The sequence below is a fragment of the Copadichromis virginalis genome, linkage group LG3, assembly GCF_057382275.1.
Source record: "Copadichromis virginalis isolate Kocher_CV1m ecotype Utaka linkage group LG3, C_Virginalis_male_GT1.1, whole genome shotgun sequence".
Classification (NCBI taxonomy): Eukaryota; Metazoa; Chordata; class Actinopteri; order Cichliformes; family Cichlidae; genus Copadichromis; species Copadichromis virginalis.
In genome coordinates, this window is record NC_140620.1 from 43,971,940 (window position 1) to 44,093,835 (window position 121,896).

Below are 121,896 nucleotides of genomic sequence, written 5' to 3' on the forward strand. Positions count from 1 at the left end.
CCTGGTGAGCTACATTACCTGATGGCGCTTCTATGTCAGGCAGTTATCAGTAAGAGTAGGCCAGGATGTCCTTGAGACAACAGTAGGAGGGTAACATAATCTAGGTTAACCAATAGGGCATAGGACATTGTCTAAACTTGACTTTTGGCACACATAGCACGCAGGGACCTATCCCAGCTACCACAGGGCAAGAGGCAGGCTACATAGAGACAGACATATTGTTTTATTTTCTGTCTTATCTTGTGCAACTATTTTTGAAAGGTATTGCATAAATGAAGCTTATTATTATCATTAATTTGGCACGTGCCTTTTTTTTGCCAATCCAGATATATAGGTTAGGGGTAAAAATGCCCCATGTAATTATTTCACCAGACAGATTTTTTTCTAACTAATGATCCTACCATTTCCTTTATTTTAAAACCCCATGTCAAGTTGAATTTTACTTTTTTCTGTGTTCATCAGTTGGACTCTAAAACTCTGAATAAGCGATGGAAAAAACAGACCCTACAGCTGGGCCAGGTGGAGCTCACCCTCTCTCTCAAGTACTGTCCCCACCCACTGGGACCACCCAGCTCCACAGTTCAACAGCCGCCAATCTTTGGCGTCCCCATTGAAACCGTGGCAAAGTAAGTTCCTGCCTATCATGTCAGTGTGTCAGCTGGCTCCCTCTTGGCCTACCCGAACAGTCTAGACACCTTGAAACTGAAAGCTGTAGCTTGGTTCAGAGTTTTATTTCCCCTGTGTGCCCTTTCGTGGAGCTAGTTTTCAGTTTAATTTGTGGGAAAGTAGATTAAAGGGAAGCAGAAGTGTGGCGGGAGTGGAGATTGAAATGAAATGAAACAGCCTATCAATCAAATGCAACATAACTTACACAATGCTTAAAGTCTCAATCCTCTGTCAGACAGGAGGGAGTGCTGGTTCCTCATGTGGTGCGATGCTGCGTGGAGGAAGTGGAGAGGAGAGGCATGGACGAGGTGGGAATCTACAGGATTTCAGGAACAACCAGTGAAATCAGCACCCTCAAGGCTGCGTTCAACAACAGTAAGAAAAACATAACACAGAAAAATGATCTTTTTGTTGGAAAGTGCAGTGATAAAGAATTGTTGCAATGCAAGGAGCAGATTGGAGTGAGCTGCAGTCATCAGGCTCTTCACTCAGGTCTTCTTTAACATGACCAGAGATGGGCAGTAATGTGTTACTTGTAACGCATTACTATAATCTGATTACTTTTTTCAAGTAACGAGTAAAGTAAGGGATTACTATTGCAAAAACGGTAATTAGATTACCGTTACTTTCCCGTAGGAACGCTGCGTTACTGCGTTACTAAAACTGTGATTTTTTTGCGAGAATGTCTCATGACAGTGACGTAAGCGAGTGCGACGTTCGTGACAACAGCTGTGTGCAGATCAACAATGGATCACATATCGATTGTGGGAGAGAGTATGAGCGTGCAGCGTTTAAAGCGTGGAAGCACTGACCTTACTTTGAGTTTGATTCCATAAAAAGTGACAAAAACATTAGCGTCCATCGTGCGTGGGAAGAAAACTTCTTTTACACCGAACCCCCCCCCCCCCCCCCAAACAAGCTCCGAGTGCGCAACGACGTAATGGGAAATTCACAGAGAAACTCGCGGATTTTTCAACTGACCGCTGCACACCTGCACCAGAGCACACCTCCGCCTGCCCCACTCCTGCTTTACAGGTGAAAATAGAGCAACAGGACCGCTGAGTCTTTGACTTTATTTATTTTCTGCTGTGTTTTACTGGCATCTATTTGAAAGACTGAGTGTAAACAAAAAAAATATTTTATTTCATGTGCTGGAATGTGCAGAAAATAGGTTTAAATGTTAAACTAATTTCTTTAAGTCAGAGAATGTTGCATATAATTAAATTTTTGCTTGATGCATAAAGTTAAAAGCTTAAAACTAATAAAACAAGTTAAAAAAAAGAGACTTTTCCATTTGATTACATTTTGTATGATGGATTATGCAGAAAAAGTAGAATTGGGCTGAAAGATCTATCGCTTTATCACCTATTCAGGTTGTAAATCATGTTTTTAAAAAGTAACTAAGTAACTAAGTAACTAAATAATTAATTACTTTTGAAAATAAGTAATCAGTAAAGTAACGGGATTACTTTTTTGGGGAAGTAATCAGTAAGTAGTTACTGATTACTTTTTTCAAGTAACTTGACCAACACTGAACATGACCCAGACATTTTCAGCTTCCTCATCCTCTTTCCTAAACATTATTCAGGACAGTCCTTTTGTTAATAGCAAAAGTCAGTGAGAATCAGGAACTGCAGTCAAGGGAAATAACATGCATGTTTGTCTTTGAACTTCCTTGATCCTGGGTTTTATCTTCCCGCCAAATAGTGCCTCATATCAGCATGGTAACAAGTTTTTACAAGTTTTGTTAGGAAAACTGCAGCACGTTATTGAAACATGTGTAAACATACATGGGAGTACAGTATATAAGGGAAAAACAGCATTTATGCAGTTCTAATAAGGTTAAGTCAAAATTTCAACTTTATACTTCAACACAGTCTGAGCTCTCTTGGGCAGTTTGCTTGTCATTTCTGTAAGAAGTCTTCAGGAAAAGTTCTCCAGGTTTCTTTAAGGACATTCAAAGCTCTTCCATGAATGTTGGCTGGATTTAGATGATACTTCAATATTGAGGTCTGGGCTCTGGGGAGGCCAGACCATGACTGATGGTGTTTCATTGTGTGTTTCTATCCAGGAACACTTTAACTGAACTATATTTGGGATGCTTAAAAATGAAATTGAAATACCTCATTCTTTTCTCCTTATTTCTCTTCCTTAAGAATTCCCTTCCTTTTTTAAAGCCACACTGTTCGGATGAGGTTTCAGTGAACAGCAGATTGATAAACTTAAGGGTTCTCAGGTCCTGGGTCTTAGATACACCTTTTTCCTATTTATTAAGGACAGTTGTTGTTGTTGCTGTGAATAGTTTTTTAGGCCTACTTAACAAAATGAAAAGTGATTCCAGACTTTTGCACAGTGCTGTATGTTTGTATTTAGCAATAATGTTTGAGCACTAAACATGCAGTATAACTTAAAAAGATATAATTAAAATGCTAAACTGAAGGCTCAAAGAGGCATCAGTTCATTGGTTGCAGACCAAGAATTTTTAAAAACTCAACTATCACCAAAATAATTCAAATTAATTTCCTTGAAATCGTAACTTTCTTCCAAGAGAAACACTAGTGGTGACATTTGACCTTGACTCTTGAGTTTAGGTGCAACATCTCAGAAACATTTATCTCTTGCTAGTGCTGCACTGTGCCAAAGATAGCTGACTTTAAACCCACATGTTTCTTTTGTCTAGGAAAGAACTGACTGAAAAGTGAACACTGTCATTGTTGCTAGCGACTAAAATGTCTGTTTAGCTAAAAACACCTGATTGCTTTAAAAACGTATGCACACATTCAATATCAGACAGATTAATCAATGAACGGCAGTCTTGGAGGATGAACACTTAATATGCAGGCAAACGTATATTATGGTCTGTTTGTCTTGTTTATCGTAAGAAAAACAAAAACTGACTCAAAATCTTTTACCTGATGATCTACATCTGCAATGCAGCGCATACCCATACATGTTCTTGTGCCTGTGAGGAAGGAAGTGAAGGTTAAAAGAAGATACCTGTAATAAAGATAATTATCATTATCTGTCCCTTTTCTGATCAGATCTCCGTGAAGCGGTGACGAAGCTGAGAAGCGCAGAAGTGAACGCTGTGTCTGGTGTTCTCAAACTTTACTTCAGAGAGCTGCCTGAACCCCTGATACCCACTGAGCTTTTTCAGAGTCTGACAAGAAGTCTAGGTAAGACAACACATCCCCAGTACAGTGGGGCAAAAAAGTATTTAGTCAGCCACCGATTGTCATCATTTTAGGTGGGGGAACTTGCACAGAGGTCAGTAATTTGCACCAGAGGTACACTTCAACTGTGAGAGACAGAATGTGAAAAAAAAAAATCCATGAATCCACATGGTAGGATTTGTAAAGAATTTATTCGTAAATCAGGGTGGAAAATAAGTATTTGGTCAATAACAAAAATACAACTCAATACTTTGTAACATAACCTTTGTTGGCAATAACAGAGGTCAAACGTTTACTATAGGTCTTTACCAGGTTTGCACACACAGTAGCTGGTATTTTGGCCCATTCCTCCATGCAGATCTTCTCGAGAGCAGTGATGTGTTGGGGCTGTCGCCGAGCAACACGGACTTTCAACTCCCGCCACAGATTTTCTATGGGGTTGAGGTCTGGAGACTGGCTAGGCCACTCCGGGACTTTCAAATGCTTCTTACGGAGCCACTCCTTTGTTGCCCGGGCGGTGTGTTTTGGATCATTGTCATGTTGGAAGACCCAGCCTCGTTTCATCTTCAAAGTTCTCACTGATGGAAGGAGGTTTTGGCTCAAAATCTCACGATACATGGCCCCATTCATTCTGTCCTTAACACGGATCAGTCGTCCTGTCCCCTTGGCAGAAAAACACCCCCATGCTTCACAGTAGGTATGGTGTTCTTGGGATGCAACTCAGTATTCTTCGTCCTCCAAACACGACGAGTTGAGTTTATATCAAAAAGTTCTACTTTGGTTTCATCTGACCACATGACATTCTCCCAATCCTCTGCTGTATCATCCATGTGCTCTCCGGCAAACTTCAGACGGGCCTGGACATGCACTGGCTTCAGCAGCGGAACACGTCTGGCACTGTGGGATTTGATTCCCTGCCGTTGTAGTGTGTTACTGATGGTGACCTTTGTTACTTTGGTCCCAGCTCTCTGCAGGTCATTCACCAGGTCCCCCCGTGTGGTTCTGGGATCTTTGCTCACCGTTCTCATGATCATTTTGACCCCACGGGATGAGATCTTGCGTGGAGCCCCAGATCGAGGGAGATTATCAGTGGTCTTGTATGTCTTCCATTTTCTGATGATTGCTCCCACAGTTGATTTTTTCACACCAAGCTGCTTGCCTATTGTAGATTCACTCTTCCCAGTCTGGTGCAGGTCTACAATACTTTTCCTGGTGTCCTTCGAAAGCTCTTTGGTCTTGGCCATGGCGGAGTTTGGAGTCTGACTGTTTGAGGCTGTGGACAGGTGTCTTTTATACAGATGATGAGTTCAAACAGGTGCCATTCATACAGGTAACGAGTGGGGGACAGAAAAGCTTCTTACAGAAGACGTTACAGGTCTGTGAGAGCCAGAGATTTTCCATGTTTGAGGTGACCAAATACTTATTTTCCACCCTGATTTACGAATAAATTCTTTACAAATCCTACCATGTGGATTCATGGATTTCTTTTTCACATTCTGTCTCTCACAGTTGAAGTGTACCTCTGGTGCAAATTACTGACCTCTGTCATCATTTTAAGTGGGGGAACTTGCACAATCGGTGGCTGACTAAATACTTTTTTGCCCCACTGTACATGACAAAGCACATGCATACTGTATGCATACTTCACTCTAAACCTTTAAACTACTTGCATAGTTTGTTGTTAGAACTGGTATCTCTTCAGTGCAAATTCATCATCTAGAAGCTTTTTACTGCTTGTAAAGGAATGAAAAAAAGAGGCTAAAACAATTATAGATGAATCATCTATCAAAATAGATATTCTGCTTCCTGTGAGTTTTCACAGCCTGAAAACTGAAGCCAGTTCAGAAATACCTTAGATGTGCTTTCTTTTTAATGACAAGCAAGAGAGATCGGGCTGCATAAAGGCCGATGGCAAAACAACTGTTGATCTATGACCACAGTGAACTGATATGTTTTTCAGCACTAGTTTCAAGTGTTACTGAATGATGCACATTTGCATGTGATGGTTGTCAATAGAGCGAGAAAAGAGGAGAAAGCAGGGTACACTTCAGGGTGGGCCTGTTTTACATTGTGGTTGTGGTTGATTACTCATTTGAGAGGGTTCCTGTGTGAACACAGAGGAAAGGTGCTTCAGTGCGTCCTTATTACCCACCATAAGTGTCTTTTGACCTATCTCTCTCCCCTCACCCCCCAACTGGTCACAGTAGATGGCTACCCCACCCTGAGCCTGGCACTGCTACATGTTTCTTCCTGTTAAAAGGGAGTTTTCCCTTCCCACTGTTCAAGTGCTTGCTCATAGTGTTGTCTGACTGTTGGGGTTTTTTGTCTATTATTTCAGAGTCTTTACCTTACAATATAAAGTGCTACCTTGAGCTTGTTTTGATTTAATGGTAAATATATAAAATGTAATTGAATTTGAGTAAAACAAGAGGATAACACACAAGGTGAAGTATCTATGGTGTGCATTTTGGTGCATCTTCAAGACATTGTTAAGGTAAAGAAAAGAGCATTGAGATCAGTAGCTTCTGCTGCCACATTATTTAGCATTGTTATTAATATTTCACATTATTCTTTTGTCTTCTGCATGTTTTAAATTGAAATCAGAAAAAAATGATTAGGAAATGACATCTGCGGTGAATTTTTTCGCAAGCTTTGCTTGTGCTGTGTAACGTGCTTTAATTGTCAGAACCACCCCTCGCTCACCACATCTGCTTTCAAAGCACAATATGGCAACAGTCAAAATGCTTTGGAGATTTCACTGTGGCACCATACAAACTAATGGGGAGCGTCCATCTTTTATATAAACTCTATTTTACATACAGGGGAAAAGGGGTTTGTATATAAACCCTGAAATTCCTTCTGCAGAAGTGAACAATAACCCTATTTCCCTAAGCTTTATTGACATGAACAGCACCTTTAAATGATGCCCTGTGAGTCTCACAGACACTACTCAGTTAACTGCATCCTGGCTGATTTTCATGTAGACATCCAAGAACAAAACCCACGGCTGGTCTCCATGTTGTCCCTGCTGCAGTCTTGTCCTGATGCCAACCGCCACACCTTCCTCTACCTGCTGTATCACCTCCAACGGTATGAATCCACAGCTTCACCCATGACATGGTTATATTGGTTTAACCTTCAGGATAATTATTTGAGTGAATTTTGCTCTCTCTGCTAGTTAAAACTGAAAAATGCTTACTTTTAAAAATATGTAGGAATATGAAAAAAAATACACTTAGCTCATTAAACAAACTGCACAAAATGCCGTAATGGTCAGTTAACTAGAACACCTTACACCGGGAAGTAAGAAATATAAACTTTATTTTTTATCTTTACAAATCAGCTGATATTTTCAGTCTGTGCCTAAAACTTTTTTAATGTTTTCAATCTTTTTTTTTTCCTTCCAGAATCTCAGAGAGGCAACACATTAACAAGATGTCTCTACTAAACCTTGCCACTGTGTTTGGGCCGAGTCTCCTACGCCCCCCAGTGGCTGGGCAGGGACACCATGGGCCCACTGTGGATATCTCTCAGGAGGTGGTGGTACAGGTGAGTGGATACCTGAGAAAAAGACTGATGTCTGGAATTAGCCGTGTTTAACACAATGTCTGCAAATTTGCTGTATTTATTTATTTTATTTTTTCTAATGATTAATTAATGCCAAAGTGAAATAATTAGTAAAAACAAATGAAAGGTGAAAGTAAATGTCAGAGTAAAGAGCGAGCATTACTTACCAAAAAGGCATGGTTTGAAAAGAAATCAGGAAATCACAACTGTGAGCTGGGAGTGTATAAACTACAGGTCAGCTGAGTGGGAAACTTGATAAGAGAAAATGTAATGACAAGTTGAGATTTGCATGAAAACAGGCATAAGATCATATCGTCCAAACTCGACTCCCTACCTCCTTTTCCTTGGTGTCAATGGAAAAAGTTGTTAGGTCAATGAAATGTGTGATGAAGAACAGTATGATGCCAGCTGTTTTACCGTGTTGAAACTACAATGTCCAGAAAGCAGTCTGCAAAATTTCCCCCTTACTTCAACCAAACTTGTTGGCACGCTGATCTCATAGGAAGAAGATCCTAGGTTTGAATCCACCAACCAGCTGGGGTCCTTCTGTGTGGAGTGTGTATGTTGGCCCTCTATGGGTACTCCGACGTCCTCCCACACACCAAACACATGCATGTTGGGTTACCCAATGATCTGAAACTAGACATAGATGAGAAAGATTGTCTGTCTCTATTTGTCTGTTTCAGAGACAGAGGTTGGGGGCTCAAGCCTACACCAGCTAACCTGATGTAAAAATGAATTAACAAATATTCTTAATGCTGGCAATAGAGCAGTAGACTTAATTAATACAAATTCAATTACAGCAAACCTTAAAGAAATTTTGATATAAGCTAGAACAGGGGTAGGCAACTCCAGGCCTCGAGGGCCGGTGTCCTGCAGGCTTTAGAGCTCACCGTGGGTCAACACACCTGAATCAAATGATTAGTTCATTACCAGGCCTCTGGAGAACTTCAAGAAATGCTGAGGAGGTCATTTAGCCATTTAAATCAGCTGTGATGGATCAAGGACAGATCTAAAACCTGCAGGACACCGCCACTCGAGGCCTGGAGTTGCCTGCCCATGAGCTAGAAGCTTGATCTGAAGAGGCAGCATCTTCATTATTGTTCATATTTCACCTCTGGGTTTAAAAAACTGTTGTTAAAAAATAAAAACATACTAAAAAGCTATAGTGTGAACATGGAAACATACTTCTGTTTAACATTTATAAGATCTGACCCACTTCGTTAATTTTTCTGATAATTTTTGGGACATTTTGGGTTTTTTGACTGATTTGCTATGAAGGCTGGCTGGACCATACTTTATGGTCCAGCCAATGCATCCTGTGCTAAAGGAGGTAGTAAAGGAAACTTTACCTTTCCTTGGTATGTAGGGAATTCAAGCAGCTCTTTTTTTATGGCTGCTCAGACTATTCAGTTACACCTCGTGACTCGATCAATGACTGAAACTCCAAAAAAGTATGACATAATGACATCATCAGTTTTCAGTTTCCAGAAATTGTGCAAAATTTTGAACTGAAATACATTTCAAAGCTCTGAGGTGTGTGATAACTTAGAAACGTGTGTTTCTTTCACCATGGACCTGATGTGTGTGTGTGTGCATGTGTGTGTGTGTGTGTTCAGGTCCAAGTCGTTTTCAGCTACCTGCAGTGCAACAACCTCCCTGAAGCCCAGCTCTCTCTGCCACATGACTCAGACACTGAGGATGAGGCCACCCACATATGAGACCACCAGCTGTGTCATGGCCAGCAAGACATATAAATGGTTAGAAACCACACTGTGAGAGACTGCTGTAAGATTACCAATAAGAATAAACCTATTTATTGAATTTTAAAAAATGAACTCTTGTGTGTTTTTTGCTACATTTAAAATTTGCAAAATTTGTTGTTAGATATGTCCCGAACAGCAGGTCGTAAAAGACACGTCAAGCATTTAACTGGCCAAAGCTAAAATAGTTCTATACCTACATCACACATTATATTAAACTTACATAATATAAAGTAGGAAGCAAAGCAAACCAGTACTTTCAACAGTAGATTCAGATAATGATGACTTTTCGTGTCAGTTCAGTACATTCATGACCTGTTAGGTATACAGCATACCAACAAAGTCTATTTAGTTTTCAGTAAAAAGTCATCTTAAGGAATCAAAACTGAAATCTATTCAATGTTATTTAATTCCCTTATTTTTTTAATTCTAAGGATGACTGCCCAGGCAAAATTAAAACCCAATTTTTAAATTTCTGTCTTTTTCCTCATTTTTACTCAAAGCTGCTCACAGGAACTTTAGCAAAAAGGGTGATTTTAAGTAGGTTTTTTCAGAGTAAGTGAAGTAGATTGCAGTGGCACACCAAGTGCTGTGAAGGTGAGATGTGGCTGCGGAAAAATCAACCACATTTCATTTGTAAGAAGGTCAGCGGTCACCACTCTGAGCCTGAAATCTAATCAGTTATGGTTCAGATCCAACTAGACGGAGTTCAGTATGCTCCATAAAAGTCATGCACACACAGGCTCCACATACAGCATGCTGGAAGCCTCCACCCACACACACAGCCCACGTTTGACCCATCTACACCACATATGGGAGTCTCTTTCCAGCCACGCCACCTGGGCAGGCCGGGCTAATGTTACCTCCAACCTTTTACCCCAGTGCCCCCGCCATCAGTCTTTTGATCGCTAATCCTGGACTCCGAGTCCTGCGCACAGGGTACTAATAGACTGTAGAGTGTGTTTAGACGCCATAAAAACATCCAGAATGAGCCCCCATCCCTCCCAAAAAAGAAACGAATGGCAGGGATCACCCTGTTGCTCCCTCCGCTATAAATCACCTGTCCCCTCTAACACGGTGGCTGCCAAAACAAGGTTCTGCTTAATGACTACAAAGACAAAACGAGCCTCCCATTGCAGACTACAAAGGGAGCAGAGCTGAGGACGGCCTGACACATCCCAGACATTTGTGGCCAAACAGGGACCAGACGACCGGTCCACACCTGCGACTGGTGGGAAAACTTTAATGGGAAAAGTCAAGCTGTAGCCACGTGACGGCAGGTCCTCACGGTCTCATGCAAAAACATTATACAGACGAGCATGTATGCTCTGCATATTAAACCTATGAGTTCACTTCTCTTAAATACATTTAAAGGTTTAAAATGTCATTTTGGGATCTACCAGAATAGCTTTATGCGCTTTAATAGTGCAAGAAATACATAATTTTTTTTACACTATAAGTTGTTGCAGCACTCGAAAATCTTCTGGTTTGCTTTAATGCAGCCATTCTCCAAAGACCAGCCTGCTCTGATTGATGAGGCATTAATTAAGTACCTGACCTGTAAGAGCACAGTCAAGGCTGTTTAAGACATAAAGGATAACAACCTCAGAGTTCAGCTGGATAGAGTTAAAGCAGGATCTAACCCAGAGCAGGAACAAAGAGAAAATCCTGCAGAAGTTACTATGTAACACAACGCTTGTTGGAAAACCAATCTGAATTTCATTAAAATAAGTGGAGACGTGGTTGACAGGCAAAAGAAGAACCTGTAAAATCTTGGTGTACATCCAGGTTGCTTTAAATAGACTATTAGTCTTGTAAGCCCCTCTCCTTTAGAGAGAAAATCCTTTCAAAAATGCCAGTTGCAAAAAAGAAAAAAAAAGAAAAACACAACATGAAGACAGTCATATTTTTTTTTTATTTGGTTTCAAACTCGTATCAAAGACTCTGATTGTGCACACTACAGTTTACACAAATATTGTGTGGAAAAAAAGTGCACATTACACCAACAGGACCTGCTCAGCCATGGAAACCATGACTCCCGGTGCACACTTTTTGTGCTGATGTTAAGGACAGATGAGGTTTGGAGCTCCAGCCACCCAGTCACCCGGTGACCCTGCTCTACAACTTCATGGTTGAGTTGCTGTGGTTCCTAAACACTTTCACTTTGCAATCAAACCACTCATGGCTGATCATGAAATGTGTACTAAGGAAGAATTTCACAAACTGACTTGTTGCTCATATTCAAATGGCTCATTCTTTCTCGAATGTTTGTAAAGGCAGACAGCATAGATAGGTGCTTGACTGTTGCAATGGGACTCGATTTTCGAGACTTTTCTCCATGCAGTGTTGCTCCGGCCTGCTACTGGTAGCATCAGCTGCCCGTCATGCAATCACTAAGAATTTTCTGCTGTTGTTAGGATGTCAAAAATAAAAGTAATCCACTGGATCTTCAGTTCCTCAGATGTCAGAAATGAACAAGAGTCATATCAACAACAACTTGTTGAGTTACAGAAGTGAATCTGGAGAGTATATAAAAGCGTCAGAGTACGAAGCAGCTGCTCATTCTTTGTTTGCGGGTGTTTCCTATTCACTTCTGGAAGAGTGTCATGCACATTTGTTACATGGTGCCAAAAATAAGTGAAGGAAGACAAACCTGGACATTAAATTAGACCTTTCAATTCAGCAGCCGCGTTTTCTGAGGGATAGACTCTCACTGGTGTGGAATTTGTGTATTTTCAGACATTTTATGTTCTGTAGGAAAGCATTAACCCTATAAAACCTGAACTATCAAAAACTGCCAGGAAATTTAACAGACTGAAACCGAAACAAGGAGCAAAATCCACATTATAAAATGTTGCATGCACTGTTAATAATGATACTTGATGCAAGAAATAATTTTTCTCTCTGTGGTCATATTTTTGGCAAATACTTGATCAGAAATTTTAAAGAGGAAGGGTTGGCACATGTTTGTAGTACAGTATATCCATGTGTTTGTCTACATGTGTGTGTCATGCCGTTGCTGCCCTGAGCTGTGCCATGCTTGATTAGTCCTAATCTGGCCGGGAGTCGGGTTGCGGTGTCGGCGGCATGTCTGTATGGAAGGCATGTAGGCTGCAGGATCACAGGGATTGACCCTCTGCCTCTCAGGTTAACAGAAGCCTCCGTGTCTTTGTGTGTGTGCATCCTGAAAACAGTGTGACTTTCTGAACTTGGACTTAAGCTCTTGGGTGCGAGGCAACAATTTGGAGTGTGTGTGTAGACGGGATGAGAATAGTGTTAAATGTGTGTGTATGTGTTTGAGGACAAAGCAAATTGGTGTGTTTGCAAGAAGTCTAGTTGAACTTTGGCTCTGGCTGCAACACAGGAGGAATCACCTCTCGTAAAACGTGCCCTCGGCAGGCTGTAAACATAATACCACACGCTCACAAACACACACACTGCTGCTTCCCGTTCTGCAGAAGAAGAATCTGATCTCCTTTTTTCCCACATGCCACCAAAACAGGGAGCCTACCCCCATCCACAGCGCTTCAGAAAAGAACATGTTGTCAGTTTAACTGGAGCAAAGCCGCAGACTATGCGAAGCCCCTGCTGCAGAGCGAGCCACTGGCTTAAGTTGTCTGTTAGTGTCGGTGTAAGTGTGTGTGTTTGGGGAGTTTTGGGATCAAACCCTCATGTCGACAGGGGCTGCACCGCGGAGACGACTGCTGACAGGTGCTTCCTGCAGCAACGCAGCAGGTGCTTCACACACACACGCACACACACCGAGACATGATTGTGCATGTGTTGACTTGCACTTTTTTCCTCTGACACACACACATAATTTGTGTGTTACGCACTGTTAACTTTTACAGCCATGCCCTTCTCGTTTTGGGTTGTTTGGTGTTTCAGGGTGCAGAAACTCCTTTTCTTGTTTTTAGCTGCCAAAATGAAAACGTGACATTGGATGGTTTTTGCTACAATTTGTTGTTGTTTGCAAGCTGGAAACACAAACCTGACATGAGTTATTTATCACTTTCACTGGATTTTGAAAAACACAGAATACCAAGAAATTACTTGCAGTATGTTTGCATCCACCTGATAATCACTCTACTTGTAGCTATATTTTGGTCTCCACCAACTCCTGAGGACAATATCTGTTTTTAGCTACTAAATGATCCACTGTGTTTGCCAGTTAATTGCCAAAGTTTTTCTGTCTGCTGTTTTCCTGGTAGTGTACAGCTGTGTTTTGAATTTTTTTAAACTGAAAACAGCTGCCTGCTGTTGAAAGCGTGCTAATTAGAGCAGTGAAAGTGAACCAAAACAGTATATTGAACGCCTTAAAAACAAAACAGTGAGCTGAAAGATGCTAAAAAGATGGTCCATACATTACATCTCTTTACGGTTTATATCTGAAACACTTTACATAGTACACACAGTACACATATCCACACATATTGTGTAATTAACATTTATATGTATTGTTTGAGAGCTTTTTTATCACCAGCTAGCATCAAAGTATTAGTCAAAGACACTTAGATGAATGGTCTGAATCAACACACATTATGAAATGACTACAGTTGTTTTTTTGAAAAAACTATAGGCCAGTAAAAATGCCAAAGATGATTACATTAAACTTTATTAAAATTTTCTCTTTTTGTATTTCTGACATTTTTGGCTGTTTTCATGTAATATTTATAGTATTGTTGTCATTCCATTTACTGAGTTTAAGGTGTTGAAGAATATGTGTGATGAATATAGATCCGTCAAAATGAGATATTTAAGGTCTTCACAAGTACAGAATTGTGAATGTGCACTTAAATCTGACTGATTTCTTACAAAGGTCACCCTAAGTGGTTAAAAAAGAGTTTGTATTTGAATAAGTATAAAACTAAGTCTATGTTTTTTTCTGGTAAATGATTAAAGACAGTGTACAGAAAACATGCTGCATGTTGGGTTACTGTATAAAGACATCTGAGCAGCTTGTTTGGAAGCATAATTAGCATGGTAAGCTGCCAGCTGGTTGCACGGATGTTTGGACCTCATAAGAAAAGGAAAAGAGGCCCCAAAACAGTCTCACACACTCTTCGGTGTACTGTATGTTCAGTCCCGCTGCGAGGTCATCAGTCAGCGAGTCTATTTTTCTCTCTTTATTTTCAATCATAGCCTTCACCACAGCTGCACAGCCAATCGCTGACACAGGTCCCACCAAAACAAGGTGGCTGCTCAACAAATAGGAACTCTTCCATCTGTCTTCATAACCTCCAACCACCCCCCATTTCCCCTGGGCTATGACGCGATATCTCCCAAATGGAAACAGAAGTCATGACGACAGGTTGGACCGATGTTTTTTAGATCCGTATCTGGGCTCCTTATGGTGTATCTGAGGATTCCTAGAAAATGAGGTTAAGTTAGTTTGGTCTTTGTGTCAGCTGTCCAGTGAGGGAACAGATTGTAGATAAAGTCTCTTTTCATCAAACATTGTACAGTTTGAATTAAAGGTGTGAGTGCAGTGAGGTTTTTCGTCTCCCACTACTGAAATGCATGCGAAAAGAAAGAAAGAAACTCAAAAAGAAAATTAAAGCAATTTTTTTTTTACATTTTTAGAATTGAAATGTACTATATGTACATACATAATAAAGTGTTCTTATTTAAATGTTTTAATTTAAAAATCAATGAGTTTTCTTTGTCTAAATTGAATTAGCCTAAATGAAAAATTTCAGTTTTCAGTTTTTTAATTTCATTATTTTAGACAAGCAAGAGTAAAGATATTTGTCAAATTTAAAAATGGAATTTAATAATATAATAATATCTTGTCTGTGCTAACCCGGCTGCCCAATGCACTCGTGGTGTCACAGCTTTGTTTTTCTTACATGAAGGTAAAAAAAAACACAATCTGAGCAACACGTTATGAAGGCTATTTTAACTGATGTCCATATCAGACAGAAATAACAAAAATAAATACACTGAAATTATACTTTTACGTGGGATATACATATTCTGCAAATATTTCAAGTTGATTAAAGGGGAACAAATGTAAGTAGTTCAGCAAAATAAATAAATAATGTATTAATTAATCTGTTTAGTTTTGAAAGTTTTGGATTTAAACTGTAAAACTACAGCATCGATGTAATAGTAAATATTAGTTATTTATAATAAATGCAAATTTGCAGTCTCCAGCATGGTTTTACATAACAGACACATTCTGTTGTAATTATCCATGTGAGCTACATGACTTTCAACTTTGTTCGGTTATTTTAATTTAGTGAAATTGCTTCAGAGATTACTTTTCAGTATTTGCTTTTCCCAAATTTACATGTGAATTAAAAATAAAGTCTAAAATGGTATAATGGGCAATTTACAATAAAATATTTACTAGTAAAAAAAAAAAAATCAATCACATTTTTGCACATTAACTAAACCATTTGTCATTATGTTAATTACTATTGTAAATACTTTTATGATGTCATTTATTGTAATATTTTCACTTTAGCTAAACAATTCAATAAATAAATATGATCTAAATATAGATTTTCAAGACAAAATGCTAATTGACATTTTTCAAAGTTCAGTCAGACTTTAATTTTCAGAATTTTCCTTAGTAGAAATATTAAAATAATGATACTTTCATTTTACATTTCACCATTTTAGTCTCACAGATTCATCATCACTGAGTGATACCACTTTATGTTGCTGCAAAACTCATTATGCAATAATTAACCTCTTAAGAATGTACATAAACCTAAAGGTGGGTATGTGTTTCGGTGTTGAAGGGTTTCTTTGAGCTTTCTTCTCACCTGATTGTCAAGTCCACTGACAAAAAAATGGAATAATGTACATTTTACTCCTTGTAGTTCTTCTGTTTTTTGAGAATTTCAATATAATAGAATTTGAGTCTTTAAATCTTCTCACTGTTAAAGTTTTCATGAAGGGTTTTGAGTAGAACACACTGGATTGGGTGAAGAAGAAGAGGGTAGTGTCGCCTCAGTGGATTTAACTTTGAACATGTGCGGCACTTCTGTGCTTTCAGTCTTGTGTGTGTTTGCAGCGTGAGGCTCGACATCTTTCTCAGTCAGCAAGTGAGGGGGGACATAACCAGACTGAGGTTTTGGGTTTTCCCTGTAGCGCTGGTGGTTGTTTGCCTGTTTTGGTGGACAGCGGCCCCTCTTGTCCTGCCCCCGGAAAGCCCTGAGTTTGGGGCTCCAGTGTTCCTGCCACTGGAGGGCTAGAGTAGAGCGATCTGCCACCAGGCGCTTCTCCTCTGGCACCCAGGGCTGCTCTCCTTCATCTGCTCCGATCAGGAGGACTGTCCGACCCACCTGGAGGGCGGGGCAGCCGCAGCCAAGGTCGCGGTCAGGGACCCAAAGGGACTGAGAGCCCCTGCGAATGCGGGCGTGGGACCCAGTGCGGAAGACGACTTGCACCAAGATGGAAAACTGCCACCAGGGACCTGAGCGCTCCATACCTTTCACCTGCACCTTCAGCACTAACAAACACAGGCACAACATAGTAAAAAAAAAAAATAGTATTTTTGATAGATTCTTTTGGTCCACAATTTAAATATTTGTTACAATTTAGATTTGATTCATTTGAATAAATAATTTAAAGACTGGTTATACTTTTCTATTTTCTGTCATACATACACTGTGGATGCTCATATCAAATATGGATAGCAGGAAACACTATAATTGTTAAATTATATTTAATAATATAATAAAAATATATAGTGGTTAAAACAGAAAAATGGCCACTAACCATAGTTCTTTCGACAATAGGTCTCCAAGTTCATCTTGACTTTAACCTGAGAAGGCTGGCAGTATGAAACGCACTCCTCCGCTACATGAGAGACAAGCAGAGGGGGGAGAGGGAGAGAGAATCGTCAAATGAGGGTGGATATCATTTCATAGCAAGCATATCAGCACATGTCTTTTCCCCTAATTACAATATGGCTGCTTCTATTTGTCATCACAGTATCCTTTGACTAACAGATGATCCCAACTGCAGCAGGTGGGACATTCTTCGAGCCGCCGCTAGGAGGGAGTGGTTAGCCACTCCGTGGAGAGAGTGAGCAGCAGCTCCCAGAGCAGTTTCAATTCAAGGACTGATCTGTTAAAAAATATGTGGCACGCCTTCAGAGGAGATCTGATATATGATCGCACAAAAAAGCCATAAATCTAAATGCTGCGGTGACATCAGCGGGGGAGAGGATAGAAAAGGGAAAAACTTTATTGTTATTACTCAATCAAATCTTGTTGTCAGTTACACAATTTCCTGCATGAGGCATTCGGATATCATAAGTTATTATGGCAGGTTACAGCAGGCAGAAAATTTTACAGTAGAAAAATTAGATATTGGTTTAATATATTTAAGTACCAGAAGTTTAGTTAATAGATTAGTTTAAAGGTTTAAAGTTATAAAAAGTTATAAAGTTACTTTCTGTATAAAACTGTCTTTCAGGATACAATTTTCCAGACTTGCCTTCTTCTCCATTTTTGTCTATGAATGATTGTCTGCTTAAAAAAATAATTCAAGGAGCTTCATCACATTGATGCAAAGCATTTCTCCAGGACTGCCATACATCAGACCTACCTATGCTGTACTGAGGTTGGTACACTGGAGTTGGAGCAACTTCTGGAATTCCTGCAAGCATAAACACAGTTTCAGACAAAACAGACACACAAAGAGAAACTTCAGGACACTTTCCAGAGCTGTCAGTCTGTTTCACTTCTGTGCATTATATGTGTGCGTTGTGTTTGAATGACCCTCGCTGCGTGAGGCATGCCCATGCAGAAGATAAGCAAATGTCAAAATGAACGTGTGTGTGGTCCTTTTATGGTCCACAAACCCATCCTGTGGTGCTCTCTCTAACACACAGACAGATGCAAACTTTACTTTTTGGAATTTAATAGGGTCAGACCTTCACTTCTTGTATGGTTTTGTCTCAAACATTAAACAGAGTAGTGCGTGTCGGTGGTGTGGATTAACATCCTGGTTGGTGACGCGTGCATAACCCAGGCTCTTGTAAAAGTTTGTGTGTGACAGTGCCGCCATATAAGCTCACGCATCGTCCTCTGTCCAGGTCTGGTCTTCTATGACACAACTGGGCCACTGACACCCAACACCCCCTTCCAGCTGACGGTCCCTCGTGTTTAAAAGTCAAGAAGGTGCTGTGGGTTTCTGTAAGTGTACTTATAGTACATGTCAAGGGTTCCAATGAGGCAAATGGGGCTACCTGCATGAGCAGGGCTAGTGACAATATGATATCCATATATGCGACTGACAGACAGGGATATCTTTTGTATGTAAAAACTAGAGATGGCACGATACCACTTTTTTATGTCCGATACCGATACCGATATCATAAATTTGGATATCTGCCGATACCGATATGAATCCGATATAGTGTTTTTTAATCAACAAAACTGTTTTTTAAATATCTTGCTGCATTTTGTATAAGTTCATACTCAAGTTTAAAACAACAACTACACTAAAGCTATTCTGTTATACCTGTATGCAAAAAAAAATATTTCATAGTTCAGCAATACTGATCAATCTAATAAACTTAAACCTACACCATCCTCCCTATTCTGGTATTTTAAAGAGTACTTAGCGTAAATATTAAGCAACCTAACTAATAGGGTTCCAACTCCCAGCAACAACAAAAATAAATAAATAAAAAATAGGGAACCACCCCTCACGCTCCACCTCATGATGCTTAATCGACGTAATCAACCTTAATTTGATGCAGTGTGAAAAAAAATGCACAGAAATCAATTATTTTTCAAGAAATATTAAGTAGATTCAACATCTTTCTTCAACAAAATTGCAGACTGCACAGATGGTACCTTCCCAAAGGAAAATGTACTATAGCTTACTAGGGTATATATATTAGACTTAATAGTTACTATATACAGTAATGGACTTCTATTCATTTTACATCAAATTAAAACTTTGGGTGTCAGATAATTATTTATTAAAAGGTAGACATTTTAAATGAGAATAAGAAAGAAAAGTATGTCTTTGTGCCCCCTTTTCCCTGTTAATGCCCTATCAGCCCCCCTGGCTAAACTTTGCTAGATCCGCCCCAGCACAGTTACCAGCGTCAGCTACGTAGAAAAAAGATCCTGGAGTAGAAATTAATATTAAATACATTCTAACAACAGCTGATCAAGCTTAAACGTGCTGCTGCTGTTCAGCCGCTGGTTTCCTCTTTCTGGTGCAAAGTGGGCCAAAAACAAAGAAGAGACACGGACTCACGACGATCTCGCACACAAGAATTTCACTCGCATGTGCTGTGCCAGGGTGCCTGCACATGTGATGTGACAATAAAAGTGATTTGATTTGATTTTGATTTGAAAAGCCGATCAGCTGATCGTTAAGCAGTTTCATGATTGAAGTAGCAGCAAGAGGAGGAAGTCGCTCCATATATCGTTTGTTAAGCTTAACGCAGGAATGCTTTACAAACATTCAGAGATGGACTTACACACTTGCTTTACTTCTCTCGGGATAACTTTGTCGGAGATGAAATGCCGGGTTGCTAGCGAAGCTCCACATGCTATCCAGACCACCGACAGGTCCCGCATGCCACAGCCGCTCTATCACGTGATGAATACTGCTCCGACGTGCTAACGTTCTGAGGCGAGTTACGGCGTGTTGCAAGTTTTGTGAGGTGCTTTCGTGATATTTAATGGATCGGATTACATTTTTTATTTTTCTCCGATATCCGATCCAGTAATTTAGGTCAGTATCGGACCGATACCGATACGTAATATCGGATCGGTCCATCTCTAGTAAAAACTACCAAGCCTGATCTCCTAAAATTTCATGAAAATTTCAGAAAATTTTCTGAACTGAGCAATTTCTGTCATGTCAGGCCTGCTTCCAGAACAAAATGACTGGGTCTCTATCAGAATTTAGTGACTAGCTGACTAGTGACATGCTATTCTATGTACACTACCAGTTAAAAGGTTAGACACGCCTTTTTATTTAATGTTTTTTCTTTATTTTCATGACTATTTACGGTGTAGATGCTCACTCCCGGCATCAAAACTATGAATGAACACATATGGATTTATTACAAAACAAAAAAAAGTGTGAAGTAACTCAAAGCATCTTTTATATTTTTGATTCTTCAAAATAGCCACCCTTTGCTTTGATTGCTGCTTTGTACGCTCTTGGCATTCTTTTAATGAGCTTCATGAGGTAGTCGCCTGAAATGGTTTTCCAACAGTCTTTAAGGAGTCCCCAACACTTGTTGGCCCTTTTGCCTTCACTCTGAGGTCCATCTCATCCCAAACCATCTCGACTGGGTTTAGGTCAGATGACTGTGGAGGCCAGGCCATCTGTTGCAGCACTCCATCACTCTCCTTTTTGGTCAAATAGCCCTTGGGGTCGTGGTCCTGTTGAAAAATAAGTGGTGGTCCAACTAAACGTAAACCGGATAGGATGGCATGTCACTGCAGGATGCTATGGTAGACATGTCAAATTCAATTTTGAATAAATCCCCAATAGTGTCACCAGCAAAGCACCCCCAAACCATCATACCTGCTCCTTCAAGCTTCAGGGTGGGAACCATGCATGTAGAGACCATCCGTTCACCTTTTCTGCATCACACAAAGACAAGGCACGTGGAACCATAGATCTCAAATTTGGACTCATCGGACCAAAGCACAGATTTCCATTTGTCTAATGTCCATTCCTTGAGTTTCTTGTCCCAAACAAATCTTTACTACTTCTTGCTTTTCCTTAGTGGTTTCTTAGCAGCTGTTTGACCATAAGGGCTTGATTCGCGCCGTCTCCTCTGAACAGTTGATGTAGAGATTGTGTCTCCTACTGGAACTGGTCCTCTTTTCCTGGGGCAGTCCTCATGTGAGCCAGTTTCATCGTAGCACTTGATGATTTTGGTGACTGCACATTTAAAGTTTTAGCAATTTTCCAGACTGACTGACCTTCAGTTCTTTACTTAGTTGATTGGTTCTTGCCATAATATTGCTATAATCTGACGGTTGTCAAATAAGGCTGTAAACTGTGTAATAAGGCAAGATATTCCACCAGTGAACCCTGACAAGGCACACCTGTGAAGTGAAAACCATTTCAGGTGACTACATCATGAAGCTCATTTAGAGAAGGGTTTGCAGCGCTGTCAACAAAGCAAAGGGTGGCAACTCTGGCAGATCTAAAATATAAAACATATTTGCAGTTATTTACTTTTCTTTGCTACATAATCCCATATATCTTGATCTATATATTTGATGTCTTCAGTATGTATCTACAATGCAGAAAGTAGTAAAAATAAAGAAAAACAATTAAATGAGAAGGTGACCCATATACATACATACATACATAAATATATATATATATATATATTATTCTAATCATCATCAAAATCACATCTTTATTGATTAACACCGAGTCATTAAGGGTACAGGGATTTCCAAGATTCAAGATCTTCAAGATTTCTTTTAATTCTAAATAATAAAAAAAAACATAAAACAATTCTTAATGCTAATCGTTCTCTTGCTAAAAAGTCTAGCACAATTGTCTAGGCGACATTCAAGAAGTACCTCAAACCAGCAGTTAGGCAACATCTGTGATTGATTAAAACTGAAATGCAAGGTTATTGGTCTCGGTGGAGAATGTGTCGCTGAGTGGGCTTCTAGTTTTTAATATGTTTCTAAATTTACAAGGCAAGTCAAATGTCTGAATCGTCACATATCGCAAAATTCCAAATAGTGCAGAAACAAAAGATGCTGTTCATGCATTCCTAAATCAATATAGGAACTATACAGAATAAAATTAGCAATAAATTAATTAATAAAAATATGATCTAACCCAAGAAATATCAGGTCAAAGTAAAAACACAACAAAACATGACACTAGGAGAAAAGTCAGCACTAACTAACTAAATCAGATAACTCATCTTAGTGTGAGAAGACTTTTCATTGACCAATATTTCATGTTAATGGGATTTCAACTATTTTCTTTTCTTTGGCATTCATCGAAACTCTATTAACAAAAACAGAAGCCACCATCAGAGCGACATGCTGCTAAGAGGATTCTGAAGTGAAATCAGCAAAGATGTTGGTAGAAATATAACTTTCAGAGGAAAAAAGTTCAGTTATTTTAGATAATGCTTCAAAATAACAGTTCCAGTAATCGTTCACGATGGCCCTCGCAGGATTAAACCCGAGGTCATAGATGACTTTGGCTGAGGTGACAGCACATCAACTTGCTTTAAATATGTGAAATAACTGTTTTCTATTTTGTAACAAATCATAAAACTTGATCATTTTTCATTTCATAAATTTGCAGTTAAAGCTTTAGCAAAGGTTAGCTGGGGCTATCTCATCAGCTAGCTTGGATTCCGTTTTGCTTTAGCTTTAGTTTGACCAAAATATGCAGCCCTGTCAGACAATTCTGCTGACATCCTGGTCTATTCAGAGCATAGATAAAATGGTTTAAAGGTAGCTAACATTGAATTTAGCCTGACTGCTGCACACATTTAGGGCTGTCTGATGAGGTGTAGGCGAGATGTACGAGGTGGTGGGAGCAGAGAGGTGCTATACATAGACTGAGATGGTCTGGGAGTAAAAACAAACAAGGTTCTCTTTCACTCACTCCTTTCACTAGGAGAGTTATGAGTCTGGGCCCTTCGATGGGGGCAGTTTGAGGCGTGCAACAGGTGCGAAGCTCCCTGCTGCTGGCTCCCTATGTCACCTGATTGGGACTAACACAGCGTCAGAGCCTGTGTAGTTGTCGGCACTCGTGCGATTAGCCCGGGATGTGCGCGTGGATTAGCGCTCATGGCTGATGTTTGTTGCTGGCCAGGCGCAGAGATGTGAGTGGCAACAATCCTCTTGATCTGACGCTGATACCAGATCAGCGGGAGATGAGGTTTCCCTGTAGCGCTCAGCTCATGTTATCGCTGCTGTGGAAACCATCCAGGGATGATGAAAAGGAGACACGCCGAGGAGATCGGGCCAAATTAAACTGAAGCGCAGCGGCCCTATTTATACTGAGCTACAATTTGATAAAGGCTTACACAGCTTGATAGAGTCGCTTAATCCATTTAGGCCACGAACAAATGAGGCTGAAGGAGAAATTAAAGAAGTCACTTTGTCATGACTGACAACAAACTATTAAAAGCCAAAGGGTGTCGAGTGCAGAGAGAACATTTTTAATTACGGTAAGACTAAGTGCTGTTATGAAATCAATCCTTATAAAAACAAACAAAAGAGGTTGTCATAACTTTCAGATTTGAGGCCTCTATTCATAGTTTTCATAGAGTCCTGGAAGGCTCCCACATGTGTGCAAAACTCAATAGGCAAAATAAGTGCAGTATTGAACCATTTGACCAGGTTCAATAAATGTAAAATTTTACATTCTACTTATGTAACAAAATTACATGGGAACTTGGACTTGACTTGGACACATGCAGGCTGAAATGAGACACTGCAAAATGTGATCTGTGTCTGATGGGTGTTATGGCAGTTGCACCAATTTCCACAAACACACGAAAATCCTTGAAACAGAGCGAGGAGGAGAGAAATCCCTCAGACAGACCCAGAACCCCTGGGACAAAAGACAGAGCCCACTGGCAGAGTCCTCCCAGAGAGGAAAAGAATATCCAGACGTGATGGAAGCGATGTTTCAGTCATTAGTTAATGGTAAAAGTGTTATTGGTCATCACAGTTGTGTCTTTAACAGGCTGATTACCTATTGACTACATTCAGACATTCAAATAAATGTTTGCTTTATTAAATCTGTGTCCTTCAAGTATGAACTATGAAAACGTCTAATTATAATAATCCTTTTGTGTAAACTCTCAAGTCCAGATGAGAACAATCAATAACTATTTAAGAGGAATTAGTAAACTAAGTCACCAAAACAAAACAAAAACAGAAAAACATTGTTGCTGTACAAACACATTTAAAGGTTTTGGCATATGCAGTGCTATATTGGATAAATATCAAATTTTGCATACAACCACACTGAGCTACTGGCTAACATCAACTTAACTTAATATCAATCTACATGTTGCTAGTTTTAAGGGAGAGCTATTCTGGTTAGGTTAGCATAAATCCATGCCAAAAACCCATTTCCAATTTCATTTTTAATATTGCAATATTAACAATCTGAGTTGCTGTAGATGAGGACAAACTGGTGTGATCTGCACTTGTGTTAGCATTTCCTTGGGTGAGGAAAATGTTAGCATGCACTGACAGCCTTTATGCTTTGCTAGCAGTTGTAAACACACTGTGTGGCTCATTTGTGCACTCTTTAGTAGCACTAAACCTTGTGGAATCAATAACTGACAGAAAGAGGAAGAAGTTCTTGTTTTGCCTTCAAAGTGAAAACTCTTTCTGACAACACTGCTAAAGTTAGCAGGTTTAAAATGGACATCTGCGTGGCCGGTAAACTTACGTATGCAGGGCTGTAAAGGAGACTTCCCCTGTTCATATCCTGGGGCACAGCGGTTACACCTGAGGCCGGTCACACCTCGTCGACACAGGCACTGACCAGACGTCTGGTTACACCAGCCACCCACTGCCCCCACAGGATGGCACTGACACGCTGGGAAAGAAATGAACAGATTAGAAGCTGAATAAGCACGTTTTTTGGTAGGTACTCACATGAGCTTTAAATCCAACACTGACATATTCTCACCTTACAGTACAGGCTTATTAGCCTGTATTTTAAATCTCTGTACTGTTTTTGCCTCAGTTTTCTTGTCCACCAACAAGCAGGTTGTAAACCAAAATAACAAGCTAAAAGATGCTAAAATGGTGAGCAGAGCCAGTTGAAATAATCTATATTCTGGATAGGTTTAAGATATGTTAAAAATAACATAACAAAGGAAAGACATGACAACAGGACTTATAAATGCATCCATCAGTGACAGGACCTGGTTTAATCCTGAATGACAAGCATGTGTCCTCAAGCGTGTCACTGAGCATTACAGAAGGCCTATACTAACGCCAGGTGGGCGTCTGTTTCCTGATGGGTAAACAAAGACAAATTCCTCAGTGGAGATATTAACAAAATTGCACACCATTGCAGGGAATCATTATCACTCTGGTGTTTCTTTTAGGTAAGTTTTTTTAGTGAAGATGAACCTTCTTAAGTAGATATTAGCAGTGTTGCCTGTTACACGGTATAATGATTACTGCCTGGATTTGCCATAGTTTACATTGCAAAGCTTTTTATTTACCAGTGCTTTCAAAGGATAAGGGCCAATGAGAGAAGACAGATGGGGAGAGGAAGCCTCTCCTCAGCAGCTCTGTTCACACTCGAACAATGTTTATACAAATCCTTACAATAAGTCCAAACAACCTGCCTGGAGAAAATGAGTAATTGTCTCACCGCTGGCCTCTGAATGGTTACTAAGTGAAATGTAGCAGCAATAAATCAGGACTAAAAGCGTATAAATTTGCAGGATACTCTTGTTTCATGCCTTAAAAGTGATAAAATATTGAGCGTGTTTAATATTTTTTATTATCCCTGAATGTGTGTGAAACTCACAAGGCCTGTTAATTCTGGATATACAGCAAAGTATTAGAGCAGAGGACAAGCTTGCACACAGCTAAGCTAGGGTGTCACAGTCACTTAGGACATGACACCGGTCAAAGGTCACCGGGGGTCATTGCAGATGCCATAGGTGGTAATAATGTGGATGCATGAGGCAGCTCGGTGTGGTTTGTGTGTGCTTTTGTATATTGCTAACAGGAATAGCTGTCCTCTGTCACAATGTAACCACCCCATTAACACTTTTGTACACTTGTACAGAGGCAGAGCGGACCACGTAAGCTCAAATAGCAACACACATTCTGACAGTCGGGCATAAACACGATCACACTCTGATTTACTTTTCATCTTTCAGCGAATGTACAGTCAATCAAAGGTATGGGTCACGCACTCGCTCTACCCTCCATCTTGTGTCCCCCACCACATATACACTAAACACACACACATCCAGTCACTGACGTTGGCAGGCTTTGCGGTGGCTGAGCGGCTTTTTGTGGTTGCGGGTGTATCCATTCTGGCAGTACTGGCAGTGGCGTCCGGCCGTGTGGTGGCGACACTTCTGACACACGCCTCCACTGCGCCGGCCCGACTGCTGAAACACCTCCATGCTGAAGCGGCATTTGTTGGAGTGGCCGTTACACTCACAGGCTGGACATAGGCAAAGCAAAATAAATACTGGTGAACACCAACGAAGAAAAGAGTTTCAGGGCTGGAGAAAGTATTAACAATGGGTTATTCAAATCCAGCAGTTTGGCTTTAATATGGTATCCAGAAAGTACCAAATAAGGGAAATTTTGGCTTAAGCCAGATTTATGACTTTCAGTTTGATTGCAAATATGTTGACACAAAGCCCTCTTACACTTAGCTCTCTTCCAGAGTGCGTCTTTTGTTCTTTTTTTATAGCGAGAATAACTTTCACATCAACTGTATGGGGGGGATCTTTTAAAGCGCCCTCATTTATATTGTATTAATGTTTGAAGTCATGTATAATTAATGGTGTGTTGCCTTGAGTAACAGTCACTGAACTGGACCTCTGCAACATGTTTGTAGGCTGCTGAGTATCGGTCAGGATCTGATGTGCAAAGGTTTTTATGTTAATGCTGAAAACAGATGTCTGGCTTGTGCTGTTTGAGCGACATTAAGTTGCTGGATGAGTTATAGCCTCTATAAACCCGTACTTGAAATTGAGATTCAATCATGCTGTCTTTACTATATGCACAGTTTTTGACAGTTGCAATATGTTTTCTAGTGATTTCATTGATTTCTTTCATAAGACCAAAGGTGTGCTTATGTTAGCATTTTCAAAGGCAGTGTGATGCAGGACTCACCAACACAGGGGTTTGGGTTAGTGGGCGTAGCTCGATGCCATGGTCTGTCAAAGTAGAAGTCCTCACACACATCACAGTCTGGCCCCGCTGTGTGATGCTTGCATACACACACTGCACGACCCGTGTCGTCGCGGCGACACCTGGAAGCGTGTCCGTTACATTTACACCTGCCCCCGACCTGCAGGTCCGAGAGGGCAAAAGGAGCTCGGCCGGGCGGCTTAAAAGCAGAAGGTTGGGCCGCCTGCAGATTCCTCGGCCTTGTATTGTGATTGTTGTTCCTCCGTTTCCTCAGCTCCTGCCCTTTGTTGTTTCTGCTCCGCCCCTCAACTGTCCAATTGCAATCTCCATTGGGGCAAGGCAGCCAATGATTGTTTTCCTTCTTGCGGCCACGCCCTCTGCCTTTCCCGCCCTTTTTAGGAGAAGTGAGAGTGTCCATGCTGAAACTGTCCCCCCCTTCCTTGCTGGTGACGTTGTGCCCGTCTTCATCTTGACCTGAGCTTTTATAATGGCCCTTCCTGACTTGCTTATCTATTCTAACCCCTTTGTTCCTCACCCTTGTCTCTGAGTTTTTTGTCTCCCTGTCAAAAAATGCCAGTGTATTTTCTGTGTTTAACTTGTCCACCTGATCTCCAGTCTGATCCTTGAAGTCCGTTCTCCATCTCACAACACCAGCCTCTCTGATGTCGTGTCCACGGTCAAGCCATCTTTCTTCTTCCGTCTTATCCATGTGGCCTATCTTCACCTCACTGGACACCTTATGGAAGACCACGCGAATGTCGGTGGCTGTCACCCAGTCCTGGAGAGTGGGGCTATAGTCAAAATCAGGAGAGGATGGCCGTCCATCCAGAGTGGAGAAGGCCAACACCATGCCTCCTCGCTGCTTCTGTAGAGGGCGTGGGTCTGAGCAGAGGGGCTCTGTTTCTTGATGTCTCGTTTGGGCCACTGTTTGTGAAGGTAGCTTGAAGTTCCTGAGGCAGTCGCTGGAGTAGTGCTGCATTGGCCTCCAGGTGCGCCCAAAGTCCATCGACTTGAGGATGGAAATGGAGATGGGGTCCAATGGCTCCCTTTGGTGACAGAACTGAAAACTTATGTATGTGATCTCAAAGCGGCGGCCCAGCGGTAGGGTAAGGACCCAGTCTCCTGTGTCAGTACCTGCATCGGCCATCCAACATGTGAGGTTGTGGGGATTGTTGAGGTCGGTTAAGGTGGTGATGTGGCTGTCATAGTCATTTCCTTGTAGCGAGTGGTTCACGTTGACTGGAACCCCGTAGGCAGCATTGATAAACTCTGACAGGCAGTGTCGCGGACGGCCAACTGTGTGGTAGCAGGGGTCATTAGGTGAATTCCAGCTCAACGGCGGTTGGGGAAGGGAAGAGGAAATGAGGGAAAGACAGAGGAAGAGGAGTAGAAGGAAAACAGGACAAAAAGAGGTGGAGGGAGGAGGGGAAAAGGGTTGGAACATCATGTCATCCAGCCTGTGAGAGGAAAAAATCATTTTTTAAAGAGGAAAACCACAGGGGCGTGATCAGAAAAGAACAAAAGACTAACTGATTGATTTATATGATACGCATTTGAAGCCGAAGAAGGAAATCTAAGAAGGACCACCTGTCCCCTTATTGAAAACACACCATACCAACTGATTGCATCACTGCAAGTTCACCTTATTGGCTTTCAGTAGTTGCCAGTAAAGACTTCATCCTGTAAAAATGTAATCTCCCATCTTCCCAGTAGTGTCAGCCACCGGTTTGAACCCTTGAACTTGAGAACTTATAAGAACTTATCCATCTTAAAACGCTCCTTAACCCCAAAACGAGTGGATGAATGCGGGTGAAGAAGGGCGCGCACCCAGCAGGTCTGTCTGAAATAACAAAAAACATGCCCGACAGCTGGGGCTAAAACCTGAGCTGGACCACATCCATCATATTTATTGCTCCCTTTCCAAATATCTTTACCGTTGGTCATTGCTGCAGCCACCGCAGCGAGGGCCCCGACCATGAGCAGTGTAGTAGTGTCGTGGTGTAGGAAAGAGGGCACGGAGAAACAGAGAGGGAGGAAGAGGACTTGGAGATTAGCATTTGGGATGGTAGAAATGATTTATGGAATGAAATGTGTGTTCGACTTGAGCCCCTACTCGGATACTTCCGTTGAAGAGACAAACCCTGACTTGTGTAGGTCTGCAGTGCAAACAAATCCGCTTCCCGTTTCGTGTAATTGGTGATGAGTGTAATTTATTTTTCTGTCATGATTTGATACTAGAATTCGTCCGCTTTGGCATCCGGACAAAATGGACAATGCACCTACTTTCTCTGGGCCCAGTGATTTATCGTTTTTTCGCTGCTCACACAAAGCCCAGAAGCACATTTCCCAATGAGCACTACGTAAGTTTCTCCATTGCAGGGTGAGTTCAGCACCTTTCTCCTTTCGCTTTTGGGAAATGATTTCTTTTCTTCATTAAATGGGCTGTCATCTTCTCATTTATATCCGCCATCCTTCGGCGGTTTCAAACAACTTTTCCTCCACTCTCCCGTCTCCCTGCCCATCTATCACCTGCCCCTTTCATTCTGTTCTGGGAATATTCTTAACTGCTGTGAGATTGATGATGCCCTAACAAGCGTTTGACACTGACAGCAAAGTCAGCAGGGCTGCATAAACCAAACCCGTAGGAGAGGAACGGGGCTGAGAGCCTCTCCGGCCTCGTCATGCCGCTCAATTAGCCAACGACCGAAATATGAGGCCTCCCTTTTGGGACCACACAACTCTGAGGGGTCCTGTGTGCAGGTCACGGCGGTCTCTCGGCTGCCTGGGGACAAACTGCAAATGTCCAAAAGCAACCAAATGCTAGAAAATAAATCAGCTAAACTTGATTGAGCACAAAAGGGGAATAACAGGCTCAGCAGGCGCCTGTGTTTTGTGGCGTTGCTAAAGGAAACAAGTAACAAGTGCAGTGATTAGTGGTCTGATTGTGACCCTGGTCCCAGAGAGCCACATTCCTGTGATCCAGAATGCCTCGGCTAGCCATTCCTGACGTGTCGAGACATGCCCCACGGGAACCTGAACACACTGATAAAAAGCAAGACGTATAAGTTGATCGGCTGATTAATTGGCTCTCTGGTTTCATGTGGTATCGATATACCGGTTGTATAAGAAGGGGAGACAAGTCAAAGGGATGATGAGCAGGATAAAAAGCTACCAGAGGATTCAGGGAAGTAGTGGTGAGATTTCAGTCAGGAATTCAGCGAATGGGCAGTTATAAGCGTGTAGGCGGGTGGTGGGGGTGAAGCGTACACATGGCTAAAAGAGAAAGGGGTAGGTTGTTTAACATTCCCGTGACATGCACTTGCTCTTGTCTTTGTCACATTACATGACTAATTAAACATTTGCCCATTACACCCACTCTGATAAATGGATGCTCATCTAAGTGAGGCCCTTGAGGTTTTTAATGCGCCCCTCTAGGCCAAATGCAGAGACTAGATCAACTGTCTCGTATGGCCAATGCAACCCAGCAGATATGGTTTCAACTACGGTTTTTCTCTACCGCTTTCAATAAATTCACACAGCCAGCATGCCAGGGGCGGAAATGCTGAAGACGAGCGGGATTTCCTCTGAATGAATTTCCCGTTAACTCCAAGAAGAGGCCTCGATCTCCGTTTCAGTTTTGTCTACTTTTTCTTAGTTGCAAACTTAATGCACACAATAGCTGTTGATATAACAACTATGCATTCAGTTTGAGGACCCTGTGAGCAGAAGTTTTGAAATAACTTGGCAGCAATCTGCCTCTCAAAAAGCTTATACAGCCAAATAGTGGTATGATGAGATCAACAACATCTCCGGCGGGTGATCTTTAGAAGCAGCTATGCTTGGCTGGCAAGGGGCTGGAAAAATACTTGCTGACAACCTGGGGGCATGTTTACAGCATAGTCGAACAGGAGAGAGCAAGGAGAGCGGCGCTGGTGTTCGTGCTCTGCAGTCCTCGTTTATTTCCCGATGTAAATCTCCCGTTCTTCATAACGCTGAAATGTGTCTGAACTTGAAAGCAGCAGAGATGTCGGGAGCAGAAACAAAAAAGTGGTTTAATGATTTGGTAGAGGCTGAAGCTGCAGGAGTTCATGCACATGCATATAAGTTTTTCACATCTGAATAAATGGATAGGAATATGTAAGTGAATAGGAAACTCAATAAGGTGTTTCGGTGCAGCTGAAAATGCTGTTTGCAAAAGCATTTGCTTGCTAGACAGTTTTGCACTGAGTCTTTCTGTAGATTTAGGAGTCTGGTGGAGCTTTCAGAGAGAGAGAGATGTGATCTTATGGGGTAATAACAGCAATACATCCATAGTTTTCCATATCCATGCATGTTCATTTTTCATGCTTGGCCTGTCTCTGTAAGTAATATACCATGCCTTTTGCTGTATTATGATTCTAACTGAAGAACGAAGATCATATCCTTCTGAAAACTTATCACTCATAAATTAACTTTTTTTTTTTTTCTTGTTTAATTGTTCCGCAGCAAACGTGTCTTTTTTGTGTTCCTGTCTCTTGCTGTGGTTCCTCTCTCTTGCTACCTGCTAACTCGCTTTGTCCCTTGCAGAGCTTTGGGCCTGTCTGTGTCTGGAGCTATTCTGCTGAGCAGATGAGCTGGATTTGGCCTGTCTCGCACATTTTAACATTCCTCGTCATGCGCAGCAGTCCCGGTCAACCGCAGCGAGGGAAAATATGCTAAATTCAAATAGTTCTGCAACCTCTGTAAGGGGTTTCAATAGATTAAAATGAGGATTGCGCAAATAAACACACGGCTGTGTTGTTTAATAAGGTGGATTTGTATCGAGCTGATAGCATCTGGGAAGATTTCCCAGGGTTTTACGTTGCAGCTCTGCTCCAAGACACGGAGCCTTTAAATAAATATGATCAATTATATAAGCTCTGTCTTATAGCCAGCGCGTTTGAAGCTGAACCAAGCGGGCACCTGTTGGCGCATGTTACCAAACTGACACCTTTGTTAATTTGCAATTGTCCTCAGCCGTCAGAAATACAACCCTGGGCTCTGGGTGAGAAGAGAAAGGCTATGCATGCGCTCTGTATTCCCATACTGCATTCCTGCCCGCACAGTTGAAGCCCATGTGTGTGTTATTCCACGCGGAGCGGATTCCAGGAGTTCTGTTTTAGGTGTAATAATCTAATTTTAGTGGGGTGGCCAGGGAGGTGGAAGCAACAGACAGCGCAAAATGGATTATCGCTGCTCGTATCTTTAGCTAGAGGCCTCTGTCCTTCATGTTTGCACCTCCAACAAACAGCCAGTCCGGTGCACGTGTGCCGCATCCTCCTGGGCCATCTGTGCCCCCTCAGATCTGAAAGGTGTCTCTGCACCGACCTGCAAGATTTACTTGCTTCACTTTTGAATAAAAAAAACACATGTTGCCCGCTTGATAATACAAGGGGAATTTCCTGTCAATTTCCCTTTTACTGCCTCATACAAGTTGGCAAGAAGCTTTCAGCGCAGCTCCAACTTCACATGATCTTATTGAAAACCAGATGGAAATTAAATCACTGGGAATCCACGCTGCAGTCAGGCCAAAGACAACTTCGGGCATTGTGGGGGGAAAAAAATTCCTGTGCGTAATTGTGTGCAAATTAAATCCGCATAGTGTCATACAGCAAGTTAATAATGAGAAGCAGGCGCAAAATGAATCAAAAAACACCGCCAGGTTTGCGCCTTTTATGAGCACTGGACAAGATTAAAAAATATATGTTTTTAAAAAGAAAGAAAAAAGAAGAAAAGAAAAACAGCCAATTAATCATTAGTGTTACAGTTTCATAAAAAACAAACAAACAACTTTTTGTTTACTAAACTTTAGCTTGTTTTAATTAACACTTCACAGCAATCCAGTAAACCCCAGTCCCCAAATTCCTTAAGAAAGGAAAGACAGAAAAAAGCAGGCTGTCTTTATTAAGACAAATGCGGTGATATTTTTATTAAACTGGACTTTTAGGGAAACCAACAAACTGTAAACGGACCTTAAAAGGCAAACAGCCCGCAGATACACGCTGGATGCCGGAGTTGACTTTAACCTGAGTCCTTAGACTTTAATGATCCCTTTGCCACGGTTCATGAAACGTAAATGTTTATCATATTTAGTCTGATTGCTTTGGCCAGAGCTGAGAGCGAAGCCCGGAGACTAATTGGCTCAATTCAGCAGAGCTAATTGCGCCTTTGTTGAGCGCAAATTAGCTGCAGCCAATTATGAGCTTTATTTACACAGCGAGGCTATCGCAACGTGATCAGAAAACTTTCACTCTGATGTTTAATGTTGATCATTATTCTCGCTTGTGTTTAACGTTTGGGATAAATAACAGCGCCGAATTCCCGGCCTGCTAATTGGAAATCGTGTTATGAGCGTATATTGTGTTTTGATTTATTTATTAAATTTTTCTTTTACCTCAACATAATGGGACATAGTGGCAAAACCACGTGCGTACGATTACATTCAAAAGAAATATACAAATGAAAATATGTTTTTTAAAATTGTAGTTCTGTGCAATGTTGCAGTAAAAAACAAACAAAAAATAAATACAGATTGTTTTTTAGAATGTTTTCTTATTTAAAAATAAAATAAAATAAAAATAAACACAATAAGCAATTTACATTTCAGTAACACTCGAGGTAAAACAATTTATACTACATGAGGTCATTTTATAGGATTAAACGTATTTTTTTCTAGTTCAGTCCTACAGCTTATTTGTCAGCGCGTAAAACAATCAGTAATCACATTTAAAAGAATGAATTTTTAATGAGATTTATTCTCAACTATGAAAATATAAGTGCGTAAACGATAACTGAAAAGAGAAACGTAGCTATAACTCTACCCCTAATGTAATTTATACGAGTTTTTATTCCCCACAAATGCGTTTCTGCCTTTATTTAACCCTCTTTTAGCCCTCAGTTCCACCGACAGAAAATACAGTCTGCACTTGAAGTTCCGTCGCTGCTTCTCTCCAGCGCCACAAAAGCGCAGATAAAACTTCACACCCCTTCAGCTACCGCAGACCTCGAGCCGATAAACGATCAAAAATCAGTCACAGGAGCTCACCATGTGCGTCGTCGCTGTGCTTCTCCTTCCTGCTCCCGCGGTGCCTCCTGATCATTAAGAGCAGCGCAGCAAGTGTCCGGACATCCAGCTCGGTGTGCAGAGGAGAGCTGAGCAGAAGGCAAACCTGCCGGGAGGGGGCAACGCACCGGGTAGGGGTGGGGGGACTGTGGGTGCAAATTAATGGGATAATCTGGGAGGTGTCTCTCCTAATAGCAACAAAACTGAGCCAAGAGCTCCCACCGAGGAGAGGAGTCACATCATTCTGTGCCAAACTGGCTCCAAGTGCCGAATGCGTAAAACCCCGATCCAAAGCTTTATTCTTTAAACACTTGTTTTACTGCTAAGTGTTCTGCTGGTATCAGCTTCAAATGTTTGGATAACATTTACTTTTCTTTTTTGTGGGAAAGTCCAGAGTTGACGCCCACCATTCTATGCTAACAACCTGTATATTTCCAGTTAATCACTGATTATATAAATAGTTATGTAAAAGGTTTTCTGCACCAGTGCATGCTTTCAGTAAATATCTTAAAATAATCAAAAGTTGTTTTGAAACAGGACGAAAGAGCATTTGATGTAAGAATAGAAATGGAAAGTAGCCACACAAACCCCCTCTGTGTGCACAAGTGCATTAAGCAGGACATTTGTCGTGTTGTTGTGTGATTTGTTTACTGCAGATGAACTCCATAGGTTTTGTTTTTTCTCACTGTGGGAATATTTTTAGTCAAACGTAGCTTTTGATTTCTGGTTGCCTTCACTGGCTCAAAGAAACACCTTTTCTTCTTTGTTCTTCTTTCAGGAGCAGAACCTTTTTTGGAGTCTGATTTTATTTATAGGGCCTGCAGATAGAAGACACACTTCTTTGTTCTGTTGTCAGGTGAGGAGTTTAGTTCTTTTCTGACAACAGCTCCATCAGTTGCAGGCGTGTTAGTTACATTTGCACTGCTGTTTTAGTTGTGAGTTATGTGTTCGCATTTGTACTCTTTTATTTTGTTGGCCAGTTACTGAGTGCATTGGAGACTAAGATTTGACATCCAAAACATGAGATGAGTTTGCAAACGACACTTTAAATTAAACCAGAGATCAAAATATCTCAAATTAGCCCATTAGTAGCCAACTCCCATTTATCATACTTATGATACTCGTGCATTTTTTCATAATATGTTTGTGCTTTCTGTAGTTTATAGTTTTGTAGTGTTACGTCATGCAGCAGGAGACATGACACAGCTCCCTATAAATACAAACAGGTTGACCTTTGCCATTATTCCAGATTTTTTTTGTTTAGTAGAAAACTACAATTTTTAAGACTCAGCTCAGCATTTCATGGTTTGTTAAGGATGCCTTTTCTTTTCTCTTTTTTTGCACTGCATGGATTCTCCTCCTTCAGGTTTATTAGCATTGGCAGGTAAATTGAGGGGTGCAGACAAAGTTCAGTTGCAGTAGTCTTATCTCGTCATCCAGGCAAAGATCTCGCTATCCCCTTGGTGAAATAGGAAAAATAGCTGAAGTTAATTTGGTGGAGTGGATCGTTCTCAGATGTGAGGCAAAACTGATACAGATGGAAATATAGGAACGAGAAAGTGGAGGGAGGGAGGAGGGAAGACGCTTGATTGGAGAGGAGGAAACTTTCCCAGAGAAAGACATAAAACTGATTGATGACTTCCCTCGAGGAATGTTTCCCCAGGTGTGTTTTGTGTGTGTGTGTGTGCGTGCGTGTGTGTCTAGTTACAATGCACTTAAGAAATGCTATCCTTGGACACAGGACAAGTGCAATAAAGTAAACTGAGGAGTGAAATAGCACGTTAATGCGTCAATATTGCATTTTGGCAACATCAATACAAAGGCACATGAGATATCAGCGTGCTGAGGAGGAGGTACCCTTATAAAGAATAATTTGAAAAACGCAAATACTAATTGAGAGCAGAAATCACCCCTAACAGTGATATAAGAAAAAGCGTTTAACTGTGTAATAAAGTCCTAAGGAGGTCCTTGACAGGTGCTTTGCACTGCCAGATTGTTCACCCTGCAGCTAGTAGTGTTCTTAGAGACTCAAAGCATAATAAACAAAACACCACGGAGGTGCAATTTTAAAAGTCAACATTAACTCGCTGTAACAGAAAAGGGGCACATTTCACAATACATGGCTGTCCGTGTTTGATGGATTAGCAGTGTTTAAATATTTAAAGTACTACAATATGGCTCTGTAGCTTGGTTTAATGATCAACTAAGGGAAGGGGGGGGGGAATTCCAATATAGCGAAATTACATTAATTTTTGCCCCCCCGCCCCAGCTCTCGGCCACCTTTTGGTGCAACAGATGGGATGTTATATTATCCTGGAGAAAGATGCCCGTGTAGTAGAAACATCCAGGCCTAATGTGAGCCACCATCGGCTCCAGTTATGCCACAGGGAAGTGTTGTGTGGTCTAGACACGACCCTAATATCACAATCCACCTGACAGCTGGCGCAAATAAAGTGAACTTGCGCCTGAGCAGAGGCACACCCGGAGTCCATGTCATCAGTCAGAGCCCACAGAAAACTGCAGATGTGGGGCCGAACATTCACTGTTATCTGGGTTTCAACACAGAATTAATAAAAAGATTTACCGCAGAGGTCCAAGAAAAAATAAATAAATAAAAGCAAAAATCAGTGTAAATACCACATGTGGGAAATAATGACTCAAAGACTGAAAGCAATTAAAGCTTAACCCATAAGAGCTCGGACCCATTTTTACTGTGAGGAAAACTATGGGAGAGTCAGTTTTGAAACTTTAACAGAAACTTCTCAGTGTGTAAAGAGGCAGTGACACCTGTGTCACCGTGGGTTCTTATGTATTTAACTGAGATCAGCTGAATCTTTTTTTTCTCCTCTACATATGATTAATGAGGTGACAACAAATAAAACTAGAGAACTATTAATGATCTTGGACAAAAAGAAAAACATGCATTTGAGGAGATTTTTGACTCAGTCCAAAGAAAACATTAAAAAAAAAAGTCAGCGGTGTACCTCAAGGTTCAATTTCGGGTCCCTTAAAGTTGCTTTGTACTGTGTGTATTATTGATCCCACTAAATGCAGGTGTAAAAACACCTTTAGAGCCTCTCTTTTAAAAACAAACAAACAAAATTTTCTCCACCGGGATGTACATAATAATTTAAATGTTATGGTATAATTCTGCATTTAAATGAAGACGTTTCTTTTTTAAGTGGCTAAAGCCTAGCAAATTATAGACAGATTAGCCATTAGCTCTGTAGAATTTAACCATGATGTTATTATAAATGACTTAAAAGAGGGGGGGGGGGGGGGGAAGCATATAAAAAACTAAGAGTCAATTTTAGATCCATATTTCCTTTTAGATCTTTCTTCTGTTGACAAAAATATTAGGGGTCAACGTACTAAATATGCAGTAACTTCAGCTCATTGCTGCTAATTCATCACCATAGCAGCATCTTCTGCAAGAAAAACTTTGCATACTACTTGGGAAAACCAAGGTTCAGAGGCTGTAAGAAGATCCTCTGTAAACATTGAGATGTGTCTCATCTGTTCCAGAGATCGACCCCCTCCGTCATCTGAACAGATCCTCGGGGAGATCGTTTTTCTTTCCCTCTGACCTCCGCTCTAGTCCATAGAGGGAATAAACATTGGGCACGCTTTTTGGTATAAGCCTCATCGGGATTCTCATTTGTATATTCACCCAGAAGATGGCAGTCATTTTGGATTTTAAAAAATTTCTATGTTCTACAAATATGTACACAAATCATTATTTCCTAAGTAATGCAATATGATTCTTTTTGTTATCTTTAAGGAGGAAAAAACAAAATAAACTTTATTGAATGCTTTGGCTCTGAAACATGCTTGGTATAAAGAACAGAGTGTAAAATTATCCTGGTTGCCATGAATCCAAATGCAGTGTTTTGTTTTTCCAGAGTTTTCCTCACTTTGTCTCTGGCACGAGTGCTAACGGGTGCTGTTTGCTGACGGGGAGCAGGCTGTTGTTCTGGAAAACAAACAAAAAACAAATCAATTACCCTGTTTAGTTCAAGTACCGGCGGTGTGGAATTTAGAAGAAAGGATTTTTGCTCAGCACCTTTTCCTGACAGCAGCAACATGTTCACCCTTAAATCTCTGTCGCTCTGTCTCTCGTTTCCAGCCACATCATGGTGGCCTTCTGTTGTATTTAAACTGCTTGTTAAAATACTTTTATCATTGTGGTTGATTAAGATTTCCAAAATTAAGAGTGACCTACATCTCGCTTTAGCTCACATATCAAATATTTATCCACTACGCACCTTGCCAAAGCAAACAAAGAAGGTTTCTAGATCCTTTCAGAGAGGAAAACAATCAGAGGAAATGAAACACGAGGAAAAGGAAACAAACCGAAGGCTTTGTTCACAAAAAAATTATTAAAAATGGACGTTTCAACACAATATCAAACACTGACAAGCAGCTTGTGTAATATGATAAAAACATTGTGTATATTTTTGTCATAGGGGTTTTCATCATCAGAGGAAGTTGCCTGTAATACAATTTCAAGCGTGATGTTGACAAATGTGGATATTTCTAAAATATCGTTACAAGGCTGGCAAACACATTTAAAGTTTTAATTTGAATGATCTCACCAGCCTCATTGTGCAAGGCGCACCTTATAAGGTATCTTCTTTAAACATCTGTGACACCTTTGGGCACAGGGCCCACAGACTGTAGCAGTTTCCAAATAGTGGCATGATAATCACTATTAATCACTCTTTAAAGTTTTGCACATTTTTGTAACTTTCCTTTTTGCCTGGAAACTCATTTTTGTACACATCACTTTATCTGCTATCATGATATTACAAAGTCATAAAGCTCTGACTGTGGAAGCTTCCAGACAGGTTACCAGGCTCTATGGATTAAATAAAAGTGAACACACACTTGATATTTCAAATGCACCTGCAGGTGTAGTCTGCAAATAAATAAATATAAATAAAATAAAAGGTCAGCAATGCAGCCTCTATACAGATGGCTACATGAATGCTTTTAAAAAAAAAAAACAGTTCAATGACACTAGCCTGTAATTAAAAAAAAAAAATGTTAGCATTTTTAAAATTATCTTCTTCGGTACAGGTATTTGAGATTGATGTAGGCCTTCTCTGGAAGAAATACGATTGGTCCCAAAGTGGTTATCTCTGCAAGAACAAAACATCCGAGTGAATCTTCTGCTGATCCTGTGACTTACAAGCTGTCTGCTTTTAAAATTCTGTCCAAATCACAGCAGAAGCAGCGGTTTGTCTGGGCTGTGTTGCTCCTCAACGCCATCTCGTGGCTGGACTTGGCAGTAGCTGTCTAAATCGTGTTGTCAGTGCTGGGACAACTCATAGAGTTGATCGTCGCCATCCTCTGATCTCCATTTGAAAAAAAAAAGTTTGCATCAGGCATTTTTCAGTGGTTTAATTTGAACTTGGAAACACTGACCTTTAACTTTTTTCTTTCTTTCCTTCTTCTTTTTTTTAGTTTTTTAAGAAAAGGACTTTTTTCATTGGGATCTTCCTTGAACTGCGCCCAGCTTCCAGGTAACACGTGATACCTACAGGGAGTGCAGAATTATTAGGCAAATGAGTATTTTGTCCACATCATCCTCTTCATGCATGTTGTCTTACTCCAAGCTGTATAGGCTCGAAAGCCTACTACCAATTAAGCATATTAGGTGATGTGCATCTCTGTAATGAGAAGGGGTGTGGTCTAATGACATCAACACCCTATATCAGGTGTGCATAATTATTAGGCAACGTCCTTTCCTTTGGCAAAATGGGTCAAAAGAAGGACTTGACAGGCTCAGAAAAGTCAAAAATAGTGAGATATCTTGCAGAGGGATGCAGCAGTCTCAAAATTGCAAAGCTTCTGAAGCGTGATCATCGAACAATCAAGCGTTTCATTCAAAATAGTCAACAGGGTCGCAAGAAGCGTGTGGAAAAACCAAGGCGCAAAATAACTGCCCATGAACTGAGAAAAGTCAAGCGTGCAGCTGCCAAGATGCCACTTGCCACCAGTTTGGCCATATTTCAGAGCTGCAACATCACTGGAGTGCCCAAAAGCACAAGGTGAGCAATACTCAGAGACATGGCCAAGGTAAGAAAGGCTGAAAGACGACCACCACTGAACAAGACACACAAGCTGAAACGTCAAGACTGGGCCAAGAAATATCTCAAGACTGGTTTTTCTAAGGTTTTATGGACTGATGGAATGAGAGAGAGTCTTGATGGGCCAGATGGATGGGCCCGTGGCTGGATTGGTAAAGGGCAGAGAGCTCCAGTCCGACTCAGACGCCAGCAAGGTGGAGGTGGAGTACTGGTTTGGGCTGGTATCATCAAAGATGAGCTTGTGGGGCCTTTTCGGGTTGAGGATGGAGTCAAGCTCAACTCCCAGTCCTACTGCCAGTTTCTGGAAGACACCTTCTTCAAGCAGTGGTACAGGAAGAAGTCTGCATCCTTCAAGAAAAACATGATTTTCATGCAGGACAATGCTCCATCACACGCGTCCAAGTACTCCACAGTGTGGCTGGCAAGAAAGGGTATAAAAGAAGAAAAACTAATGACATGGCCTCCTTGTTCACCTGATCTGAACCCCATTGAGAACCTGTGGTCCATCATCAAATGTGAGATTTACAAGGAGGGAAAACAGTACACCTCTCTGAACAGTGTCTGGGAGGCTGTGGTTGCTGCTGCACGCAATGTTGATGGTGAACAGATCAAAACACGGACAGAATCCATGGGTGGCAGGCTTTTGAGTGTCCTTGCAAAGAAAGGTGGCTATATTGGTCGCTGATTTGTTTTTGTTTTGTTTTTGAATGTCAGAAATGTATATTTGTGAATGTGGAGATGTTATATTGGTTTCACTGGTAAAAATAAATAATTGAAATGGGTATATATTTGTTTTTTGTTAAATTGCCTAATAATTATGCACAGTAATAGTCACCTGCACACACAGATATCCCCCTAAAATAGCTAAAACTAAAAACAAACTAAAAACTACTTCCAAAAACATTCAGCTTTGATATTAATGAGTTTTTTGGGTTCATTGAGAACATGGTTGTTGTTCAATAATAAAATTATTCCTCAAAAATACAACTTTCCTAATAATTCTGCACTCCCTGTATAGAACCCATGCTGGGGGATATGCTCCCTCCTTGTAGGCATTCAAAAGTTGGGTATTTCAGTGCTAACAGTGCTCCTGGGGTTCTGATGGAAAAGGAAAGGTACAAGCTGAATCTGGAAGAGTTTGTTCTGAACTTGGAGCAGGAAACAAGATCTGGAGCTGCTCAGCTGGGAGTCTGTGAAACATCTGCAAAGAACAGACAAAACCTTTATCAGATTTACCTTCTGCCCTCAGCTTTTATTAGCATTTTGGAATAATGGGATGCAGGAACTGGAAAGTAATATGTTCAAAGGAAGTTGCTTTCATTTGGAGAATTAAGTGGAGGAACTACTGTGGACATTAAAGACTCACCCCTGGTGGTCTATGGTGGGATAGCTGGGGTAAGAATTCACATTGGGGTCAGAGTGGCCACACAGCTGCTCGCGTACAGCTCTGAGAGGAAGAGGATGATGAGGCCTCAATGTTGACTGCTTCAGCCAAGAAGTAAACAGATGTCTGTCGCTCACTGTTCCAATCATCTGATGAGGGATGAGCTGCAGATTTAATCAGCTTTCAACTTTTGGAACAAAAAAATGTTTCCTTGAATGTCTACATGAAGAGAAAATCTGTTTCTATTGCATTGTTTTATTTATAGCTCGGATTTCAAATCAGAATTTAAGGAACAGTTATATCAAGTAATAAAGGTCAAAAGTCGTTCTTTATGGAGGACCCAGCATGCCAAAATTACAAACAAATAAATAAGAAGGAATAAAGGGAATATTCATAAAATGTTATAAACAGGTATTTCAATGCGCTCCTACATTTGTTTATTTTTGTGCTAATACTCCAATGTACATTCACCAGCCACTTTATTAGGTACACCTTGCCATTATTCATCTGGACCTCTTTTACTTTCAGATCTGTTCAGCTTTTTGTTTCATTCAGAGAATGTAACAAAATAGCTGGACACAAAAGCATTTTGTGTTTAAGACTTCTGTTCCAGTCTAACTGTTTACATTGAAAAATGATTTTGTTTTAGCTCAGAGAAGTCATATTTTTCTTGTCTTGATGCTCCAAATGTTTTCAGTTGGTGAAAGGTCTGGACTGGAGGCAGGCCAGTTCAACACCTGCACTCTGCTACTATGAAGCCATGCTGTTGTGATAGACACGGTATGCAATTTATCATTGTCTTGCTGAAATATGCAAAGCCTTCCCTGACAAATGACATCTGGGTGGGAGCACATGTTGCATGGAAAGGTGTATATATTTTTCAGCATTGATGATGATTTTCCAGATGTGCTAGCTGCCATCTCTATAAGCACAAATGAACCGCACCTTTATACCATCAGAGATTAAGGTTTTTGAGTGCTGATGACAAGCTCCTTTTTATTCCAGGCCGTGGTGTTTGTGTTTTCCAAAAATAATTTAAAATCTTGATTCTTCTGACCACAGAACAGTTTTCCATTTTGACTCAGTGCGTTTTAAATGAGCTTTGACCCAGAAAACACAGCACTGTTTCTGGATTGTCTAAGGAGCTTGGAAAGAAAAGCGTCTGGACTTGTTTAAGTTGCTTGAAGACGTTTCACCTCTCATCCGAGAAGTTTCTTCAGTTCTAAGAGTCAAATGGTGGAGAGTCCCAGATATAAGCCTAGTGGGAGTTTCCCGCCACAGAGGGACAAAAGGACCCCCTGATGATCCTCTAATCGCCTGAGCCAAGGTGTGGAACTGGGTGTGGGTCCCAATCAGCCAGAGTTTCGGGTGTGTTCATTGTGAAACCTGGCCCCACCTTATCATGCGAATTCCTGAGATCAGATGGCCCAGGATGTGAGTGGGCGTTAAGGCACCTGGGAAGGGATCTCAAAACTGGATTATAGATGGCAGAGAGTTGGTGTCGTAAACCCCCGCCTCTGTTCAAAGATGGTCGCTCACAGTGGACATAGATGGCTTCTTTCACTCCTCTTTCAAACCATCTGTCCTCTCTGTCCAAAATGTGAACATTGGCATCCTCAAAAGAGTGTCCTTTATCCTTAAGATGCAGATGGACTGCTGAGTCTTGTCCTGTGGAGGTGGCTCTTCTGTGTTGTGCCATGCGCTTGTGAAGTGGCTGTTTGGTCTCTCTCTTTGCTGACAGCAAAGAGGCACAGAAAAGAAGATCAGACACCAGCGAGGGAGGATAAGAAGGACAGACGCAACAACATTGTCATCCCCTATGTAGCCGGTGTATCGGGAAGACTCAGAGTTTTCTCCAAGCATGATATCCCAGTGTATTTCAGACCCAGCAACACGCTCAGACAGAAACTGGTTCACCCGAAAGACAAAACGCCAAAACATAAACTTAACAATGTGGTGTATGCTGTACAGTGCAGCGAGGAATGCCCAGACCTCTACATTGGAGAGACCAAACAGCCACTTCACAAGCGCATGGCACAACACAAAAGAGCCACCTCCACAGGACAAGACTCAGCAGTCCATCTGCATCTTAAGGATAAAGGACACTCTTTCGAGGATGCCAATGTTCACATTTTGGACAGAGAGGACAGATGGTTTGAAAGAGGAGTGAAAGAAGAAGAAAGGTATTGTTGATCTTTGTGTGGTAATCCGTTGTGTTCAGGACCACGGTGCATCTTCCCTTATCAGCTGGTAATATAGTGATGTTGTGGTCTTTGCTTAGGAAAGCAACGGCCTTCTTTTCCTGTATTGTGAGGTTAGACGGCGGGACTTTGGCACTGGAGAGGGTGGCTGAGAGTTTCATCCTGATTTGCTCTGCTTCTGTCTGTGATAATTTATTAATCCGTATGGCGGTTTCTCTAGCTGTGATGAGGTCCACTATGGGCAACTGTTGCGGAGAAATGGCAAAATTGAGTCCTTTGGCTCAGCGGTCTCCAACCTTTTTTGCGCCACGGACCGGTTTATGCCCGACAATATTTTCACGGACCGGCCTTTAAGGTGTCGCGGATAAATGCAACAAAATAAAACTAGTACCGGTACCGAAAAAAAAGAGGATTTATTCATAACACACGTGAAAAGACCCAGGAAAACCGAGTTAATGATAAAAACGATAACAAAATAACGCTGAAAACCCTGAAAACCATACATTTCACACCTGAGCCTCAACTCTCGCGGCCCGGTACCAAACGACTCACGGACCGGTACCGGTCCGAGGCCCGGGGATTGGGGACCGCTGCTTTGGCTAATACTCTCTTTTCAGGTTCAGTGAGATTCCGGTCTGAAAGGTTCTTCACCCATTTTTCCTGACTGTCCTCAGGTGTGTGTTCTTCTCTGAGTTGTGTAGGTTCAGACCAAGGAGTGTTTTTGAAAGCAAGGTGTGGAATTTCCTGTGTCGTCTTTCTTTTCCTTTAGAGTGTTGGGCCCGCTGAGCCTTGTCCACAAACTTGTAAACCTCTTCTAAAATAGGAGAGGGTAAAACAGTTTCCAGTTCCTGCAGAGACTGGCTAATCTTGTTCTGGAGGGCATCTATAGTGAAATGGACCTGTCTTATCCTTTCACTTAGAAGCTGATTTTGTGCTTTGTAGAATCAGAAGTCCCACTGGGTTTAAATCTGGGACTCTCCACCATTTGACCTTAGAACTGAAGAAGCTTCTCGGATGAGAGGTGAAACGTCTTCAAGCAACTTAAACAAGTCCAGATGCTTTTCTTTCCAAGCTCCTTAGACTACGATGACCTGGATGACTGAGAACCTTCACAGCCATATTTCTGGATTGTGTTCACTTATGGCTTATTCTTTGCATTATAGCGCTTTAACCTGCCTTTGTGGATGACGCTGTCAACTATGTTCACACACAATGATTTCTATAAGCATTTCTGAGTCCGTGGCAGAATCATACCTGTTTTTAATGCCATGGTGTCAAATGGACATTTTACTCATCAGTCCAGTTTTTGGAATTTGGGTTATATCGTCAGTTTTTAATGGATCAGCGACACAATAAAAGCTCTTAAGACTTTTATGTTTGTGTAAATTATCATTTCTGTTCACACTGGACAGAAACAGTGTGAACAGTGCCACCAGGTGAGGCGGGAGCAAGTTGATAAAAAGCACAACACTCTCAGCACTATCAAGAGAACCCACTAGGTGGCAGCATTAAGCAGCTACATTCAGGCTTTGTGAGGTTTTGTTGAGCCCTGAAGAGCTGAAGTTGGACAACAGCACAGCTTTGTGTGAACCACAACTGTTCTCACACAGTCAGCAGAAATTGTGGTAGTCTCCATTCTCAGACACCTTGGCAGTGTAGTGATCCTGCAGGTGAGCCAGTGTGCAAGAAAGCAGTTTTTATTAGAATCTTAATGCTGTCCTCATAACATTTCACCACAGAGACCTGGATCTTGTTTCATTTATCTGCAGTTATAACTTCAACCGGATCTCCAAAGTGGGAGTTTGGCCTGTTTGCCTGCCAGCTGTGTGAGGAAGAGAGGGCAGCTTTGATAAGTGTAACACTTAAAAGCTATATCTCCTGGGTCTAGGTGCGGTTTCCCCCTCTGGGGACGAGGGAACCTGAACCTGGGGTGTAAAGTATGTTTGGGGAGTATGATTGTGTGTTCAGTGTCCATTTGTGTCTGTCTTCAAGTTGGGTGAGTGCTGAGTATTTTTATATGCGTGCATGAGGGTGGAAATGCACATCTGTGTCTATATGTCAGGTCGGGTCTTAGACTCCACCTCTTTGGGAACATCTCAGGCCCTCCAAAATATGGAGGCCTTTCCCCTCACCACACTCCCTGCTGGTGGCTGATGCCCTCAGGAGTTGTTGGTTCTTGGTGTCCGGGGCTGGGCGCGCAGGCATGTTCTGGCTCACTCCCGGTGGCTGCTTGGGGGGGACTGGCGGCCGTAGCTCAGTCTGGCCTCTTCTATGGGGGGGGGGGGGGGCTCGGCTCGGTTCACTCTTCCAGCCCCCTCTGGCTTCTGCTCTGAGGCTGCTGGGTGACCCCTGCTCTGGGGCTCTCCTCAGCTCTTCCCAGGAGGGTGGCACGGATGCCCCTCGCACTCTGGGGCCTTTGGCTGTCTGGGTCCTGGATCTTCTCCATGCCCTGGAGGACAGGGCTATGGCTCCCTACACCCTCTAGCAGATTGTTACATGGAGAAACATTTTAATTAAAGTGCGCTCATCCACACAGGTGTACACACGAGTGTTCCCTGTTCATAGACAAACCACACCTTTCTTGGTTGCTACCTCAAAGAATATTGTGCGCTGTCGGTCCTGAGTGCTGCACAACAACATTCAATGTTATTGCATTAATGTCAACTTTAATGCGATGGTGTTGTGTTCATTATGCTGCTCTTTTTTGCTCGTTCCCCCCCCCCCCCAAACAGGTGAATTTTCAACAGGAGATTTTTCTTCTTTTTAAAATAGCCTTTCTCACTGTTTTTTAAAAAAAAAAAAAAAAAAAAAAAAAACACACTTGGCAGTTATTAATCTAGTCAGATCATACAGAAACGAGATGAAATAAACAAAGATGTGTATTTCATGAGTGATTTTGTACAGAGGCACTGTAAAAGTAGTATTTTATTAAACATGAAAAAAAACTGTACATACTGCACTTCAAGTCTGCAATTAGGGATACAACAATACTGATATGTACCATGACTGTGGCAAAGGGAGAAGTCACATGATGATCTAACATTCAAATATTAAAGGTAAAGGTTTAAAACCTCACAGGGAGCGCTGTAACAGTTCAGAAAGGCCACACATACAAAATAATGGAAGACGTTTAGGGTTAAATCCTATAAAGTGTCATGTTGCACGTGTTCATCGTAAAGCTATATATCTAAGTGTAACTTTTACTGAATATTTGAAACCCTCTCAAACGATTTCAGCTTCTGTCCACCAGTTTGCAGTTAGAAAAACTTGTAACTGAGGTGTAGTGTTGTCTTCTTTGTTCCCCTTGTCTTCTTCAAAGCTCCCCGGCATCATGGATCTTTCCCTCTTCTACCTCCTCCTCCACACTTGTCGTCTCCTCCTCAGCTCCTTCTTTGTCCCCCATGTCTCCTTTCCACACCTCCTTTAGACATTCTGAGGGAAGGAGAGAAAGAAAACACAAAGGGCTGTGTGGTTTCAGTTCACATTTCAGTCACTTTACATGCAAACAAACATTCTCCGATAGCTGTGGTTAAAAATAAATAAAAATAATAAATGCACAGCATCATCCATGCTTACAGTTGGAGGACTTTGTGCAAGCATGTCTGAGTAAATCTCTCCCTCTTTGTAGCCAAATATCTACAAATGGACACAAACACTAACAAATGTCCAAACCGCAGGGCGAGCAGCAGGACTCCCTTACAGAAAAGGGCAGACATGAGTGATAACAGGATTAGCAATAATTCAGTGAGACACAGCATCAAAGATGAGTTTGGGTGCAGGTGGTTTGCAAAGTGGCTTGCAGGTAACCAAATGAAAACAGAATTGGCTCTTTGCATGTACTCACACCACAGTTCCAGTTTATCCTAGAATCTGACGTCCTCTCTTTTGCTCACATACACACTTTAAAAATGTTGTATTGTATAAATTTTGTGATTTGACTTCAGGGCCTGTTTGAATTAACCCTGGGCTCGATTCAATTTACAAAACAGAGGAAATGAGAAGTTCTTATTTTCTCTGTTGCTTTTCCTGGTATATGAATGTAATCATTTTGGCAGGGTGTTTACATTCTCAACAAAGTGCGACTTAAAATATAAATATCATCTGCCAACCAGTAACTTGTTTTGGCACCATGCATCTCCCACCTTGCTCTGATGTCTCGAGGACGTGGTTCTCACAGAGGAAATTCTCCAGCCTCTGGTCCTGATGATGGAAGTACCAGTTCTCGACCACATCCTCATACTGCTCCAGCATAGTCTCACACTAACACACACCAAGTAATTAATATCAATTAATTTAAGTGTACACTACATTAAACACATTTCCTCTTGGTTTCCATAGCAGCACCTGCATAATGCCCACCACAATATAGTGTAATATGACGAAATGATTACATATACAGTGTCATCAAATAACTTATGCACTTTACAAAATGTGGAGCAAAACGTGCATTTAAAACACACACACACACACACACTCCTACCTGTTTTTTCATGTCTGTCACCTCCACAGAGGGCTCGTCCCACAGCTCGTACGGCATCCCCAAGTCCACTTGAACCCCTTTGTGTACCAGATTCTTCAGGGTCGTCATGGTCTGACTGGAGCCCTGCAGACACACAAACGAGCTAAATGTCAGTATGACACACAAGCTGAAGCAATAAGGACCACGTGCCCAACTTTTTAATGCACAACTATTAAAAAAAACTGTTAGATTACCTTAGCATATCTCAGGCTGCCAGGCCTCTCTGCATGAACATTATACTCCAGGATGCGCTCGCATATGTTGTCTACAGCCTCAGTCAGCCGAGTTTCCCTGCATTCAAACACACGGGGTTAACTACTGGTCTCACAGTCAGACACAGGTCACAGCCTGCAGTACAGCTCAAACATGCCACAAAGAAATCCCAGCTTCAAATAAGTTGCATGTCCTCATTCAGAGATACCTACGAGGTGTTGTATTTGATCTTTTTCCTTCTTTTGCCGGTGCCCAACACTTCTCCGACCTCCAAGACTTCACGGGAGCGAGCGGTTTTCTCCAGAGCGTCCTGCAGCTCGACTGTCAGAAACTTACACACTGACCGAGATCAGAAGTCACACGTTAACAAGAAGTTTGCTAACTGTGGGCAGGTCCAAGAATAGCTGCTGGTGCTAGTTTCTGCTCCTACCTTCGCATTTATTCGGCAGCCTCTCGTTTTCTTCCGCCGAAATAAAGCCGCAGAGCCAAAACAAAGACACAACGGCAAATTTCATTGCAACGGTTCGCTTTAAAACCTGCAGGAAAAGTCAAACTACCACGAGCTTAAAGGCACAGGAGCCACATCGGCGTATTTGACGGCGAATTTAAACTGCGCGTGCGTAGTACGTCATAACAGACGTAACTAGTCGATGCATGATGCTGCGATGTCAGGGAAGATAGTCTATCCACAAACGTTAAAGAGCTCAGTTTTGAGTTCAGTTCTTTACTAATAAATGTATAAGCTCTTAGAATCAACGTCACTTATTATTCTTTTAATAACTTTAGTTTAATGTATTTATTTTTTAACATTAGTGTATTTATTAGTATTTTTTTAAATGGGTCCCACTCCTAAAAACAGAAAAGTGGTGGCTCTGAAGGAAAAACGGGTTCCAAACCACTTCCAGCAACATGTGGCTAATAAAGTGGACAGTAACTGTATATAGAAATGGCAGAAATATTTACAATATAATGCACATAGATATATTAACATGAAATAAAAGGATTATGCATATTGTCTCTAAACATATTATTTAAATAAAATGATCATAACCATGTAGACACATGATTAACAATCATATCCAAAAAGTGAAATATGTGAAAATGAATTTACCGTATGTTTTTATGTGACATAAAGAATTTTTTAAGTCAAAACAATTGAATGAAACTACTGAAGTTTCAGTATGTTGCCAGGTCGCATGGATGTTATACATCATCAGCAAGTGTATTTCTAAAAATATAGAGTTTAACAAGTGGATACAGTATTTCATATTGTGTACAGTAGTGTACACAATATGAAATCTAGATAGACAATTACACAGATGGTCAGACTAAACAGAAGAATAATTTAAGCACAATCTGTTCTTTGTTTTTTAATATATCAGTAGCTTGTCAGTTTTCACTCTGCTCCTCAATGTGTTCCTTAAAAAGCTGCTGCTGCTGCTGCTGCTGCTGCAGGGTGTTATTATTGTATATGAATGCGGGATTATTGGCCTGGTGTTCAGCAGTGAAGTAGTTAACATAGGAGCGCTAGTCTCTTGGTTTCTCAGGTGTCAGGAGCAGCACACTCGACAGCAACAGATCAACAGATACTCCAGCAGACTGTGCGGGAGAAGATAGAGAGGAGAAGAAAGAGGAGAAGAGACTACACAGATAAGACAGAAAAAGAGAAGCGAGGGAGTCACAGGCCATGTTCAAGTGAGGAGAGAAAAGAGAAGATATGAGACTCGAGGAGAAGAGGACAGAATGTGCACAGTCACCAAACAGAAAAGCTGAGGCAGCAGTAAGTGATATGAGCGCAGATATACAAACACACAACCTTAGGAAACACATTTGTTGATGTTCTTCAGATGATGTCAGAGGATAAACTGTTCGTCTTGAATGTCTGAACCTTGAGTCACTGCAGTAACTGTGTGAGGATTTCCAAGTCTCTAATTGTGTTATTACACCTGGTGTGGCGGCTGTCTGTCTATTGTCTGAGTGAAGGGAGATAAAGTTACACACACACACACACACACACACACACACACACACACACACACACACGCTCATGCATTAGCTCTAAAAACTGCACACACAGTCATGGTGTGAGGAGTTGTGTTTCACGTTCAATTTTTTTTCATCCAGGTCCAATGGCACAAATATGACACCGAGTTAATTACCTGGTGGAGATGTAGCAAACACTCCTGACACATTCAGAGGAAGGGACAACATTAACTGCTGCTGACTCTGGGATAAGGAAGAGGAAAAAGTGGACACATGTTGGCTGTTTTTGTTGTTGTTTTTGGTTTTTTTTTAATTATCCTCAAAAAAATGAGGATGACTAAATGACTAAGGGAATCCACTGACGGGGCTCAGCACAAAGGTCCATCTTAGGAAGCAAGTGGATAAACTTCCAGACTTGAAGGTAAAATATATGTTTATAGAGCCATGGCAACAATGTAGGTCTACTTTTCAAATTTACTAAATGACAATATTAAGAATTGTAATTTAATAAAAACTTAAAGTCGATGCACTACGAACACTAAAAAGTGAGTACTGGAAAGGTGATCTGCCAAACTAATGCACTAACCAAGCAAACTATTGTAGGAAAAATCATTTACTAAGCAATTAAAGTCTCATGAAGTCCAAAAAGCAGACCCTAAAGTTGGAGTTTTTATTGGGAACTTTTAAGGAAAGAGAAAATTATATACATTTGTAAATTTATCTTAAATACTTTGTGTTGAATGACTAGTGATATCTCGTTATTATCTTAGTTGATTACCTAAAGTGAGCTTATACATAAAACACTATAAACAGAGGATCTGATCAGCAACTATGATTTTTATTAACCTAAGATTGTTTTAAACTATATGAAAAATTTGAAATTAAAAATGGATTTCAAAAGTTACTACAAATCTGACTTTGAACCCTTTTCAGTTTATTAATCATTCCTGAATGATTAATTATTCAAATACAAGAACTTTGATTTGATGCTCACTGGGAGCAAATGATGATTTGTTTTGTGTGTGTTAGGATACTTTTTATAAAGTGTTGCATAAATGAAAAAGGGTCATTTTAGTCGATTACTAGGTGGTTGCTAGGCAACGTAATGACACGTTGATATCGGAAAAATATAAAAACATTCATTGACCTAAGATGTATTTTTGTGCCAGATAGGGTTGGAGTTCACAATCAGTGAAACAAATAAACACACAGCAAGACAAAGATTTCATTCACTATAATAAAATTAATTATTCCTCGTAGTGAATTTGGTTTTCAGTATAACAAAAATAGACTCAGATCAGGCTCATCCAAAGTAACAACCATCTGTTTAAAGAGTCAAAGTACTGCACAACAACAAAACAAACATGTAGCACCTGCAGATAAATTCATAGAAATGTTACTAAAAGTACTCAGTCTATTGGTGAGAGAAGGCAACATCACCAAAATCGGCATCTAATCCAAAAGCATCAAGGAAAAGACATTCATCAATTCCTGCAGCTTGATGTCGTAAAAATGTGTGTTTATAGATTTTCCTTCTCATTTGGTACGTCTGTGAAAAGATTGTATGAGAAAAAAAGCCATAAAATAGATTTCACCAAAAAGTGATAACGCTGACCTCCTGGCACACTCTCTCTGGCACTGAATCATTCTGCTACACAAACAGTTAAAGTTCAACTATGCTCATACTGCTGACTCCTGCCTGAGTTCATATCACTGATGACGAAAACAGTGCTCTTACTTTACTGCTGTCCTCACCCTGTGGCCCCAAAATACACACTGACCCCACAGAACACCCCCAGCTACCTCTGCCATGAGCTACATACCCCTTTAGATTCAGTTCAATTAGTTCAATGTTATGTAGCCTGCATATTAATACTTACACAGTAGTTACTGTGTGCTTACTCAGTACTTGGATGTTATACTTGCATCATCAGGACTTTCAACAAAAACTTAAAACATGCTCCATTAGGTGGTTTTATGTACATTTTAAATTAATACACTTTGTGAATTTCAATGAACTTTTATCAATAAGTTAAACGATGACAGTGTTTGAAATTTTACTTTGACATTTTGGTTAAGTGGGAATTATATGAACTGTGGGGTTCACCTTAATGGGACTGCACAGAAAAGTCTCTAGGCAGGTTGCAGCCGGTCAGTGTGATCTGATACTGTTTGTAATGTTTAGTTGGGCAAAACAAATAATAATATTAAGTGAAGTAGTGTGAAAGATCTCAACTGTCATTGAAACAGCAAAGTCATTGGCATCTATCAGTCTGGAAGGTATTACAAAGCCATTTCTAAGGCTTTGAGTCTCCGGTGAACCACGGTGAGAGCCATCATCCAAAAAGGAAGAAAACTTGGAAAAGTGTGAACCTTCCCAGGAGGGGCCGGCCTGCCAAAATTAACAGAAGAGGGCATTAACAACTCATCCAGCTCACAAAAGAACCCAGAACAGCATCTAAAGAACTGCTTGTCTCACATTTACCAAAAAACATTTTGATCATCAATTCAATAAAATTTTGTTTATAAAACACCAGATCACAGCATCAGTTGCCTCAAAGTACTTTATATTGTAAAAATCCTACAATAATACAAAGGAAACAGAGTAAACCCCAACAACCATATGATTCTCCAGTGAGCATGCTGCGAGCGTATCACCACACTACTTTAGCAGTGCATAGCTCCAGTTTCTTACAGTATGTTCTCTGACCCTCTCTCCCCTTTCTCATCTGCTTTCCACCTTCCTTTAAGGCCTCTGAGGCCCAACCAGGATGCCAGAACGAGTGTATGACTTCCAGGGCCAGAGTTTTCACAAGTTGCGGCGGGCCTGCCTCCGTCGAGGAGCGCTCTTCAAGGATCCTCTATTCCCCGCCACAGACCAGTCCCTCTTTTACAAGAGACAGCCTCCACCGGGTCTGACCTGGAAGAGGCCGAGGGTGAGTTAGACGTGGAGTGTAAAATTGAAATTCTTTTGTTTTTTAACTTGAAATACATCTCCACTCCTCCCACATCTAAACCGAGTTGCTGCCTCCACATGTTGCATTTCAGCAGATTGGGTTAATTAAAGCACTTTCTCTTAAAGGACAGGCGTCATGTCAGCTGGTGAAACCTTAGCCCTCAGGGAGCAAGTTGATGACGGACCGCTGTGTTAGTGGGATTGTGGGTGTGTACAGTTGAGTATAGAAAAAGCACAAGCCAATGTAAATAGCATGGGTGTTTTTAGCACACTGTTGTGATGGGTACAGCTGTCTAAGTATAGGTTTTTAATGTGGCCACAGAGAGCTAAGGGTGTGGTAATACACTTGAATTAAACCAGTGAAATGTTAAGGTGAATCGAGGTTGAAGGGATTGTTGTTTAGTGTGGATATTTATCAGACATTTGATGGTCCAGTAACTTTATGATTACAGAGTTTTATACCCGTCTGATGTGTCTTAATTTTCAGGACACTGATCCTCACTGTGCTCTGCTGAGGAAAATCGGTTTAATCCAAACAGTGAAACATGTGAAAGGATCAGAAAGCCCCGGGTATTTCCCATCGGGGTCATTAGTTCAAGGAGTTCATTCAAAGCCAGGCCTTTAGTGCTCTTAATGTGAAACCCTGCTGACGATTAATTTGTTGACTCAGAGCTGGAGAGAAAGGGTTAAAGGTATTGCGGTCCTAATGCACTACTCGGGTATTTTAAGCGTGTATCAACACAGATGATAAGGTGTCACCTGTCGCTTCACCCTGCTGGCACACAAACACAAACACACCCTAACTTCCCATTTGCTATCAAAACTATCCAGTTCATAATTTCAGTGGTCTTATCTGAAGCTTGTTACGAACATGATAGCGTCGTAAAGAAGGTTTATTTCTTGTCTAGTGTTACAACCGAAGAAGTTATGGCCACCCAGAGTGTATCTTTCTGCGTGTGTGTGAGTGCAGCGACACTTCTACAGTTACCTGACCCTGTCCAAAGTGAGAGCAGAAGGTCTACACACACATTATCTGTCTCCTCAGCAGTGCTTGGACACCCTGACTGAATCAGCCCGCAGGCCCCATAAAACTCTGTGACGATACGAGCTGCTGAAGTCATTAATGGCAGTGCTTGCTCCACTTAACTGTGTCGTTTAAAGCTGCTTCATGAAACAACCTGCTTTTAGAGATGAACTCACCAATAATAATGAACGCCGACCTTCCTTTAAGCTCTAGATTTAGGTTCAAGCCTCCTGCTATCATCACAGGATCTCAGATCCCAGGTGGACACAGATGCCATTCACCCCATTAGCTGTCACGTAGTGATGAACAATCCCTGTATTTCCCTAGAAATGTGCAGGTAGGAGCTCATTGACTCCTTGATGCACAAATAAGAAATGAACCTGCTGTTGCTGATAAGGTGTAAAAACTGTGGTCCAAACTTAGGATGTGAAAGTGACGACCAGAAACTGTGGTCACTTGAAGTTAGCTTCAAGCGGGAAGAAAAACTCCCTTTTAACAGGAAGAAATCTCAAGCAGAACCGGGCTCAGGGAGGGTTGGCTGTCTGCTGTGACTGGTTGGAGTGAGAGGAGGAAGACAGGGCAAAGACACACTGTGGATATACAGTCTATTGCTAAAGTGTTACTGTTATCCTGCAGTCTGCCAGGTGATGACTAACTACATCCCATATTTCTTGTCATAAGCCTGATCTCTCTTCCTCTCCAGGAGATTTGTAAGGACCCCCGTCTGTTTGTCGATGGCATCAGCACTCGTGATTTGCACCAAGGAAGTCTGGGTAACTGCTGGATGGTGGCAGCCATTTCCTGCCTGGCGTCTGAGCCATCACTGTGGAAAAAGGTTTGGTGTGTTTTTCCCCTCACCTTCTTCACAATCATCTTTCCTCTTTCTCCTTATTCTTTACTATCGTCCCTACTCTGCATTCTCTGCATTTCCTCCTGGTTCCTTCCTTGTCTTTCTTCACCCTTCCTCATCCACCTCTATCCTCTTCCTAGGTCATCCCCGATCATTTGAATCAGGAGTGGAATCCAAAGCGTCCCGACTTGTATGCAGGAATTTTCCATTTCAGGTTCTGGCGTCTCGGTCGCTGGATGGATGTTGTTGTAGATGATCGCCTGCCTGTCAGTGAGGATGGAGTGCTGCTCTTCTGTCGTTCGGCAACACCACGAGAGTTCTGGAGCGCCCTGCTGGAAAAGGCCTACGCCAAGTGAGCATCAGCAGAAAATGCTGGTTTTGATATTAGATTAGATTAGATAAAACTTTATTAATCCCTCGGGTGGGTTCCTCTGGGAAATTCAGTAGCATTGATGGGACTGCTGTTAATTTTACACTGCTGAACCTACGTCTTGACTGCCACAACCACTACTTATGGCAATCCTAATGTCTAATGATCCTGAATCAATCACTCAATCCCTCTCTCAACTTTTAGACTTAACGGCTGCTACGAGGCCTTGGAGGGAGGGAACACTGCAGAGGCCCTGATCGACTTCACTGGTGGAGTTTCAGAGCCGCTCAGTCTGGATCGTGAGGCTCTAAGACTTCACAGTGACCAGAGGAGGGCGCTCTTCCAGACTTTAACCAAGGTCCATGAATGTAAATCACTCATCACTTGCTCCATACGGGTAGGGCTTCTGAGTCTTGAACATTTAGAAAAACTGGAGAAGAAATGGGTTAAAATGATTTCACTGTTTCACGTTTCTCAGCCTGCAGAGGGGGAGACCGTGGAGTCAGTGCTGGAGTGTGGGCTCGTGCGAGGACACGCCTACGGGATCACGGCAGTGAGGAAGGTGAGGTTGGGGGAGAAGGTACTGAAGAGAGGCGGGACATCCAGACTCTTTATGGTCCGCATGAGGAACCCGTGGGGGACCACAGATTGGACCGGTGCCTGGAGTCAGAGGTGAGAGGTGACTTTGAAGTCTTTGCACTGGCTTCTGCCACATGTCAGACTGCTGAGAGCATTTTGTAGGAGCTCTGGAGGGAAAAGTCTTTGCTGACTTTAACAGTGTCGCTGTGGTTTGCAGCATTTTATAATGCCACTGCTGATATTCTGGAGAGATTCTGACGTTTTACAATAGTTTGGGATTTGTTTTACTGGGGTGGAGGGACATCTGCTGTTCACATCATGGAAGTCTGAGAACTGGATCACTAAAGGTTTCTAGAAGCTGAAACACTGCTTTTATTTTTATGTCCTTTCCAAGTGTTCTGCTTTCTGTCCTTGTGTGCCCCCTGCAGGTCAGAGCAGTGGCAGCAACTGAGTCGTGCAGAGAGGGACAAGATGGGGCTCGTTGTTCGTGATGTCGGGGAGTTTTGGTACTTCTGATTTTTATTATTTGAAGAACAAAAAGTCATGTGGGTTAGCTGGTTTCTGCCTAACATTTTATTCTTTTCCTTTTCCCTCAGGATGGATTTCGAGGACTTCTGTCAACACTTTACAGACGTGGTGGTGTGCAGACTGGTGGAGAGGACTCTGCTGTGGCCGAGATCTCGCTGGAGAGAAGTGAGCTGCTACGGGGAGTGGGTTCTACCTCCCCCCACCCATGGAGCACCTCCACCCACTGTGCTCCAGAGTAACTCTACACTGACTCTGAGTAAGAGCAGCAATGGGCCTGGAGGGACCAAGCAGCGTGGGAACAGAAAGGAGGATCGACTCGGTGAGAGTCAACAGGAAGGAAGGAAAAGAGGAAGAAGCAAGCCTGATGTGAGCAAAGTGACAGCAGAAAAGGGTGGTGGGAAGGTGAATGGAGTATGGAAGGTGGAGTTGGATAAGAGGAGCCGGTGTGGTGGATGTATCAATCACAGGGACACCTTCCTGCACAATCCACAGGTAAATATAAGATTGAAACCAGGGTTTGCATCAGCACATGAATGCTAAAAATGACTTTTCATTCTTATTAGTTCATGTTTGAGGTGCGAGCCAAAGAGGAGGAGGTGCTGATCTGTCTGCAGCAGGAGGACAGGAGGATGTGGAGGAAAAATGGAAAAGGAGAAAACCTGCCTATTGGCTTTGAGGTGTTGAAGGTGAGCCGGGCCACTGAGCAACCTCACGTTTTTTGAGTCATAAAAAAAATATTTCAGTCCTTCCTCATCATCTGCAGGTGGAGGTGAACCGCTGCAGTCGGGTGCAGTGCGTGGTGGAGCAGGCGGCCAGCTCCATCTACATGGATTCCCGGAGTGTGACACTGAGGGGAACTCTGACTCTGGGACGTTATGTTGTGCTGCCCACCACCTTCCTGCCGGGCGTCACTGGATGCTTCCTGCTTCGCCTCTTCTCCCACTCTCGTATCAGACTCAGGTGAAATGCTGGTCAGGAAAGAAGGGTTAGAAATAGCTTTGAACGTTCTGATATTTGTAGATACTGAAAAGGTACGGAGGACCGAAGCTGCCCAAAGGTTTCAAAACCAAAAAAGTTTTTTTTATTACAGTTTTATTTTTATATTTGCCACAATTTATGTTTCCAGTGTTTTGAATTCTGCGTTTAAATTTCAATTTATTCTGCAAGTGGCACTTTTACAAGTTCAGCATTTCACATACTGGATGATCCATCCATCCATCTTCATCCGCTTTATCCGAGGCCGGGTCACGGGGGCAGCAGCCTAAGCAGAGAGGCCCAGACCTCCCTCTCCCCAGCCACCTCCTCCAGCTTATCCAGGGGAACACCAAGGCGTTCCCAGGCCAGACGAGAGATATAATCTCTCCAGCGTGTCCTGGGTCTGCCCCGGGGCCTCCTCCTGGTGGGACATGCCCGGAACACTTCACCCAGGAGGCGCCCAGGAGGCATCCTTGTCAGATGCCCGAACCACCTCAGCTGGCTCCTTTCGATGTGGAGCAGCAGCGGCTCTACTCACCCTATCTCTAAGGGAGAGGCCAGCCACCCTTCGGAGGAAGCTCATTTCTGCCGCTTGTATCCGCGATCTCGTTCTTTCGGTCACTACCCACAGCTCTTGGCCATAGGTGAGGGTAGGGACGTAGATCAACCGGTAAATTGAGAGCTTCGCTTTTACACTCAGCTCCCTCTTCACCACGACGGACCGGTGCAGCGTCCGCATCACTGCAGCCACAGCCCCAATCCGTCTGTCGATCTCCGGCTCCCTTCTCCCATCACTCGCGAACAAGACCCCGAGATACTTGAACTCCTCCACTTGGGGCAGGAACTTATCCCCGACCCGGAGTGGGCACTCCACCCTTTTCCGGCTGAGAACCATGGCCTCAGATTTGGATGTGCTGATCCTCATTCCTGCTGCTTCACACTCAGCTGCGAACCGTTCCAGTGCGAGCTGGAGGCCCTCACCCGATGAAGCCAACAGAACCACATCATCCGCTAAAAGCAGAGATGAGATTCTGAGGCCACCAAAGTGAAAGCCCAGTGTCCAGTATTCTGCGACCAGGACGAAAACCGCATTGTTCCTCCTGTATCCGAGGTTCGACTAGCGGACGAACTCTCCTTTCCAGCACCCTGGCATAGACTTTCCCAGGGAGGCTGAGGAGTGTGATCCCCCTGTAGTTGGAACACACCCTCCGGTCCCCCTTCTTAAAGATGGGGACCACCACCCCGGTCTGCCAGTCCAGGGGTACTGCCCCTGATCTCCACGCAACATTGTAGAGGCGTGTCAACCAGGACAGCCCAACAACGTCCAAAGCCTTCAGGAACTCGGGGCGGACCTCATCAACACCAGGGGCTCTGCCACCAAGGAGTTGTTTAACTGCCTCAGTGACCTCGCCCCCGGAAATTGGCGGGTCATTCCCCTCATCCCCAGACTCTGCTTCCTCCTCAGAAGACATGTCAGTGGGATTAAGGAGGTCCTCGAAGTATTCCTTCCATCGCCTGACAATTTCCTCAGTCGACGTCCGCAGCGCTCCGCCAGCACTATACACAGTGCAGGTAGTGCACCGCTTTCCCTCCTGAGACGCCTGACGGTTTGCCAGAATCTCTTCGAGGCAGTCCGAAATTTTTTTTCCATGGCCTCTCCGAACTCCTCCCACACCCGAGTTTTTCCTTCAGCCACTGCCCGAGCTGCATTCCGCTTGGCCTGTCCATACCTGTCGGCTGCCTCCGGAGTCCCACAGGCTAACCAAGCCCGATAGGACTCCTTCTTCAGCCTGGTGGCTCCCTTCACCTCTGGTGTCCACCATTTGGTTCGGGGATTACCACCACGGCAGGCACCAACCACCTTGCGGCCGCAGCTCAATGCAGCAGCTTCGGCAATGGAGACGCTGAACATGGTCCATTCGGACTCAATGCACACCCTCACTACGCGTTTAGGTGCACCAGGTCTGTCCAGCGTCCTCCCCCGCCACCTGATCCAACTCACCACCAGGTGGTGATCAGTTGACAGCTCAGCCCCTCTCTTTACCCGAGTGTCCAGAACATATGGTCGCAGGTCTGGTGATACGATTACAAAATTGATCATTGACCTACGGCCTAGAGCGTCCTGGTGCCATGTGCACTTATGGACACTCTTATGTTCGAACAGGGTGTTCGTTATGGCCAAACTGTGATTAGCACAGAAGTCCAATAACAAAGCACCGCTCGGGTTCAGATCAGGGAGGCCGTTCCTCCCAATCACGCCCCTCCAGGTCTCGCTGTCATTACCCACGTGAGCATTGAAGTCTCCCAGCAGGACAACAGAGTCACCTTCCAGCACCCCCCCCCCCCGGTTCCAGAGCTCAAGCAATGCGTAGAGGTGAGCCCAACTATATCTAGCCGGTACCTCTCAACCTCACGCACTAACTCAGGCTCCTTCCCCACCAGAGAGGTGACATTCCATGTCCCTATTGCCAGTCTTGGCAGCCGGGGGTCAGTCCGCCAGGGCCTCCTCTCCTGGCCGCCACCCGGCACACAATGCACCCAACCCCTATGGCGCCTCCTGTGGGTGGTGGGCCTGCGGGAGGATGGGCCCATGTCTCCTCTTCGGGCTGTGCCCGGCTGGGCCCCATGGACTAAGGCCCAGCCACCAGACACTCGCCCTCGGGCACCCTCCCCGGGCCTGGCTCCAGGGCGGGGCCCCGGTAACCCTATCCCGGGCAGGGTAAACTGTTCCCTTAATGTTCTCTTCATAAGGGTCTTCTGAATCGCTCTTTGTCTGGTCCCTCACCCAGGACCAATTTGCCATGGGAGACCCTAGCAGGGGGCAAAAGCCCCCAGACAACATAGCCCCTGGGATCCCTGGGACACACAAACCTCTCCACCACGATAAGGTAGCGATTCACGGAGAGGGTGGGATGATTGATCCCAGTAAAAACAGATATTGTTGCTTTTACTCAGGAGATCTTTACAGATGTTCAACTAATTTACATGAAAATTTTAAAATTACTAAAAATAAAATAAAAAATCAAATAGTTAATAATCAGGTGAATAAATACAAAATTAAATAATACAGGAAAGATTTAGGAAGTAACAGAAAAATAAATGTAAATGACATTTTTTAAATTAAGTAATGGAACAGTTTTAATATTTATTTACTCATAAAGTATATTTATTTATTTATTAATTATTTTTGTATTTATAATTCAAAAAATTTTCATTTTGGTGGTTTTGTCCTTCCGCAGAACAGAGAAAAAAAAAACAAAACCAAACAAACAGTAAATATGACATAGACATTTTTTTTGATAAATTATAAAAATCAATATGAAACCACTATTAGCATCATAAATTTTATATTATTTCTTACATTTAATTTTTTCCACTTTAACAGAAAAAATCTCTTTTTCCCTTCACTATTCCCAGTCCTCTGCATTTAATTTAGTTATTTCTTTTTTCCATGAAGGGAACTGAGGGAGGACTTACCGTCTCCCTCTGTGCTCCACTGTTTTCTACCTCAGCCCACAGTGGTAACCACAGTTTATCTACACAGGGCGTCAGGACTCAACCCTCCCAAACAAACAGGTAACTGCAAAATGAAAGACTCATATTTGGGCAGACTCTTAATTATTGCACATATCTCCCTTGGTGTTTTCTTTCTTTCTTTCTTTACACCGTGCTGGATTTTGTTCCGCAGCCCCCGATGTTTACGCTGTAGTGAGATGTGAGAATGACAACGTCAGGACGCGGGTGTTCAAGGAGAGCGGAAACCCTGAATTCAACCTGAGAACCATCTTCTACAGGAGATACCCCAACACAGACATCTCTGTTGAGGTTTGGCACATTCCTGTTCCCTCTCACGCAGCACACAAACACACAGGGCTAATGGGTTTCCTGTGTATTGACAGATATACAGCAGAGGTCTGCTGTGGGACTCGCTTCTCGGTGAGACTCGACTCCAGACGGCCGAGTCTGAGAGGAGTCGAAGCCTCGTGATGAATCTGCGAGGCAGACGGTCTCGTTCAGGGCTCAGAGGTTGCGTCTATCTTGAGACGTCTTCCAGCGTGTGCCTCACAGACTTGTGACAGTCTGGCTGCCCTGGCAAACACTGCCCTCTCAGGTAGAAGCTGATGAGCAAATAAAGGTGCTGTAGTTTTTTGGGGTTTTTGACCTGTTGTATTTTAAACCACAGTGAGCTGCTTGGTCTCTTGCACTTTGCTGTGGGACTTTAATAATTAGGTTATTAATGTACTGACAGATGCTCTGTGGTGATCTACTGCTCAGTTATGCAGGCACAAACACAGCAGTTCAACAAGAACAGTGGGACTGCTGCCAAAACCAGTTTGTGTTATTTTAAAATATGCATTGTTATGTGTTGTATTTTTATTGATTTGTTATTTATTTTTTGTTTTATTCATTAAAATGGTGATGTTTGGCTCACATTTGCATTTCTCATAATTAAACTATAAACACTGTGTAAGCCTGTTTTATTTTATCATCACTCAGCAGACCTACTTGCCTTAAGTCATTGAAATGTCAGTCAGCTAAGAGCCATAATCTCTCCAGCATGTCCTGTCTCTTTTCCGGCATCTCCTTGTAGTTCTTTGCATCTTCTTTTTAAAGAATAAACCTATAAAATTTAAATCAAAGTTTTAACAGCACTGCGCTCCTTTCTTTGTCAGTACATAGTACAGGATGAGTGCGTGTAATTAAATAAATGGTGACATCACTGGGAGCCATAAGGGTGAGTCATTTTTAACAGCACTTTTTTCTCATTGGACTCAAGTCTGTCTTGTAGCATTTGTCACAGTTCTGGGTCATTTGGACCCAGCATTTTGAGTTTCTTGTATTTTGGTATTGTTTTCCTGTGCTTTCCTCCTGTCTCCACTTCCCAAATCACTCCGCTGTGTATTTTAGTCCTTTGTCATTCATTGCTTGCTATCGCGTCATACACAATGTCTCCATGCTGTGTTCTCCCTTTGTGTCCTGAGCATTGCCTGGCTCGAGTTTCTTAGTTTCTAGGGTCCAGTGCCCAGTTTAGTTTTTAGTTCTGCATTTGAGGTTTTGGTTTGTTCTTGTAATGTTAATTCCTACAAAGAGTTTTTGCAGCAATAAAAGCTGAGCTTTGAGTTTTACTTTCTGTTTCTGAGTTCTGCATTTGGGTCCTTCATCCTGCCCGCCACAGCCCACACCAGGGACTTCTTCAGAACAGACGGCTGTGGTGAGTAGAACAGAATTTTTCCTTACCCCTCCAAAATGTATAACAATTAAGACCGTGACTGAGGACCTCACCTCACAAGACCTAAAAGCTGTTTCTCTCTGCCCAAGGAACAAGAAATCTGATTTTGTTTCTGATTTTGAAAAACCTGAGATTTCTGTTTGTGCCAGTCAGTTGGAGAACGTTTGCTACACTGCACAAGGGGCAAAATCACAAACTAACAAGCTAACATTGAGTCTGAACCAATACTCTTTCACTAAATCTGTAAATTTTAAGTCAGTATATTCTGAGGTAGAGTTATCTGTTTCTGAGCCTGTTAACCTTGAGTCTGTAAATCCTCAGTGAACTAAAGGTAATTGTTTTACTGCTAAGATAACTGCAGAGGCGTTAACAACAATAACAAATAATGCGGTCCAACATATTTACAACTCAGTACACGCGATAAATATCTCAACACCCCGTCTTGTACTCAGGTTGCTGGAATCTAAAGAATATTGTCCTGTAAACTACCATACAGATGTGGACTCACCAAAACATGATGTCTGCAAACTTTCCAAGTTTTAGCTTAGACACAGGTTTGGTCATAACATCTGCAACCATTTCTTCAGTAGTGCAATATAACAGGCACATTTTTGTCCATTTACAATGGGCCTTACAAAATGATATTTAATGTCCACATCTTTGCACCTCTGATGATTCACAGGTTTTTAGCTATCTATACCTGTCAAAAGCTGCCCTAAATATATAAACTCTTGTATTGTAGAAGCCAGAGCCATATATTCTGCTTCACAGGTAGAGAGCGCCACAGTGGGCTGTTTCTTTAGAGAACTGTTCTTACATAGGTTCACACAGCATTACTGTAGGCTACTAGACCTAAATTTTCATTGTTTCTCCTAAAACACAACTTCTTATCCTTGGACCGTCTGAGATATCTTAATACATGCTTCACAGTTACCCATTGTTCCTTTGTTGGTTCATGGAAATGTTGTGATAACTTGCTTGCCACAAAACTTAGGTCTGGACTGCCTACAGCAGGGGTGGGCAATTCCAGCCTCTACTGGCTGCTCAAGATTGCTTTGCACACCTTCAGTTGGACTTCCAACTCAATTCTTTATCTTCTTCTGCAGGTGAGAAAAATGGAGAGCAGTAACCTTCTGGGACGCATCCGGAACCGTCCAAAACCCCCAGCAATCGCACTAGGTAAAATCTAGCGATTTTAACATCATGAACACTGGTGTCATAGCTTCATTTCTGTAAATATCATTTGAAGAAACTGAGTTCAGTGTTTGATTTTTTTTGCAGCGATCTTTAGCGCGATATTTTGCATCATGCCCATTGCTCAGATTGCAATTGGTGAGCTCCATACTTACTTACTTGAATGAGTGTTCAAAGGTGTTGAAGTTTTCCAGGCAGCTCTGATTGTACTTTTTGAGTCATCCTCCTTGTGTCCACCAGGGGCAATATACCTTCATGAGTGTCCGCGCCAGCACTACATCCCCATCTATCTGATAGTGTTAGGACTCTCAAGCCTGTTGTTCGTGTTGCTCTCCTACTTTCCCTGTGCCAAAGAGCCCGAAGAAGGCACCTCCAACCCTCTGAGCACAATCTACAAAGCCTGGAACTCACCGGCAATGTTCTTTGTCTTCTGCTGGTTTATCGCTGGTGAGTTAAAAAGTCAAGAAAGTGACCTGTTTCTGGTTGGCTGCCTGTTAAAATTGTGTAAATACAGTCGTGGACATCAGACAAACGACCGGCATAAATTCACACCAAAGAGATTAAACATTAGCTCTCAGCACCACAAACAGAACAGGACTCCTCCTAGGCAATGTTTACAGTGCGCAGTGTGTTTCTATTATAGACCACATTCGTTTCAGCTGCATGAAGCTCTAAAAGGCCACAAAAAATATGATACTGTGTAAAGTGCTGTCCCTCCTTCATGTGAATCAGATTCATCATAGCAGACATTGAGTCTTATGTACCCAGGGTGCAGGATTCCCTGTCTAATCATTAAAACTTGTGGCTCATTAATACATATTAATAGCACAGCGTGAAAGAAGCTAGCCACAACAAAAACAAGGATGTAAATTAGGACTGTAGTCTTTAGGGTTGAGTGTCTGATTGATCAATATGCTCTCTATTCTCATTAGTTAGAAGATCAATAGTCATTAATCTTGGCAGAGGGAAGAGCAGATCACAATCTGTATATGAACGATGGATGTAGCTTCCAGTTCTTAAAAGTTTAGTCAAAGCAGAAGTGCCTTAAATCTGCACGTGACTACTGTGACGTGACTGCTCTGGTTCTAAAAATAAATAAGGTTGTGCAAAAGTCTCTGAGAAAATGCTCCTCAGCTTCCTCATTGTCTCACGCTTCCCAATGGCATTGTCGCCCTCTAGTACTAGTATTGCCTGGGTAGGGCCATCCAAACGCCTCACAAGAAGGGATAAAGGAAGGAAGGACAAAAAGAAAAATTTAGTAAAGTTACATTAGAAAGCGATGGTGGTGTAGGACATAGATTAATTAATGGTTAAAGTAATCTAGAAGGTCTAATAAGATCAAGACAAGACATTATTTTAAAAAAGGTTATGAGTTAAGAATGTTAAAGGTGATCACAGTAGATAAACCTTAACTCATTAAAGACTTAAATCTATCCATAGGCTCTCAGTGTTTGCTGCTTTCTGTCAGAGCCAAAAAGTGCAGAAAATGTGTCAGCTGATGTTTTCAATCATCTTTTCAATTGTCTCTTTTGCTAGCTAACATCACCAGCAGTAGCTGACTGTATCTGTCTTAATTGTGGCTTTTGTGGTAGTGCAGTTATTTAGGTCATGCAGTACAGTGCATTTGAGTCATGATAAAGTAGGTGAGGTAAACTTGATTGTGGATAAAATAGCAAATTTCTTGCTAATTAAATATTCCCCAAAATAGCTGTTTATCATCAAACTTCAATCCATCAATTAAATACACTTATCTTATCATTATCAGGCTCCAGACCCTTTTTATCCAGATTACACTTTGTCAACAACTGTGCCCATGAGCATAAAGGTATACCGGGGTGAGAATTAATACATGTTGTAACATTAAATTAAATTTTAAAAAAAAAATTTTCATAGGTGATGTATGGATCTACTCTATTTATCAGCCCAACTATGACAAAAACACAACAAACGTGGACCCCTACTGCAACAAGACCCTTTACCTGTTTGCCTTCTGGATAAACACTTTGTTTAATATCTCAGTTGGGTTTTTTTTCCTGGGCGTCTTCTTGTTCCTCCTCGGCTTCTGCCTGTATAGGGGTGCCAATCCTGCCGCCGACGTGTAATGACTTTTGGAAATGATGAGGGGACTGGACGCACTCAATGAATATGCTGCCAAGGCAAATATGTTGGAAATGGGATCCAAAAAATGGCAGGATAAGTGTGTGATGTGTCCGTGCATCTTGTGTTGAAAGATGAGCATTTTCTATACCTCTGCAGCAGCTACTGTTTACAGGAATTTAATTATGCAATCAAGAAGATCACTGATGTTTAAGAATTTGTACGAGAGCTGATTCCAATAGCAAAAATATGTTTTACTTTCTTATTTGTTTCCATATTTGTCCCAGGAAAACACACAGGTCTACATTATAAATGTGAGCAAGGTTTTTCTCACAAGTATTTCAGCTTATCATTAAACTCTTTTAGTGACATTACGGATAAATCTCAGCCACTGACATCGTTTACTGGCATCTTATTTGCCAATAAAAACCCAGCATCGGTCAGTGTCAGTAATTAGCTGATATATCTGTGAATCTGTAGATGTGCTGTTACATGCTGAGCCACAAATTGGCATTATTGAGTGTACATGATGAAATTAAAAAGTCACTTTGGTTATGGTATCATTTATGAAATAAATAAATAAGAAATAAATCATGTGTAATGCGGTTTTTCATAATTATAATTCTGTAAAGTGTAGGTTTGTTTTCTGTGGAAACCAACACTTTTTTGTATTTCACTGTTCAAAATGTAATCACATCATTAAACTCTGTCAGAGGTTTATCGCTGCAAGGATGGATCATGAATCGTGAGATTTGTAATAAAAGTCATGCTGTATTTTGTCATGTTAGGAATAAAAATGAAAGAGGAGAAAGAGTGGGAAGCTTTTATGCACCGGCTGTGTAGCAACAGGAAATAGTTTCATCTGAAAAGAAGAAATTCTGCACCTACATGCTAAATGATAGTCTGTGCAAGAAAGCATTAGACCGAAGCGCACAATGGATAATACGGTTATTTTCAGTGTATCTGATCTTTAAAATTTGTAATTGGATACTGTCCCAGTACTGAAGCTTACTTTTTTTGTTGTTTCTGTGAAAGACGACAATGGTTAAGGACTAAAGTGTACACCTCTATAACCAACTCTGTTTAATTATTAGTTGTTAATAATCTCTGGCTTGGCTTGCTTCCACAGCGTGTCTTTTTCCTGTCTTTCTTCCCTAACCCCAACCGAAAGATGGGAAACCACTGAATAAGAATCGGTGTTACAAAAAAGACACAGTGGAGACTCATGATTTCATCCAGGAAACACCAAGAACCTTAGAGGCTTGCAAAGCGTATGGCTGGGAAGGCCAGTTTTAGTCATGTATTTATGAGTGGGGGCTCAGTGCAGATAAGAAAACTAATATTTAGGTTTTCAGAAAATAAAAACAGTTGAACAACAGAGAAATCTGTGATAGACTTGAAATCCTCTACAAGGATCCTCCATTCCCCAGTACAGACCAGTCCCTCTTTTACAAGAGACAGCCTCCACCAGGTCTGTCCTGGCAGAGGCCGAGGGTGAGTTAGACGTGGAGTGTAAAATATAAATTTTTTTGTTTTTTAACTTGAAATACATCTCCTCCGTGAATCGCTACCTTATCGTGGTGGAGGGGTTTGTGTGTCCCAGGGATCCCAGGGGCTATGTTGTCCCGGGACTTCTGGTAGGGTCTCACATGGCAAATTGGTCCTGGGTGAGGGACCAGACAAAGAGCGATTCAGAAGACCCCTATGAGAAGACCATCGAGGGAACAGTTCACTCTGCCCAGGATAGGGTTACCGGGGCCCTGCCTCGAACGGTTTGCAGCCGAGTGTGGGAATGAGAATCAGCAATTCCAAATCTGAGGCCATGGTCCTCAGCCAGAAAAGGGTGGAGTGCCCACTCTGGGTCATGGACAAGTTCCTGCCTCAAGTGGAGGAGCTCACGTATCTCGGGGTATTATTCACGAGTGACGGGAGAGAAAGCGGGAGATCGACAGATGGGTTGGTGCTGCTGCTGCAATGATGCGGATGCTGCACTGGTCTGTTGTGTTGAAGAGATTGGTGAGTGTAAAAGCAAAGCTATCAATTTAGATGGATGGATAGATACATCTTCTCACCTCCCACATATAAACTGAGTTGCTGCCTCCACATGCTGCATTTCAGCAGATTGGGTTAATTAAAGCACTTTTTATTAAAGGACAGGCGTCATGTCAGCTGGTGAAACCTTAGCCCTCAGGGAGGAAGTTGATGATGGACTGCTATATTGGTGGGATTGTGGGTGTGTGTGTACAATTGAACATAGAAAAAGCACAAGCCAACGTAAACAGACAGCTGTACCCATCACAACAGTGGGCTAAGGATAGGTTTTTATAGCGTCCACAGAGAGCTAAGGGTGTAGTAATACACTTGAATTAAACCAGTGAAATGTTAAGTTGAATCAAGGTTGAAAGGATTGTTGTTTAGTGTGGATATTGGTAAATGGCCTGTATTTATATAGCGCTTTTACTAGTCCCTAAGGACCCCAAAGCGCTTTACATATCCAGTCATCCACCCATTCACGCACACATTCACAGCCACCCTGGGGCGCACTGACAGAGGCGAGGCTGCCGGACACTGGCGCCACCGGGCCCTCTGACCACCACCAGTAGGCAACGGGTGAAGTGTCTTGCCCAAGGACACAACGACCGAGACTGTCCAAGTCAGGGCTCGAACCGGCAACCTTCCGATTACAAGGCGAACACCCAACTCTTGAGCCACGATCGCCCCATATTAATGGTATTGCGTTCCTAATGCACTACTCAGGTATTTTAAGCGCGTATCAACACAGATGATAAGGTGTCACCTGTCGCTTCACCCTGCTGGCACACACACACACACACACACACACACACACCCTAACTTCCCATTTGCTATCAAAACTATCCAGTTTATAATCTCTATGATCTCACCAGAAGCTTGTTACAAACACGATAGCATCATAAAAAAGGTTTATTTCTTGTCTAGAAAAACAGAAATAGGAAAAAACTGATTTCCAAAAGCACAAGGAAAGTATTTCTGGGGAGACAATAACCCGATGGACCAGTTGCAGGAACCCAAAACATGGTAGGTGTGTTTTATCGTGATTCATATAATACTGATGACGGATTTTTAGGCTAATAGTTAGGCTAACACACTTACCTCTCATGTTTTCTTTCCTCACAAAAGCGATCGATCCTCCACTTCTCTCAAGTGTCTCCCAGCACAATTTTGGCATATTTTGGTTCCTGCAACTGGTACATTGGTTATTGTCTCCCCAGAAACACTTCCCTTGTGCTTTTGGAAATCTGTTTTTTCCTATTTCTGTTTTGTTGTTTCCTATTTCAGTTGTCGTTTTTCCTATTTCCATTGTGTTTTGTGTGCTTTTGCAGCATTTTTTTTTTTGCTGGTGTTTTCTTTTCTGTTTGGCCACTCAGGGCCACGGTAAATGGTAAATGGCCTGCATTTGTATAGCACTTTTCTAGTCCCTAAGGACCCCAAAGCGCTTCACACTACATTCAGTCATTCACCCATTCACACACACATTCACACCAGAGATGGGCAGTAACACGTTACTTGTAACGCGTTACTGTAATCCGATTACTTTTTTCAAGTAACGAGTACAGTAAGGGATTACTATTGCAAAAACAGTAATTAGATTACCATTACTTTCCCGTAGGAACGCTGCATTACTGCGTTACTAAAACCGTGATTTTTTTGCGAGAATGTCTCATGACAGTGACGTAAGCGAGTGTGACGACAACAGCTGTGTGCAGATCAACAATGGATAATGGAGAGAGTATGAGCGTGCAGCGTTTAAAGCGTGGAAGTACTGACCTTACTTTGAGTTTGATTCCATAAAAAGTGACAAAAACATTAGCGTCCATCATGCGTGGGAAGAAAACTTCTTTTTACAGCGAAAAAAACCCCTAAACTTCTGAGCAAGCACCGAGTGCGCTACGACGTAATGGGAAACTCAGACAAACTCGCGGATTCTTCCACTGACCGCTGCGGCACACCTGCACCAGGGTAAACCTCCACCTGCCCCACTCCTGCTTTACAGGTGAAAATAGAGCAACAGGACCTCTAGTCTTTGACTTTATTTATTTTCTGCTGTGTTTTACTGGCATCTATTTGAAAGACTGAGTGTAAACACAAAAAATATTTTATTTTATGTGCTGGAATGTGCAGAAAATAGGTTTAAATGTTAAACTAATTTATTCAAGTCAGAGAATGTTGCATGTAATTAAATTTTTGCTTGATGCATAAAGTTAAAAGATTAAAACTAATAAAAAGAGACTTTTCCATTTGATTACATTTTGTATGATGGATTATGCAGAAAAAGTAGAATTGGGCTGAAAGATCTATCGCTTTATCACCTATTCAGGTTGTAAATCGTGTTTTTAAAAAGTAACTAAGTAACTAAGTAATTAATTACTTTTGAAAATAAGTAACCAGTAAAGTAACGGGATTACTTTTTGGGGGAAGTAATCAGTAATTAGTTACTGATTACTTTTTTCAAGTAACTTGACCAACACTGATTCACACACTGTCGATGGCAAGCTACATTGTAGCCACAGGTGCCCTGGGACGCACTGACAGAGGCGAGGCTGCCGGACACAGGCGCCACCGGGCTACGCAGGGGCACGGTAGGGGCAATCACTTTGTGGCAGACCAATGTCATTGTTGCAGACGATCACTTTTTGGCGCAACACCTGGCGCTAGGGGGCAAAACAATCACATGAGGCTGCTGTTTGACTGAGGAAGAATAAAGCAGTCGTGGTAAGCCAATCACACGACCACTTCAAGATCACAAAGCATCAATGTGATATATACTAGTTTTTAAATTGTGTTGATAGGCCACGTAAAACCAGAGTTGATAAACAATATATACACGGTATTTTTTCCTGAATACTTTCATCATGTTTAATGTCTAAGGACAGCATTAGCAAGCACTCTCTGCTTATGACCTTGTGTCAGGCCTGCAGGTATCAGGCTGTGATGTTCTCCTTTATAGTGGACAGAAAATATTTTTTGGAGTGGCACAAATAATTTGTGTGGCATCTTATTTAATAGAGAACACCTGACTGTTATGTAAATAGTTTGAAATGGCTATTAAAAAAAGGTGAAAAGTAAATGGCTGCAAATAACTTTGTTGTTTGCAAAACTTGTGCATAGGATTTTAAAATTTACAATTTATATTTACATTCAAAGTTATGAAATTGTCAGGGCTCTGTGTGCGGGCAGGTGGAGATGTGGATCCAAATGCAGGACTCGGAAACAGAATGCACCTCAAAAAACCTCAGCTTTATTGCTGGACACACTGACATAAGACATAATCTTTCAAAATAAAACAGGAAACAATAAACAAAGACGCAGACTAAGAAACATGGACTTTACACGGGCAGAATTAAACTTAAACCAGAATAAGCTGGAATATACTAAACATCATCATCATCATCATCATCATAGCCTGACAATAGATCAAGAAAATAACCAAAAATACAAAATCAAACCAAAACATGAGAACTCAAAATGCTGGGTCAGAACTGACCCAGAACCGTGACAGAAATATGATTCATTAAACACGTTCGTGGTTGTTACAGTAAAAGAATATAACTTTTTCTACTCAAAGTTTGGGGTTTTTTTGTCTGATTTCAGATCAGTTGTGCTAATACAGTATGTCAAAATGAAAACATAACTGTAAATTCAGACATGTGAGGCTGTGCTGAAAAGAATGATACCAAACATGGCAAAGTAAATAGTTTTTAAAGGTGAAATGTAGAGGTAAAATTGAAAGTAGTCAAAAACAGCCAATTATACCCTAATTTTTTTTTTAAAGTAACGCAATTGTTACTTTTCTTAGTAATTAATTACTTTTAGAATTTTGTAACTCAGGTACTAACTCAGTTACTGTTTTGAAGAAGTAATTAGTAACTATAATTAATTACTTTTTCAAAGTAACTTGCCCAACACTGATTATTAGTTAGCTGGGTACCCAGACAGGTTGCCAGGCTTCTGTTTTGTTTCAACTGTGCACCCCTTTGACTGTGTTTGTGGTGATTGTGCCTTTTTTAATGTGATTGTGTGGCATAAACTTTGATTGCTGTGAGGTGTAAAGTCCATCCAGTTTTTGGTGAGTGAAACCTTTGTATTTTGTTTTAGCAAGTATCTCAGTCTGTGTGAGGCACGCATATTATCACTAAATCCTATGTTTAAACATGTAGTCTCAATGCGATTGTGACCTGTGTACAAATAAAAAAAAAAAAACAGACAAAGATTTACATAATAAAAGGACGTATCATACATTATACATGCAAATTAAGAAAAATGTGCAAGAGTAATCAGAATCAGAGAAATCAGAGGATGCAGGTTTTTTGCTAGTGTGTTCCATTTATAAGCAGCAAAGTCCAAATGCTGGTTTTGGTATTCGATGGGACTGTTGTTAATTTTATGCAGGCTGCTGAACCTACATCTTGACTGCCACAACCACTACTTATGGCAGTCCTAATATGTAATGTTCGTGAATCAATCACTCAATCCCTCTCTCAACTTTTAGACTTAACGGCTGCTACGAGGCCTTGGAGGGAGGGAACACTGCAGAGGCCCTGATCGACTTCACTGGTGGAGTTTCAGAGCCGCTCAGTCTGGATCGTGAGGCTCTAAGACTTCACAGTGACCAGAGGAGGGCACTCTGCCAGACTTTAACCAAGGTCCATGAATACAAATCCCTCATCACTTGCTCCATACGGGTAGGGCTTCTGAGTCTTGAACATTTTAAAAACTGTTAAACAGATTGGTTAAAAAGATTTTACACGTTTCTCAGCCTGCAGAGGGGGAGACCGTGGAGTCAGTGCTGGAGTGTGGGCTCGTGCGAGGACACGCCTACGGGATCACGGCAGTGAGGAAGGTGAGGTTGGGGGAGAAGGTACTGAAGAGAGGCGGGACATCCAGACTCTTTATGGTCCGCATGAGGAACCCGTGGGGGACCACAGATTGGACCGGTGCCTGGAGTCAGAGGTGAGAGGTGACTTTGAAGTCTTTGCACTGGCTTCTGCCACATGTCAGACTGCTGAGAGCATCTTGTAGGAGCTCTGGGGGAAAAGTCTTTGCTGACTTTAACAGTGTCGCTGTGGTTTGCAGCATTTTATAATGCCACTGCTGATATTCTGGAGAGATTCTGACATTTTACAATAGTTTGGGATTTGTTTTACTGGGGTGGAGGGACATCTGCTGTTCACATCATGGAAGTCTGAGAACTGGATCACTAAAGGTTTCTAGAAGCTGAAACACTGCTTTTATTTTTATGTCCTTTCCAAGTGTTCTGCTTTCTGTCCTTGTGTGCCCCCTGCAGGTCAGAGCAGTGGCAGCAACTGAGTCGAGCAGAGAGGGACAAGATGGGGCTCGTTGTTCGTGATGTCGGGGAGTTTTGGTACTTCTGATTTTTATTATTTGAAGAACAAAAAGTCATGTGGGTTAGCTGGTTTCTGCCTCACTTTTTATTCTTTTCCTTTTCCCTCAGGATGGATTTCGAGGACTTCTGTCAACACTTTACAGACGTGGTGGTGTGCAGACTGGTGGAGAGGACTCTGCTGTGGCCGAGATCTCGCTGGAGAGAAGTGAGCTGCTACGGGGAGTGGGTTCTACCTCCCCCCACCCATGGAGCACCTCCACCCACTGTGCTCCAGAGTAACTCTACACTGACTCTGAGTAAGAGCAGCAATGGGCCTGGAGGGACCAAGCAGCGTGGGAACAGAAAGGAGGATCGACTAGGTGAGAGTCAACAGGAAGGAAGGAAAAGAGGAAGAAGCAAGCCTGATGTGAACAAAGTGACAGCAGAAAAGGGTGGTGGGAAGGTGAATGGAGTATGGAAGGTGGAGTTGGATAAGAGGAGCCGGTGTGGTGGATGTATCAATCACAGGGACACCTTCCTGCACAATCCACAGGTAAATATAAGATTGAAACCAGGGTTTGCATCAGCACATGAATGCTAAAAATGACTTTTCATTCTTATTAGTTCATGTTTGAGGTGCGAGCCAAAGAGGAGGAGGTGCTGATCTGTCTGCAGCAGGAGGACAGGAGGATGTGGAGGAAAAATGGAAAAGGAGAAAACCTGCCTATTGGCTTTGAGGTGTTGAAGGTGAGCCGGGCCACTGAGCAACCTCACGTTTTTTGAGTCATAAATAAAATATTTCAGTCCTTCCTCATCATCTGCAGGTGGAGGTGAACCGCTGCAGTCGGGTGCAGTGCGTGGTGGAGCAGGCGGCCAGCTCCATCTACATGGATTCCCGGAGTGTGACACTGAGGGGAACTCTGACTCTGGGACGTTATGTTGTGCTGCCCACCACCTTCCTGCCGGGCGTCACTGGATGCTTCCTGCTTCGCCTCTTCTCCCACTCTCGTATCAGACTCAGGTGAAATGCTGGTCAGGAAAGAAGGGTTAGAAATAGCTTTGAACGTTCTGATATTTGTAGATACTGAAAAGGTACGGAGGACCGAAGCTGCCCAAAGGTTTCAAAACCAAAAAAGTTTTTTTTATTACAGTTTTATTTTTATATTTGCCACAATTTATGTTTCCAGTGTTTTGAATTCTGCGTTTAAATTTCAATTTATTCTGCAAGTGGCACTTTTACAAGTTCAGCATTTCACATACTGGATGATCCATCCATCTTCATCCGCTTTATCCGAGGCCGGGTCACGGGGGCAGCAGCCTAAGCAGAGAGGCCCAGACCTCCCTCTCCCCAGCCACCTCCTCCAGCTTATCCAGGGGAACACCAAGGCGTTCCCAGGCCAGACGAGAGATATAATCTCTCCAGCGTGTCCTGGGTCTGCCCCGGGGCCTCCTCCTGGTGGGACATGCCCGGAACACTTCACCCAGGAGGCGCCCAGGAGGCATCCTTGTCAGATGCCCGAACCACCTCAGCTGGCTCCTTTCGATGTGGAGCAGCAGCGGCTCTACTCACCCTATCTCTAAGGGAGAGGCCAGCCACCCTTCGGAGGAAGCTCATTTCTGCCGCTTGTATCCGCGATCTCGTTCTTTCGGTCACTACCCACAGCTCTTGGCCATAGGTGAGGGTAGGGACGTAGATCAACCGGTAAATTGAGAGCTTCGCTTTTACACTCAGCTCCCTCTTCACCACGACGGACCGGTGCAGCGTCCGCATCACTGCAGCCACAGCCCCAATCCGTCTGTCGATCTCCGGCTCCCTTCTCCCATCACTCGCGAACAAGACCCCGAGATACTTGAACTCCTCCACTTGGGGCAGGAACTTATCCCCGACCCGGAGTGGGCACTCCACCCTTTTCCGGCTGAGAACCATGGCCTCAGATTTGGATGTGCTGATCCTCATTCCTGCTGCTTCACACTCAGCTGCGAACCGTTCCAGTGCGAGCTGGAGGCCCTCACCCGATGAAGCCAACAGAACCACATCATCCGCTAAAAGCAGAGATGAGATTCTGAGGCCACCAAAGTGAAAGCCCAGTGTCCAGTATTCTGCGACCAGGACGAAAACCGCATTGTTCCTCCTGTATCCGAGGTTCGACTAGCGGACGAACTCTCCTTTCCAGCACCCTGGCATAGACTTTCCCAGGGAGGCTGAGGAGTGTGATCCCCCTGTAGTTGGAACACACCCTCCGGTCCCCCTTCTTAAAGATGGGGACCACCACCCCGGTCTGCCAGTCCAGGGGTACTGCCCCTGATCTCCACGCAACATTGTAGAGGCGTGTCAACCAGGACAGCCCAACAACGTCCAAAGCCTTCAGGAACTCGGGGCGGACCTCATCAACACCAGGGGCTCTGCCACCAAGGAGTTGTTTAACTGCCTCAGTGACCTCGCCCCCGGAAATTGGCGGGTCATTCCCCTCATCCCCAGACTCTGCTTCCTCCTCAGAAGACATGTCAGTGGGATTAAGGAGGTCCTCGAAGTATTCCTTCCATCGCCTGACAATTTCCTCAGTCGACGTCCGCAGCGCTCCGCCAGCACTATACACAGTGCAGGTAGTGCACCGCTTTCCCTCCTGAGACGCCTGACGGTTTGCCAGAATCTCTTCGAGGCAGTCCGAAATTTTTTTTCCATGGCCTCTCCGAACTCCTCCCACACCCGAGTTTTTCCTTCAGCCACTGCCCGAGCTGCATTCCGCTTGGCCTGTCCATACCTGTCGGCTGCCTCCGGAGTCCCACAGGCTAACCAAGCCCGATAGGACTCCTTCTTCAGCCTGGTGGCTCCCTTCACCTCTGGTGTCCACCATTTGGTTCGGGGATTACCACCACGGCAGGCACCAACCACCTTGCGGCCGCAGCTCAATGCAGCAGCTTCGGCAATGGAGACGCTGAACATGGTCCATTCGGACTCAATGCACACCCTCACTACGCGTTTAGGTGCACCAGGTCTGTCCAGCGTCCTCCCCCGCCACCTGATCCAACTCACCACCAGGTGGTGATCAGTTGACAGCTCAGCCCCTCTCTTTACCCGAGTGTCCAGAACATATGGTCGCAGGTCTGGTGATACGATTACAAAATTGATCATTGACCTACGGCCTAGAGCGTCCTGGTGCCATGTGCACTTATGGACACTCTTATGTTCGAACAGGGTGTTCGTTATGGCCAAACTGTGATTAGCACAGAAGTCCAATAACAAAGCACCGCTCGGGTTCAGATCAGGGAGGCCGTTCCTCCCAATCACGCCCCTCCAGGTCTCGCTGTCATTACCCACGTGAGCATTGAAGTCTCCCAGCAGGACAACAGAGTCACCTTCCAGCACCCCCCCCCCCCCCCCCCCCCCCCCCCCCCGGTTCCAGAGCTCAAGCAATGCGTAGAGGTGAGCCCAACTATATCTAGCCGGTACCTCTCAACCTCACGCACTAACTCAGGCTCCTTCCCCACCAGAGAGGTGACATTCCATGTCCCTATTGCCAGTCTTGGCAGCCGGGGGTCAGTCCGCCAGGGCCTCCTCTCCTGGCCGCCACCCGGCACACAATGCACCCAACCCCTATGGCGCCTCCTGTGGGTGGTGGGCCTGCGGGAGGATGGGCCCATGTCTCCTCTTCGGGCTGTGCCCGGCTGGGCCCCATGGACTAAGGCCCAGCCACTCGCCCTCGGGCACCCTCCCCGGGCCTGGCTCCAGGGCGGGGCCCCGGTAACCCTATCCCGGGCAGGGTAAACTGTTCCCTTAATGTTCTCTTCATAAGGGTCTTCTGAATCGCTCTTTGTCTGGTCCCTCACCCAGGACCAATTTGCCATGGGAGACCCTACCAGGGGGCAAAAGCCCCCAGACAACATAGCCCCTGGGATCCCTGGGACACACAAACCCCTCCACCACGATAAGGTAGCGATTCACGGAGAGGGTGGGATGATTGATCCCAGTAAAAACAGATATTGTTGCTTTTACTCAGGAGATCTTTACAGATGTTCAACTAATTTACATGAAAATTTTAAAATTACTAAAAATAAAATAAAAAATCAAATAGTTAATAATCAGGTGAATAAATACAAAATTAAATAATACAGGAAAGATTTAGGAAGTAACAGAAAAATAAATGTAAATGACATTTTTTAAATTAAGTAATGGAACAGTTTTAATATTTATTTACTCATAAAGTATATTTATTTATTTATTAATTATTTTTGTATTTATAATTCAAAAAATTTTCATTTTGGTGGTTTTGTCCTTCGGGTTTTGTCCTTCCGTCCGGAACAGAGAAAAAAAAAACAAAACCAAACAAACAGTAAATATGACATAGACATTTTTTTTGATAAATTATAAAAATCAATATGAAACCACTATTAGCATCATAAATTTTATATTATTTCTTACATTTAAATTTTTTCCACTTTAACAGAAAAAATCTCTTTTTCCCTTCACTATTCCCAGTCCTCTGCATTTAATTTAGTTATTTCTTTTTTCCATGAAGGGAACTGAGGGAGGACTTACCGTCTCCCTCTGTGCTCCACTGTTTTCTACCTCAGCCCACAGTGGTAACCACAGTTTATCTACACAGGGCGTCAGGACTCAACCCTCCCAAACAAACAGGTAACTGCAAAATGAAAGACTCATATTTGGGCAGACTCTTAATTATTGCACATATCTCCCTTGGTGTTTTCTTTCTTTCTTTCTTTACACCGTGCTGGATTTTGTTCCACAGCCCCCGATGTTTACGCTGTAGTGAGATGTGAGAATGACAACGTCAGGACGCGGGTGTTCAAGGAGAGCGGAAACCCTGAATTCAACCTGAGAACCATCTTCTACAGGAGATACCCCAACACAGACATCTCTGTTGAGGTTTGGCACATTCCTGTTCCCTCTCACGCAGCACACAAACACACAGGGCTAATGGGTTTCCTGTGTATTGACAGATATACAGCAGAGGTCTGCTGTGGGACTCGCTTCTCGGTGAGACTCGACTCCAGACGGCCGAGTCTGAGAGGAGTCGAAGCCTCGTGATGAATCTGCGAGGCAGACGGTCTCGTTCAGGGCTCAGAGGTTGCGTCTATCTTGAGACGTCTTCCAGCGTGTGCCTCACAGACTTGTGACAGTCTGGCTGCCCTGGCAAACACTGCCCTCTCAGGTAGAAGCTGATGAGCAAATAAAGGTGCTGTAGTTTTTTGGGGTTTTTGACCTGTTGTATTTTAAACCACAGTGAGCTGCTTGGTCTCTTGCACTTTGCTGTGGGACTTTAATAATTAGGTTATTAATGTACTGACAGATGCTCTGTGGTGATCTACTGCTCAGTTATGCAGGCACAAACACAGCAGTTCAACAAGAACAGTGGGACTGCTGCCAAAACCAGTTTGTGTTATTTTAAAATATGCATTGTTATGTGTTGTATTTTTATTGATTTGTTATTTATTTTTTGTTTTATTCATTAAAATGGTGATGTTTGGCTCACATTTGCATTTCTCATAATTAAACTATAAACACTGTGTAAGCCTGTTTTATTTTATCATCACTCAGCAGACCTACTTGCCTTAAGTCATTGAAATGTCAGTCAGCTAAGAGCCATAATCTCTCCAGCATGTCCTGTCTCTTTGCCGGCATCTCCTTGTAGTTCTTTGCATCTTCTTTTTAAAGAATAAACCTATAAAATTTAAATCAAAGTTTTAACAGCACTGCGCTCCTTTCTTTGTCAGTACATAGTACAGGATGAGTGCGTGTAATTAAATAAATGGTGACATCACTGGGAGCCATAAGGGTGAGTCATTTTTAACAGCACTTTTTTCTCATTGGACTCAAGTCTGTCTTGTAGCATTTGTCACAGTTCTGGGTCATTTGGACCCAGCATTTTGAGTTTCTTGTATTTTGGTATTGTTTTCCTGTGCTTTCCTCCTGTCTCCACTTCCCAAATCACTCCGCTGTGTATTTTAGTCCTTTGTCATTCATTGCTTGCTATCGCGTCATACACAATGTCTCCATGCTGTGTTCTCCCTTTGTGTCCTGAGCATTGCCTGGCTCGAGTTTCTTAGTTTCTAGGGTCCAGTGCCCAGTTTAGTTTTTAGTTCTGCATTTGAGGTTTTGGTTTGTTCTTGTAATGTTAATTCCTACAAAGAGTTTTTGCAGCAATAAAAGCTGAGCTTTGAGTTTTACTTTCTGTTTCTGAGTTCTGCATTTGGGTCCTTCATCCTGCCCGCCACAGCCCACACCAGGGACTTCTTCAGAACAGACGGCTGTGGTGAGTAGAACAGAATTTTTCCTTACCCCTCCAAAATGTATAACAATTAAGACCGTGACTGAGGACCTCACCTCACAAGACCTAAAAGCTGTTTCTCTCTGCCCAAGGAACAAGAAATCTGATTTTGTTTCTGATTTTGAAAAACCTGAGATTTCTGTTTGTGCCAGTCAGTTGGAGAACGTTTGCTACACTGCACAAGGGGCAAAATCACAAACTAACAAGCTAACATTGAGTCTGAACCAATACTCTTTCACTAAATCTGTAAATTTTAAGTCAGTATATTCTGAGGTAGAGTTATCTGTTTCTGAGCCTGTTAACCTTGAGTCTGTAAATCCTCAGTGAACTAAAGGTAATTGTTTTACTGCTAAGATAACTGCAGAGGCGTTAACAACAACAAATAATGCGGTCCAACATATTTACAACTCAGTACACACGATAAATATCTCAACACCCCGTCTTGTACTCAGGTTGCTGGAATCTAAAGAATATTGTCCTGTAAACTACCATACAGATGTGGACTCACCAAAACATGATGTCTGCAAACTTTCCAAGTTTTAGCTCAGACACAGGTTTGGTCATAACATCTGCAACCATTTCTTCAGTAGTGCAATATAACAGGCACATTTTTGTCCATTTACAATGGGCCTTACAAAATGATATTTAATGTCCACATCTTTGCACCTCTGATGATTCACAGGTTTTTAGCTATCTATACCTTTCAAAAGCTGCCCTAAATATATAAACTCTTGTATTGTAGAAGCCAGAGCCATATATTCTGCTTCACAGGTAGAGAGCGCCACAGTGGGCTGTTTCTTTGTCTTCCATGAAACTAGAGAACTGTTCTTACATAGGTTCACACAGCATTACTGTAGGCTACTAGACCTAAATTTTCATTGTTTCTCCTAAAACACAACTTCTTATCCTTGGACCGTCTGAGATATCTTAATACATGCTTCACAGTTCCTTTGTTGGTTCATGGAAATGTTGTGATAACTTGCTTGCCACAAAACTTAGGTCTGGACTGCCTACAGCAGGGGTGGGCAATTCCAGCCTCTACTGGCTGCTCAAGATTGCTTTGCACACCTTCAGTTGGACTTCCAACTCAATTCTTTATCTTCTTCTGCAGGTGAGAAAAATGGAGAGCAGTAACCTTCTGGGACGCATCCGGAACCGTCCAAAACCCCCAGCAACCGCACTAGGTAAAATCTAGCGATTTTAACATCATGAACACTGGTGTCATAGCTTCATTTCTGTAAATATCATTTGAAGAAACTGAGTTCAGTGTTTGATTTTTTTTGCAGCGATCTTTAGCGCGATATTTTGCATCATGCCCATTGCTCAGATTGCAATTGGTGAGCTCCATACTTACTTACTTGAATGAGTGTTCAAAGGTGTTGAAGTTTTCCAGGCAGCTCTGATTGTACTTTTTGAGTCATCCTCCTTGTGTCCACCAGGGGCAATATACCTTCATGAGTGTCCGCGCCAGCACTACATCCCCATCTATCTGATAGTGTTAGGACTCTCAAGCCTGTTGTTCGTGTTGCTCTCCTGCTTTCCCTGTGCCAAAGAGCCCGAAGAAGGCACCTCCAACCCTCTGAGCACAATCTACAAAGCCTGGAACTTACTGGCAATGTTCTTTGTCCCCTGCTGGATTATCGCTGGTGAGTTAAAAAGTCAAGAAAGTGACCTGTTTCTGGTTGGCTGCCTGTTAAAATTGTGTAAATACAGTCGTGGGCATCAGACAAACGACCGGCATAAATTCACACCAAAGAGATTAAACATTAGCTCTCAGCACCACAAACAGAACAGGCAATGTTTACAGTGCGCAGTGTGTTTCTATTATAGACCACATTCGTTTCAGCTGCATGAAGCTCTAAAAGGCCACAAAAAATATGATACTGTGTAAAGTGCTGTCCCTCCTTCATGTGAATCAGATTCATCATAGCAGACATTGAGTCTTATGTACCCAGGGTGCAGGATTCCCTGTCTAATCATTAAAACTTGTGGCTCATTAATACATATTAATAGCACAGCGTGAAAGAAGCTAGCCACAACAAAAACAAGGATGTAAATTAGGACTGTAGTCTTTAGGGTTGAGTGTCTGATTGATCAATATGCTCTCTATTCTCATTAGTCAGAAGATCAATAGTCATTGTTCTTGGCAGAGGGAAGAGCAGATCACAATCTGTATATGAATGATGGATGTAGCTTCCAGTTCTTAAAAGTTTAGTCAAAGCAGAAGTGCCTTAAATCTGCATGTGACTACTGTGACGTGACTGCTCTGGTTCTAAAAATAAATAAGATTGTGCAAAAGTCTCTGAGAAAATGCTCCTCAGCTTCCTCATTGTCTCACACTTCCCAATGGCATTGTCGCCCTCTAGTACTAGTATTGCCTGGGTAGGGCCAGCCAAACGCCTCACAAGAAGGGATAAAGGAAGGAAGGACAAAAAGAAAAATTTAGTAAAGTTACATTAGAAAGCGATGGTGGTGTAGGACATAGATTAATTAATGGTTAAAGTAATCTAGAAGGTCTAATAAGATCAAGACAAGACATTATTTTAAAAAAGGTTATGAATTAAGAATGTTAAAGGTGATCACAGTAGATAAACCTTAACTCATTAAAGACTTAAATCTATCCATAGGCTCTCAGTGTTTGCTGCTTTCTGTCAGAGCCAAAAAGTGCAGAAAATATCTCAGCTCAAGTTTTGAATCATCTTGTTTTGGTCACGACTCTTTTGCTAGCTAACATCACCAGCAGTAGCTGACTGTATCTGTCTTGTGGCTTTTGTGGTAGTGCAGTTATTTAGGTCATGCAGTACAGTGCATTTGAGTCATGATAGAGTAGGTGAGGTAAACTTGGTTGTGGATAAAATAGCAAATTTCTTGCTAATTAAATATTCCACAAAATAGCTGTTTATCATCAAACTTGAATCCATCAATTAAATACACTTATCTTATCATTATCAGGCTCCAGACCCTTTTTATCCAGATTACACCTTGTCAACAACTGTGCCCATGAGCATAAAGGTATACCGGGGTGAGAATTAATACATGTTGTAACATTAAATTAAATTTAAAAAAAAATTTTTTCATAGGTGATGTATGGATCTACTCTATTTATCAGCCCAACTATGACAAAAACACAACAAACGTGGACCCCTACTGCAACAAGACCCTTTACCTGTTTGCCTTCTGGATAAACACTTTGTTTAATATCTCAGTTGGGTTTTTTTTCCTGGGCGTCTTCTTGTTCCTCCTCAGAGTCTGCCTGTATAGGGGTGCCAATCCTGCCGCCGACGTGTAATGACTTTTGGAAATGATGAGGGGACTGGACGCACTCAACGAATATGCTGCCAAGGCAAATATGTTGGAAATGGGTTCCAAAAAATGGCAGGATAAGTGTGTGATGTGTCCGTGCATCTTGTGTTGAAAGATGAGCATTTTCTATACCTCTGCAGCAGCTACTGTTTACAGGAATTTAATTATGCAATCAAGAAGATCACTGATGTTTAAGAATTTGTACGAGAGCTGATTCCAATAGCAAAAATATGTTTTACTTTCTTATTTGTTTCCATATTTGTCCCAGGAAAACACACAGGTCTACATTATAAATGTGAGCAAGGTTTTTCTCACAAGTATTTCAGCTTATCATTAAACTCTTTTAGTGACATTACGGATAAATCTCAGCCACTGACATCGTTTACTGGCATCTTATTTGCCAATAAAAACCCAGCATCAGTCAGTGTCAGTAATTAGCTGATATATCTGTGAATCTGTAGATGTGCTGTTACATGCTGAGCCACAAATTGGCATTATTGAGTGTACATGATGAAATTAAAAAGTCACTTTGGTTATGGTATCATTTAGGAAATAAATAAATAAGAAATAAATCATGTGTAATGCGGTTTTTCATAATTATAATTCTGTAAAGTGTAGGTTTGTTTTCTGTGGAAACCAACACTTTTTTGTATTTCACTGTTCAAAATGTAATCACATCATTAAACTCTGTCAGAGGTTTATCGCTGCAAGGATGGATCATGAATCGTGAGATTTGTAATAAAAGTCATGCTGTATTTTGTCATGTTAGGAATAAAAATGAAAGAGAAGAAAGAGTGGGAAGCTTTTATGCACCGGCTGTGTAGCAACAGGAAATAGTTTCATCTGAAAAGAAGAAATTCTGCACCTACATGCTAAATGATAGTCTGTGCAAGAAAGCATTAGACCGAAGCGCACAATGGATAATACGGTTATTTTCAGTGTATCTGATCTTTAAAATTTGTAATTGGATACTGTCCCAGTACTGAAGCTTACTGTTTTTTGTTGTTTCTGTGAAAGACGACAATGGTTAAGGACTAAAGGGTACACCTCTATAACCAACTCTGTTTAATTATTAGTTGTTAATAATCTCTGGCTTGGCTTGCTTCCACAGCGTGTCTTTTTCCTGTCTTTCTTCCCTAACCCCAACCGAAAGATGGGAAACCACTGAATAAGAATCGGTGTTACAAAAAAGACACAGTGGAGACTCATGATTTCATCCAGGAAACACCAAGAACCTTAGAGGCTTGCAAAGCGTATGGCTGGGAAGGCCAGTTTTAGTCATGTATTTATGAGTGGGGGCTCAGTGCAGATAAGAAAACTAATATTTAGGTTTTCAGAAAATAAAAACAGTTGAACAACAGAGAAATCTGTGATAGACTTGAAATCCTCTACAAGGATCCTCCATTCCCCAGTACAGACCAGTCCCTCTTTTACAAGAGACAGCCTCCACCAGGTCTGTCCTGGCAGAGGCCGAGGGTGAGTTAGACGTGGAGTGTAAAATATAAATTTTTTTGTTTTTTAACTTGAAATACATCTCCTCCGTGAATCGCTACCTTATCGTGGTGGAGGGGTTTGTGTGTCCCAGGGATCCCAGGGGCTATGTTGTCCCGGGACTTCTGGTAGGGTCTCACATGGCAAATTGGTCCTGGGTGAGGGACCAGACAAAGAGCGATTCAGAAGACCCCTATGAGAAGACCATCGAGGGAACAGTTCACTCTGCCCAGGATAGGGTTACCGGGGCCCTGCCTGGAACGGTTTGCAGCCGAGTGTGGGAATGAGAATCAGCAATTCCAAATCTGAGGCCATGGTCCTCAGCCAGAAAAGGGTGGAGTGCCCACTCTGGGTCATGGACAAGTTCCTGCCTCAAGTGGAGGAGCTCACGTATCTCGGGGTCTTATTCACGAGTGACGGGAGAGAAAGCGGGAGATCGACAGATGGGTTGGTGCTGCTGCTGCAATGATGCGGATGCTGCACTGGTCTGTTGTGTTGAAGAGATTGCTGAGTGTAAAAGCAAAGCTATCAATTTAGATGGATGGATAGATACATCTTCTCACCTCCCACATATAAACTGAGTTGCTGCCTCCACATGCTGCATTTCAGCAGATTGGGTTAATTAAAGCACTTTTTATTAAAGGACAGGCGTCATGTCAGCTGGTGAAACCTTAGCCCTCAGGGAGGAAGTTGATGATGGACTGCTATATTGGTGGGATTGTGGGTGTGTGTGTACAATTGAACATAGAAAAAGCACAAGCCAACGTAAACAGACAGCTGTACCCATCACAACAGTGGGCTAAGGATAGGTTTTTATAGCGTCCACAGAGAGCTAAGGGTGTAGTAATACACTTGAATTAAACCAGTGAAATGTTAAGTTGAATCAAGGTTGAAAGGGTTGTTGTTTAGTGTGGATATTGGTAAATGGCCTGCATTTGTATAGCACTTTTCTAGTCCCTAAGGACCCCAAAGCGCTCCACACTACATTCAGTCATTCACCCATTCACACACACATTCACACCAGAGATGGGCAGTAACACGTTACTTGTAACGCGTTACTGTAATCCGATTACTTTTTTCAAGTAACGAGTACAGTAAGGGATTACTATTGCAAAAACGGTAATTAGATTACCATTACTTTCCCGTAGGAACGCTGCATTACTGCATTACTAAAACCGTGATTTTTTTGCGAGAATGTCTCATGACAGTGACGTAAGCGAGTGTGACGACAACAGCTGTGTGCAGATCAACAATGGATAATGGAGAGAGTATGAGCGTGCAGCGTTTAAAGCGTGGAAGTACTGACCTTACTTTGAGTTTGATTCCATAAAAAGTGACAAAAACATTAGCGTCCATCGTGCGTGGGAAGAAAACTTCTTTTTACAGCGAAAAAAACCCCTAAACTTCTGAGCAAGCACCGAGTGCGCTACGACGTAATGGGAAACTCAGAGAAACTCGCGGATTCTTCCACTGATCGCTGCGGCACACCTGCACCAGGGTAAACCTCCGCCTGCCCCACTCCTGCTTTACAGGTGAAAATAGAGCAACAGGACCTCTAGTCTTTGACTTTATTTATTTTCTGCTGTGTTTTACTGGCATCTATTTGAAAGACTGAGTGTAAACACAAAAAATATTTTATTTTATGTGCTGGAATGTGCAGAAAATAGGTTTAAATGTTAAACTAATTTATTCAAGTCAGAGAATGTTGCATGTAATTAAATTTTTGCTTGATGCATAAAGTTAAAAGATTAAAACTAATAAAAAGAGATTTTTCCATTTGATTACATTTTGTATGGTGGATTATGCAGAAAAAGTAGAATTGGGCTGAAAGATCTATCGCTTTATCACCTATTCAGGTTGTAAATCGTGTTTTTAAAAAGTAACTAAGTAACTAAGTAATTAATTACTTTTGAAAATAAGTAACCAGTAAAGTAACGGGATTACTTTTTTGGGGAAGTAATCAGTAATTAGTTACTGATTACTTTTTTCAAGTAACTTGACCAACACTGATTCACACACTGTCGATGGCAAGCTACATTGTAGCCACAGGTGCCCTGGGACGCACTGACAGAGGCGAGGCTGCCGGACACAGGCGCCACCGGGCTACGCAGGGGCACGGTAGGGGCAATCATTTTGTGGCAGACCAATGTCATTGTTGCAGACGATCACTTTTTGGCGCAACACCTGGCGCTAGGGGCCAAAACAATCACATGAGGCTGCTGTTTGACTGAGGAAGAATAAAGCAGTCGTGGTAAGCCAATCACACGACCACTTCAAGATCACAAAGCATCAATGTGATATATACTAGTTTTTAAATTGTGTTGATAGGCCACGTAAAACCAGAGTTGATAAACAATATATACACGGTATTTTTTCCTGAATACTTTCATCATGTTTAATGTCTAAGGACAGCATTAGCAAGCACTCTCTGCTTATGACCTTGTGTCAGGCCTGCAGGTATCAGGCTGTGATGTTCTCCTTTATAGTGGACAGAAAATATTTTTTGGAGTGGCACAAATAATTTGTGTGGCATCTTATTTAATAGAGAACACCTGACTGTTATGTAAATAGCTTGAAATGGCTATTAAAAAAAGGTGAAAAGTAAATGGCTGCAAATAACTTTGTTGTTTGCAAAACTTGTGCATAGGATTTTAAAATTTACAATTTATATTTACATTCAAAGTTATGAAATTGTCAGGGCTCTGTGTGCGGGCAGGTGGAGATGTGGATCCAAATGCAGGACTCGGAAACCTCAGCTTTATTGCTGGACACACTGACATAAGACATAATCTTTCAAAATAAAACAGGAAACAATAAACAAAGACGCAGACTAAGAAACATGGACTTTACACGGGCAGAATTAGACTTAAACCAGAATAAGCTGGAACATACTAAACATCATCATCATCATCATCATAGCCTGACAATAGATCAAGAAAATAACCAAAAATACAAAATCAAACCAAAACATGAGAACTCAAAATGCTGGGTCAGAACTGACCCAGAACCGTGACAGAAATATGATTCATTAAACACGTTCGTGGTTGTTACAGTAAAAGAATATAACTTTTTCTACTCAAAGTTTGGGGTTTTTTTGTCTGATTTCAGATCAGTTGTGCTAATACAGTATGTCAAAATGAAAACATAACTGTAAATTCAGACATGTGAGGCTGTGCTGAAAAGAATGATACCAAACATGGCAAAGTAAATAGTTTTTAAAGGTGAAATGTAGAGGTAAAATTGAAAGTAGTCAAAAACAGCCAATTATACCCTAATTTTTTTTTTTAAAGTAACGCAATTGTTACTTTTCTTAGTAATTAATTACTTTTAGAATTTTGTAACTCAGGTACTAACTCAGTTACTGTTTTGAAGAAGTAATTAGTAACTATAATTAATTACTTTTTCAAAGTAACTTGCCCAACACTGATTATTAGTTAGCTGGGTACCCAGACAGGTTGCCAGGCTTCTGTTTTGTTTCAACTGTGCACCCCTTTGACTGTGTTTGTGGTGATTGTGCCTTTTTTAATGTGATTGTGTGGCATAAACTTTGATTGCTGTGAGGTGTAAAGTCCATCCAGTTTTTGGTGAGTGAAACCTTTGTATTTTGTTTTAGCAAGTATCTCAGTCTGTGTGAGGCACGCATATTATCACTAAATCCTATGTTTAAACATGTAGTCTCAATGCGATTGTGACCTGTGTACAAATAATAAAAAAAAAACAGACAAAGATTTACATAATAAAAGGACGTATCATACATTATACATGCAAATTAAGAAAAATGTGCAAGAGTAATCAGAATCAGAGAAATCAGGGGATGCAGGTTTTTTGCTAGTGTGTTCCATTTATAAGCAGCAAAGTCCAAATGCTGGTTTTGGTATTCGATGGGACTGTTGTTAATTTTATGCAGGCTGCTGAACCTACATCTTGACTGCCACAACCACTACTTATGGCAGTCCTAATATGTAATGTTCGTGAATCAATCACTCAATCCCTCTCTCAACTTTTAGACTTAACGGCTGCTACGAGGCCTTGGAGGGAGGGAACACTGCAGAGGCCCTGATCGACTTCACTGGTGGAGTTTCAGAGCCGCTCAGTCTGGATCGTGAGGCTCTAAGACTTCACAGTGACCAGAGGAGGGCACTCTGCCAGACTTTAACCAAGGTCCATGAATACAAATCCCTCATCACTTGCTCCATACGGGTAGGGCTTCTGAGTCTTGAACATTTTAAAAACTGTTAAACAGATTGGTTAAAAAGATTTTACACGTTTCTCAGCCTGCAGAGGGGGAGACCGTGGAGTCAGTGCTGGAGTGTGGGCTCGTGCGAGGACACGCCTACGGGATCACGGCAGTGAGGAAGGTGAGGTTGGGGGAGAAGGTACTGAAGAGAGGCGGGACATCCAGACTCTTTATGGTCCGCATGAGGAACCCGTGGGGGACCACAGATTGGACCGGTGCCTGGAGTCAGAGGTGAGAGGTGACTTTGAAGTCTTTGCACTGGCTTCTGCCACATGTCAGACTGCTGAGAGCATTTTGTAGGAGCTCTGGGGGGAAAAGTCTTTGCTGACTTTAACAGTGTCGCTGTGGTTTGCAGCATTTTATAATGCCACTGCTGATATTCTGGAGAGATTCTGACATTTTACAATAGTTTGGGATTTGTTTTACTGGGGTGGAGGGACATCTGCTGTTCACATCATGGAAGTCTGAGAACTGGATCACTAAAGGTTTCTAGAAGCTGAAACACTGCTTTTATTTTTATGTCCTTTCCAAGTGTTCTGCTTTCTGTCCTTGTGTGCCCCCTGCAGGTCAGAGCAGTGGCAGCAACTGAGTCGTGCAGAGAGGGACAAGATGGGGCTCGTTGTTCGTGATGTCGGGGAGTTTTGGTACTTCTGATTTTTATTATTTGAAGAACAAAAAGTCATGTGGGTTAGCTGGTTTCTGCCTCACATTTTATTCTTTTCCTTTTCCCTCAGGATGGATTTCGAGGACTTCTGTCAACACTTTACAGACGTGGTGGTGTGCAGACTGGTGGAGAGGACTCTGCTGTGGCCGAGATCTCGCTGGAGAGAAGAGAGCTGCTACGGGGAGTGGGTTCTACCTCCCCCCACCCATGGAGCACCTCCACCCACTGTGCTCCAGAGTAACTCTACACTGACCCTGAGTAAGAGCAGCAACGGGCCTGGAGGGACCAAGCAGCGTGGGAACAGAAAGGAGGATCGACTCGGTGAGAGTCAACAGGAAGGAAGGAAAAGAGGAAGAAGCAAGCCTGATGTGAACAAAGTGACAGCAGAAAAGGGTGGTGGGAAGGTGAATGGAGTATGGAAGGTGGAGTTGGATAAGAGGAGCCGGTGTGGTGGATGTATCAATCACAGGGACACCTTCCTGCACAATCCACAGGTAAATATAAGATTGAAACCAGGGTTTGCATCAGCACATGAATGCTAAAAATGACTTTTCATTCTTATTAGTTCATGTTTGAGGTGCGAGCCAAAGAGGAGGAGGTGCTGATCTGTCTGCAGCAGGAGGACAGGAGGATGTGGAGGAAAAATGGAAAAGGAGAAAACCTGCCTATTGGCTTTGAGGTGTTGAAGGTGAGCCGGGCCACTGAGCAACCTCACGTTTTTTGAGTCATAAATAAAATATTTCAGTCCTTCCTCATCATCTGCAGGTGGAGGTGAACCGCTGCAGTCGGGTGCAGTGCGTGGTGGAGCAGGCGGCCAGCTCCATCTACATGGATTCCCGGAGTGTGACACTGAGGGGAACTCTGACTCTGGGACGTTATGTTGTGCTGCCCACCACCTTCCTGCCGGGCGTCACTGGATGCTTCCTGCTTCGCCTCTTCTCCCACTCTCGTATCAGACTCAGGTGAAATGCTGGTCAGGAAAGAAGGGTTAGAAATAGCTTTGAACGTTCTGATATTTGTAGATACTGAAAAGGTACGGAGGACCAAAGCTGCCCAAAGGTTTCAAAACCAAAAAAGTTTTTTTTATTACAGTTTTATTTTTTATATTTGCCACAATTTATGTTTCCAGTGTTTTGAATTCTGCGTTTAAATTTCAATTTATTCTGCAAGTGGCACTTTTACAAGTTCAGCATTTCACATACTGGATGATCCATCCATCCATCTTCATCCGCTTTATCCGAGGCCGGGTCACGGGGGCAGCAGCCTAAGCAGAGAGGCCCAGACCTCCCTCTCCCCAGCCACCTCCTCCAGCTTATCCGGGGGAACACCAAGGCGTTCCCAGGCCAGCCGAGAGATATAATCTCTCCAGCGTGTCCTGGGTCTGCCCCGGGGCCTCCTCCTGGTGGGACATGCCCGGAACACTTCACCCAGGTTAAATCACTGAAATGGTCAGTCAGCTAAGAGCCATAATCTCTTCAGCATGTTCTGTCCTGCCCTGCCATCTCCCTGCAGTTGGACATGGCTGATGCCTGAACATCCTTACTGGCTTCTTTCATGTGAAGGAGCATCGGTTCTATTCTCTGCCCCCCCAAATGACCGAGCAACTTGCCCTATTCCTAAGGGAAGACCCAGACACCCTTACTATAGTACGCTATAGTACAGGAGGGAGGAGGGAACGCCACAAAACGAAGGTGAGCAGACTTAGACTGACTCTTGTCTCAGGGGGAAGGCCTCAAATGATTTTTATGTAACAATATAACATTTTAAAAATATACATATATCATATATATACATATACAATACATAATTTTCACAAATAAATGAAACTAGAAGCACTTGTAGTAAAAAGCTAGAATTAGCAGTATGAAATACACACCGTAATTCAATAACAAATCTGACTTAACGACTATTTTCATCTCCAGTGGTCAGACTGAGCGGTTCGGATTACAGACCGCTGCAGACAGAGAACCAGAAGTTCACAGTTCGCATTCCTTTCTTTTAAAATCATTTTATCTTTTTTTTAAAAGCATAAACATGTCTCATTTCTTTATCAGTACATATATGAGTGCATGCAATGAAATATCCGGTGACATCACTGGGACCCGTAAGGGTGAATCATTTTTAATAGCATTTCTTCTCATTAGACTCAAATCTGTCTCGTAGCATTACTACACATTACAATGCTTACAAAAACAATGCACATATACGTGTATTGCTGATATTCGCAGAGCTCCACTCCTCTGTTTAAATGCAAACAATAAACTTTTGAGAAGAACAAACGGCCCATTCCTTTTATCTGCTCTCATGTGACAGCATTTGATTATCAGGACAGCTGCTATGTGTGAGCAGCTGCTGTAAGAAGTGAAGGACCTCAAACTGCCACGACCATTGCTTTGAGCAGAAAGATGATTTCACCCTAATGACACCCTTAGTAATTCAGCCTTATTTGCATTTTATGTTACAATCGTTCCTTCTTTCTCAGATATTTAACACCGGTTTAACATATTAGCCTGGAAATTTAAAAATAAATAAATATTGAAATATATCTCTGAAAACAGTCCAAAGGAATGAAACATTCAGAAACCTTTTTGGAGCCATTTTTTAGGCCGGTGGTATGAAAAGAACAACAGTTTAAAATTGCATTAAGTAATTGTTTTTCAAACTGTTTTATTTAAGTATTGAAGTGTTTACACAGTGTGTTTCACAGTCATTTTGACGCTTATCATTAACAACTCTCATTATTAAACCGGATGTGTGTCAGAGCCTGTCACCTCTCGCCTCTTTCACAATCAGCTGACCGCGTGAGCGAGCGCTTTAGTTTGTACGCGCGCTCCCTAGAGGCGGAGGCTTTGCATCTGACTGGCGGAGGCTTTGCATCTGACTAGGTGAGGCTGTCAGAGACGCGAGCAGCTGGCAGGAGGTGAACTCGGAGTGAGCACAAGGTAAGAGATTTAAAAGGGAATCTGTCATTCGTTTATTTAAACACAGAAACTCATTTTCCCCTCCCTCTGTCTTTGTGTTGACTTTTTGCTGTTGTTTGAGGGCTCGAGAGACGACACGCGCTTCGTGTCTGTGTCCCACGCAGGCGGAGACGCTTATCGTCTTAAAAAATTAAGGCGAGGCTGCAGTTTAACGTTAAACGTGCTGGATAGGGAACATTATAAAGCGTATGGGGGGGTTGAAAGCAATTACGTCACTTTTATAGGAACTCCGTAAAGCAACTCGGATGCTGTTAAAAGTTTGTTCAACAGGATCACACATGCTCTACATTTTTCCCCTGCTCCTGATTGTGTCTGCGTTCTCTCTTTTGTAATGTGGAACACGAGCTGTTTCCTTTCCTCTGCTCTTCCAGTAATATTGGTCAAACTGGCTTTGTAGTGAATGCAGACACACCTCTCCTTCTTCACTGCAGTTCAGTCGATCCAGTTTCCACACAGACTGAATCCACTCCGTGTTCACCGCGTTTAATCACATTTACTGTCTGTGCTCATAATTAAGAGCTGCAACATAAACTGCAAGAAAGTAAATTGAATTTAGGCTAATGTGGCCCTACCTCAGATGGGAATTCGTTCGATGAGAGATGGGGTCCAGCTGCAGTATGGGAAATGTAGTATTCATTGTTTTGGACTCTCTCTTCTGAGTCTCTCCTACTTTATAGAAGAGACACACTTGATAGCTGGAAGCATGCCCATGAATTATAAATTGTGTTATCATAGCTACTAATGCACGATGCCATCACCTTTCATTTACAATGAAATGAAAATATGTTTGTGTCTAATTCGATGATTGTTTTGGTCAGTAATTTCATTTTTTGTTTAAAGCTTCTCAATTAATAAAAGTTGCTCTTTTATTTTTATTTTTTTTTAGCAATGACACTGAAATATTTGGGAGGTTTCAGTTGACGGTCTATAAATATTACAAGAATGTAAAATTTTGCAAGACTCAGAGGTGTCCATTTAACCCTCTCAAGGCAGGCGTTGCCAATTTGCAACAGTTAAAAACTAACAACCTGATCACCCCACATACATATTTTATGAGTTTTTTTTTACTCAGAAGTACCACTGCAGGACTTGGTTGTGCATTAGCAACAAAAAGTTTAATGAGAGGGTTAAGTTTTTTTTGTTGTTTTTTTGTTTTTTAATCAGTTACATCTTATTGAGCGCTCAGAGAGCTTCAGTGTGGAAAATGGCTCCTCCGTGAAATAGAAATATTTCAGACGTGTCATCTCACATAAAGTTAGGGTGATTTACTGTTAACAACAACGTCTCACTAAAAGTTTCATCATTATCTCCCAATGCTAATGCTAGCTGCCGCTCTGCTAGTGAATTTGGTTTTCAGATTTGATATAATTTAATGTCTTAGATATACAGTATGTTCTGACTGACCTGGTGTTTCATCAGATTAGATGTGCTGTGTTGCCATGAGAATTTTTTTCTGGGAGTCCTTTCAATTGAGATTGTTTGTGGCTCACCACCGCTGCCACCATCCTGTGTTTTTGTTCTTCCTCAACACATCACAGGAACGCTCTCTTTCTTCCTCTAATCCTGGTACCAGTCCTCATGTTATGGTACCAAACATCTGTTGCAGACTGATTTCGTAGTAGCCTGAAAAATACAGAGTTTGGTATCCAATCCTAGTGTGTGTGCTGCCAGCAAGCTGTTGTACTTAATCACATTGGGGAAAATTAAAAAAGAATAGAAGTGGTGGATGGTCATATGCTAAAATTGGGTCGTTTTAGGCCATTTCTCGATGTTTGATAGCCCGCTTGATGACCTGACAAACCTGTAGGTTGGAGCCCACAGGAGCCTCAGACGAAGGAGGAGCTCACAGACAAAGATGCAAATTTCTTGTATTGTAATCAGAAGATTTGTTTTGTTTGCTTCATTGTCACCGCCTTTTCTGGCTGCTCAAAATCGCTTTGCACAACTTCACTTTGACCTTTAAAAGAATCTGAACAATTTTTTTTTTCTCTCACCAGCTCAGCTCTTTATCTTCCTTTGCAGGTGAAGAAACTCATTAGGAAAAATGGCGAACAGTAACCTTCTGGGACGCATCCGGAACCATCCTCAACCCCCAGCACCCGCTCTAGGTAAAATCTGGTGGAACACTGGTGTCATAGTTTCACTTCTGTAAATATCATGTGAAGAAAATGAGTTCAGTGTTTGATTTTTTTTCTTGCAGCGATTTCAAAGGTGATTTTGTGCGGCATGCCCATTGCTCAGATTGCAATTGGTGAGCTCCATACTTACTTACTTGACTGAGTGTTCACAAGTATTAAAGTTTTCCAGGCAGCTCAGATTGTTCTTTTTTTGAATCATCCTCCTTGTGTCCACCAGGGACAATATACCTTCATGAGTGTCCGCGTGAGCACTTCATCCCCATCTATCTGATAGTGGTGGGAGTCTTTGGCCTGATTCTGTCATTGCTCTCCTGCTTGCCCTGCGCCAGGGAGCCCGAAGAAGGCACCTCCAACCCTCTGAGCACAATCTGCACAACCTGGAACTCCTTGACATCTGTCTTTCTCTTCTGCTGGTTTATCGCTGGTGAGTTAAAAAGTAAAGGAAGTGACCTGTTTCTGGTTGGCTGCCTGTTAAAATTGTGTAAATACAATCATGGTCATTGGACAAACAACCAGCATAAATTCACACCGAAGAGATTAAACATTAATGGCTCTCAGCACCGCAAACAGAACAGGCAATGTTTACAGTGTGCTTCATGCAGCTTTTATAGCAGAATGTTTCTATTATAGACCACATTAGTTTCAGCTCCATGACTCTCCAAACACCAAACTGAATGTATTAAAAAGCCAGCAAAAAATATATGGTGCTGTGTTAAGTGCTCTCCCTTCATTGTGTCTCTTAGATTTATCATAGCAGACACTGAGTCTTATGTACTCAGGGTGCAGGATTCCCTGTCTAATCATTAAAACTGATATCCCACACTAGCACTGCGTGAAAGAAGCTAGCCGCTACGAAAACAAGGAGTACAAGCTCGAAAACATGGATGTAAATTAGGACTGTAGTCTTTAGGGTTGAGTGTCTGATTGATCAATATGCTCTCTTTTCTCATTGGTCAGAAGATCAATAGCCATTATTCTTGGCAGAGGGAAGAGCAGATCACAATCTGTATATGAATGATGGATGTAGCTTCCAGTTCTTAAAAGTTTAGCGAATGGAGAAGTTTCTTAAACCTGCGACGTGACTGCTGCGACGTGACTGCTGCGACGTGACTGCTGCGACGTGACTGCTGCGACGTGACTGCTGCGACGTGACTGCTGCGACGTGACTGCTGCGACGTGACTACTCTGGTTCTAAAAATACTTAAGGTTGTGCAAAGTCTCTGAGAAAATGCTCCTCAGCTTCCTCATTGTCTCACACTTCCCGATGGCCTTATCGCCCTCAAGTACTGGTATTGCCTGGGTAGGGGCATCCAAACGCCTCACAAGAAGGGATAAAGGAAGTAAATTTAGTAAAGTTGTGTTAGAAAATGATGGTGGTGTAAGATTTGGATTAATCCATGTCTGGGAAACTGGGCCTAGTTTTCAGAAGTAATCTGGAAGGTCTAATAAGATCAAGACAAGACATTATTTTAAAAAAGGTTATGAATTAAGAATGTTAAAGGTGATCACAGTAGATAAACCTTAACTCATTAAAGACTTAAATCTATCCATAGGCTCTCAGTGTTTGCTGCTTTCTGTCAGAGCCAAAAAGTGCAGAAAATGTGTCAGCTGATGTTTTCAATCATCTTTTCAATTGTCTCTTTTGCTAGCTAACATCACCAGCAGTAGCTGACTGTATCTGTCTTAATTGTGGCTTTTGTGGTAGTGCAGTTATTTAGGTCATGCAGTACAGTGCTTCTGAGTCATGATAAAGTAGGTGAGGTAAACTTGGTTGTGGATAAAATAGCGAATTTCTTGCTAATTAAATATTCCCAAAATAGCTGTTTATTATCAAACTTCAATCAAATTTTATCAGGCTCGCAGGGGCGCTGGAACCTATCCAAGCTACCATTGGTCGAGAGGCAGGGTGCGTTCTGAACAGATATTCCATTTGTCATAGGGCGTTAACAAACTGCAGGCAGTTAATTGGGAATCTTTCTAATTTTGTTTTAATTTTTTTTTTTTTTTTTTTATTTTAGCACCCCCAGCATCCTAATGAAAATGCTGGTAATCTGAATTTGATCATGTTTGAAAGTCTGTACTTAGATCAGAGTGAGCCTATAAGTTCTGTTTTTAACAACCAGGATAAAAGTAAGATGGATTAGATGCACATAATCCAGAGAAGGAAAAAACTGGATTACTAAAACCAGATATTTTTGAAGGGTGAGAATGAGAATGTTGAAACATGCAAGGGCCACTAGGTGGCAATATATGGCTGTTTTAATGGATTACTACACACAAACCCCTGAGAGGTACATGTAACATGAATTAAGATAATTAGAATAGTTGTCTAAGCTCAGTGAGGCTTCAAGTGCTGCTTTGCACATCCTGTCAGCTGTCAGGCCTCCAAACACTAAAGTCCAGCTTATGTGCAGAGAGATCAAACAATTATTATTCATTCTTCACTTCATTTGTTTTCCTTTTCTTTTTTTCTTTTTTTTTTTTTTTTAGGTAATGTATGGATCTACTCTATTTATCAGCCCAACTACACCAAAAACACAACAGATGTGAGCACCTACTGCAACAAGACCCTGTACCTGTTTGCCTTCTGGACCACCACTCTGGTTTACATCCTGATCGGTTTGTTTTTCGTGTGCGGCTTCTTGGTCCTCCTCTGCTTCTGTCTGTGTGGCCGTGCCGATCCCGATGACGACGTGTAACGACGTTCAGAAACGATGACGGTACTGGACGCACACAATGAATATGCTGCTGATGCAGATATGTTTACGAATATGTTGTAAGTGTGTGATTTGACCGCGCATCTTGTGTTGAAAGATGAGCATTTTCTATACCTCTGCAGCAGCTACTGTTTACAGGAATTTTATTCTGAAATCAAGAAGATCATTGGTGTTTAAGAATTTATGCGAGAGCTGATTCCAACAGCAAAATTATTTTTACTTTCCTATTTGTTTCCATGTTTGTCCCAGGAAAACACGTCTATATTATAAATGTGAGGAAGGTTTTTCTCACAAGGATCTCAGCTCGTCATTAAACTCTTTTAGTGACGCTACAGATACAGATGACATCGTTTACTGCCATCCTATTTGCTGATAAACGCCCAGCATCAGTCATTGTCAGGGTTCAGCTGATACATCTGTGAATCTGTAGATGTGCTGTTACATGATGAGCCACAAATTTGGGTTATTGCGTGTAAATGATGAAATGGAAAAAGTCACTTTGGTAATGGTATCAATCAGGGAATAAACGAATACCAAAAAAAATCCTGTGTAATGTAGTTTTTCATACTTTATAATTCTGTAAAGTGTAGGTTTGTTTTCTGTGGAAACCAACACTTCTCTGTATTTCACTGTTCAAAATGTAATCACATCATGAAAGTCTGTCAGAGGTTTATCGCTGTAAGTTATGGATCATGAATCTTGACATTTGAAATAAAAGACCTGCCGTATTTTGTCATGTCAGAAATAAAAACGAAAGACAAGAGTGGGAAGCTTTGTGTGGCTAATCGATTTTATCTGAAAAGCAGAAATTCTGGACCTACACGCTAAACGGTAGTTATCTGTGCAAAAAAGCATTAGACCCAATCGCACAATGGACAGTAAAGATATTTTTAGTGTATCTGATGTTTAAAATTTGCAATCTGGCACTGTCTCAATATCAAAGCTTATTTATTCAAATATCTGTTTCTGTGCAAGACGACTATGGGTAAGAATTGAAGTATACACCTCTATACACCATTCTGTGCTAAATTATTAGTTATTACTTCTCCTGCTTGGCTCGCTTCCACACCCTGTTTGTCCAGTCTTTCTCCCCTTAACCCAGCCGGTCACAGCAGATGGCCCCGCCCCTCCCTGAGCCTGGTTTTGTTGGAGGTTTCTTCCTGTTAAAGGGGAGTTTTTCCTTCCCACTGTCGCCAAAGCACTTGCTCATAGTGGGTCACTTGTTTCCTTTTTGTGCTATTGTTGGGTCTTTACCTCGCAATATAAAGCGCTTGTGATTTGGCGCTACCTAAATAAAATTGAATTGAAAAGGGTTAGTGTCTGTGAATAGTCAACTGCCACTGACAACTGACTAATCTGGACCATTGAAACCACTGAATAAGAGCCTATTATATATCATGATTAAAAAAAATCTAATGAATGATGATAAACTAACCATTTATCTGCCTAGCCAGTTTAGGGAAAGTAATAAAATTAAGTGTTTTACAATTACACTCGTTCAAACCCTTTTAAACAGGTTGGTTCATATACAATGTAGTTCTGTTTGGTATGTAGAATACACCTTTCATTATGGGAAAACCTTTAAATTGCCAATGTTATTGGTGTCACAAAAGAGAAACAGTGGAGACTGATGATTTCACTCAGGAAGCATACAGTGGGGCAAAAAAGTATTTAGTCAGCCACCGATTGTACAAGTTCCCCCACCTAAAATGATGACAGAGGTCAGTAATTTGCACCAGAGGTACACTTCAACTGTGAGAGACAGAATGTGAAAAAAAAATCCATGAATCCACATGGTAGGATTTGTAAAGAATTTATTCGTAAATCAGGGTGGAAAATAAGTATTTGGTCACCTCAAACAAGGAAAATCTCTGGCTCTCACAGACCTGTAACGTCTTCTGTAAGAAGCTTTTCTGTCCCCCACTCGTTACCTGTATGAATGGCACCTGTTTGAACTCATCATCTGTATAAAAGACACCTGTCCACAGCCTCAAACAGTCAGACTCCAAACTCCGCCATGGCCAAGACCAAAGAGCTTTCGAAGGACACCAGGAAAAGTATTGTAGACCTGCACCAGACTGGGAAGAGTGAATCTACAATAGGCAAGCAGCTTGGTGTGAAAAAATCAACTGTGGGAGCAATCATCAGAAAATGGAAGACATACAAGACCACTGATAATCTCCCGCGATCTGGGGCTCCACGCAAGATCTCATCCCGTGGGGTCAAAATGATCATGAGAACGGTGAGCAAAGATCCCAGAACCACACGGGGGGACCTGGTGAATGACCTGCAGAGAGCTGGGACCAAAGTAACAAAGGTCACCATCAGTAACACACTACAACGGCAGGGAATCAAATCCCGCAGCGCCAGACGTGTTCCGCTGCTGAAGCCAGTGCATGTCCAGGCCCGTCTGAAGTTTGCCAGAGAGCACATGGATGATACAGCAGAGGATTGGGAGAATGTCATGTGGTCAGATGAAACCAAAGTAGAACTTTTTGCTATAAACTCAACTCGTCGTGTTTGGAGGAAGAAGAATACTGAGTTGCATCCCAAGAACACCATACCTACTGTGAAGCATGGGGGTGGAAACATCATGCTATGGGGCTGTTTTTCTGCCAAGGGGACAGGACGACTGATCCGTGTTAAGGACAGAATGAATGGGGCCATGTATCGTGAGATTTTGAGCCAAAACCTCCTTCCATCAGTGAGAACTTTGAAGATGAAACCAGGCTGGGTCTTCCAACATGACAATGATCCAAAACACACCGCCCGGGCAACAAAGGAGTGGCTCCGTAAGAAGCATTTGAAAGTCCTGGAGTGGCCTAGCCAGTCTCCAGACCTCAACCCCATAGAAAATCTGTGGCGGGAGTTGAAAGTCCGTGTTGCTCGGCGACAGCCCCAAAACATCACTGCTCTCGAGAAGATCTGCATGGAGGAATGGGCCAAAATACCAGCTACTGTGTGTGCAAACCTGGTAAAGACCTATAGTAAACGTTTGACCTCTGTAACATAACCTTTGTTGGCAATAACAAAGTATTGAGTTGTATTTTTGTTAGTGACCAAATACTTATTTTCCACCCTGATTTACGAATAAATTCTTTACAAATCCTACCATGTGGATTCATGGATTTTTTTTTTTCACATTCTGTCTCTCACAGTTGAAGTGTACCTCTGGTGCAAATTACTGACCTCTGTCATCATTTTAGGTGGGGGAACTTGCACAATCGGTGGCTGACTAAATACTTTTTTGCCCCACTGTAGAGGCTTGCAAAGTGAAGGCTGGGGTGGCAGTTTTAGCAATTTTATTTATGAGTGGGGGCTCAGTGGAGACGAGGAAACTGTTATTTAGGTTTTTTTCTATAAAATAAATCAGAGAAAACTGTGATAGACTAATGAAATATTAGCAGTAATGCATTGTAAACAGATGCCAACTGCAGTTAAACCCCAGAGGAAGCGCTTGCAAGTACGTGGCTTCCTGAGGACATAACTTTCTGTTTCATCACTAATCCTCCAGCATTGTTGTTTTGGTGGCGCAGGCTTCTTCCTTGGTACATCTTCACATCTTTTTTCAGTGCACCTCCAGGTAAACACGTTTCCTTATAAAGAGAATGAAGGTATAACAATTTTTATGCTACTTTTGTACTTGTGAGTACTTTTAATGCCAGTTAAGAATATCTCTACATGCTTATCAGTACATGACACTCAGTCTTGTGTGTCATATCGTCCCACTGATGGATTTGTTGAGTTCTTCATGACGCATCCTGTATTGTACTCTTTTATACTTGCATTTATGTTTAATAGGCAATAACTTCTGTCCATTAATTCTCTTCACCTTATCCAATCCAGAGGGGCTGGAGCCTGCATTAACTAAATGTTACTTTTAAAAAAAGAAAAGAGCAAAAATGTTCAAACAAATTTGTCGTTTGTTTTGTGGTAGACTTCCTGCCAGTACAAATGAGAGGAGCCACTTTATCATTGTCCTTTATGGGAATTTTATTTATTTTTTATTTTTTTATGTTTTTTGTGGCACATTACTAACATTTACATAAACTGAGTGTCTTACACAGCAGAAAGGTAACACCTGATTTTATTTTCTGTGGGGGGGATTAGGTGGTTGCTCATTATGCAAGACTGTATGGATAGTAAACGCTTCTCTTCTCTGGCAGGCTGATCTTTTCATTTTCCTGACAAATAAAAACAACTGGACTGTCTGGATCTGTGCTGGTGAAAGTTGGCACAATGGCAAAACAAACAGCATCGTTAGGTAAGAGAGTCCTGTGCAGCACATCTGCAGCTGTTGAGCCGTCTCATTTGTGATGTTAAAAATCTATTCTGTCTCCCTTCAGTTTGCATCTTAGTGCTTTTATTCGTCACAGTCTTTGCTCAAGTGATAGTTGGTAAGTGAGAGAAGCAGCACATTCAGACTGAATTTATCTGAATATATATTACCAGTGCATGTAGCATGTGTTATTTTTATGATATTATTAACAGATTAGTTGCTTCACATACAGAGATAACAGGACCAGACAATAGAAAATGACATGCATAGTTGTAAGAATACCATAGTTTCCCTTTATGCTCCTGCACTTTAACTAATGATGGTGCTGAAGGTGTTTTTGTCCTCTGCAGCCTGAATTCCAAACAAATTAGATACATAACATCTGAGACTACCTCTCAGCATCAGTAAGACACATATTGACACATATTGATTGTTTGCTCCACACTTTTTGTTAGGATCTGATCGCTCAAGAAAGCAGAAGTTGTAAAAGCTTAACAGTTGAATTAAGAAAACTGTGACTCCATGAGCGAGCCCTTCACTGTGTCCCCAACAATACACCACACCAGTGTAGACTAGATCAAATAAAGAGTTCACAAGAAAAGCCAGAGGTTTATAATAAGATAGTCATCAAACAGGTGACGTGCAAGCAGTTCTGGTGATACTTTGTCTTTGTGCCTAAAAGGTGGGGAGTACTTCAAGGACTGTCCAGGAATTCCCTTCATCCCTATTTATCTTTGTGGACCCATCTTTGCCTTCTTTGCACGGTGTATGTACGGGTCATGTAACAAGTTTTGTTGGTCCGTGACTACCCTCTTCTTCATTTGCTGGTACATTGCTGGTAAGCTTTAAGGGTTTTACTCAATTTCTGACCACAGCAGGCAGCTCTTGCAAAATAACATGACGCCTGCACAGCAGAAAATACCACATTAAGCAAGCAACGAGTATGACAGAGAACGAAATCCAAAAGCAAAACTATACGTATAGTTAATATAGGAATTATTCAAGTAACCAAGTGATAAGTTCAGATCCTAAACCTAAACCTGACCAGTGTACTCTGGGAATGGACATTTTTAACATCAAGGAGACTTTAACTTGGCAAAATAAAGGACTAATTAAGCAAAAATATCATACTAATTCAAGTACTGATGGGATTAAAGGAGGAGCTTAAACCGCTTGTTTCTAGCTGTGGATGAAGTTAGGTGCTGCACCAAAAAAAAACAGATAAGGAAAATAGAAATAATGAAAGCTAAAAACGACTGGATTCATCGCAAAGCTTGTGTTTGTTCTCCTCTCAAGTGCCCGAAGAATAGAAATATATAACACATTCTATTCAACTGTTTCTTTAATTGATATTGCACCAAAATCATTCATTTTCTGAGATCTCTCTCATATTTCTGCAGGTAATGCAGTGATCTACAGCAATTATAAACAACTTCAGATTACAGACTACAGATCCTGCAGTAAGACACTCTACCTTTTTGCATTTTGGAGCACCACTCTGACCAACGTCTTATTTATTTGTTGTTGTTGCTATTGTAAAGAAGAGGCAGATGAGGTTGATGTTCAAGTATAAATACACACAGAAGGTCAAAATCAGTGTGTATGCTGTCTAATGAGTGTTTTTATGGGATATGTGTATTTAAAGCATATCATCAAATGGATAAAACAGCAGCACTGACATTATAATTGAAGTGTAAAATGCAGGATTAAACATGATTATGTTTTTGTAAAAATGCTTTTGATATGAACTTGAGCGTTTGATTCATTATTACAAATAATATTTTCAGCACTTGATTACATGTGCACATAAAACAGGTTGGTTGATGCTTTTCTGCCTCACTGAGCCACTGGCAGCTCAGTTATTACGAACTCGAGATTCTCAAAGGTCCAAAACGTATAAAGCTGAAATGCAATGAAATGTGGCAAAAACAAAACACCAGGGAGAATATTTATTTCATAGAATGCTGCAGCTGAAAAAAGTTTATTCTTCAGTGGAATTGTTAGTTAACTCCAGTGCTGTGCAAAAGACCACTTAAAAAAAACCCTAAAACTAACAAAAACTAACAAACAAAAGCAAGAAAAAACAACAACAAGATAATCTGGCTGTTTGGAAGCAAGATATAGATAAATTAGGGGGGTCTCAAGACTTTTTCTTAGTGCTTTATTAACAACAGAAGTATAGGATTATTGCAGAGATAGTACCTGTATTTAGCCTGTTAATAGCAAATATTCAATAAAAGCACCACATATCAATATTAGGCCCAGTTTTCTTCCTTCTATATGTTAATGATTTTATTTACTCCTCTAGTATTTTATATAAAGTAATGTTTGCTAATAATACAAATCTGTTTTGTCTCATGAAAACTAGATAATCTCCAACATATTATACATTTAATAAGTTATTGTTTGCAAAAATTAAAAAATAATAATAAAAAAAGTAGTTGTATTTAACTCAAACAGAAACTAGAAAAATGTTGACAATGTATGTATGCAGATAAATAGTAGTTTTATCAAGAGGGTAAAATCTGCAATATTTTGGAAGGTTTGATGACTTTGTGACTTCCAAGAGGCAAATTTATGGTTTTATGAAAAAAGTTTCCAAATATGTTGGTTTATTTTTTAAAATTCAGAAATTGTCCTGAATGTGAATCATTGTGATAATTACATGGTGTAATATGTGTCCTGCTCATTTTAGGAGATTGCAGACGTTACAAAAAGAGTTATATTTAGCTGTATCATGGTCCAAGGTAGATCCCCCTAATCCTCTTCTTCATTACAGACTTCTGAAGTTGTTTAAATGTAACATCCTTCATAATGCCCGTGTAATGCATAATGTTGTTTTGGGTTTTTTTGGGGGGGGGTGTTACATGTCACTCTTCAGATGTCACTGGATTCGTGTTATCTTTAAGGTATTCTTAAGATGTTTGAGTGATTTAGGGTAGTATGATGATGTCTTTTGTATGTATTTCATATATAGTCCACATTCACAAATTACTCACAAATCATTATTTCACAAAGAACTGCATCATATTCGTGATCATGTTTGAATTTGTATTGTAGTCGATTTGTGAATAAATTGAACTGACAGTGTTACATTTCCTGTTTGTTCTTTATGTGAAATCGTTTCTTCATCGCTCATGTTTGAATCTTAGTTTCACTTCTTCCAAGTGGAGCAAAAACAGACTACAGTTATATTCGAACTCCACTAGATGCTCCCCTAATGCCTTTACATCCCATGACATTAATGCCTTTGCAAGAATCTGTAATTCAGCAATATTTTCTTACCTGAATTTGTTCATAATCTACAAACAGCTTTACAACTGTCTCTGACCACATGCGCACAATATGATGAAATCCAGTCTGTCTTAAATGTAAACACCTGAGAAGGTTTTTATGTTGTCTGTCAGTGTAACAACAATCATAACATAATAAATATTTTTATTCTGTTTTTTTTTCCCAGTTACTCAGATGTAAAACAAAGTCAGGAAACCCAGAGGGGGTCATCTGATTGTTGGGCTTCTCTCTGTATTATTGTAGCTCTTTGAGGTGACTTTTGTGATTTAGCACTACAGGACAGATGAATAGAAAAATATGCTCTAATACAAAAAATATATATAAACAACAGATATGTGCATTATTTCACAAATGTATACACTTGGACACGCGCTCACACAACAAAAGAAGTCTAGCATTGTCAGGATGTACATAACAAATTTAGACACCTCATCGTTAAATAAACTTAATTTTACTGCATTTAAAACATCAAAACACACATATCCTTGTTTTTGTTCAATCTTATTAAAACTTAAAAACTTTACGTTGAAGTTACATTGTAACTGACTTTCAATCAAGAGAGTGAGTTAGAAAACACTCATAAGAAGTGCAACAAAATTCCCATTATGTCAAAAAGTACAAATGGCACAAACAGCTTGGAAGAAGCATAATTATTAATAATAATTGTCACAGCTGTGTTTACCCTGCACTCCCATAGTGGCTGCTGTCGTAAAAAATCAGCCTGCTAATCAATCAAATCAATCTACTCGCCCCTCGTCCTCTTGGGGGCGCTCTCAGCTCGTGGGCTCACCTGCTCACTGAGTTCACCAGTCACTTTGTAGGAAGTGTAAAGTCCTTCAGTGGACATTAGAGCCGTCTGTTAGTGTGCAAACTGCACAGGTAATATGTATAAAATGAAAAGGTGAACATGGTGTTGGTTTGCAGCTGTGACTGACTGAAGCTTTCATCTCAGGAACCACAGCGAGGCGTAGCAGGTAAAACAGCTATAAGGATGAAGGTGTTTAACAGGTATGCAAAAAAATCAAAACAAAAAAGAAAATAGTTTAGTTCAGCTAAACACTGATAATCCCACTTTGACTCAGCTAAAATCAAGTCCTTTAAGTCATAAACCACTTCAAGAACCAGTTTGAAGCTCAGATCATCTCTAATTGGTTTGTTGAACATTACACGTACTTCACTCCGGCAGCTCTGAAGGCTGGTAATAGCAGGATACAACTGCTGAAGCAGCCAGAGGGTCTTTGTGCTGTTCTGGTAGATGTGCTTCTCCTACATGATTTGGTCCGTTGGCTTATATGTTATTGTAAATTTCCACATGTAGCTTTTGCAATGAACCAAAGATAACAGACCTGCAAAATGTCAGATGCTGAAGTTTTAATCTTAAGGACAGGTTTTGTTTTTTTCCACAGACATGTAGTGACAAACGCAAGAATCACAATAGAGTATAACAGAATAAAGTCTGCACACATATACTCTTGAGTGATATTTCATTTAATATGATGTCAGCCGACCCTTTTCCTTTTATAACAAACCCCCGGCACCCTGGAGCTGTGACGTCACCTCTGAATGGGTTTTAGATAGTTAAGCTAGTGCGTCACGCTCATAGCGTCTTTATATTTCTGTTACTGTACAGACAGTTGGAAACCTCTCAGCATGATGCCAGCTAAGCCAACGCGATTTTAGTTTTGTTAGCTAATAAGTGAAATGCGACCAATAAACAGGAGCAGCTACACTGTATACGAGTTTGTTTGTTTTTTCTCACATTAATATTAGCGTTTATTCTGAAGAGTAAACCTCTTCCACCCAACTTAAGGCCGTTAATCTGTGGGTCGGACAAACAGTTTATTGGGAAATGAAAGTTACACCACCTGATAAACTATGATACGCAACCAAATTTGCGCTTAGTAACTAATTCTGTTTTACAGTATTAAGGCACATAGATGAGTTTGTCCTGTAAAGAGGCTCGTGCACCTCTCAAATGGTTGAAATCGTGACAGAGAGCATCTTCAGCATAGTTATCAGCAGCTCTAAGATAAGAGCAGGCCTTACTCCAGAGCATGGACACTGCAATCGTCAATTCATGAACTAAACTATATGGAAACTTTGCTAACTTGTCATTTTGACCAGCAAATAAAATATTTTTCATTTAATTTGAAGCTATAATTGAACTCGTGGAAATTTTTGGATTCCTATTTGCACATTAATTTCTATTTCCTAATATTCTGATTTACTTCATTTTCATGCAACAAAGTGTGACACAGGTGGGAAAACTTGAGTAGGTGAGGTGCTGGAGAAGCTTCCTGCCCACAGGAAGTGCAGATTAAATAATCGTTGACTAATTGAAGAGAAAAAAAATTAGGCAGATTAGTTGACTATAAAAATAATCGTTAGTTACAGCGCTAGTGTTCTGTTGGGTTGGGGTCAGGACTTTGTGCAGGCCAGTCAGATTCCTCCACACCAAATGTGTCTTTATGGACCTTTCTTTGGTGAACTGGTTTGCAGTCTTGTTGGAACAGGAAAGGGCCATCCCCAAACTGTTTCCAGAAACTCTTGAAAAACAACCCCACACCATAATCCCCCCTCCAAATAAGTTTGCATTCAGTGCAATGCAGTCAAACAAGTACCGTTCCCTTGGCAACTGCCAAACCCAGACTTGCCTATTGGCTTGCCAGACAGAGAAGTGTGATTCATCACTGCAGAGAACACGTCTCCACTGAGTCCAGTGACAGCGTGCTTTACACCACTGCATTGACGCCTTGCATTGCGCCTGGTGGTGTAAGGCTTGGATGCAGCTGCTCAGCCTGTGATTTTATGTGGCCTACCACTTCCTGGCTGAGTTGCTGTTGTTCCCAGTCGCTTCCCCTTTGTTGTAATACCAGCTGACTGTGGAATATTTAGTAGCCAGGAAATTTCACGACTGACTTATTGCACAGGTGGCATCCTGTCACGGTACCATGCTGAAATTCACGAGCTCCTGAAAACCACCAATTCTTTCACCATTCTTTGTAGAAGCAGTGTTCACGACTAGGTGCTCGATTTTATACACCTGTGGTCATGGAAGCGATTGGAACAACTGAATTAATTCATTTGGATGGGTGAGCGAACACCGTGGACAGCACGGCGTAGCTTGATTGCATGAGGTTTAAAGTTCTCCTGAATATTTTATGCATTTCGTTTGATTTAATCGATCCTATGAATTGAAATTCCAGCCATCAATCCTTATCTGAATCAATTTTTTCTAAACTTAAAACATTTGCACTTTATCAATAAGTAGACAGCAAATTAAAAAGTCATCCAGACAGCATGCTGTTCATGCCTCTGTCCAGATAAGAGCTCATTTTATCTGTTGGGAGATCCTTTACCTGTGGAAAGGATGAATCACAGGTTTCCCACTATGTGCATGTAACGCTGTGCAAGCGGGTGGGTGGGTGGCATTCCTTGTGATGAACTGATTAGCTACACAGATGGGCGCGTCCGACTGGGAGAATCCGAGTTTGACTAATTACAGGAAAACTGTTAACTTCTGTGAGTCACAGAGAGGCCGACTGAACTCATATTGTTAAAATGAAGAAGGTTTCATTAAACAACAAGAAAAAAACTACTATTTTTTTTATTTTTTCATTTATTTTTTACACCACATTTTCACATTTCTGACACAAGACACAAACTATTATGGATTGAAACCACTTTCAACAGCTGGCTGGTGGATTTGTGAAGCAGCAGTTCTGCCTTCCCTCTGAGTCTTGACTAAATGTAGATTTTGTGGGTTTTTTGAGTCAGAGGGCTGGGCTTAGCTTGCCACAGACTGAGGCAGGAAATATCTTGCCTAACTGTGTGTGTGTTTAAGGTCGTGCTGCTTCTTGCATTGCTGCTCTTCTCTCCACTCCCTGCTCAGACGTGTTTTGTGCCACCGCCAGCTCTCTTCCCAAGGTAAGCCTTATCACGGATTTGTTTTTTTGCTTCCCTCTACAGTTCTTCACTCTGATTTCTTCTTTCTGTTCCCACTTTTCCTTTTCCCTGTACTTTTCCCCTGTCTGCTCAGCACATTCCTGCTCCTGGACAATGAGTCTTCAGTTTCACGTCAGTGGGACTCGCCTCTGTCCATCATTTCATTCAAAGTTTGCCCTTTTTCACTGTAACGCTCTTACAGTTAGCAGCGAGGGAAGCCCCGTGTTTTTCATTTCCTTTCCTTTTACAGCTTTCTAACAATTTCCTTGAGGTTAGGGTGTGGCACTGAAGTAACTTCCAATCTGTGTCATTACTTTAGACAAGGAAGTAAACTACCCTTGGCTTTAAACCATAGGCAGCGTGCTGTCACATTGAATTAAAATGACACTGTTTCCTTTCTAACCCCTATTTGTTTTTCAGTCCACTCAGTATCTCCATCACTCTGTCTTGATTTCACTCTCATAAACGTAGAGCCCACTGAACCGTACACACACACATACACACACATCCTGTTCACCAGTCGCCAACTAACAGATTGCTCTCAGGTCTCTCCACGCCTGATGCTCTGTGCACCTGCATGTCGTACGCTCTCATATTTCATTGTGTGCCCAACAGCGCATGAATGGCTGATTGGCTCAGTGACCCCAGCAGCCTATCTTTGACCTTGTGTATCCATCTAAGCCCTCCCTGTCAGCTCTCCTCTCCATCTAACCAGGCGCCACTTGATGCTTCAGTGGACAAGGCCAAGAGGGCATCTTTGCGTTTTTACCATTTTAACCCCTCGAGCGACCTCGTTTTCTGCTCCGCAACTCGTCTTTAGTTCGTTTTGCGTTGTTTCTCCGCAGAAGATTGGACTGGATTTTAGAGATTACAGTGCTCAGTTATTATGCTCCGTATTAAATAGACTAGAGGAGAAACTACTGATTTTAAAATACCCCTCATTGTTTTAAAGGCACGTGAAAGATGATTTTGAATGAAACCAATACCCAAATTTGAAAAATAATAGAAACCTAAAATGAAGTAAGAAAGAAATAAAAAGAGAAATAAAAACAGGCCTGTCAGTATTTATACGTTTCATGGAAACTGCAGTAAACAAAAAAGAAGCAGATTTCGGTTTTTGGAAGTTTGATGCCAGGCTTGTAATTTAAAAATGAGCTTAGCTTCAGAGCTAGTTTTGAAAAGTAAAATTGTAGTTCTGAGGTTACTCTCTCTATATTACTATTTACATTGTCATTAAAAAAAAATTAAGCCTAATGCTGTAACTAAAAAATGCCCCTTTCAAGACCTCCTCCTGGGACGATGTTCTTTAAGTTTCATCAGGCTGCGAATGCATGACCCACCTCGTGCAGACTGTTTCATGAAGTCGACTTACTTTTGTGCAAATACTTATTTATATTTTTTAACTTCATTACATTTGGCTTCATTGTTACGAAGTATTTTGGGTGGTTGCAGCTGGGCCACTGCAGCATCTTTATCATTTTCCTTTTCAGCTGTTCTGTTGTAGATGTACTGCTGTGCTTGGATCATTCCCCTCGTGCATGAACCAGATTAGCTTTAGCTGTCAGACAGATGGCCTCACGTCTGACTTTTGCATACTTTGGTATACGGAGGACTTGATGGTCCACGTTCCCCTGGCAGCCCGTCCACACAAGCCATACTTGTTCAGTGTTTTTCTACCGGCATTTACCATCCTAACTGAGACCTGTAGAGTCTGACATGTAGCTTTTGGGCCTTATCTTGGGGTAGAATTTGCTGCGATGTACGCTCCTGAGCAGATTATGGCATTGTGTTAAGACACCTGAATGCTTCAGATCTCCAAACTGCTCACACTTATCAGCAACTGGCTGCTACTTATCCTCTGAACCTCAGAGGCTGGATACAGAAATGCTTTGCTTAGACCAGCCCTTCACTCCTGTTTTAAAGAGGACAAATGGGGACAAGGGGAAGAGATGCGATAGAGGAGGGGGAAACAGTGGAAAGACGAAGAAGCCAGCAGCTCACTCTCACTGTAATTATCAGCTTGGTGTTTAGCTTTAGCCAGGAAACCAGGAACCCGACTCTCCCCATCTCCACACACACACAGCGTCCTATCTTCGGGCCTCAGGTAGGCTTTCATCACTCCGGCTTCAGTTACCTCCCACATATAAGCTAACAAGGCCAGGTGAGCTCAAGCACTCCTCCTCGTCAGACCCCTCGATATCTTACAACCTCAAACACACAACACACACTCCAGTGGACACGCAGAATGGACCTGGAGTCAGACAGCATGCCGGAGGTACCAGAGGAGATCATACAGTTAAGTGGACCGGTGCTTTTATTTGTGCCTCCTTACTTACTCTTCGAGCGGCTGTCCAAGCACTGTAACCTTAACCCAGTGGCCTCTGCATGTGCCGCCTTTCTCTGTTTCCCTGCACCCCCTCTACACTACTCAGTATATATGTTCAAATGCTCACTTCACTGCGCTGTTTGCTCGATTGACAGTTTACAAAAATAATGCTGAGTTTTAAAAGCATGTTGACATCCTGTTAGTCTGACCACAGTGCCGATAGTCAGCACTGATAGATGCGCTGTTTTCTGCTGCCAAATGAGTTGTTTTAAGACACATAACGCAGTAGCGCTGGGAGCAGCTTCTTACATGTTGGATCATCACTTGACTCTAATCCCTATAATTAAGCTAATTGCTTGTTTCCAGCCTCCCTTTATCTTCCCGTTGCCTCTGTAGCAGCACAGTTAAAACAAAAACTTCTCACTTATATGATGATAGAGCTAAAAGAAAGTGTTAACGTGTAAGTGCTCCACCCGTGCTTCATTTTATAAACAGATGTTTATCTAAATGCCCGTTGGGGCTCACCCTGAATGTGTTATGACACCCATAAGTTTGCCACCTTTTTTTAATTAGTTTTATCGCAAGAAAAAAACAACCCCAGAGCTTCTTGACGTTGTGAAACATTTTTATGATAAGGTTGATGATGAATATGAGAAACTGCAGATATACATCAGCATGCATCAATATGATAAAGATTATATAAAAAGCTGGGAAGTCTTTCTTCTCACTCATCATCGACACTGAAGTTAATATTTATCAGTATTTATCTTTGACATCTTGAAAGTTAATTTTTGGCCATTTAAATGGTAAATGGTAAATGGCCTGTATTTATATAGCGCCTTACTAGTCCCTAAGGACCCCAAAGCGCTTTACATATCCAGTCATCCACCCATTCACGCACACATTCACACACTGTGTGAATGTGTCTCATCATCAGCTACTGTTTAGCCACTTCCTGTTTATTTTGAGGTCTCTGTTCTGTTTCCCACCCTTTGGTACCACACCTGTGGTCAGTTAGGAATTCAGTCTGCTTAGTATACACCAGTCAGGCATAACCTTATGAACACCTACCTAATATTGTGTTGGTCTCCTTTTGGTGCCAAAACAGCCTTGATCATGGACTCCACTCGACCTCTGAAGTGTGCTGTGGTATCTGGCACCAAGATGTTAGCAACAGATGCTTTAAATTCTGTAAGATGCAAGGTGGGGCCGTCATTGATCAGGTTTGTTTGTCCAGCACGTCCAGCAGATGCTCGACTGGATTGAGATCTGAGGAATTTGGAGGACAAGTCGACACCTCAAGCTCGTTGTGCTCCTCAAACCATTCCTGAACCATTTCTGCTTTGTGGCATTATCCTGCTATTTAGAAAGGAGGAAAGGGAGGGGCAGAAGGTCTAGTCATTTGCACATACTTCAGTGACGTATGGGAAAATCCCCTATATGTCCAGGGCGCTTTCTTTCATTGCTCTGTGGTCCCATTCTGATGCTCACATGCTCTTTGTTGTCGCTTTCGGTGGTGGACAGGGGTCAGCATGGGTATCCTAACTAGTCTGCAGCTATGCAGCGCCCTACACAACAAACAGTTATCCTCTGTGCACTCTCACATCTTTCTATTTAAGCCAGAATTATATTTTTAAACTACAGCAGCTCATCTGTTTGAAATCACCCTGTTACTAGTTCACCATTGTTCCTTTCTTGGATCACTTTTAATAGATACTGACTGCAGAATGAGAACATGCTACAAGATCTGCAGTTTGGAGATGCTCTGACCCAGTCGTCAAGCATCACAGTTTGGCCTTAATCAAACTTGTTGAAATCTTTACACTTGCCCGTTTTTCCTGCTTCTAACACATCTTTGTGGATAAAATGTTCACTTGCTTGATACATCACGCCCACTAACAGGTGCTATGCTGAAGAGGTAATCAATGTTGTCCGTTCACCTGTCAGTGGTCATGATGTTAAGCCTGATCAGCTTTGCACTCGTCAGTTGTCAGGCTGATTCTGTTTATCACCGTTATCAAATATTCCTGACACGATCTCGCGTTTTCTAGTTTTAGCTCATGAGCTCGTGCCATGGCATTGTCATCCATTCATTCCCAATTCACAAGAATCTCTGCTTTTCCTGCGCTGTTGGTCTCATTTTAGTGAAACTTACAGTGATCACATAAGTTTATCCAAATTATACTCAAAGTCACTGTCATTTTACAACGCCTTTTATATATGTTTTCACAGTATTACCTTCATGCATACTATTTACAGTTTCAGCATTTCAGCCATTCAGCAAAGTCAGTGACACAAGAATCTCAAGGTTCACAGAGTTTGTACAAAATTGTAAAGAAAGAATTTTGAAATGTTGATCATGGAGTCGAGTGGTCCTATTGGTTAACTTCCTCGTTATATGGGTGTGGCCTTCATATCACAAGCTAACTGCAGTAATACAATCAATGCAACAGTGCTGCTGCATGCTCATAATTGTATGCTTTTTATATCAATGGTTACTACTACTACTACTACTTTCACAACACTCTGACCCAAAGTCCTTTCATTTGGTGGTGAATGAGATTAATTTGTCCAGATTATCACTGTTTCCAAGCCACCCTAACTTCTCAATAGATTCTAACTCTCACTAGTTTGTGTTGCACAGCCAATGACAAAACTTTGTGTATTTCACAAATTAACTGTGGTCGATCGTCGACCTGACAAGCTATGACGTCGCCGACCTTCAAGTTCCCGTTATTGTTTTCTCTGTTCCTCATCCATTGTTGGCTTTTTAAGGACATTCCTGTGCGTTCTTGGCATATTTTATCAACCTTACCTTCTGCTTTTGACTCCTGCTTCGATTAAAACCTGGGTTTTGGCTTCTTTGTCCTTTTCCTGTGAGTCATTGCAAAATTAATTCCAAATAATTTTGTTTACAGTTCCTTTATATAGTTTTGTGCTGCTTTTAGCAGCTGGCAAGGGTATTCCTCAAGTCATCACTCCAACAAAGTCAACTTCAGCATGGTCTGTCTTCATCCAGAAGATCTTGCTGAAAACTGTAGAGCAAGGAAGCTGGCCATCACTTAAGTTACAGTTTCTGTTTTTCTGTTTAAACAACATAATTCTTGTTGCGTGAAAGTTCACTAACCTAAAGAAATGGCCACCGTCCCAGAGCTTTCAAAATATCTCTTGGTCTTTTTCAGTAGATAAAGATTGCTGACTTAATCACCCTTACCTTACAAAAGAGCAAACCTTCACTCGCATGATCCAATGAGTCGCCGCCCCGGCCAAGGACAACTCAGATGTGCTTGAAAGCTCCCAAAAAAAAAGACACTTCAAGCCTTTCCAGTGTGATCTATTGCCTTTTTATTTCTTTGTAACAAAATAAAACTTAAATACTTGTCCTATTAACCAATATATACATAATAGTTTGGTTAATAGGGCAAGTATGTAGTAGTATGTTGGCAATAAACTAGGGACCTGTCCAGGGTGTTCCCCGCTCGCCACTCTATGGCAGTTCAAATAGGCTCCAGCACCCTCACCACTGTGACCTGGACAACACTGAACAAGCATATAAAAACCGACTGATGGTCAGAAATGAACAGTACACATATCATGAAGGGGACAAACGCCATCCTTATCTCCATTTTCCACTTGTCCAATTCTGGGTCGTGTGTTGCTGAAGCCCTAATAGGTACAAGCAATAAAAAATATGATTGCAAGTTTCCACAATTTAGATGCAATGTAAAAATACAGTCAGGCACAGTGAGAGATAATGACATGAAAGGTGGTGACGTTGGTGATCTGATCCCCCTACAAAGCTAACCGTCTGCTCTCGTGCAAAGAGACAAACCAGAAAAACCAACCAAAGACAGGAAGACGTGGGCGTATGGTTGGATGACGCACTTGTTTGTGTACTACAAAAAAAACACAAATTTTTCGTTGCTAATGAAAAACAAGAGGGGCACGATTACGCGAGTCCACCCTGGCCTCATTCCTACCTGCGACACCAACTGTTTTTGTGCAGTGGCGCTACGGCTGCATTGGTGTCGTGTTGCATAAAAGTCATGTAATGTAGCTTGTGGTCCTTAGGCAGCAACACAACCCACACTTTGTGTCTACTTGAGGTATAATTACATTCATCACAGTGTCTCCAGCCTCTGTTCTGTTGCCTTAGAACGATTGCGGTAAGAGCGAATCAAACAACCTCCAGCTACATTCAGAAGTGTACCTTCTCCTTGAGTGTGGAGAGGAGTGTCAGTTTAGTGAGAATTTAGGCACCTTTCAGGAGTAGACAAGAAAGGTCACGTAAATCCGCTCCGTTTAGATACACTGTAGCTTCAACTTCCTCTTTTACTTCTACTTACTCCAGCCAAATCCGTGCACGCGCTCCCATGTAGAACAAGTTACACAACACTGTTTTGCCACTTCCTGTTTCTTCTTCCTTCTTTAAGGGATGTGACTCAGATGTCCTCCATGGATAAGCTTCTCATGTGCTCCCTACTCTTTATTTGTTTTTTCTTCTAACACCTTTTTACTTTGTTCTTTTCTCCATGTAGTATGCTCCCCTTGAAGCCAGTGCCAGGTCAGTTCAGCCCAGAGGTCCGGCAGCAGGGCCTGTGGGTATGGAGAGTAGAAAAGATGAAGGCGGTGCCACTAGATTCCTCTGAGGTGGGAGCTTTCTTCAATGGAGACTCCTATTTGGTGCTGGATAACCGCGGGGAGGAGGGAGCTGACCTCCACATGTGGATAGGTAAGAGACTGAAGACGCATCTGGCTTATGCAACATGCTACCCGATGCAAATCAAACACAAACTAGTCTTGACTTTACTTGGAGAAAAACAATGGAAGAGTATCTGATTTCATTTTACTCCACCCAGTAAAAGAGCTAAGCATTGTCTGGCGCTCGCTACACACATAACCCTGGCTGAAAGGCTAGTAGCCACCCCGCTGATGGTGATGACACACGAGACACTCTGCTGCCCTGATGCATCATTGTGTGTCGAGAGAAGCTGGATGAAGAGGGATGATGAGGGAATGAGTCCAGAGGGAAGCATTAAAAATACAGGAGCACTGTTATAGTACTCAAATGTGGCTGTTGTTTCCAGCATGTATCCGGTGCTTTGGTAACACTAAGCTGATTGTCACAACTTGGAGAGCCCTCTCTTCGCTCTAACATGCACCTCTGTTAATCCTCCCTCCTCCTCTTCTTGATGGACCGGCGGTGTCTTTGTATGTCCACCGTTTGTTTAGTTCAGCTCTTTTTAATCAGTCGTACCAGCGCCTGATTAGAGAGTATAACCTTTTGGGGGTTTTTATAATAGGTACAATTTACAGATTTCCACTAAATATGTTGGATACAGGTAAATAATAAAGCTGCTATTTGAAAAGAGGATATCGATGCGAAGCAGTGTGTGAAACGCTAAGCAAACCTTTAGTGCTTCCACATAAACAAAGAGGGTAAGTAGCAGCCAGGTGCTGATATTCAAATGCACTTGATTAACTGATCAGACCTGGCACTCAGGTCTGTGTTAACATGATGCCAAAGAGAAAAGATGTCAGAAGTGGTCTTGGAGAAGCAACTGTTGTTGCCCATCAAGGAAGAGTTATAAAGGCATTCCAGTCTACAGTGAGAAAGATTATTTAGATTCAACTGGAAACAAGTTCAGAGAAATTACAAGCAAGATCATCACAAACACCTCATACCAACTGTGAAGCTCAGTGGTTGAGGGGTGATGATTTGGGTTTGTTTTGCAGCCACAGGAACTGGGCAACGTGCAGTCATTGAGTCACACATGAACTCCTCTGTGTACTAAAGTATTCTAGAGTCAAACTTAAGGCCGTCTGTCTGACAGCTAAAGCACGACTGAAACTGGGTCATGCAACAGGACAATGATGCCAAGCACAGCAGCAAACCTACAGCAAAATGGTTGGAAAACAAAAGAATTAAGGTGCTGCAAGGCAAACCTCAACCTTATTTTAATGCTTTTGAGCGCCCTCAATGAAATGAAGCAATGCTGCAAATAAGAATGGAAACAATGTGAGGCACTGATAGTCATACAGAAACCATTACTTCAAGTTACTGTTGCTAAAGGTGGGTCGACAAACTACCCAATCTTTGGGTGGATTAAGTTTTTCACACACTGCTTCTACACTTTGGCTCAGTTTTTGTTAAATAAATAATGACACAGTCTAATGAGTAATGTGTTGTTGCACATCTGAAGTTGTATTGACATTAGTTGAAGACCTGGTAAGAAACTCGTGGGGGTTTTTTTCTTCTTCTTTTTTATTATGTCCTGTATGTTAAAGTGTAATTCTGCAGAAGAAGAGGCAGACTGTGGCTTTCTTGAAAACTCCTCGTGCTTATTTGTCACAGGAAACCAGAGACAACAAAATAAATTCACACTGTTCCAGCTATTTTTGGAAGAACCATTTTAGATTATAGATTTATTTCCTTTAATTAAAGCTGTTTGGCCAGCCCACAGTTGTTCCTGACCCCTGTTTAAGTATTAATACTTAGTTTTACTGGTGAAGTTAAAATTAGCTTCAGTCTAGAGTAGGAGTAAAGGTTTAGGAGCAATCAGTCTTATGTAAGCAGTACAAGAAATAAGACGATGTGCAGAGAAGCAAGAAAGCAAATATGCAGTGTGTAATATTTAGATATGTTAAGAAGCCTGATTGGCCTGGTGGTACAAACTGTCTGTAAGTCTGGTAGCACATGTAGCAGTACTCATATGTTATTTGCAGAGCTAACAGTGCTTTGTGGCCGTAGGGCTAGATGATGCACTAGAGGTCCACAGATAACCTGAATGTCCAGGAAAATGTGTGGCACCACTCTCTGTAGGCTAATTTCTGCACCGTCTCCTAGCTTTAGTATAATGAGAGGTCAGCTTCAACTCTGACATCACAAAATACAGAAGTAAATACGTTTTGAATTTGTAGGAGTTCAAATTATAATCAGAAAGTGACTCAAGTAGTCGAAGCAGCTCCTACTGGATGCACTGAGGCGGCTTTATCATCACAAACTTCACCTCAGCTGGTCGAACGTATTAATATCTTACTGAATGCTTTGGGAAATCTGCCATAAAGTTCTCACATCCCCAATCCTTTATAAATAAACTGAGTTTTTGTACAGGAAGAACATGCTTTTCAGTGACCTGTGCTCCACCCCCTTGTTCCAGGTGAAAAATCATCTCGAGATGAGCAGGTAGCTTGTGCCATGCTGGCCACCCAGCTGGATAATTTTCTGGGTGGAGACCCCATTCAGCACAGGCACGTTCAGGGCTTCGAGACTCCGGAGTTCATGGAGCTCTTCCCCCGAGGGGTCAGCTACAAGGTGAGCAGGTGGTGCTGGAAACAGCGACGTGTTTGGATGCCTAAAACTGAAAATACCTGTAACTTTATTACCACAGCATACCTGTGCTGCACTGAACTGTGCACTGCCATTTAAAACCAGCAACAGCAAGCTTTAAAATACAATATTCTGTACCGTATGACTTTTTAATTTTATTATTTTATTTTTAGGAGATTGAGGTGGTCAGGTCTGTGTAGATTTGGCCACCTCAGGTACATCCTTGGTTACATAAATAACAGATTTTATCATTTTAGAGCTTCTTGTGGCTTCTTTACAGGTAGCAATCTGAGCTTGTTAAAATGAATCAAATCGCTCGTCCAAAAAGTCAACTGTCGTAAAACGTTAAAAAAATAAACTACCATGAAAGTTCAGTCCAAGTGATGATTCTGCTTCTCCTCACAGGAGGGTGGTGTGGAGTCAGGTTTCAGGAGAGCTCAGGGCTCTGGCACCGTGCAGAGGTTGTACCAGATCAAAGGAAAGCGCAACATCCGTGCCAAAGAGGTGGAGCTGTCCTGGAAGAGCTTCAACAAGGGAGACTGCTTCATCCTCGATCTCGGAACGGTGAGATAATCTATCAAAAGGAGGACATGCCGGGGAGAGGTGCAGCCAAACGCCACCGAATCATTTGCTCTTCTAAAATGTGTCAGAGCTATACACTAACGCGCTACACAATAACCAGTTTGTTTCGCTTTTTTACTGCAACCTGCAAATAAAATAAAGTGCCACTTTTACCACGTTGTGCTGATCTAATGTTGATAATTGTACCCAGACGATTGTGTCCTGGACCGGCTCGCAAGCCAACATCTTCGAGAAGCAAAAGGTGCGCGAGATCGCCACGCTGATCCGCGACATAGACCGACACGGTAAAGCCCGCATTGTGGATGCAAACGAGGGGGAAGAGCCGGAGGAAATGATCAGAGTAAATAAGTTTTCCTGATTTGTCATCCGATTGTTTTATTCAGGAAGGATGGGGTTTTTTTTCCATTTCCAAGTCAATAATTACATTAAAAAAAAAATCTATTTGTTTTGGTTTTTGGGTTGTTGTTTTTTTAAAAAGCTTCTCTTTGTAGTCCTTATAAGATGTTTTTGTGCTGCTGTGCAGGTCCTAGGACAGACTCCGACTTTGCCAGAGAGCACGCCAGAAGAGGACAGCAAAGCAGACGCCTCAAACATAGCCTCCCTCTACAAGGTAAGCTCTATATGCAGAACTATATGCACAAGGTTGACGTTTTAAAACCACCTTTTCCATCACTGTTCACTGTATGCTCACTCATCAGGTGTCTGATGCCACCGGTTCCATGACAACAACTAAAGTGTCCGATAAGAGCCCGTTTCTCCAGGAGCTGCTGATTCGTGACGACTGCTTCATCCTGGACAACGGCTCCAACGGAAAGATCTTCGTCTGGAAAGGTGAGGAGCTGCTACTCAAACTCCAAGCGGCAAACTCGCCACCTCCTCAAATTTGATATCTGATGAAATGAAATTGTAATGAACGCAGTCAGAAATAATGATTGGCAGTTTCACGAGGACGTGAGTCTGAGGACCTGCTTACATGTGATCGGAGTAAGGGTTTCTTAAAGAGCTACAGCGGGGTTTCTACAGCTTCACACTGTCATCTCTGAACTGATCAGACAACACACCAAACGCAAATAAACATCATAGAAACATGCACTCACCCAACATCTCATCAGGTGCACCTAATCGGTGAATCGCATGACAGCAACTCAGTGCATTTAGGGGTGTAAAGATGATCAAAGCTACTTGCTAAAGTTCAAAGTGAGCAGAAGAGCATCTCTGAACACACAGCAAACGGCAAAAAAACTCGTTAAAAAACTGAAGCCCCAAATTTCTGCCACTATAGTGAGAGCAGCTCCAAGGTTGATTTTAAAAAACTGTCAGAGCGATAAAGTAGCTATTAAGGTCACCAAGTTGGCTGATGCATGTGAAAATCAGACTGTATTAACTGACCTCTTTCACATTAACTATTATAGCTCATAAAATAATAAATGCAATCAAAACCTTATTAAAGTCATTAAACACCCGTGTTTCTGTACGATTTTACTTTAGAAAAGGGCTGCTGTGGTGTAAAAGCACCACGAGCTGTTTGCTGCTTCGTATCTGGGTCAGTATTTTTTGTAAATGTGCTCAGGGACCTTTTGTTCAACAATTTGTTCATCGTGGTAGCTTGTAGCAGGGACACCACGCCTGATATCGAAAGTTACCCTGAAAGTTACTCTGTGTGCGAAAAAGCTCTCAAACAGAGCTGCTAATTAACATTAGCTCGTTTAATCATCAGGTAACGGAGCCAACGATGAGGAGAAGGACATGGCCCTGCAGATGGCGGACAAATTCATCGAACAAATGAATTACCCTCACATGAAAACACAGGTACGGCTGCTAAAAGCTGCTCATGTTAAACACCGCAAACCAGTCAAGCGTCTTTCTTTACTGTAGACAGGAAAGCTCGTACAACCTCTTTGTTTCTATTTTTACAGCCACAGATCTGACGTGTGAGTTTATGATGTCAACTGCAAGGTCTTTTATATAAGCAGTAAGCAGTAAAGTTTTATGTGCGTTGCACTACAGGTGGAAATCCTGCCACAGGGAAAGGAGACCATCATCTTCAAGCAGTTCTTCAAAAGCTGGAACTGAGCCTTTCGCTGGGAATCCTGCACATGGAGACGAGGCTGCGCATCTTGAGAGAGCACCTGTTACAAAATGCATCGTTTTGTTTTTTTGTTTTTTTAAAGATACATATTATACTGACTTGTATGTACATACTTGTAAGGCTGACAGTAAGCTGCCTCTTGCCTTGTACTTCGGTAGAATCAGAGATGGGATGCCACTTTTATAAAAAAAAAAAAAAGTTCCTTGTAGCAACAGAGAAAGGATATAAGGAGAAATATTAGATATAACTCAAGTAAATGAGATGTGCTTTTTTTTCTTTCTTTTTTTTTACATTGGTTCAATGGTGTCCCAGCTTTGCCTGCATTTCAAAAATAAATGTAAAACTGTGGTTTATACAGGAGGAAGTTGTGCTGATTTTTTTTTTTTTTTTTACCCCCCCCAGTCATCATGTGGAGAAATTATCTGATGCTTATCAGTCACGTCTCCACCCACAACTGTGGACTTTATATAACCTTTATTCTAAACTATGCCCTCACTGCTGCCATGGCTGCACAAATATTACACCCGACTGTATAATAACACACTATTAATAATTAACTATAGACCACAATAATTGGCG

The 121,896-nt window shown here is 41.9% G+C and overlaps 10 protein-coding genes and 1 long non-coding RNA gene across 15 annotated transcripts in view; 9 read left to right on the plus strand and 2 right to left on the minus strand.

Annotated features, from left to right (window-relative positions):
* Window positions 1-9,230, plus strand: part of LOC146714914 (active breakpoint cluster region-related protein) — a 21,108-nt gene extending 11,878 nt beyond the window's left edge. The window contains exons 17-22 of the mRNA XM_085451262.1: window positions 463-626; window positions 902-1,041; window positions 3,708-3,842; window positions 6,824-6,929; window positions 7,247-7,388; window positions 9,026-9,230. Coding sequence (XP_085307388.1) covers window positions 463-626; window positions 902-1,041; window positions 3,708-3,842; window positions 6,824-6,929; window positions 7,247-7,388; window positions 9,026-9,127 — 789 coding nt within the window. The 3' untranslated portion in view covers window positions 9,128-9,230. The remainder of the gene's footprint in view (window positions 1-462; window positions 627-901; window positions 1,042-3,707; window positions 3,843-6,823; window positions 6,930-7,246; window positions 7,389-9,025) is intronic.
* A 4,309-nt stretch (window positions 9,231-13,539) lies between these two features.
* On the minus strand, window positions 13,540-34,136 carry ntn5 (netrin 5). The gene is made up of 7 exons (XM_085451263.1): window positions 34,079-34,136; window positions 26,998-28,472; window positions 26,129-26,317; window positions 24,569-24,718; window positions 17,735-17,785; window positions 16,901-16,981; window positions 13,540-16,631 (listed from the first exon to the last, which is right to left on the minus strand). The coding sequence occupies exons 2-7, from the start codon at window positions 28,460-28,462 to the stop codon at window positions 16,069-16,071; spliced, it is 2,499 nt and encodes an 832-aa protein (XP_085307389.1). The 5' UTR covers window positions 28,463-28,472; window positions 34,079-34,136; the 3' UTR covers window positions 13,540-16,068.
* Window positions 34,137-46,680: 12,544 nt separating this feature from the next.
* cnpy4 (canopy FGF signaling regulator 4) lies at window positions 46,681-49,128 on the minus strand. The gene is made up of 6 exons (XM_085451297.1): window positions 48,936-49,128; window positions 48,718-48,844; window positions 48,487-48,583; window positions 48,254-48,376; window positions 47,916-48,033; window positions 46,681-47,205 (listed from the first exon to the last, which is right to left on the minus strand). Exons 1-6 carry the CDS (start codon window positions 49,018-49,020, stop codon window positions 47,087-47,089), a joined length of 669 nt encoding a protein of 222 aa, XP_085307423.1. The 5' UTR covers window positions 49,021-49,128; the 3' UTR covers window positions 46,681-47,086.
* Window positions 49,129-50,069: 941 nt separating this feature from the next.
* LOC146714917 (calpain-5) lies at window positions 50,070-62,236 on the plus strand. 3 transcript variants are annotated; one of them, XM_085451267.1, is made up of 14 exons: window positions 50,070-50,285; window positions 50,630-50,909; window positions 53,240-53,424; window positions 55,172-55,303; window positions 55,459-55,670; window positions 55,893-56,085; window positions 56,167-56,360; window positions 56,696-56,773; window positions 56,864-57,287; window positions 57,359-57,481; window positions 57,559-57,755; window positions 61,228-61,346; window positions 61,459-61,595; window positions 61,670-62,236. In XM_085451267.1, exons 3-14 carry the CDS (start codon window positions 53,260-53,262, stop codon window positions 61,844-61,846), a joined length of 2,151 nt encoding a protein of 716 aa, XP_085307393.1. In that variant the 5' UTR covers window positions 50,070-50,285; window positions 50,630-50,909; window positions 53,240-53,259; the 3' UTR covers window positions 61,847-62,236. The 3 variants fall into 3 exon arrangements, with proteins under 3 accessions (XP_085307393.1, XP_085307394.1, XP_085307395.1); XM_085451268.1 differs by having other exon boundaries at window positions 55,893-56,046; XM_085451269.1 differs by lacking the exons at window positions 50,070-50,285; window positions 50,630-50,909; window positions 53,240-53,424 and having other exon boundaries at window positions 55,246-55,308.
* A 115-nt stretch (window positions 62,237-62,351) lies between these two features.
* Window positions 62,352-67,108, plus strand: LOC146714918 (transmembrane protein 272-like). Its single transcript, XM_085451300.1, has 5 exons — window positions 62,352-62,982; window positions 64,107-64,179; window positions 64,282-64,332; window positions 64,435-64,641; window positions 66,088-67,108. The coding sequence occupies exons 2-5, from the start codon at window positions 64,116-64,118 to the stop codon at window positions 66,294-66,296; spliced, it is 531 nt and encodes a 176-aa protein (XP_085307426.1). The 5' UTR covers window positions 62,352-62,982; window positions 64,107-64,115; the 3' UTR covers window positions 66,297-67,108.
* A 1,047-nt stretch (window positions 67,109-68,155) lies between these two features.
* On the plus strand, window positions 68,156-79,180 carry LOC146714919 (calpain-5-like). The gene is made up of 10 exons (XM_085440571.1): window positions 68,156-68,190; window positions 72,821-73,013; window positions 73,088-73,281; window positions 73,616-73,693; window positions 73,784-74,207; window positions 74,279-74,401; window positions 74,479-74,675; window positions 78,172-78,290; window positions 78,403-78,539; window positions 78,614-79,180. The coding sequence occupies exons 1-10, from the start codon at window positions 68,156-68,158 to the stop codon at window positions 78,788-78,790; spliced, it is 1,677 nt and encodes a 558-aa protein (XP_085296697.1). The 3' UTR covers window positions 78,791-79,180.
* A 692-nt stretch (window positions 79,181-79,872) lies between these two features.
* LOC146714920 (transmembrane protein 272-like) lies at window positions 79,873-84,218 on the plus strand. Of its 2 annotated transcripts, XM_085451294.1 has the most exons (5): window positions 79,873-79,926; window positions 81,053-81,125; window positions 81,228-81,278; window positions 81,381-81,587; window positions 83,022-84,218. In XM_085451294.1, exons 2-5 carry the CDS (start codon window positions 81,062-81,064, stop codon window positions 83,228-83,230), a joined length of 531 nt encoding a protein of 176 aa, XP_085307420.1. In that variant the 5' UTR covers window positions 79,873-79,926; window positions 81,053-81,061; the 3' UTR covers window positions 83,231-84,218. The 2 variants fall into 2 exon arrangements, with proteins under 2 accessions (XP_085307420.1, XP_085307419.1); XM_085451293.1 differs by having other exon boundaries at window positions 79,916-81,125.
* Window positions 84,219-85,090: 872 nt separating this feature from the next.
* On the plus strand, window positions 85,091-92,580 carry LOC146714921 (calpain-5-like). The gene is made up of 8 exons (XM_085440585.1): window positions 85,091-85,125; window positions 88,743-88,935; window positions 89,010-89,203; window positions 89,539-89,616; window positions 89,707-90,130; window positions 90,202-90,324; window positions 90,402-90,598; window positions 91,149-92,580. The coding sequence occupies exons 1-8, from the start codon at window positions 85,091-85,093 to the stop codon at window positions 91,291-91,293; spliced, it is 1,389 nt and encodes a 462-aa protein (XP_085296711.1). The 3' UTR covers window positions 91,294-92,580.
* LOC146714922 (transmembrane protein 272-like) lies at window positions 92,501-98,242 on the plus strand. 2 transcript variants are annotated; one of them, XM_085451298.1, is made up of 5 exons: window positions 92,501-92,578; window positions 94,640-94,725; window positions 94,818-94,868; window positions 94,973-95,179; window positions 97,246-98,242. In XM_085451298.1, the coding sequence occupies exons 2-5, from the start codon at window positions 94,662-94,664 to the stop codon at window positions 97,452-97,454; spliced, it is 531 nt and encodes a 176-aa protein (XP_085307424.1). In that variant the 5' UTR covers window positions 92,501-92,578; window positions 94,640-94,661; the 3' UTR covers window positions 97,455-98,242. The 2 variants fall into 2 exon arrangements, with proteins under 2 accessions (XP_085307424.1, XP_085307425.1); XM_085451299.1 differs by having other exon boundaries at window positions 92,511-92,578; window positions 94,615-94,725.
* Window positions 98,243-100,736: 2,494 nt separating this feature from the next.
* On the plus strand, window positions 100,737-104,836 carry LOC146714923 (uncharacterized). The gene is made up of 5 exons (XR_014918888.1): window positions 100,737-101,055; window positions 101,639-101,736; window positions 101,819-101,869; window positions 102,434-102,589; window positions 103,152-104,836. It is a non-coding gene; the product is annotated as an uncharacterized LOC146714923 (long non-coding RNA).
* Window positions 104,837-108,889: 4,053 nt separating this feature from the next.
* On the plus strand, window positions 108,890-121,677 carry LOC146714924 (macrophage-capping protein-like). The gene is made up of 9 exons (XM_085451278.1): window positions 108,890-108,972; window positions 115,855-116,048; window positions 118,477-118,631; window positions 119,052-119,210; window positions 119,419-119,568; window positions 119,752-119,838; window positions 119,927-120,059; window positions 120,946-121,037; window positions 121,236-121,677. Exons 2-9 carry the CDS (start codon window positions 115,856-115,858, stop codon window positions 121,299-121,301), a joined length of 1,035 nt encoding a protein of 344 aa, XP_085307404.1. The 5' UTR covers window positions 108,890-108,972; window position 115,855; the 3' UTR covers window positions 121,302-121,677.
* Window positions 121,678-121,896: the final 219 nt, after the last annotated feature.

What these genes read in the sequence shown, in the direction of transcription:
- ntn5 (XM_085451263.1), bottom strand. Translation starts at nt 28,462, where the DNA reads ATGATGTTCCAACCCTTTTCCCCTCCTCCCTCCACCTCTTTTTGTCCT. An exon ending in TAACCCAAACCCCTGTGTTG is followed by an intron (nt 26,318 to 26,997) that starts GTGAGTCCTGCA and finishes GCCTATGTCCAG; the next exon opens with CCTGTGAGTGTAACGGCCAC. An exon ending in CCACCGCAAAGCCTGCCAAC is followed by an intron (nt 24,719 to 26,128) that starts GTCAGTGACTGG and finishes TTTCTTTCCCAG; the next exon opens with CGTGTCAGTGCCATCCTGTG.
- cnpy4 (XM_085451297.1), bottom strand. Translation starts at nt 49,020, where the DNA reads ATGAAATTTGCCGTTGTGTCTTTGTTTTGGCTCTGCGGCTTTATTTCG. An exon ending in AAGATCAAATACAACACCTC is followed by an intron (nt 48,584 to 48,717) that starts GTAGGTATCTCT and finishes GTTTGAATGCAG; the next exon opens with GGAAACTCGGCTGACTGAGG. An exon ending in TGACAGACATGAAAAAACAG is followed by an intron (nt 48,034 to 48,253) that starts GTAGGAGTGTGT and finishes GGTGTGTGTTAG; the next exon opens with TGTGAGACTATGCTGGAGCA.
- LOC146714917 (XM_085451267.1), top strand. Translation starts at nt 53,260, where the DNA reads ATGCCAGAACGAGTGTATGACTTCCAGGGCCAGAGTTTTCACAAGTTG. An exon ending in TCATCACTTGCTCCATACGG is followed by an intron (nt 56,086 to 56,166) that starts GTAGGGCTTCTG and finishes CACGTTTCTCAG; the next exon opens with CCTGCAGAGGGGGAGACCGT. An exon ending in CCTTCCTGCACAATCCACAG is followed by an intron (nt 57,288 to 57,358) that starts GTAAATATAAGA and finishes CATTCTTATTAG; the next exon opens with TTCATGTTTGAGGTGCGAGC.
- LOC146714918 (XM_085451300.1), top strand. Translation starts at nt 64,116, where the DNA reads ATGGAGAGCAGTAACCTTCTGGGACGCATCCGGAACCGTCCAAAACCC. An exon ending in CATTGCTCAGATTGCAATTG is followed by an intron (nt 64,333 to 64,434) that starts GTGAGCTCCATA and finishes TGTGTCCACCAG; the next exon opens with GGGCAATATACCTTCATGAG. An exon ending in CTTCTGCTGGTTTATCGCTG is followed by an intron (nt 64,642 to 66,087) that starts GTGAGTTAAAAA and finishes AAATTTTCATAG; the next exon opens with GTGATGTATGGATCTACTCT.
- LOC146714919 (XM_085440571.1), top strand. Translation starts at nt 68,156, where the DNA reads ATGGACAAGTTCCTGCCTCAAGTGGAGGAGCTCAC. An exon ending in TTGGCTTTGAGGTGTTGAAG is followed by an intron (nt 74,402 to 74,478) that starts GTGAGCCGGGCC and finishes CATCATCTGCAG; the next exon opens with GTGGAGGTGAACCGCTGCAG. An exon ending in CACTCTCGTATCAGACTCAG is followed by an intron (nt 74,676 to 78,171) that starts GTGAAATGCTGG and finishes TTTTCCATGAAG; the next exon opens with GGAACTGAGGGAGGACTTAC.
- LOC146714920 (XM_085451293.1), top strand. Translation starts at nt 80,876, where the DNA reads ATGCTTCACAGTTCCTTTGTTGGTTCATGGAAATGTTGTGATAACTTG. An exon ending in ACCCCCAGCAACCGCACTAG is followed by an intron (nt 81,126 to 81,227) that starts GTAAAATCTAGC and finishes TTTTTTTTGCAG; the next exon opens with CGATCTTTAGCGCGATATTT. An exon ending in CATTGCTCAGATTGCAATTG is followed by an intron (nt 81,279 to 81,380) that starts GTGAGCTCCATA and finishes TGTGTCCACCAG; the next exon opens with GGGCAATATACCTTCATGAG.
- LOC146714921 (XM_085440585.1), top strand. Translation starts at nt 85,091, where the DNA reads ATGGACAAGTTCCTGCCTCAAGTGGAGGAGCTCAC. An exon ending in CCTCAAGTGGAGGAGCTCAC is followed by an intron (nt 85,126 to 88,742) that starts GTATCTCGGGGT and finishes CTCAACTTTTAG; the next exon opens with ACTTAACGGCTGCTACGAGG. An exon ending in TCATCACTTGCTCCATACGG is followed by an intron (nt 88,936 to 89,009) that starts GTAGGGCTTCTG and finishes CACGTTTCTCAG; the next exon opens with CCTGCAGAGGGGGAGACCGT.
- LOC146714922 (XM_085451298.1), top strand. Translation starts at nt 94,662, where the DNA reads ATGGCGAACAGTAACCTTCTGGGACGCATCCGGAACCATCCTCAACCC. An exon ending in ACCCCCAGCACCCGCTCTAG is followed by an intron (nt 94,726 to 94,817) that starts GTAAAATCTGGT and finishes TTTTTCTTGCAG; the next exon opens with CGATTTCAAAGGTGATTTTG. An exon ending in CTTCTGCTGGTTTATCGCTG is followed by an intron (nt 95,180 to 97,245) that starts GTGAGTTAAAAA and finishes TTTTTTTTTTAG; the next exon opens with GTAATGTATGGATCTACTCT.
- LOC146714924 (XM_085451278.1), top strand. Translation starts at nt 115,856, where the DNA reads ATGCTCCCCTTGAAGCCAGTGCCAGGTCAGTTCAGCCCAGAGGTCCGG. An exon ending in TCATCCTCGATCTCGGAACG is followed by an intron (nt 119,211 to 119,418) that starts GTGAGATAATCT and finishes AATTGTACCCAG; the next exon opens with ACGATTGTGTCCTGGACCGG. An exon ending in ACCCTCACATGAAAACACAG is followed by an intron (nt 121,038 to 121,235) that starts GTACGGCTGCTA and finishes GTTGCACTACAG; the next exon opens with GTGGAAATCCTGCCACAGGG.